This window comes from Liolophura sinensis, chromosome 12, assembly GCF_032854445.1.
Source record: "Liolophura sinensis isolate JHLJ2023 chromosome 12, CUHK_Ljap_v2, whole genome shotgun sequence".
In the NCBI taxonomy this organism is placed as follows: Eukaryota; Metazoa; Mollusca; class Polyplacophora; order Chitonida; family Chitonidae; genus Liolophura; species Liolophura sinensis.
Genome location: NC_088306.1, coordinates 11,402,618 through 11,514,278, shown reverse-complemented (window position 1 = coordinate 11,514,278; position 111,661 = coordinate 11,402,618). Strand labels below are relative to the sequence as shown.

Below are 111,661 nucleotides of genomic sequence, written 5' to 3'. Positions count from 1 at the left end.
TTTCTTTTTTTGAGGGAGCGGGTGGGGTGGGGGGGGGGGGGGGGGTGGGGGGGATGAATTAGCTCAGGATTGAAAGTACATGTAATTCCTGCTGAAAGGCGTGTTGAATTCCCCGTCTTCCGGTTTAACCAAGCCACACTGCGTTTATCATGAAATTAAAGCAAACCGACTTAGCTTTCGCTCCATTTAAATATTTTTCTCCACGAAGGGACATGGCTCTCAATCGGGCAAAGCTTTGCAAGTTTTTCAGATTCTGGATTCCGGATCGATTACACATTCATCTTCCGATGGACAACGCCGAAGACAATGGCATGCCCTATCCAATATTTTCCTCGCATGTAGGCTGCGTCACGCATGTAAGAAGAGTCTATTTGTTTAGCAAAGTATTCTCAGAATTTCCAGACAGCAATTTTTGAACACATTATTACGCATCGTTTAGCATCGTAGTTACTTTAATGAATTTGGGTTCCTAAACCATCAGGTTAGAACTGTTTCCGTTTCCCTGTTGGTATCAGATAGATGGTTGAATGCCACATATTTGCAGTAAGGCCAGGTCTAAATTGTCTTGTACACTGACCTTTCAGATTTGATCCATGAAAAACGTGGTTTCCATATTCCGTTCAGATAAAACTGATTAGCAAGTGCAGAAAATCGAGAACAAAGCCTAAGAGACAATTGCTAAGCCACCGAATAGTCCGCTTTGTTGAGGATTGCCATCTTTGATCTTGCGGTCTAAAGGTCATATAACATTATTCCCAAATCATCATTGATGAAATATACCCCAGGAAATAAATTAAGGAAACCCTGGAAGATTGTGACCGAGTGTTAAATTAAATCAACAAAATCGATTTTACAAAGGCTTATATAGAATATGACAGCCACATTCTGGCAACAGGGTTTTGTCATCTCGCTGTCAACTGCGTCTTCCCCTTCCACCGCACGTGCCATTGCACTATTCACCTCGTCAGTCAATTGGTCTGCTTTCATAATATCCACTGGATTACCCTTGGTGCCTTCGCCCATGTGCAGTTTTCCAGTTACATCATTATAACACTGCTGAGTGACATCCCGTGCAAAATCGCCTTACAGCACGGCAGAGGTACTTATCTTTGAAGATGACTTTAAAGCGTGTTCAGAGCAGATTACCGCCAGGATATAATTATTTTTCCAATATTTGGCATCCAAATCTATCCAAGAACATAATTGAAAATGTTAATCTAATTCTGTTCAGTTAGTTTTCTATATTCAATGGAAGCCAGATGAGGACATTTCGTCCCGCTCCCGGCTTGTCGCGACCCGCGGCACGAGGATTGTGCAAGTCGCGTGCGAATGCCACCGTTATCGTGTCGCGTGTCGCGAGACGAAAAGACGAGCACGGCCACCGTTCGCACGCGGATGGACATGCTTTCGAACACGTGTTAACCTTCAGATCTAGTCAGCGACAGGTCAGTGCAGGTGGTAGCTACCAGATTTGACTTGAATGAGATAGGAGAGTCAAAACACTCTGAGATCGGTTTCTTAGTAGATGTTAGTACGAATATCAAGCTTCATTCCAGAAGGATCGATGTTGGACTGATATCGACCGTTTACTACGGATTGTTTAGAGAATCAAAACTAGTCATCATCCTTGTTATCACTTGAGTCCCAAAGCCTCTTGAAATGGGAGTTGTATTTCAGCAAGTTGCTCGGTGTGTCAAATTCTATGACCTGAAATGGAAAACGAATATGATGAATGAATAAAGAAAAAATCCTTTTTTAAGACAGGTAGGTAGTATTTAAGCCATGTCATGAATGCAAGAAACAAAGAAACACAAGAGACGTACTATTTTTCTTTTTAAATAGAGGAGTACTACGTAGTGTTGCTTTATTTATTATAAAAGAGCTATACACTACAAAGCTTTTGTCCAAAGTTGGGGAAGGTTTCCCATTATTGCTATGGGATTCAGATATTAATTTCTCTTCCAAAGAGATTATTTCGTCACCAGTGGAGTCTCGCTCTCAATTTAAAACTTATCGCCCTCAAGCCGAAACTCGGACAATTACAGTTATCAAATGTCAGTTATCACAAAACCCAACTTACTTGTCCTTCGCTGACCACCATGATTTTGTCGCAGTGCATGACGGTCTTGAGGCGATGAGCAACAATCAGCATGGTGGATCTTGCGAAAACGGTGCGCAGTGTGTCCTGTATCAGTGACTCTGTGTGCGGATCCACAGACGCCGTGGCTTCATCCAAAAGCATAATCTGAATAAAAGGCGTATTGAGGATGGGTCAGAAAAAACTTGAATAGAAATGCCAACAAATAGTTTACCATTATTATGGAAAAGAAAGATGGAAAATGACCCAATGGGACACAGCCATTTTGTTCTGATGTGATTGGTATCGCTATAAATTATCTTTTAATCTGGAATTCTTACGTGGCCATGGGATACACCATGAGCATACGGCTAAAGGGCAAAACAGTGTTCGCATGACGTCAGCAGAGACTGATGCACCATCGGGTTATGAAAGTAACTGGCGCCTAATTGGTTGAAATTAATAACATGCCGGCGCTATCGATTTCTTTAATGGCGCGATTTTACTGTCTTTCATCTGCGATGTATCGGTTGTGCAACATCACAACATCACAAATATAAATGTATGCTTTTTACACTTTATATAAGATACCTATCGATGTACATTTGGTCCTTCGCAGTTGTTCCTTAAAGTCTCACGTGACCACGCGATGGACAGGCAAGCACCTTGATCATGTACGCCCCCAGAGTCCGGTCACAGCTACGAAATTACTTCTGACTTACAGACAGCTGAAATCTTTGTGCAAAAACACAAATGGTAATGTGACGTCAGAGTACGGTGTCAGCTATACAGTTCAAACATTTTACTGCATTCAATTAAAAAAAAAACTGTAAAAAATAAACTCACATTGGTAAAAACATTGGTAAAACGTAATCCGATTGGTTTATTATGTCGGTGTCCGAGATCTTTTCGTGGGAGTTTTTCCCTTTCTTTCCAATGGGAGTTTTTCTCTTTTTGGGGGGGTGGGGGGTGGGGTGGCTGCTTAAAAATAAGAAAAACTCCGACTGCAAAAGTGGAAAAAATTAAAAACACACACTTAAAAAATATAAAGGAATCGTGACATGTGGTACAGAGCCGGACCCCAAGGAAACCCCGCCCTGCATCAGGTGACTGATGTACCTACTCACATAAAGCCGCAACCGCGGAAAAGGCAGGGTTAAACATTGCGACCTGTTTGGTCAGTGGCCACTGGAAATCTCAGTGACCACTGGAAATCTCCTGGAAACCGGAGATCCCACTAACTTTTAGATAAATTAGCTTATTATCCCAAGGAGTCTACCTCTACTGTTAGACACGTATCCTAAAGTTTGTGTTTGGAAGTACGACCCTTACACAATGCACGACTTTGAAAAGAAAAAACAATCTTCTAACGGATTCTTTGGCTTCAGTATAATTTGACTGACTAAGCGAAAAGGCAAAGAATTTCATTTATACTATGACGATCAGTTTTATGGGTAGATTAAAGGAGTTAAACGAATGCCCATGGTCAAGTTATGACGAACTTTCCACACACGCCATATTGGTGGAAGGCGAACAGTCGTCAAGATTGCGTAAACTCTGAGGGCGAGAGACACTACGAACTCCCCGTCTATAGTCGGATTTGAACCTACACCCTTTATTATTTTGTGGTTATTAAACTCATAGCTTATTATTATAATTTCATTGTATGAAAAGAATATCAATTCCTTTTCTAGTATTTAGGGTTCCATCCCTGCCCAACATTGTACCATAAGTAAGAAGGCTAGGGGCTGTCTGCACCAGATCCAGTAAGAAAAAAGCTCCAAATATTCTGGCAATAAGTTACGGAATAGCTTTTTTACCATTTTTGTTATTTTCTTCAGCAACCTAACAGTACATATCGAAGAGTTCACTTCCAGATTTCTATTTGTACGGGAAATTTTATCTTTTGGGAGCGGATGGATTCATGTAGAAACAAGAAGAATTATTAGCTCTATGCAATCATAATTGTAACAAGCTTTGTAACAACAGACTTCTGCCATCGTGTATTGTTATTGCCCTGAGTTTCACTAATCTTTCTGATGTAAAGGTTAGAACACATAACAACCATTATACCCTTATGAATAATAAAGAATACCGAATCCAATCAAATCATGGGGTACATCTGATCGTTATGGTAAAACAACAACAACGGTTGAACAAACAAGTCGCTCTTATCCGAATGACTGACAAGACAAGACTGTCTTTCTCGGTTGGCGGAACTCATATGATGGCTTTGTTTAATGAAGTTTTAATTGTTAGCTTAAGTCGATCTGTCATAATTGGTAAGTCGAAAAGTCTTGCAGTTTTTCAATCATCTGCATACTACGCATAACTTGGTCTAAGCACTGGAGAGGCGCTAATATCGCCTGGCTAATTTTTCTGTCAATTCACACGCAGAGACGCATTGGCATTGCCGATATCTGTTTTGAACAAATGATCTCGATGCATCGGGGACGTAATGCTTGTGCAAACCATTATGTTATTGTACTGACAGATTTGCAACGCACTTAAGTCACAATTCAAGTGCATTAAAACCACATTAAACTTTAATATTAGTAAATCGCAGTTTACTCTCAACACACACAGAATGCGCACAAAAGTTTAAGTCTGAATACCAGGTCTAACTATATATTTGCACATAGCAATGTATCAACAATGCGTCGCATGCTACCTATTCATGTCAACAATACAAGCGCGAATCTAAAACATTAGCGATATACCTACATAAACAAGCCAGCAATCTATTTTGTTTGCATTACGTTGTCCATATGAAATCTGAATGTCTACAACAATTGCATCTATAAGGTTTCCATAATAGTTTCTGGTGGTAAAGTCAACTTTTGCAGCCCTGATATTCAAAGGGTGAAAGAAACCCGAGTCATCAAGTTCTGCGCGGTACACGTGTATCTTCTCGTTAGCGTTTGTTACCTCTGTGAGTTTAAGGATGCCTGTGCATCCAAGGTGATAAAGAGAAAAGCATTTCTGTTACTTAAGCAAATATTTAATACGAACCATGGTCGAGAAAGCACACTGTCTTGCTATTAGGGACAATCCTTGGACGAATTAAACAGACAAAAACTGTGACTGATTAACTGATTTTTGTGACGCATTAAAAATGGTGACACATGGGGCCTTTCTAAATGTGCAAAAGCTTTTTGGTTCACTTTTTGTGAGGTTTATTGAGATTCCATCCACCCTGAGCGGTCATACTGACATAGTGATAGGCTAATGGTGGAACATAAAAGAAACGTTGTTTCCTATCGATAAATACAACAGAACGAATGAAAGACATACATTTGTATCAAGCGTTAAAAAAATACATCAATGTGTTATTGCCACTGTTCAATTAAGTATATAATTTAATAATGTAATGAATGACATAACTTTAAAGCGAAACAACAAAAACTGTTCCATTCATCCGGTGTGGAATTATAAACAAATTGTATTACTGTTGTCCGTTTTATCGAAGGACAGAGTGAAGATTCGCTTATAAACACTGTAGTTGATACATGCATAACGCAATCTCTTCTCTATCTCAAATTATAACATTAATCTCTGTAAGTTACAGGTCATGTAATCTTGTTATATAAAGGAATATATCATTATATAACTGCACATTATCTGCAAACAATGAAGTGAGATCCATAGGCCTGTTTTCCTGCCCAAGACTCCATTCTCTCGGGTGACGCCACAATTATTCAAAAAGAAGTGCCATGACGATTAATGGGAGGGGCTTTAAATTGTGTGTAGCCTTCTGGTTGGTCTAAAGTTACATCCATCATGAATTAATCAGTGAGTACTCTGTTTTCTCACAGCAATACCTCACGCAATAAGAAGATCTATACTATACACGACTGAGTTTGTTTTTGTGACAGAATCAACATCCAAGTCTCAAGCTGTTGCAAGGTCACATGGCTTTCAGAATGACGACATTTTATGGAACAGGATTTTGTGGCTGCGCGGATGTTTTTTTTCGACCATGCATTCAGTTAGTGTCTACTGTGCATTAAATCTTATACATGTGTCATTTTTTAAAAAAAAGGGATATAAATGCTAAGTGTCGCAGATAAGCTGATGAATTTTAACATAAGGTAAATAAGGACATTTCCAACATATCGGCATGTAGACCTTGTGGTGTGAAGTGTCACAAGCGAAAGACAATACCGTACGGTTGTGACTATGAGTGGTTTTAAAGACATCTGAATATACAAGCGGCATGTGAAAAGAGACACAGAGTATATGGTGATCTGTTCGACGCATAGCGCTAGGTTCAGAGTAGCTCTGAACGACACATGACCTTCTCGGATCAAACCCCTACTGAAACTAGGCAGGTAAAATGTCTATAAATTGTAAAGTACTTAATCAAAGATAAGAATCTTTTATAATTTGCCTTCTCTACCTTCCTTACCTAACAATGTGTCTACGTCCTGACTCCAAGGCAATACATCTCTATGTGGTAAGCATATTGACACTCCATAATGGAATTGCTTTTAGATGACGGAGCGGCCATTTTGTCTAAGTTAATCGACACGTCAGCCTTCCTTACTGACATTTCCTGATTACCGGACAGCTCTACCCGCGCCCGGGTGCCAGTTTGAATATGGCAGATTAGTCACTGCCACGTGCTGTCTTCATCAATCCATGCTGGATTTAATCATTTTCAAGATAAAGAAAGAAATAAGATAACTGTGTAAATTTGGACGACTTAAGAGTACATTTCATTGGTAAATATAGCACGTTTTCAGTGATTACAACTCAAGAGAGAGCCTTTTAGAAGGTAATCCTTTGAGCTAAGGCTGCGGGTTCTTAACAAATAACAGCACGAATTTGGCTCTTTTCTTGGAAAAATAATATTGTGTAGCCAATCAGTTATCGTTTAATCTATTAATTGATGTGCACCAAATTATATTCCAATTTTTCCTTCCCGAAATTAGCATTTTAAAAAGTTAATGAACAACACAAACAAATCTGCTTCACCAATTAGGTGGCAAGGCTGTATAATATAATATAACTGTATAATACTCTGACAATTACCGACTGTCAACATTATGACAGCTGGATTACCTCCCCTTTGCGATAATTCACATGTATCTTAAAATAAGTGTTAGGGTCATGACCTTTGATTTACGTCACATCGGCCAGACGACATTTTCAAAATGGCAGACAGTTCCCTTCCCGAATCAGCTACTCAAAATATGGCCATTTGTAGTTGTCGCTGTGAATCACAGACTGGGATCTGTTTGATTCTTCACGGCTAAAGTTGCTCTGTTTCCTAAATACTGATCTGTAATCTTCCATTCAATAACCTAAATCTCGGCCTTTTCGAATGCGCTGTCCTCAACATTATACAGATGTCAAACACAACGCAGGTTTCAGTTAATCTTGAAGTAATTCAAACTTTCCAACAACATAAATGTTCAGGAATAAGAAGACCATAACGTCTGAATTACCCCAAACGTAATTGGCGTAGCTGCCAGTCGACTACACTCGGCATTGCCAGAAACGAAAAAATTGTAGATTACATGGATTAAAAACTAGTGGATGTATACAATTACAGGCGATAGACACTGCATTTGAAAGTCCTACCGTAAATTATTGGTATTTTTGGTATTATTAATGCTATTATTAATAACTATTGTGAAAAAAAAAATTTCCAGTCACGTGATTCAATGAAGCTCGGACGAAAAAAGTTTCATTTTAAGGAGGAAAACAGACAAAAGTTTGTGTTCTTGTCGACTTACACTCTCTATTATTCCCGGACCTCAGGGGCCATATGACATCAGAATTACTCCAGGATTTTAATAAACCTGTTCTGTAGCCCTGAACATCATCACGACAGCTGCATAGCCAAAAAAAAAAAAAAAAAAAAAACAACAAAAAAACCCGGAGTTTCAGATAAGTATTTACAATGTACATGCAAATGCAACAATTCAAAGCGGTTAATCAGAAAACATGATGTAACGATTTCAGGGCTAAGTATGAATATATGATGGGGTAACAATCATCATAATATGTTTTATCTAAAGTATACACGTTTCCATCGGAAACATAAAAACATACGGTCCTTTGAGATGTGTACATTTTTCATTACTAACCAAATGCTTTCCATTACAATTAGCCCCCGGGCCGCTATTGAGTTACATGTATATCCAGTGCTTGATCGTGGATGCCGTTAGTATCCAACGGAAGCTTATAATCGTATTGTTATTATACTATCAATCAGTGGAAAACAGGCAAAAGCTTTTTTGCTTTCAATCGTTTTTATTTAAACAACGGTGACGTAATTTAAGGAAATCGAAAAGGTAAATGCTATCATTTTGGACAGTTGTCATAAATGTAATTAGGCTAGCGCGGAGCTGCTAAGAGCTGCTGTAGTCATGTGCAGTACCCACATCCACTAACGAGATAGCAAGGCTGCGATCGAGGAAGCGTGGCTGTTAGTAGCGACGTCCGTTGTCTCGCTGTCTCGTCCTGTTATATGAAGGTAGTGAGGCGGCGATATGTCCTCTAGCGGCTACCATACAATTAGTTATCTCGTTTTTTTTAGATGAAACTGTAATTACAAGACAGTAATTGATCCGACAATGTGCGTGAGAACATAAGAGTCAAAATATAAAAGTATAATCAAATTTGACCTTCGTGTAAAACTACAATGCGCTGATTCCTCATAAATTGAGATAACAAATACAGTATCTGACATTATCCAGTATTAATTATTAAAACTGCTCCTTTGAAGTCATCAGAATCGTTTGATGGATGAAAACTCGATCTCAAAAGGAACGTTTGAAGAATTTATTCCAGGGCACCTGCCGTTGGTAGAGGACGTCATGTCACGACTGCAAATCAACATCAAATATATTTGTGCAACACGCTATGTCCCTCTGTCAAGTGAAGCCCTCCGCCTGATAAATACCCTTTGATGGACTTCTAATCGATGTGACAATCAGGGATAAGGGTTCAGTTAAGCGTATGTCAGCGCCATAGCTTCCTGACCAGATTATAGTGATGGATATATTATTACAACACGTTTATGTGACCCCTTGAGTAAGGGGAGAAAGTACTAGAAGAGCTCTACACTTTAATGGTAGACAAATGAGGTGAGAAGTATGTGCTCGGTCCATAAAAATGCACTCAAAATTAATCATGTAGGGTGAAACACAAGGTTACACAAGGGACACATAAGGTTATAAACTCTTTAACATTTGATAAAAAAGCCGAAGCATTAACCCAAAAAAAAAACCAAAAAAAAAAAACCAAAAAAAAAACCAATTGTATAATAATAATGAAGTCCAGGCATCAGCACGTAAATGTAAAAGATTTCGGATTTACATTTACGTGATGATGGCACGACTTCATTATTATTACTGAACCCTCGTACAGCTATGAAACTGAAGCAGTATATTACAATTCTGTATACCTCGGCGCTTCACTTCGTATGTTTTTACGTACCTGACATAAACTGGAGAAATACATGTGAAAAAAACATAATAAATCAGTGTTAAACTCTGTTCACTTTCTACAACAAAAGCAAGAGTTAAAAGTGAGTTTCGCTGATGATACAAACACACTGTGAAAAACGCGTACGTCACAATGAAACGACATCGAGACCCTCCACTGCACGGGAAATAATAGAGGTGACAGCAAAACTTGCAGTTATCGACTACCTTATACTCATTGTCCTTGGGTGGGTGGAAACCGGGCAGAGCCCGGGGGAAACCCACGACCATCTGCAGGTTGCTGTCAGACCTTCCCACGTACGGCCAGAGAGGAAGCCAGCATGAGCTGGACTTGAACTCATAGCGTACATATACGTATATATATATATATATATATATATATATATATATATATATATATATATATATATATATATATATATATATATACAAGGAATGACCTATATAGTGAATATGTGAAACAAGTACTTCTTGTGTTATAAGTATTCGTGAAATGTGCCAAATTTGAGACACGTGCGTAGAAAGAATCAAACGCCTGCCATATTAACATGAGAACATCAGCATTACCTGTGAACGTTGTAAGACGGCCCTGGTGAGACCCACGAGTTGTTTTTCTCCCATAGAAAGCGTGGAGTTACCTCCCATGACGGAGTGTGACAACCCACTCGGAAGTGCACGGATCTGGAAAGGTAATCAGGTATGTTTGATCGTATGTTAAAATATATATACAAATATAAAATATTTATTTCATTACTATTTAACGCACTTATACATGCGCCCGTGATCATTGTTATGGGTGGTGTAAACCGTTACGCTTTGGGAGGTAAAAGATAAACCCTCACGAACGTGACAGAAAGCTTATTATCCAAACATCGTGATTAAAGTGTAGGTCATACTCATATATTTCCCTACATTTATCAGTTTTGTCTCTTTACCTAATGAGTCCGACATTTTTCTTATATGTACACATAAGCCACGTTACAAATCAAATATGAGAAATAAAAACATTAGGGCCTGTTCTATGTTGCCATACAACATATTTTGAGTTACCCAACTCGTACCTTGTGCAAAAGATGACACATTGCCAATGCCTCCCAAATCTCTAAATCGCTTTTCTCTTCAAATGGATCAAGATTTGATCTAAAAATTCAAACCATTGATAATATTAAAGAGACGTTGTTATAATTTATGGGACAGAATAGGCGGCAGTGTTTGGAATACCTTTATGCGCTAAGTGATATATGTATGTAGGTATGATGACAATGCTCTAACGTACACTAATAGTAAAAAGGTCTTAATCCGCTAACCTACTTATACATTTTTTGGCCTATGTTTTAAGGCGCAACCAAGATGCATTTCACTCACACTATAGTGGTCATGTTTACAGGTGTTGGAAATCACCGCACCACGAACTTGATAATCTTCCTGATGTAGGGCCGCAACCAAGCCTGCTAAATGCGAACATCGTCTTTATGGGCCTAAGAACCACTACTTTTGGCTGGCACAGGTTAAGAGGAATGTTCGTATACACTTTTCATAACCCACAAGCTTTCATAATTTCCTCCAGATTACAAGATTACGTAATATTATAATTAATTTCAAATTTGTCACAGCTAGCAATGAATTGCAGGGTACTGCATCCCCTTTATTAATCTATAGATACGGACATAACACGAAATAAATCATTGCACTTATGTACATCAACCCTACATGACGGGAAGAAGCTGATGTAAGTTTACCCATGTATGTATCGTTAATTAACGAAAATAGGAAGAGATACCTTATGGTTCCCTTAAATATGGCAGGGTCTTGTGGCAGCAGGAAAATCTTCGAGCGGAGTTCTGACAGACCGATCCTGGAGATGTCTACGTTATCGATGACGATGCTTCCTTCATCCAGTTCCACCAGTCTTAGCAACGCGGAGATGATCGATGATTTCCCTGATGGAATAAGGCTTTTATTTATTTAACTACTGCTTTATTGGGTTTGTTGAAAATGTAGACAAACTATGTTTAATTCAAGCGCAGATAACTTTGATGGTACCTCCCAATAGTAGCTATTTATTTATTTGATTGGTGTTTTACGCCGTACTCAAGAATATTTCACTTATACCGCCAGCATACAACCAGCATTATGGTGGGAGAAAAGCGGGCAGAACCTGGGGGGAACCCACGACCATCTTGATGTCAGGCCTTCCCACGTTTGGGGGTAGCCTTTTCATGAAATTTTTTAGGTTGTCCACAATATCTTTTCTGCCCTATCGGCATTTCAGGAGTCCTGCAAATTGGTCGGATTTAGGCGTGATAACTGGGGGTTCTCGCAAATTAATGCGGCTAGAAGACGTAATTTTACGGTGGCCGCTATAAGGGCTCGGGTTAGCCGACAGACACGACTATACAAGATGGATATTATTTATTTATTTATTTATGTTTTACGCCGTATTCAAGAATATTTGACTTATACGATAGATGCCAGCATTGTGGTGGAAGGAAACCAGACAGAGCCCGGGGGAAACCCACGACGATCCACAGGATGTTGGTAGACCCTCACACAAATGGCCGGAGAGGAAGCCTGCATGAGCTGGACTTGAACGCACAGCCACAGCATTGGTAAGAGGCTCCTGGGTCATAACGCTGCGCTGGCGTGCTAACCAACTGAGACGCGGAGGCCCCCAAGATGGATATTAAATTCGATCCTAGAATCACGCCTTTTAGCCGGGTTTTTCCCGAGAGCCCCGACGTTGTCTTGGACGAACTTACGTGAACTCCCGAATTCCTGACAAAGTGTTTAAAACTCCAAAGCCAAGTGACTTCAGCCCTAGCAGCGTCTAAATTTATCACAGCTGGTATCACTTAGTTTGATTGTATCCGTTAATGATAAATTCCTGCATTATCTCACCAGCCCCTGATCGACCGACTACTCCTATCTTTTCTCGTGCTTTCACGTGGAATGTCGCGTGTTTCAGTGTTGGCGTCATCGTTGGTTTGTAACGTAGAACCACATTCCGAAAGGTGATTTCTCCAAACAATGGCCAATGTTCTAAAGACTTGACCGGCTTGTTGTGGGACGTTTTCTCCTGAGGTATTGCCTATTAGCAATAAATAATTAAAATAACATATCACTGCATAATGTACTATCGTAGAGAGAATAACAAGGGAAGGAAAATCGTACGTGGGCTAAATGATTCTCAAATGTGTTGAATGAAAATAAACGTGGCACATTTATTCACACCAGTAAAATTCTCTTATTTCTCTGCTTGCTTTTGATTTGTCCTTTGTTTCGTTTTTCTTTTTTTTTTTTTAAATCTTGTTTCATGTTGGTAGCTAGCAGCATTGTTTCTATCCCATAAGTTCCATTATATCAGGCAGAGATCAGATTTCGCCTGAGTAAATACACTTCGTCTGAGTAAAAACACATCGGCTGAGTAAACATACTTCGTTTGAGTAAACCGACTATGCCACGGTAAGCAGGCTGAGTAAACGAGTTATACCTGAGTGAAGATAGGCCTACTGTATCTCAGTATATGAGTTGGGCAAACACACCGTATACAAGTAAACATACTGTACACAAGTAAACGTGCTGTATACAAGTAAATGGGTAGTGAACAAGTAAACGTGCTGTACATAAGCAAACGAGATGTACACAAGTAAACGCACTGTACTCAGGTAAACGTGCTGTACACAAGAAAACGTGCTGTACACAAATAAAAGTGCTGTACACAAGTAAACGTGCTGTACACAAGTAAACATGCTGTACACAAGTAAACGTGCTGTACACATGTAAATGGGTACTGGACGAGTAAACGTGCTGTACACAAGTAAATGGGTAGTGGACAAGTAAACGTGTTGTACATAAATGGGTAGTGGACGAGTAAACGTGCTGTACACTAGAAAACGGGCTGTACACAAGAAACCGGGCTGTACACAAGTAAATGGGTAACGGGCGAGTAAACGTGCTGTACAAAAGTAAATGGGTAGTGGACGATTAAACGTGCTGTACATAAGTAAACGAGCTGTACACAAGTAAACGTGCTGTACACAAGTAAACGCATACACAAGAAAACGTACTGTACACAAGTAAACGTGGTGGACGAGTAACCGTGCTGTACACAAGAAGCCGGACTGTATACAAGTAAATGGGTAGGGGACGAATAAACGGGCTGTACATAAGTAAACGAACTGTACACAAGTAAACGAGCTGTACACAACTAAACATGCTGTACTCGAGAAAACGTGCTGTACACATGTAAAAGTGTTGTACACAAGTAAATGGTGTGTGGGCAAGTAAACGTGCTGTACACAAGAAAACATGCTGTACAGAAGTAAAAAGGCTGTACACAAGTAAATGGGGTGTGGGCAAGTAAACTGACGGTACCTGAGTAAATCTGTGAATCCTCTCTACGGAGGCCACGTGGCTACAGACTTTGTTGACGTTCTGGGTGGCATACGGCACAATCATCGTTATCTACACAACACGTTAATAAATAAGTTAAAGTTGATTATAACCAGCACTTAGTACATGTATGCTACGTTTTCTTGGGGTGTTACGTTTTTTCAGGCATATGACAACGAGGAGTTATTGAGTGTGTGTACATGGGCCGTGTCTTTTTGTGACAGGGCGAGTCAGGAGGTAGGGCCACCACTGATGTACCTTGCCGAAGACACCAGATATGACAACCCATCCAGTCATATTATACTGATACCAGGCCAACCAGCCCTGTTTCCTTGCTCTCCCGACTTTGAGGCGGACGCCTTAATCATAAGTCAACTTAATAAAACCCTAACACAACAAAAAGCTCAAAATTTTATCCTGTTTACTGATTCTCTGAACTTAGTGTTTAATAATTGGTTGGTTTATGACATATAGGCTGAGATGTTTGAAAAGAGGTACCGCCGGAAGATATACCAGAAACAAGTGAAATTTAGCCATAGGCATGAAATTCTGGAAAAAGTTCATGTCGGCTTGCTCAAAGAACCTTTGCCAAATGAATGGTCCGAAAAAAATGTGTGAAGTCAAACATTTGATTTAATTATTCAATTAATGCCTTACGCCGTACTCAAGAATATTCCACTTATACGACGGGGGCCAGCATTGCGATGAGAGGAAACTGGGCAGGACCCGGGGGGAAACCGACGACCATTCAAACATTTGATCGAGCGACAGACCGACTGACAGATCTGTACTGTGTTGCTCGCCGAGCTGCTTGTCACAGGTAAAAAGCGAGAACCTCGTCAAATAGCTGGAAGATCTCCTGCTATCAACCCACGAAAAGCTAACAACTCAAATAGCTGGAAGATCCCATGCTATCAACCCAAGAAAAGCTAACAACTCAAATAGCTGGAAGATCCCATGCTATTAACCCACGAAAAGCTAACAACTGAAATAGCTGGAAGATCCCATGCTATTAACCCACGAAAAGCTAACAACTCAAAAAGCTGGAAGATCCCATGGTATTAACATACGAAAAGTTAACAACTCAAACAGCTGGAAGATCCCATGCTATTAACCCACGAAAAGCTTACATCTCAAACAGCTAGAAGATCCCATGCTGTCAACCCATGAAAAATTAACAACTCAAACAGCTAGAAGATCCCATGCTATTAACCCACGAAAAGCTAACAACTCAACTAGCTAGAAGATCTCCTGCTATCAACCCACGAAAAGTTAACAACTCAAATAGCTGTAGGAACCCCTGCTATCAACCTACGAAAAGCTAACAGCCCATATAGCTAGAGGACCCCCGCTATCAACCAACGAAAAGCTAACAACCCTATATACAATATGAGATTAACCAGTATCGAGAGGATCAACAGGAGGCCGGATTCCGGATAGGTGGTTGGAAGCAAGGTAAGCACTACAACAACAGAGACAAGGGGTGCCCGAGACACAAGCCCGATCCAGAAGAAGGAAAATTGTCCCACACTAGCCGAGCAGATGTTTGTGATGCAGTGACGGTCAACAAGGGCGAAAAACCTGCAAATGTATCGACAGTCATTAAAATCTTTTATCAAATTTCAGGCATAATTCAGGCATAATTCCTTTAGATTGGCATTTATTGTGTAGAGAAATCAGGGGAAAGTAACGCGAGTTGAGATGTGTCATACAAAATGGGTTTTATAAAATGCTGCCATTTATGAATTTTTTTTTCATCTTTTCATACAAAATCACAGCGTCTGTTGTAAATAGATATTAACAAACACGATTTTATTTTGTTTTAAACTTCTCGCTGGCTTTGCCGTGCACGACTTTAATTCAGGAGTTCTGTTAGGTACCTGGCCAAGGATACCCCCATGTACTCATAGGCCTAAGCCGAGTCGTATAAGTGAAACAACGGCATAATAATAACTATTTTTATCTATTTTTTTATTTATTATAATTTAATTATTATTTTGTATATAGTTAAGGCAATGCAGTTTTTCCATTGTTAATAGAACTGTTAGCTTTTATCTGTTACCAGTTGTTTGAAATTTTTATTCATGTTTTTACTTTGCACAAAAAAAAAACAACTTACGCATTTTGAAATTTTTGGGTTTTTCCGTACACTGAGATGGACGCCAGACCATCGATGGTGGAAGAAGCTAAGGTGCAGATTGGAGATTTCGCCATTTTTTCGAGTTTCTGTAGAAGATTCAGCGCCTTAAAGCTAACAACTCCAATTGCGGAAATAAGCAAAATGCAGATGAGGATAAGAACGCCCTCTAACGGCCAAATGACGACAAATGCGATGAGACAGATGGCAATTCGAGACAACAGCATCACGGTCTTCTCCAGATCAAATGGAAGACAGTTATCAACTGGAAGAAAATAACAGCAGTAAGATTTTATAAGAAGTTATTTCAGAGAAAGAACCTGGTATGGTAAGGCAGGAAATCAGCGCCAGTGCGAGAAATTGTGCGCCTCAAGATGCTGTCAGTCACTGTCAGTCACAGTTGTAAAGGCCAGTTATTCTATCAGTTCTGTTTTATTCCTCTCTCTCTGTTGTATGACAAGCGTGGAACTTACAATGCTCAAAAATGCTGTGAAGCTTCTTTGTCTGTGATAGCTATGTATATTAGATTTTGTAAAGTTGGGAAAAACACACAAATCACAAATGTAACTTTATGGGAGAATTCTTGAATTTGAAAGGCCGTTAAACACCAATCACATAAATATGTAACAAATTTAACATTCAGACTTATAATTCCGCTACATACACATCATTAGACAAGTTAATGGTAGACGTCTCACCATAATGCTGTCGTGTAAGTGAAATGTTCTTGAGTACGGCGTAAAACACTTCAAATAAATAAATAAATAATGGTAGACTACCACGTGTTCTTAAGCAAGGTTCCGGTGTGATTTCAGCACAGTTGCCACATGTTACGTATGATTTCAGCACAGTTGCCACATGTTATGTATGATTTCAGCACAGTTGCCACATGTTACGTATGATTTCAGCACAGTTGCCACATGTTATGTATGATTTCAGCACAGTTGCCACATGTTACGTATTAGCATAACTCAATAATTCATAACTCTAATTCATGATAAACACTTATTTAATATGAGTGGACCTGTATCCCTACTCACTTAAGTATGTTTCCAGAAAGTAATTACATTATAAAGTTTACGTTTTACAAATAAAGATAGATGAAATTTTGACAGCACGCAGAGCTACACACATGCGAGTTTCAGTACAATGCGTTTTTGATTGATGTCGATCTTCATACAATACATTAAAAACACAGCGCCTTGTTTGAACTAAAACGTGGTGGTTTAGATGGAGAGTACGGGTTATCATTAAAACAAGCATCTCGTCTATGGTCATATAGCTTTTATGGGCAATTTAACCAAATTTTATAGTGCTGATTTGGAAATTTACAGATTAGTGATGGGAGTTTTGAAATTTGCGTACCTCTCTGGACCGATTCTCCGCCTTACCCTTCACAGTCGTTTAAAGTGGTACTCCAGGTTTTTCCATAGATACCACATGGCAGAGAAAACCAGCCAGTTAACAACGGGAAAGCCATCACTGCAATGTCTTGTTTCTCATAGTGAACGTTACATTGGACAATCGGTAATCACTGGTTGTTCGAATGTTTTTATTGGCGGGATATCATTTGTTTCATTGTCATAACCTCACAGAAGTATAGAAAACTGCATACAATTGACCTGGTGCCCAGATTACCACCTTAACATCAACATCGTGAATGAGTAGAGAAGGGATAAATACTGGTCTGTTGTCACCAAAGTATGTTTTAGTTCACCGGTGTTGTGTATTTTAAATTAAAGTATGAACAGGAAACTAAAAGCATTTTCGGTCAATCGTGTCAGTGTACCCATTCGTGTGTGTGAGGGCTTAGCGAACACTTGTGCCAGATTAATAGTTTGGCCCCAGGGCCAGAAACTCTGCACCTCAAAAAGCGAAACCGTCTATAGCTGTGGTTGACAGCTGATGACACACTCGTAAGGCTATTTCTTTTTTCAGTTCTGTTTTACTTCCATTTTTCTGTTATATAGCAAGAATGAAATGAAGCAACGTATAGGTCATAAAATCGAAATATTGGTAGCCTGCTCCAGTCACACTGAAATATCTTTTTTTGCATTAGACACTGTAGATTGGGGCAAATCACTGCACTTTCTGACAAATTACCGCAGAAATACGTATTTTAAAGTTTCAAAGTGTGACAAAACGGATCACATTGTAAAGTTTATTTTTTTACAAATGAAAACAAATGAAATATGTTAATGAAATATGGGGGTTTCCATAGAAGCCTAAAATTAGCCATACCTTATTTATAGTTAATTATCGTCAGTGCAATCCTAAGAATTATATTATATCTAAACACGCATAATACATAAAATGCTTATTCATAACATTTTCTCGCAGTGCAAAGTATAAATTCTTAGATATCTATCAAGCAACATTAATATTAGTTTAAGAGGCTATACAAGAGATTTTTTGGCCAAAAAAGCGATTAGTGCGACTCCATTCGTTAAACCCCAAGCACTCACTCACTCACTCACTCGAATTTTTGCTTTTAGTTCAGGCAACACACTCCAGACAATTAACTTTCAAACAATATCAGCCTCTCCTTTGCCCGTGATATATGTCAAAATCGGTCAGTTGGTTAGCGCGCTAGCGCAGCGTAATGACTCCGGAGCCTCTCACCAATGCGGTCGCTGTGAGTTCAAGTCCAGTTGATGCTAGTTTCCTCTCCGGCCGCATATGTGAAGGTCATCCAGCAACCTGCGGATGGTCGTGGGTGTGCCCGGGATCCTCCCACCATAATGCTGGCTGCCGTCGTATAAGAGAAATACTCTTGAGTACGGCGTAAAACACCAATCAAATTAATAAATAAATCAAAATCGGTAATACAGTTCCCCAAATTTATAAAGTGGGTCGCTTTGTGAGTTTATAATCATTTTGACGCTATAAATAGTATAGGTACGAGTCTGATATTTACGGAAAGGTAACAACCTGATCTATTCTTGATAGGGGTATAATTTGACCCGACTAGCGAATATGGATTTCCCGTCAAAAATCCCCCGTATATGCAACCAGTGTATTCCCGGTTATACATTTCTGACACGCATTTTATACGAATAGGCCTATACGTGTTAAAATGCAAGGACGAATATGCATGAGCAATTTCCTTGCTCTTTCCTCAACCGATGGGCTACTGTCTCACGTTTGAATCTATCTCCTGCATGGCCGACTGTCGCTAAAAGTACGGAGAGTTGTCAGGTGTCTGGACGAAAGCAGTGGTTTCTCTAAATTCCTCACGAATAAACCTTACTTTAGTGATAATAGCAGTCTTCAAATAATCAAATAATTCGAATAATCTACAGCAAAGTTTCTATAATTCTAACTTTAACGTTCAATATGACACACTGAAGTTTTTGAGTTACCAAAGAGACGAAAATAATGAACAGGATGTTACTAAGTAAAAACGAAGGCGGGGTAGACAGTAAAATCTACCCCTCTAAGACGCCTAACCGCCTTTTGTAAGACTAATCAATATCGAGGTTATGGGATGAAGATTAGAAAGTGACTTTTCGTAACAGTGTTATTTAAAATTGGCCATTCTCTGGAGAAAACACAGATTTTAGTGCGACCATACACATACATATTAACAACGTTGGCAACAAGTCAGGATACAATGAAATCTCATGCAACAATAAATATTATTCTGATGAACAAAGAATAAAGTAAAAAAAAAAACACGTGAGCTAACCCATGTCCACATCTGATGAGAACCAGTTCTGGATGACACCGATGGGAGTTTCCTCAAAGAACGTCAGTGTTCCTCCCATCAGTCGTGTAAACAATTCTGCATGAAGATTTCTTGATGCCTTACAGGCCATCTGAAAAAGAAGGTAGAGATTAATCTATTTACTTATACGTGTTAATTAATTCCATCACCACATTATTCCCATTATCATGCATCTATATAGGGCTAATTATCCCGCAACTTGGTTGGAACTATTTGAAGCTTGGCGTTTGCACACACTTGGGAATGTGGTGAAAAGTCTGAGTCACTGTTATCCTGTTGACATCGCCACAACATTCCTGTGTTTGAGATGCCTTGGCTGAAAATTTGAACAATCAGGGTCGCCGAAAAGTTTTAGCGGTGGTGTCTCGGGTCATGAGCAGGTTTGCAGATTTAGAAAACAAACCACATGGCTAGATCAATTATCTCATTTGGTCTGATGAAATCGTACCAGTGTAATGGCGGCGGTGGAGAGGATGGTAAAGCACAATGACACAGGGGGGATGAGCAGAAGGATAGTCATCAAGTACATGTTGGCTCCTTGGTAGGTGATGATCTGACAGTTGACCGTGCAGTTCTCTGGCTAAAACAACAACAACAACAACATGAACATTGAAAAAAAAAACCCAAGTGTGTGTGTGTATATATATATATATATATATATATATATATATATATATATATATATATATATATATATATATATATATATATATATATATTTCTTATTATTGTTTTACAACGAATTTATTACACTAATACGAAAGGGTATCAAGCCAGACACTTTGTATATATCGCTACACTTTTTACATCACTTCATTTAGGCTACTGGGAGAATATTTCAGACGTCGCATTCAAATCCAGTCCACAGTGAATGAGGTTGAACACATGGCGGGCTAACCAGTAGGGGCGATCCCATTCTGTAAGAAGTATTTTTTGATTACATTTATCCAGCAATGCAGCAGCTGGTCATTTCTGCCCTTTTTGTCCCCATTCGTGGAAAGATAAGAAATATTTAATAATAAGGGGTGGTACATATTACTGTACATGCGCATAAATACGCCGTATTTAACAATTTTTCATTCATGTGACAACGAGGAGTAATTAGTGTCTTCTTGTGGCAGGGCGAGTTCATGCCGTCAAAATGCGGAGTATCATGTTGAAGACACGAGACATGACACTCTACCCGCTCACATTATACTGACACCAGGGCAATCAACCCCGTTTCCTTGCTCTAACCTCTCAATGCTGAGTTTCAAGCGAGGCAGCAGAATGTACCATATTTAGCCTTACAATCGTAGGGTATGACCCTACCCGTGTTAGCTTAGGGGTGGGGGCTCTAACCATTAGGCCACGGAGGGGACTGGGACTCGTGAGACGTGCTGCTTGAGTATAATTTGGCTGACGGACCTTTTCCAGTACGTGCAAAGATGCGGTGCATGTTTCCCTCCGGGCTCTACTCGGTTTCCTCCACCCGTGAACCTGGCACATCGCCTGAGTTAAGCATTGGAGTAGGGCTTATTGCGTAATGACCAAATCGATAAAGGAATAAACAGATGTGTGCGTCTCAACATAAAGGCAGTTCATTAATTTAAAAGAAAATGGAAAATATCCCTGGTGATGACGTGACCTGTATTCTGTTTTAGTAGGTCGGTGCGTTTTCACTGGTGCTGTTCGACTGGACTGGCCATCCAGCTCACATATCACGTAACGATGCCATGCGTGAAAGCCTGAGTGTGTGAGTAACAGCGTGACTCCCTACCTGAGGCACAAATTCAAACCAAATAGCTGTCAACACCGGTGCAGACATGATGACTAGGGCTGAAAGACTGATGATCAATAGGATCCCGGCGGTTAGCCAGATTCTGCTTCCAGCGTATCCCACATATGTCATAAAGCTGGACCACGTGATCTGTATAGGCTTCGAATCTTCTATGATGGGATGTTTGGCTGTAAGTATATAAATACTCCAACCTTGGAATCTAAACATAGCATAACATTTCCTTCCAAATGGAAAAATATCGCAGATAAAATACAGCCTTGACTGAAAATATATTTTTGTCGTCGCACTTGGGGGTCACTTTAAAAGAAAAGACAACAGACTATATAACCTGAGTTATACAGAAAGAATGGTAAAAACAGACCTGAGAACAGCCGCAGGCGTTTTTTTTTTTTTACATTTTCGATAACTTTTAATCAGGAATTCTTACGAGGTCATGACATGTGCCATGACAGAGCAACCGGAAACACGATGTCGCGTCACTCGTACCTAAAGCATATGTGGTTAAAGGGCAAAGCGGAAACAGCGGCATCATCGGGTTATATTAATAGCAGGCATCTGATTGGACATAATAACAAAATAATAACTTCGGTGTATTCGATTGTCTCAATCTTCGCGATTTCGCTTACTTTGGACTGCAATATCTCCGCTGTGTAAAATCGTAAAAACCAATACATTATGGCTTTAAAACTTCCAATATCGACGAATGCATACTCACACGAGCGGTCAAACCCATAACTGAAAAAACCGGATCAGAAGGCGGTAGAACATGTAGCACAAAGCTCACCGTAAACTGATGACCATACTGTGTAGATGAAGAACTTAATAATTTTAGACATCATTACATATAATGCGCTATTTTCAGAATGGAAGTTATCTGCTCATAGATTGGAACTCTTTCGCGTTGACTTGCACGTCTTAAAACTGCTTCCAGTAAGACTTCCCTCTGGAAGAATTTGACACAGGCAAATGTATCAAAACGTAAAATGTAATGTACAAAACAAAGAGAACATTAGTCTCCTAAGAAGCATGTATGGCCTGGATACAACTTAGAATACTGAAGTGGAAATGTCAATTCACTGATACATTAAACAGCGTTCTTACCACTAGGAATTTTACCATTTGCTGTAAAACCTGGATTTTCATCTTGCAACTTTGGCCGCTCCGATCTTGATGCTATAATTCAGAGAATTTAATAATACGTTTTGTTACAACATTGTCCATTTTTCGAGTAAAGGGTGAAGAGACTTCAAGGTTATTGTCATAAAAATTACTCTGTAGGAAACTATGCTGTTGAATCGTTGCAGAAAACGCTTCAGTGAAATGACATCAAATATTGCATAACAATTTACCGAAAACACACTTAGGAAGGATCGTCAGGAACTTGTCAAAGGTTAACCCGTGGCGCTCTGATTTCCTCTGTCCGTAAAAGCAACCTCCACCGTATCGGCCATATTCTTCAGAATTAAATAAAAAAATATCCGAGTCCCACCTTTACTCACCTGTATGGGGTTTCTTTTCAGGTTGTGCTGATGAGATCATTGCCGTGTATTTCTCATTAGCCTCCAACAGCTCGGCATGGGATGACATAATGGGTGGATCCGTGTGAGAAAAAAACAAAACGTTGTCACATTGCGAGAGGAGCTGTGGATATAAAATCTGATGTCACTGAATAATAACATTTATTTGCGTATAGTTGGCTGTTCTTTTTTTTTTAAATTTCGAAACACGAGGTGGCTAAAATCCGACATGAGGAAAGAATCAAATGGCCAGTAAAGGAATTGCATTATTACATAACTGAACCAAACCGACAAATTCTTTTGTGAAAGATAAGATAATAAACGTGTAGGAACTGTCAACAATCCGCAAGCAATGATCATTCATCTACATGAAAATTAATGGCCAACTGGATTTAGCCCCTTAGGCTTTAGTATATTGATTTATTTACTTGAATGAGACTTAACCACCTACTGAACAATACATTTCACTTTCACCACGGTGACGAGGCTTACAAGTGACGTTAATCCTCTGTCAGGCAATATTTCAGTGTCGTGTACCTATTATTATTACCTGAACTTGATGAGTGACAATTAGAGTTGTCTTCCCTTTCATCCAAAGTCCCATAATGCATTGCCTGAAGATCACATCAGCAATACTGGCATCAAGCGCAGACAGCGGATCGTCCAAAAGGTAGATGTCTCTGTTGCTATAGAGAGCGCGTGCAAGGCTTACTCTCTGCTTTTGTCCACCACTTAAGTTAACTCCCCGTTCACCAATCTACAGAAAGATGAAAATAGAAGAATGTTTTTTAATTAACCTGGTGGATATCTTTCAGTTCTTGTTCGGAAAGACTTTGAATACATATGTATACTTTATTTAAAAAAAATGTATATTGATGTATAAATGCGAAATCCGTTTCCTGAACAGACAGTGTAATTTAAGGACTGTAAAATTTCAAAATCATATATCTTACTCTCCCCACCCATGACTTACAAAACTCAGTTAATCTGTCATCTTGTAACTTTAAACAAAATCGTTGCCCATATCTTCCAAGCTAAATTGTAACAAATCTTAAACAGAACTGTGCCATCAATCATCGTCCAGTTTGATTGGCTACTTTCTTTCTAGGAGGAGACACTATTGAGGTGTGACCGAAATAAAACCACTGCCCATAATTGTAGAATATTGTGCAAACCAGTCTATGACGATCTCCCACAAACGGGAATTGTTAGCAGCTGAATACGTGTCATTGAAGTATTTTTGCCTTCATTAAAACAAACAGACAAAAAAAAAAAAACACAAAAAAAAACACAAAAAAATAAAAATCGTTATCTTTCCACAAGTACATTTATAAACACACAAAAAAGATTGGTATAGATGTCATTTTAGAAAGTGGATTAAGTATTCTTAATACTTATTAAGTATTATCGTTAATAAGGATTAGACTTTCTGGATATAGCACAGGTTCCAGTACTGAAATTTGGCTGAGACCACTGGGGGTTTTGAACCAGCAACCTTAGAGTCAGGCACCAAATCGCCAGCAATATGTCAACCGTCTAGACCTCTCGACCAACAGCTCTTCTACAAAAAATAGAAGGCAATTGACCGGTAGACTTTACAGCGAACATGCATTACCCCTCTGATGATCACAAATGACGATTTGGCGATATGGTGCCTGACTATGAGGACGCTGGCACCCGCAGTGGTCTCAGCCAAATTTCAGCACTAGAATCTGTGCTATATTCAGAAAGTGTAATCCATATAAACGATAATACTGTCACACAAAAAAGAGTACACTTACCTCAGTCTGGTCTCCCTCTGACAGCAGGCTGACGTCTTTCATTAAACAACAATCCTTGAGAACCTGATCGTACCTGAAAAAAATCAGTTCTGACAGAGCAGCACGCAACTGATCAATCATAAGCGGTATTGTTGCAAATAGGTCAACCGGATGCTTTCGCCGGGAATGGAATGAAAAGTAACGTTTTCACGAGAAGGGCTAGTTGGATATTGGGATTGTTGGATACATCCATTCCATCAGTCTAATGTGGAAGTAAGCGCAAATTCATAATAGTTATGAAAGTCGACAGCGTGCAGGTCTGTAGTTAAGTGAATGGTCCATGCAAAGGCAATTATCTTTGTTACGTATTTCTGGTTATCTACATACGAAATTTCGTAACAGATCTCTGTTTAAAGATTACCTCCCCTGATCAAATTGGTTCCCCATCACAATGTTTTCTCGAAAGGTGGCGCTAGTGATCCACGAAGCCTGTGGCACGTAAGCAATTGTCCCATTTACAAGCACTTCACCGCTTTCTCGGTGACACTGCGAGAAAAGCAGAAAACATAATGAATTCGTTAAGACGATGAATGAATCTGCAAGGAATTAAAGGGTTATTCTTTTCTATGTCCAGTTCAAATTCCACAGTGGTACAAAGATCTTTACGTTATTATTTATTTATTCTTATTTGGTTGGTGTTTTTTGCCGTACTCAAGAATATTTCAATCGTACGATGGCGACTTGCATTATGGTGGGAGGAAACAGGGCAAAGCGCAGGGGAACCCCACGACTATCCGCACGTTGCTGGTAGACCTTCCCACGTATATTTATATTGTTAAGACAACCCTTGAGACAAATGTGACACTATCTGAACAAAGGTCAACTGGGTCTCTTTTAGGCGTTAGTGTGTATAGGGGAAAACAGTGTATGTACTGAATTCATGAGCATGATTCTAGTATCGTAGCAAATAAATAAAGTTCAAACCAAAGTCATGCGAGAAGTTCCAAAGTGTAAAAATTTTATTTCCACGAATAGGCCTATAGCCAGCTTCCGACTTCTGTTTAACCAGGTGATATATAGTGTAATGGCAGAGTAAACTTCTTTGATGGAAATTGACGAAGAGGCATTTAAATTATACACTTACGACATAAATGATTGATTGGACTAAGCGTTAAGACAAAACCTAAAATTGTTTTAATATTTCAATCAGTATTTTCAGAAAGGAATGAATTTAAAAGTGAAATGTACATAAATGCCCCATTTTCACACCTTAATTGTTGCAGCAGTGGCAAAAATATGTATGCGTGGACATACGTGACAAATAATGGCTTGATAGCTTAAAGCATGTATGCTCGAATATCACTAAAAAGTAAGGTAAAATAATATATAAAGAAATATGACCCTACAAACTCGATTAGTAATATATATTATATCACGAAACAGTATATTTCAATTCTTTCAAATTTTTGAAGTCTTACTCGTTTCTATCGCCTTAAGGTTAGAAGGGGGTTGGCAATCACTCGGTATTTAACAAGCCACCTTATAGTCATTTTGACTGACTTACCCGTCCGATGATTGTGTTAATGAATGTTGTTTTCCCGGTACCGATCTGACCGCATAAACCGACTAATGTGCCCTGTGGGAAGACAAAAGATCATTGATTGATTGATTGGTTTACGACGATGATCGCAACCTGCGGATGGTCGTGGGTTTCCACTGGGCTCTGCCCGGTTTCCTCCCACCATAATGCTGGCCGCGGTCGTATAAGTGAAATATTCTTGAGTACTGCGTAAAACACCAATCAAATAAATAAATAAATAAATTCAGACGTAAAGCTAAGCCCTGTCATATGCAGTTTGAATATTCTTGGGAAGAGGGTAAAGCAGCATTTCTCTCCCTTTATAACATGCCGTCGTTTCTCCTTCACAAATTTGTAGGCCTACAGTGTGGTATAGTTCTTACTTCTCCACGGGGTTAAAGCTCCCATAAAATAAACAGTCAACCGACCTGAAATTTTGTGTACTGTTGTGACAATACTGTAGATAGCCCGGCAAAGCGGAATACAGAGATGGGCCATGAGCTAAGCACACAGCAAATCGCTGCCATTTGGTGATGGTAGGAAAGTATGTCTGTATAACTTTACATTCATTTTCAAAGTTTACCTTAATTGATGATTGGTTGGCTCTTTAATTCAGATAAAATACAAAGGATACCAAAGAACTGTTAAAAGCAGCTGTTGGTGAAAATCAGTGAAACTTAAAATGGAGAATTTGTCTGCTGAAAACTTTGTAAAAGGGCCAGGGACAGGAAGCTCACCTTCTTAATGGTGAATTCTAAAGTCTTTGAACCAGCTGGATTTTGACTGATCGTGCTCCTGTCCGAATATCTGTCATTGGCGATGTCTTCCGGTTCCGTTCCACTCATTTCCCGTGCCTTCTCACCTCCGGATCCTATCTTACACTCTTTGTCTTTTGTCATCTTGGCTTTTCCTGGCCAGTAAAATACCGCACTTTGGTACACTTTCATTTGAGAAGCATAAAGTGTTTCAGGAAAAGACATTACCACACGTGATCACGCAGATATATAACGAACAAAGTATTTTTTCCATCTTTTTCCATGAAGATATGTTTTCCCTACTATACTAATTTTTAGAAGTACATTTCCACTGGCGCAAGAGGATAAAATTATTAATTTTGTTGAAAACTCAAATATAAAGCAGTATACTTCTCAGCACAGGTGTAATATTCTCGAAGTATCCCAGTATCCCAAGCAAACTCTTTATGTAATAAAAGCAAAACTGTACGATTGTCACACACTAGAAACGTTAAGTTAGTGTTAAATGCAAGCCTTACCTGTGGTTTCATGCGCAGGAGGAGCGCGGTAAAGTTGAACTGATGTTAACTTGACTGCAATGTCACGGCAGTGAATCTCCTGCGAGGATCCCTTCACTGGGACGAATTCCTCCATCTGCAGAAGTACCTATTGCACAAAATAATCGACTTGTTACAACCAAAGATTGTGGCCTTTAGATGAGTTAACAAGGTCGTGGATTACAATCTATAGCTGCCCCAGGTAGCCTTTGGTGACGCTTGGTCGTTGAAAACCATATATATGTCACAAGTGGAACAGTTTGTCTGTAACTTGCCAAAGGTCCGTAGTTCAACCCGCCAACTGGGGTTTTCTATAATCAGTCAGTTAATCAATCTACTCGTTTCCCTGCTCGGACAAACATGTACTTCTGGCTATTCAGATACAGATCTCTTCCATTCATTAATTGGAAACTCTTTTTGAGTGTGCTGGCCTCAATATGTGAATGCTGTACCCTACAAAAAAACATGTCTTCTCTAATCCTGCAGTAATTCTGACTTCGTATTACCTAATCTTGAATGAATAATATGTTTATGCCAATGGTGTTTTACGCTGTACTCTTTCTCTTATACGACGGCGGCTAGTATTATGGTGGGAGGAAAGCAGGCAGAGCCCGGAGGAAACCCACGACCATCCGTAAGTTGCTGCAAGACCTTCCCATGTTCCCACGAGCTGGACTCACAAAACGACCGCATAGGTGGGAGGCTACCTGGGGTATTGCTCCGCGATGGCGTGCTACTCCCCCCCCCCCGCCCCCGCCCCACGCCCCCTCACGGAGGCCAAATGTCTGAATAATAACGACTATGACGTCACACTTATCACAAATATAGGCCGCAAGCCAAAACCGACATTTCCAATTCGGCCATACTCGGTATCGTCCGAAAAAAGGTATTAAACTGAAGTTGTCATCAGAATAGTCCTTACCTCAATCCGTTTTATCGCCACATGAAGATCTGCGATCTGTTTGACCCAAGTGGGTAAGAATATCAACATTACACCGAAAGGTAAGGTAGCTGCAAATATGGTGAAAATCTGGGAAGATAATAAAAACACACACACCCATATATTACAGCTGGCTTCAAATGAAGCTAAACTAAGATACTAGTAACGTTATATTTTACACATATAGCATTACATGGAGGTGCAAAGAGAACAGACAACAAAAAAGGAAGGGACACGACAACGACGTCATAAGTATTTATTTATTTATTTGATTGGTGTTTTACGCTGTACTCAACAATATTTCACTTATACGACGGCGGCCAGCATTATGGTGGGTGAAAATAGGGCACAGCCCCGGGGGAAACCCAAGACCATCCCACTTCCCACTTAAGGCCGGAGAGGAAGCCAGCATGAGCTGGACTTGAACTCACAACGACCGCATTGGTGAGAGGGTCCTTGGTCCGACTGAGCGCCCTGACCGACTGAGTCACGGAGGCCCAGACATCATAAGTATCTAGCTAAGGTACTTGTTATTTGTGAAATGTAACACAACAATGGTTGTTCTTCCCATGTAGCCACAATAGGGACTGGCACTCCAATGTTGGACAAATTCCTTAGTTTATTCGTGATGAACATCGCACACCTGCAAGAATTTTCCCCTTATACAGTGTACGGCGGCGATCAGCTTTTTGGTTGGGTACAATAATGGAGTAAACGACGGTGAATCGGCAGATAAAGGACGAGTTTCTTGACAAAGTCGCTCTCAAACTGTGTCATAGCTCTAGATGAGCAGACATATAACTGGAACTTGCACCGACCGCGGATTTACGTCAAGAGGTTTCTTAAAGTGCGGTGGTTTTCATCTTCACAACATTTTTCTGTGTGGAAGAAATAAATAAATAAACAGGTTTGGGCAATTAAACCACAAATACATGAAGTAAAGTTATATGTTAAGATACAAGCACGAAGTTCATACCTCTGGCTGACTCATCCAACCTTTCCACAATAGAAGGGAGACAACTGCCAACACTTTCAGGATCACTTCAAAGTTTCCCTTCGACGTAGTTGCAAAGGATGTCAGAGCCAAAAGTTTCCTGATGCTTTTCAACTCAAGATGTCGAATATCTAATAATTAAACACAACATTCCGGGATTTCAGTTATTTAGTCGTCGTAATTTTTTTTTCATTTGAGTTAGCGATTTATATACGCTACTGAATTATTTTCCTCGTGTAATTGGTGAAAAAAAATCATACCATAAATATTTAGGCCTGAATCCACAGCACATTAAGAAGAAGCTAGATTTGAACTTGCGACCTCATTGGTAAAAACTTAGTGGACTTTGTAAAGAAGACAACTCATCAGCCAGGCAATGAAATGAGGGCGTTCTGAGTTATAAAAACTCCTAATGATACTGAGGCTAAAAGTTTAAAAGATAAAAACTTAATCCCCTGGCACCAGTGGCAATGCAGAATTAGGTTAAGAAGAATACGGTGAGGTTGCGTCACTGAGCGTCAGTTGTGTGGAAATACTCAAAATCACAATTAATATACACTGAAGCGATATGGTCTTGGGGATGCTTAGTCCACCAGCAGAATTCTGGGTTATGCAGGCCTAAAGCCCAGTAATCTTAAATATCTTTTCCGGGCAAAAGTATGAGAGGGCTCAGTGATGATAAACCTGACTCCCAAACACAAGACACACAAGGTGGTAGTTCAGTCCCGGTCGCGGACAGAGAATTTCGAGTATTCTTGCTCTTCTGGACTTGCAAACATTAAGCGATTGACAGTGATCAGATCGTCAGTAATTTTCGTCACCGATAAATCTCGGCGCCATCGTTTAAATGATGAGTTTGTAAGGATTTTTTTTGGCGTTACACAATAATAAAATAAAATGGATTATAAGACAGCCCATTCCATCTTCCATCCTGTGAAGAGTCATTAATTTCCAAGCTTCACATACATTGAAACGAAATGACGGTTCAAGTGATTCATTTCTTCCTGACACAGAGGTGGCGAGGATTAAAAACCGACTTTTGCGCATGGAATTTGTATTTTTCCACCCTCATTATTCAAAAAGGCCTCGGTGACAACAAAAAATCGATGATTTCCGTGTGGTTGTACGCTTTTTTCGATCGTTGAAGACATCTTGTCTTGCGCCAGTGTGGCGTACGTATCTGTACGTCACAGGTGAGAAAACTCACCCAAATAACTTCCCAAAGTATGGAGTTTGTAATACTAAAGGCGCCCCGTTTTCCTCAACCCATAAAGCGTAATGATTAAACTCATCATAACCTACTTACCATTGACAGTTTTCGAAAAAAACTTTCTCCAGACAAATGATTTTTAGTGTTTTCATATTGTAATGATTAAACTCATCATAACCTACTTACCATTGACAGTTTTCGAAAAAACTTTCTCCAGACAAATGATTTTTAGTGTTTTCATATTGTTAAGAATCTCGTTCATGGTCTGAATCTGGAAATAGAAATAGAGGTTTGCAGACGAGGTAAACATTCGATCAAAAAAAAGAGAGAGAGAGAACCCATGTAGCTTTTGGTATAATTTGAAAAGAATATAGAAAATAAGAAATGATGGAGCAAACATCAATCTGGGTTGACCAAAGCCGTTGTTATATACATGCATGGATTCCCCCAAGCTCCGCCCGGTTTTCACCCGCCATAATGCTGGCCCCCGTCGTGTAAGTGAAATATTCTTGAGTGCGGCGTAAAACACCAATCATATAAAATAAATAAATAAATATGTACATGCATGGTAACATGGAATCTGGGCCATAACCAATGGTTTCGCACAGAGAACTTAACTTACGAATAATACCTATATATAACATAGGTAGATATACTAGACAGAAAAGCAATAGCAGGAAAATTTGGAAAATCGTTACAATCGTTGCCAAAGACTTGTTTCTAAAAACTGTCTACCTTACTAAGAACTCACGGAGGATACTCACTCTTTTATCGGTAATGTCCGCTGTATATTTCCTGAGCTTGCTGATCGTTCTACCAATAGCTGTCTGTTGACAAACAAAGATTACACATGATTATCATTTAACCCTCAGCCGATTACCAAGGGGAATGGGGCGCATCTGGTATTGCGGAGACGATGTTTCAATACATAAAGTGAGATATGGATTGCTAAGGGACATCTAACTTGTTACTATTTTTAAACATCTACATAAACAATTCATGAAAACTCTGAGATAAATTGACCGGTGTTCGCGGGCAACGTGTGACCATTTTCTGTCACGCTAAATATCACATTGTCGTGGATGTTCTGGTTTTAATCTCCTTTTTGTCAACTTTAATACTGTTTGCCTGCAAAAGCCAGGATGATGGTGGGCTAAGCGCCCCCCAAGACCTGGTCACTTTGCATTGTTTTCGTCGTCAGTTGTTTACTTTTAACATCCTGCCAATGATATGGCAAGATGTTAAATATTTAAATATTTTATATTTACATATAAATAGGTATATATTTCAGCACATCTGGATTTCTAATTCATGTTTTATTCTCAGTCTATTTGCCTGAAAGAAAATGCTGTTACTCGTGAAATCGACCCCCACATACCGTGAAACAAAGATTGACAATGTAAACAGCAAACGGCACTAACGACACAGGCCCAACCACGATGCCCAGGTAGACAAGGGTGAGAATCAAGTACGGGGCGACAGAAAATATCCGGATGGCCTCCACTGCTTGCTCAATCCTTTCAGTGTCTGTCATCATGGCGGTGATCAACTGACAGAAAACAGAACAGAACAATCACTACAGTGTCATGTTTCACATGTTCCCAGCTGCGACCATGTTACCGCCTGGCTGCGACCATGTCACCGCCTGGCTGCGACCATGTTATCGCCTGGCTGCGACCATGTTACCGCCTGGCTGCGACCATGTTACCGCCTGGCAGCGACCATGTTACCGCCTGGCTGCGACCGTGTTACCGCCTGGCTGCGACCATGTTACCACCTGGCTGCGACCATGTTACCGCCTGGCTGCGACCGTGTTACCGCCTGGATGCAACCATGTTACCGCCTGGCTGCGACCATGTTACCGCCTGGCTGCGACCATGTTACCGCCTGGCTACGACCATGTTACCACCTCGCTGCGACGATGTTACCGCCTGGCTGCGACCATGTTACCGCCTACCTGCGAATATGCTATGACCAAACTTTACATCGCAGTAAAAGAGCCCTCGACTGGTCGCAGAGATCGTGATCACCAGAGAAAAACAGACCGTGACAAGGCCGATGGTTAGATCTTTTTGATCTCCAAATCGTAAGAGGGCGCAGAAAGACTTCACATGGTCCTACCACCAGTCACGCATGGCCGCGACACCAGTCCCCATCACCACGATCGCGTGTCATCCATGCAGCCGCAGTGTTGGTCTTTTAACTGGTCACGTCACCTGACCGTTGGTTGTGTCACCTTACCATCTGTTGTGTCACCTGACTATTGGTTGTGTCACCTGCCATATGACCTCGTGACACACATACATTTGTAAAATTTCATTTATTTTGGTTAACAAACCTTTGTTAAATGAACAGAAGAACTTAAAGGTGGAGTAAACATAAAAATTACATAAAACTCAAATGAAAGAGTGAGACAAGTTAGCTGTAAATGTGAACTTTAAAATAATATATATATATTTTTTTTACTTTAAAAAAATATATTTTTTAAATTTTTCTTTAAACGGAGAAAGACACTTTAAAATAATGTTTACATGGTGAGTACTTGAAACCATCTCTTTGTTTATACTGTCTTTGTTTAACACAATGTTATAAATAACCATAGCATATGTTTAATAAATATATTTGAACTAGAATTTGGTCTTTTCAGCTAACAAATGTGTTCAATCTGGATTTATATTTTTAATATAATCATAAATATTATCATAATTCAGATTTAAGGCATGTGTTGGATATGAGTAACAAATTCACATTCAAATACATTTATTAGACGTGGATCACATCCTTATTTAGGACATAAATGATCCCACCATGCCCACCAAACTAAAATATTTTCAATTAACCTTTTCTCCTGAAAGAGAAAATTTAAAATATATATATATTAAAGACCACATATGCAAATAAGATTCCAGGCTCTTTCATCTGATTTTGGCTTGACGTTTATGTTTTGTTTTATTTTATTTTAAAGATGGGATCTGTCATATTATTGTTGACGATACTCTTTGCCTTTGTAACATCCACGGCAAAGCGGAAAAACTCAAGGCGGATTATGAATTGTTTTCCGTGTGGCGTGGAAAGTGAGCCCATTGCATCACGCTAGAGAGCTGTACATGTATGTATAACGCGAGAAGAACAGTGCCGAAAATAGCATACATACCTGTGCTTTAACCTCCGGACCAATCTGCTTCAACTTGATCAACTTTCGGTAGATCAACCCCGTGACAGTTCCTCTTAACCTAGCACCTGTTCGGTCAGCGACCGGAAAATTCACAGGTTGATTGATTAATGAATTGCTGGTTACATGCATCGGTCAGTTGATCGAATCACCACGTGGCTGATAATGTTAGTTACCAAGTGAACGACCAATTGTGTACACTTGATTAAATTTTTGAGTAACTCTATACACTTGATTGATGTTTTCACTAATTGTATACATTTGATTGTTGTTTTGAATAATTGTACACATTTGATCGATGTTCTAGCTTATGTAAATAAGTAAAATAAAAAATAACCAAAAAGTGCCGTTACTGCCTATATAATATCATCACCAAAAGGTTTTGAGTGAAGGCTTCCAAATTCACCTTTATGCAGTACGTACAAGTTTGTTGCAGTTTTATGTTATTACCAGTAACATTTTTAGTCGAACATTTTTTCCGTTAGTGTAGGTATGTTTGAAATAGTTTTTGTGTGAAATAATACGGTAATACTGATATATATGTAAAACACTTTGTCCCTACATCATCCGTGATTCTCGATAGCCATTGGCTGATCAGACAGGTTAAAATGTTGACATACACTTGTCAGAGCTACAGATCATTACCCGGTTTCACGAACCACTCTCAACGTTACCCTCACCTAACTACCACGGCAGCCAGTAGTGTAGGCATTACGTCGCCATGGTAGTTGAGAGCTCGTTCGGTAAAGAGAAACTGAAACTGAGTCAATGCCCACAAGGGGTAACAATAAATTAGTGTGCAGGCTGACGTAATTTTTTTTTGTGACGTTGCATTCCATGTCGCGTCAATGTGACGTCACGCCTCTATACCAGCACTGTCTGCAGTCGACATAGCTCGCATGATTTTTCTCAGCTCAGCCATACGCAAGAATGGCTTTCCGCTTGATAAACATTGTAGTACAAAATCGTTATCCTCGTCTCGAGAAGGGTATATGAGGACTGAAACCCTGGGTGTGAAATTTTAACACTTCGCCTGCGGCTCAGAGTTTTAAAGGTTAATTGGTTTAAGGGCAGCTCTGACAATGGCATATCAACATTCTAACCCGCCTGGTCAGCCAACGCCAATCAGTGATGATGTAGTGACAATAATCTATAGCGGCTTGCAAGATTTCTTGATCGAGAGCTTTTCGATAATAACTATGAATGTATAAATAGCAAATGATTCACCCAGGAAGTTGCTGTAGGTGAGGAAGCCATTCAGGCTCAGAAATTCCAGTAACACAACACTGATAAACATGGCGCACAACTGGCAGCCCGTCAAGATGTCACGTGATCGACCGGTAGCGAAGTTCAGCACACTGTGGGTACAGACCGTCTGAAAAATCCCCAAGACGACAACAGGTAGAGCATATTCTTGTTTGTGCTGATATTTCTCGAAAAAGGGCTATTGTATAAACGTAATGAGTAAGAAATTTAGTTAGGGTCTTCACGACATGTCATGACGATCCAATACTGTGCAGGCGATTTGCATAACATGCATGTTAATCTGCATTTAAGTTATTCAGTTTCCGTACATTTAACTGATTAGGTCATTCTGTGACCTTCGTCAGAGGATTCAGTGTAATGAATAAACTGTACGGCTTATTTGGACATTAACAGGTGCTGTACATTTATACAGAACAATAGGAGGCCTACAGTAATAATGCTGTCTCACTTGAACTTCACTGTCTCACTTGAACTTCACTGTCTCACTTGAACGCCATTCCTAATGCACTAGACATGACGCCCAATCAAGAATTAAACCTTCATGAGGCGGACGGCCTATACCACTCGGCCACACCTTGACACAGGTTTGTCACTGTGGAGCTGGGAACATTGATTTTCAAAATGCGTTGTTTAGTATTTAGCGGAAGTCTTACGCTGTCTGGATTTACATATTTATTGATATGATTTGCCATGCTGAAGACTTTGTACGTCCGTAGTCAGGTTCTTCTCCATGTACCTGACAAATCATCTGGAGGCTGCGTGTAAACTAATCTGCGACAACATTGACCAAGGGCTTTATACGTGGTGAACTTCTGATGTTTTCAACAGCAGTTTAAATCGACCATGTCGTATTTTGAGTGCGTTTGTCGAAATATTTTCATTGTACGACATATATATATTTCCGACATACTGACAATAACCTTGCAACAAAATTTTTGGCCTAGTGATGTGAATTTTAAAAAATTTCTAAACACGTTGTGGGCATATTACGTTTCCTGGGTGATGCCAGAATAAATTATGCCATGTGCAACACAATACTCGTTACACCAGAAAAGTTCTCTGCTATTAAATTCACAGAACAATTCACAGAATCAGCCACTACTTGGAAAGCATGGTAGTTTTTAGGGTATGGGTAAGTACTATTCTATCCTTTTCCTTGAACTCACCGGCAATAAGAAAGACGATATGGTGAGCAGCATTAGCCAGGTGACCAGGGACGCAAGGGATCGCGACTCGCTTTTACACAGCAACCATAATAGTGCTGACTTGCTGCTATCCTTCTGCACGGCTTCCCGCCACAAATCCATCAACCTGAAATTCATCAAACGTGGATAGTGGGTAGCATTTCCCTCCTAAACAAGCTGTTTCCAAGCTACAAGCATTTGCCAACTATCACACTTTCGTCGCTGCTATTGTTTTACCCTGTATCCTTTTGTCTGTATTTCTGCATAAACCATGATTCTGCTGCTGGACTAAGCATCGTTTGCTTTGTTTTAATATGATTGTGTATTAAATATAATGACAGCACATCATGTCGATTAATTCTAGACAAGTGACGTCGCATAAATTGTAGCTATTATCACTGCATTATGTTTACCCAATACTGCTTACGTCATAGGTTTAGGAGGTGTCTACATTGTTACTTTTTAAACATATACATGAATAGTCGGAATAAAACCTTGACTGAGATAAACTGAGAAAAGAGGCTGTATTTCGCCGGTAATTCGTGTGACCATTTGCCAGCGATCAAACTGTTGTCACTGCTTGGGTTTTACTGTCTTTGCTGTAGTATTGCTTGTCAACTACATCTTTGCGTTACGTTTTATGGATTTGATTGATGTTAACGCTATGTTCAAGACATTTCCACTATTATGACGGCGGAAAGGTTTACAGGTGGAAGCCTGAAGGCTTCGGTAATCAACGAACTGATAGTATCAGAGAGGCAGCGCTTTAATCATCGGCGCTGTCTTTGCCTTAAGAGCACTAAAACACATAAAATATGACGCATTGCAGATATGGACCGACTTATTTTAAGCGTGCTACGTTCCCCATTGAGGTTTTAGCTTCATAACGAGTTAGAGCATGTGCTGTCAGTGTGTTAGTGGCAATGTTGTATCGAAGTCGGGAGATTCCAGAATCAAACAGGGTCGGCTCATAACAAAGACTTTAAAAATGGTGCGGCTGTCTCGCTTGGTGCTCAGCACGGTGAGGTTAGAGCAAGGAAACATGACTGGCAGGCCCGGTGTCAGATAATGTGTCATGCCTAGTGTCTTCGGCATGATACTTCAGTGGCGCCAGCACTTTGGCGGCCTGGATTTGCCCTGCCACAAGAAGTTAAAGAACAGTATATGAACACACAACTAATGACTCCTTGTTGTCATATGACTGAAAATCTGTTAAGTACGACGTTAAACCCAAAGCATACATACATAAATACATACAGACACACGATGTTATGCGCTTTAAAGTATGTATCTGACAAACATGAATGTGTAACCAGGAATCAAGCCAAATTATATGCCGACCACATTTCACTGGTAAGAAAATGATTTCAGATGAAGTGAAAGCATGTGTTGTACTGTTTGACAGAAGGATACATCACTGGATACACTTAGTCAGGTGGCCAAACAAAAATAGAGGAGCTAATAATACATCCCTAACAGTGAAATTTTGTAATACAAAGTATATATGTATAACAAACCGTTCTGATGTCTTCTTGGATTGATCCTCTGATGCGCATGGCCATATATCTCTTTCCGGATTGAACTGACCTCTGTGAGCTTTCAGTAGCAGACCCAGAATCCACCAGTTGGAAAGCACACTGAATATGTTAACTGAGACAAACGGTGGCTCTTTTTCATTCCTGGATTAAATAAAAACAAATGGGTTCGCTTATTTTTCAATATTTATTACTTAGCCTGTGACATATGATAAATACTGGCCGGTCCGGTGACGCCTTGCCTGGTGTCTTAGGCATGTAGTTTCACTGAGGCAGGCATGGGACCGAAGTACCGATTCCAGATGGTAATCAGCAGGCATGGGACCGAAGTACCGATTCCAGATGGTAATCAGCAGGCATGGGACCGAAGTACCAATTCCAGATGGTAATCAGCAGGCATGGGACCGAAGTACCGATTCCAGATGGTAATCAGTTTCCCAGATTACGATGTGTCCATTCCAACATCTCGGTCATATCAACTAATTCGTGTTTCATAGCAAACAAAACCATACATCAAATGAAATGTGTTTGTAAGTTTCTTCACTGGATATATCGTGCATATAGTATTACCGCATGTGGTGCCTTTACGGAATAATTACCCACTTAATAGTTTCCTTTGTGTATCATGTGCATGTAACTACTGTGGCGTCTCTGTAGAATTACCAAAAAATGGCTTTTTCTTTGTATCATGTGTATGTAACTACTGTGGCGTCTCTGTAGAATTACCAAATAATGGCTTTTTCTCTGTGTCATGTGTATGTTACTACTGTGGCGTCTCTGTAGAATTACCAAATAATGGCTTTTTCTTTGTATCATGTGTATGTAACTACTGTGGCGTCTCTGTAGAATTACCAAATAATGGCTTTTTCTCTGTATCATGTGTATGTAACTACTGTGGCGTCTCTGTAGAATTACCCAATAATGGCTTTTTCTTTGTATCATGTGTATGTAACTACTGTGGCGTCTCTGTAGAATTACCAAATAATGGCTTTTTCTCTGTATCATGTGTATGTTACTACTGTGGCGTCTCTGTAGAATTACCCAATAATGGCTTTTTCTCTGTATCATGTGTATGTGACTACTGTGGCGTCTCTGTAGAATTACCCAATAATGGCTTTTTCTCTGTATCATGTGTATGTGACTACTGTGGCGTCGCCCAATAATGGCCTGTTCTCTGTATTATGTGTATGTACCTACTGCTGTGTCTCTGTAGAACTACCCAATGATGTCTTCTTTTCTGTATCCGCAATAGATCAGACTCCTAGTCGGATTTCTCTATTATTTGTGTGCGCCTGTGTACTTACTGTGGATCATCCGCTCTCTTGTTCAACATTAGATCATATTTCCTCATTATTTGTGTACGCCTGTGTACTTACTGTGGATCATCCGCGGTCTTGTTCAACATTAGATCATATTTCCTCATTATTTGTGTACGCCTGTGTACTTACTGTGGAACATCCGTACTCTTCCTCAACAACTGATCCGTCTCCTTTCCAGCCTTCCCCATTATTGTTATACACACCGACGAGAACCCGTGTAGGTCACTTTGTCCGCAGTGGAAAGTTCAACACTTTGCATATCATTCCACCGTTGTAGGCATAATTACTTCATTTTCTAGATTTTCGTCTATCCAATTTCCACCGGATATTTTTTTCCCCCGTATACAGATACTCATTACCGACAAAGAGCGAATATCCGGATAAACCTGTCATCTCCATTATCTGTTTCTTTCCAGCACCCCTTCAACGGGGCTTGTTATCAGCATAACTGTTTCACTATAGAGATTTTATCAGTGTATTATTTCAATCACGGATAATACATACAGTTGTTATTATATACATAATACGATACCTAAGAGATGTGCTAATTTCATTTATTCACATACACTGTGTACTATTCAAGTTTTGAAACATTGAATGCCCGGGTGTTTGCTGAATTAATAAATATATATAAATCTATACTTCAAAGGCTATACTTTTCGGGGCACAGAAGTATCAGAAAGTAAATAACAGGATCATTTACAGAAGTACCGGATGTACTATACCGCGAAAATTTCAAATGCCATCTCAAGGCATTATTGTAACAGATATTTATCTTTCTTACTCGAAGACGGGAGACCTGGGATCAAACCCTGGTTCGGGCGTAGCAAAGACCAGAAATGGTAATTGTTGCTGCCCCGCTTGAGGTTAGAGCAAGGAAAAAGGACTAGTTGGCCCGGTGTCTGGGTGTGGTGTCATGTCTGGTGTCTTCAGTGGAGACAGCACTTTGCAACAAGAAGACACAGTATATGTACACAGACCTAATGACTCCTCGTCGTCATATGACTGAAAATTTGTACGACGTAAAACCCCAAGCTTTCATTCATTTATTCTTTATTATATAGAGGTTATTCTGTAATGATTCCACAGTGGGAAACAATAAAGATCGGTACAATGCGTCTGCAAAAAGTTTGATTTTTACCTCTGGTGAACACTATAAGAAAATTTGTGAAGCAGCACTTTAGCTCGAATACTGAGTGTTCTATGCTGTGTTAATATGTCTTCGTTGTCACTCAAATTAGTGTGCATTACAGACAATATATTCTAAATAAGTGGAAAGTACTGAATACGGCCTTGAACATTATTCAAATAAATAGCGGATGTTGCACTGTGAAGATGGAATATCATAATTATTTTTCGAGTTAGAGGTAAAAATGGTTACCAAAGAGACGCTAAGCGTCGAGTGGTTTATCACTTCCACCTTTCACAAGAAAAATATTTATGATATTCCACCTTCAATGTGCAATATTCTATTTATCATGTAGAGAATAAAGCACGAGAAACTGTGGATTGTTATTTTCAAAGAATCCACAGTTTCGAGTGTTGTGGATTATTTTTCAAGAATGCTGTGCAGAGAGGCGGGCATTCATGGATTTTCGGACCAAACACTCGTTGCATGCCACAGCTGCGACATGACTTTATCAAGTCGTGTCACAGCTGTGGACGAACTGTGGACGAACAGATCATATCGAAAATCACCGGCCACGGACTTACAAACGCATAAGCGACGACCAGAGAAATGCCTGCAACGACATCATTTATGGGCGTCATGTGCAACAGCAATCCGACCTAGCCAGCACGCCGGAAACTTCTCGCGTTTGTCCCAATATGACTGTTAACGTATATGTCAGTAAAACGTAAAGCAGAAGTGGACCAGAAACCACTAATGATGAGCATTTGTCGGATTATATAATCTCAAGAACGTCAATTCAGTTTCTTGGTCAGTAACTTATTGGGGTTGTTCCGTAAAATTAATAACTTTTCTGAAGTATTCAAAATCTCTGCACGTATTGTTCAAAATTAGTAAAGTTTACCATTTATCATGCATGTCGCTTTTTAATTTTGATCATATTAATACTGTGGGCTGTTGTTTTCAAAGCCTGAATTTCATCACAGGCGGATGCTTAGAATTGCATAGAAAAATAAACTTTGATATTTTGAGTTGCGTATGATCAGCTCCTCCCCTATATGTTTCAATATACACGTGTCTAATACTTTCCTCCTGTGGATTCTTAAAAAATAATCTACACTTTCTGAATGGTGTGACGTCACAATTGTGGTATAATCATATTTTGACAATATATAGACGATATTGTACAGTACAGGTTGAATACCGTAAATATTGTTCGAGTGAGAGGTGGAAATGATGTAATAACAAAAGTGATATCCAACTAGTGAAGATATCATTCTTATCAGTGAAGCTAATGCTGGGATTTCACCGATGCATAAATAATAAATCCTGATATTTCACCTTTATATAAATGATAAATATAATTAATCACTATAAGTGTGACTGTACAGGGTTCAACTGCTTCAAGTAGGTAAAACTGGCAAACAAACTTGCAGACAAGCAAAGTGTTCAGGATTATAGATGTTCTTTAAACAGATGTAAGCGTATACTTCACCGCCAGATACCATCCCCAATTCGCACTAGCTATATACTAGATCGCGTGCTCTGCATCTAGATAGGTCAGGGAAAATTATTGATATCACGAATTGACAAGTTCGCATTCCTGGTCAAGGATCGTTTCCTAAATATGACTGTGTCAATCCCCTGACAGTGTTCAACACGTTGCATATATCTAACAAGTCTTGTTAAGGTTTGCATGACAACGTTAATTTAAAAATTAGAGCGGTTATGACTTAACGCAATACCTTGTTGATTAATTGACAGATTCTTTATTAATTAATCGGCACTGATCGCTGTATTAGAGAGTACATCACTTACATGACTTTTTTCATAGGCGGAGTAAACTGCATAATGCTCGGGGTAAACCATTGACTTTTGGCAAGTAATCAAAGAACTGTACTATGTATATCTACAGCGAAAATGTTCAGACGCGTTTGTGTTTTGTAAAGACCCCGGAAACGCAGGCGCCTCTGTAGTTATGTTACTTCACGGACAAAAAGAAGTCAAGCACTTCACTTCAGATATGCTTCAGGTGGTCATGAACGATTGCAATGGCTGAGCATCAATATAAATGTACCGTCCAGTGGGCGCATGACGAGACAGAAAAGAGTAGACATATACCGAGCTGAACTTTGTGTCGACAAATCGAGTGGTGCAAACCGCATTGCTATCCGACCAATAGTTTCAGTTGTAACCAAGTTTAAACACGGTTGACGTCACAACGCCGTGTCCAGATACGGTCTGTACTCATCGGACACCAGGTATAATTTTGACAATTTTTTCAACACCTGCCGATTGCCTGCCTGGCTCCGCATCCTTTGGTACCTTATTTAGTGTTGAATTGTATTTTTCAGAACAGACGGTATTAAGTGCTTTAGATTTCTTATATACAAATGTTGTGGAATGGTAGTATATGTACATGAAGAAACCGGGTTTGCTTTGGACTTGAAAGTAACACAGCTGACGGGTCATTCAAATGGGCTGTGCTCAAAGATTTGAGATATTCGGAACTACCGAACTGCATATTACTTGTAGCGGAACGTTTAATACAGAAACAGCCAGTCGAATCTGTACACATTACATTGTAGCCTATGCAAATCAGCAAAGTTGCGGCTGGGAAATAGCTGGTCCGACGTATTTTGTGACGAGAAATCGAATAGTGCAACCCGCATTGCTCTCAGACCAATTGTTTTAGTTGTAACCAAGTTTTAAAAATGGTTGACGTCACAATGCCGTGCCCACCAACGGTCCGTACGCCTTGGAAACCACGTAAAATTTGGACAAATTTTTCAACACCTGCCGATTGCCGGCCTTAGTCCGTATCGTTTGATTTCTTATTTATGTGCTTCAGTTTTAAACTGTAACTGTAATTTACGCCGTACTCAAGAATATTTCACTCATACGACGGCGGGCAGCATTTTGGTGGGAGGAAACCGGGCAGAACCCGGGGGAAGCCCAAAACCGTCCACAGGTTGCTATCAAACCTTCCCACGTACGGCTGGAGAGGAAGCCAGCCAGCGCGACAAGCAACTGAGCCACGGAGGCCCCCCACCCCAATAAAATAAAATAAAATAAATAAATATATACATATTTGTAAATATATTTTTATATATTATATTTTATATTTATTATATATCTTATATATTTTTATACCAAGGACATGAAGAAAATCATCTCTGATGCATCTGTGTAAAGCTGAAGTCTCCTGTCTACAGTCGATTTCAGTCTGTCTCACCATGTTTCGACAGTTCCTTTAAATCGACCTGGTCTATTCGGTTTGTTATATACCAATATATCTGATCATCACATCATCTATGAAATATTCCTGAGTAACTATATGAGATGTCAGATAAATATCTCGGACGAAAATTTTCGACTTCGTGATATTACACATTACTTAAATGTATTTCTATATTTTATTATATTTTATAAAGCTGAACAGCTGGAAAATCAAAAAAGTGCCCCTCACTATCCCGTCTTCAGTTGTGTTCGGTTAACCGTGTGAAAACCTTAAGTGCTGTGTCATAATGTTAATAAATGGCCTTAAGCAAAAAACAACTTCAAGCTGGGAGTACATCACTCTATGATCATAAACAGGAGCATTAAGTCAAGTTCTCAGACGGCACAAGCTTACAATTTCTTAGCTAGAGTTTCTTAAAGCTGAAAGTGTTATATACAACTTTGATAATAAGTATTTATACTTTTAGGTGAACACTTTCCATAAGGTGTTAGAAAATTATACCAAAAATTAAGGAAATGTTGTGATTTAACATTATTTTATGCCAGATTAACACTTTTAAGTGTTGTGTTCCGCATCATAAATGTTAAAAGTGTTGAAATCTGACACTGTAATAAAACCTGTCAACAACTATAACGCATATTAAAATGTTGACATTTTACAGCAGTTTACATGTTATATTATTTTAACACTTTGAAAATGTTGACACTTTAACACAGTTGTGTTTTGTAAAGACTACAGAAAAAACGTAGGCGCTTATGTAGGTATGTTACTTCACGAACAATAAGAAGTCAAACACTTCGGTTCAGATATGCTTCCAGTGGTCATGAACAAAGTGCAATGGCTGATCATCAGTATAAATGTACCATCCGGTGGTCATATGACGAGACAGAAAAGAGTATATAGATATGTGAAGGTAGATATCCTTTTTCAGTACTGCGAGAACAACATTTTGAAGTGGTAATATGGACTGCAGACAGAAAAGAACAAGATGTTAAAGAACACAATTTGAGAAATCGATTGATATTGAAAGTCTGAATATACATGTAATTTAAACTGATTTAATTTTCTAAGTATTATGCTAATTATCGACATATTTCTTTACTAAGCCGTAATAGTACAAGAAAACCACAAACGTTTTTTTTTTGCATCATAGAACGTATGAAGAGTGCATACATATGAGCAAAATTCCCAACAGATATCTGATACTTAAAATTTCACATCGTTTGTTTCGTCTGTTGCACGCAGCGTTGTCTTGAATGCTCTAATGTTCTAAAATGTCACCGACTGACATTATAAGTGGACATACACAGGATAATTAACAAAAAGAAGTCAAACTTAGATTTAGGTGTACCAAATCATATTGGAAAGTTCCCTAAAACGTGTGGATGTACATATGGCATCTGTTAGCCAAAAACAAGTGCAAACCATTTAGGGTGCAAATACTACCCAAACAGTTGAACCAAAAACATAGTCAGCTCCCTTGGCTGTCGCTCTTTCCTTATCACAATAGAGCATAAATGTCATGGGGAAAATGATTGAAAACTTCGCAGCATTAAAGTTGAGAACAGGTTCGCGCGCATTGTGTCGCCTTCTTGTGATGAAGTAGGATGTCTGGTTTCGCTCTAAGATTTTGGCTCAAAATCCGCCGGATGTGCTTGATACCTGAAAATTGGAATAAAACTGTCCAGTGTCAGGGTATGGACATAAATAACAATACAAGCATTTTTCTTCTTCTATTGTTATATCACGAACTGAATTGTTTAGTGTTTAATAAATAAATTAACGCGCATACCACATGCAAGCTTTACGAAATACTAGTTATCACAAAGGTCCAGGTATCCTTTGGTCAAAGTATCCTTTGTTGTCCAACAGTATTCATGTGTTTTCGATTATTTAATTGAGATTTATTAGTAAAAAGATGTGGTCGACTGTTTTCAATCTTTCAAAGCCAATTGTGTTTCCTAATATTTATACCCTTATTGGAGGCTTCAACATGCAAGTTATTGTTTTGAATTGAAGCCTCCGATTCTCGTGTCGGACTGCTTTGGTTATGTCCCCTGAAACACAACTGCAACGATAGTTCCTCACTCTCACAACCATGGCCGCAATATTGATTACCAGAGTAAAATAAAACATTAACTCACCCTTTTTCCGATGCTCAACGGAGAAACATTACCTTTCAACAGTTTCACATTACCCTTCGATTTTACCAACAGATGCCACACCTATATAAAACACAAATACAAGATCACAGAAAATAATATCTGTCTTGTACAAGATGCTTTACAGCATGTACAGATAAGGGGAAATAAACTCCCAACATTTCATTTAAAAACCTAGAGCTCATGGGCTGTGAAATGGGTCTATTGCTCTTCTTCCATTCTTATTTTTCTTCTAACTAATGACCATTTGTCTTCTAGTACAAATCACTGCTCTTCTCCACCAGTGTGGACATGTCTGTAATAGTGGTCCCGGCCTCACCTCATTATGACATGACTTTAAGGAGAACGCATTGCACCAGGACGTCATATTATGATATACTGTAAGATTGTAGACATTTTCCCGAAATTGTTATTGCAACTAAGTCGTTACCATTTCTATTTGTTCGGTTAGTGTGAGCATGGAAATTTTCATTATCTGTACTACTGCCGTATGCGGCAACACATCAAGGCAACATATCGTAATACATGTTTTGGTCCTTACATTGTACATAGTTGTATCTCAACAAAATATATGTACAATCTGTCAAATTTTTTTTCGATCTTTTCAGGATTATATCCAAATGTTCATCACATATAGCAAATGTAATGAACAGCTCATTCCATAATTTAACACATAACTTCTTCAACGGACCATGAAAAACTTTCTATGATAAGTTTGTTGGCATTCATGCAGTAGAAACATCAACTATTGGGCAGTAACCCAAGGGGTCAAGCAGTGCTATAGATAATTTTCAGAGGTAGTGTGTTACTCCCTACTTTTCCAAGAGCGGCAGTATTGGGTAAACCTACCGCAGTACACATTTTTGGGAAATATTCAACACTTCACTATTTGGGTGCCCAGCAAATACACCTGGAAAGTGTCAAGTTGGTTGAGTATATGTATGTACATGTCGATTGCCCAGAATTACGATTTGTCAAAACATTCTAGAATAAATTAATTATTTCAGCCCTTCCTGACGTAAATGAATCTCAATGATGTTCACAGGCCGACATTCATTTAGAACACCTCAACGTGTAGACCTACTTGGTTTATTCCAAAAACTCACTCACTGACAACTTTACCTTTTCATTTTGTTTTGATAGCTGGGGTTGCAGTATTATTTCATTCTATGGTAACTTGCCTAATGCGACAGGTAATTTTCTTTTACCTGTCGAGACATTTTTGTAGACACGAACAAATGCCGTTTTGGGATCAAAACATGATACCGTACGCTTGTTATGCTAAATCCAAATATAGGCCTATATTAGAAGACAAAAATTTATTATTTGCGCTTTATTTATTGGTAGTATATAATATAAATCTAAAGTGTTCCTGAACACTATCAGTTCTCGTGATCGTTTCATTGCATTAGCATTGCATACGTGTACACGTTGGAAACTGGACCCTTGATGATACTTTAGCATAGCACAAATAACTGACGATCAGTGTAGAATTAAAACCATACATTGAGGGCGATATTAGGGTGGTTTAACACAGTGCAGTAGCAGAACTTGCTGTATTGTTACCCAAGTTTTTAAGCCCTTACTACATCTTCTTCACGGCAAACACTTGAGAATGTCACAAATACAAAAAAATATATATAAAGTCGTGGAAAATCACGACTGTGGGTAGTGGTAAATGAGCCTTTGGCTTTCACCTGACAATTCGTGGAAAGCGTGGCGCACGTAAACTACTTTGGAGATCTACTTTCGATTTAGGCAGGCCTGTTTGCTTTAAATCTCGCATGTACGCTATAGGTTTTAGGAATTTAGCGGTACACACAAATCGTCATTAGTACGTATAACGTATGAACGTATTCAGTACGCTCTGTTTTAATTTTAGAAGTGTATCATCTAATTTTTAAGCGCATTTACGCCTGCCCGCCCATTATCTGGGGTCAAGGTCAAATGGCATACCCCCCCCCCCCCCCGATAATTTCCACATTCTTTATTTTCACCATTTTGGTTACCAACAAAGCGTTCGATTGTCGTAAGATAGGTCAAAATATTATTAGGAGGAGTTAAATACATGAACGTAGGCTACCTTACATGGTGTAAGTCTTTTCGCTACATGCACTATCACAGATCAAGGTACCGACTAGTATGTGACATCTACCGCCACGATCCTCAAAATAGCGCAAGCGCATTCGATAACCTTTCATGACACGAAACTAAGTGAATAATCTATGAAAGCACGAGTCCAAACATAATTAAAATTTTTATTCAATGCATAGTCATAATATATAATTCCCAACAAAACAATGACGAAAACATCACGAAAGGAAGCTAATATTTTACCATAACACACGGTCTCTTTCGTTAAGCTCACTGACACGTCGTGCTTGGGTGAAACTACTTCCATGAATTTCTTTTTTTTTCATGCCTCTATAATGGGCCTCTGGCGATTCTCATCAACAGACTCCGTGGCTCAGTTCCCTAGCGCTCTAGCGCAGGCGTAATGACTCAGGAGCCTCTCACTAATGCGGTCGCTGTGAGTTCAAGTCCAGCTCAGGCTGGCTTCCTCTTCGGCCGTACGTGGGATGGTCTTCAGCAACCTGCGGATGGTCATTGGTTTCCCCCGTTCTCTGCCCGGTTTCCACCCACCATAATGCTGGCCGCCGTCGTTAAAGTGAAATATTCTTGAATACGGCGTAAAGCACCAGTCAAATACATAAATAAATAAATTTACAGACTGAAACCATTGATTGAAACCATTACCACGTCAGTCATTTAAAAAATTGTAAATTTGCAAACACCACAAATCAATTTACAAAACTTTGTATTTTAAACGACCAATCGTGAACGTACTAACGTAACTCAGCAAGTGACAAACACATGGATCTGGTTAGATGAAACGTGATGTATTCGCATGATATATCCACACCCGTTTCCAAGCACGACGGAACTCCTCTCGTACATTTAATTATTTGCAAGTTGCACACCATGCAGAAAAAGCATGACAACTCAATCAGAGCCCGGGGGAAACCCACGACCATCCGCATGTTGCTTGAAAGACCGTCCCACGTACGGCCAGAGGGGAAGCCAGCAAGAGCTGGACTTGACCTCACAGCCACCGCATTGGTGAGAGGGTCATTGCGCCGCGCTGGCGTGCTAACCACCTCGTGCATCTTCGCAAACCACACGGTAATGAGTAACAGCAGGATGAGTAAAATTGATCACATGGCTGAACAACATAAGCTAAATCATATATCACAATGAATATCAGACAACTGGAGGACTGATTGACTAAAATCGATCAACTGATTCACTCATATTAGTATTCCTTTCATTACCCACGGCATGTCTCCAATTCTATATTATACTTTTAGAGCAAATTTTGACACGTAGGCTTGAAAGACTTTATGAACTGTTAAATATATAACATGTAGAATGCACGAGGAATAATGTAACTGACAGGGTGGGCTACACAACGGGGAATATAGACAACACACCGAGGTGACAGACAAAAGGAGAATAACAAAGAATGTAATAGGAATGGGATGACAGACAAAGGAAAGTAAACAGCAAAGAACACAATTTGCTTGGTGTGATAGCCATAGACAATGGGGAATATATAGGCAAACAACAAAGAATACAATACAGGATTAAATCTAGTCATCTTTTGCACCACATAGAGGTTACATTACGAGGAAAAAGGGAATATTTATGCAGATTTTTATAGGATCGCATATACATATAGGAAATATAGAAGCGTTGGGATCCCTGCAAGTAACAATACCGGCTATTGTATAAGGCTTTATAGCCCTATGTACCAGTACAAATATCAGTCACTGTATCAATAATATAGCTAAGTATCAACAACGCTGCCAAAGGTACTGATTACTGACAGCGCACGCCTACAACTGAGACAAAACTGTGATTTGGTTGGTAGCAGCGCCTTCTTTCTTTAACGTCTCTGCTAAGCGTCCATCATACAACCCGAACACACCACCTGAAACATTGGTATGATATATCTTTTTAATTATGTTTAATACCACACTTGTGATTATTCCGTGTGCACAGGCAGATCTGAAGAAGGCAAATTTTCACAAATAAACGCTGAAACACAGAATCTTGTCATTTTACATGTACCTATTCTAATAAATTGCCTCTATTTAAGCATTTAGATGAACAGAGTTCAATGTGTCGTCTTTAATACATTATCTAATACCTTTCAAATCAAAAGCAAATTCAAGAATGCCAATGTGAACTTTGTTCCTCTCGGAGTTGCACAAACATGCGACACAAAATTCCTGTGTAGGAGGAGCCTGGCAACATGACGTGGCCGTTTTGTGGCAAAACAGGAATCGCCGCTTTACGGCCAGAGGTCACCGCTTTGGGCAAAACATTGACATTTTAGGGCAAGTGGAGAGCATTTACCAGTGGAATCTACTTTCTGATTATCTGACAACTAGACCCTGAGAGTCAAGTAGAACAAAGCAGTCACAATGCGGCGTTAATGTTCAATCAAAACGTGTTGTTGTGGTTACATTCTAACTGGGGATGCCGTTGACGTCACTGGCCAAAAACGATTCTCCCCTAGAACAGGAGTTAGCCAGTCAAAATGGAACACATACCTGTGTGTAGAAACAGCACCCTCGTGCCCTGGAACCTGTTGGGTGAGTTCTGCAGCTCCTGTGCTAGACCATAAGCTGCTTTCCCGGAGTAAGTGGGGTCTAGTATGATACCTGTCTTCACACCGATGTCCGTGATGAAATCTAGCAAAGACATTACATCACCATATTAAAAGAAATAATAATAATAATAATAATAATAATTATTATTATTCTATTAAAAGAAATAAATAAAACCCCACCAGAATGAAAAAGATCTTGAGAACAATAACAATGCAAAAACAAAATCATAAAAAACAAACATTGCTGATTATTTACAAAATCCAAGGATTTACAATGGGTCTGGGCTACAAACAGCTAATAAACAGCTACCTGCATAATTATATGTATAGTCCATGCAGTTTTGCAGAGAACATTTTCGCTCAGTACCTACACCATGTGATAGTTTCTGCTTATAACTGGTTGAAATAAACAAACATGCCATCTTATCTACAACGCGTTTTGAACAGCCATAGAAAACTGTTTCTCATACAAAGCCTTTTCTTAGAACAGTGACGCGACGGAAAGTAGACGTCAATAGCGCTTCTATCTCTCCTGACACTGCTTTACCTACGACCCAGAAAGACCACTGTTTCAACTGTTTCTTTTGTCTGATGGGTACTGTCATGAATGAAACACCTACATTTAAAATGCCCAGCAGACGAGAGAAATCAATCCCTTTGGCCATACACGAAGCGTGACACATTTTCAGTTCTAACAAAATCTTCAAAACCTTGGTAATTTTAACACCCAATTCATTTTGATTTGACAATGCTTGTTTTCTGTCCCTTCTTCCACCGATAAACTTGACCGCCGTCCGAAAAAACAGCTTTTTTCGTACGGTTTTATACATCTATTAAATAAATATACAAACAGTCTACATCTTTAGATCCTTCAACGAGATCCATCACGAAAGAGTTTAATAAACCCGATATATGTACATACATAGGTCCTCTGGTGTGGACAGACCATATCCCCTGCCTCTGTGTCCCTCCACAAGATCCATAATAAAACTGATACATGTACATACCTAGTTCCTCTGGTATGGACAGACCATATCCCCTGCCTCTGTGTCCCTCCACAATAAACCTGATACATGTACATACCTTTTTTCTCTGGTGTGGACAGACCAGATCCCCTGCCTTTATATCCCTCCACAAGATATACAATAAAACTGATACATGTACATACCTAGTTCTTCTGGTGTGGACAGACCATATCCCCTCCCTTTGTATCCTTCCACAAGATCCAGAATGTCCCGACACCGGACACCTGTCAGTCCGTTCTCGTCCAGATTCCCGTTGATGTGGTCTTCAAAATACTGGGTGGAATCACTGACCAAGATGCCGTGAATTCTACAACACAGGAATAGTTTAAACAGGAATGAGTCGTGGACCACAATGTGTGTCATTAAGCTTCAGTTATCTCCCTTTCCCTGCATACACGTAAATGCGGGGGGCTCATCGGCTTCAGTTTGTCGACTTTTTGTCAAATTTTTATGAAACTTGGTAGGTGTATTAGCGCCAGTGACGATAAATTTGAACTTGCAAGTCTCAACAGATTTTCATGAAAGTAAGCAGATGTGCTTGGAACAATATAAAATGGGTTTTTGTGAAACTTGGCAGATGTACAGGGGACACTATGTAGATGTCCCTCATGATTTTTGGTTCATCGGACAGGGAGCCCAGTTTAACATAAGAATGGCTTGACCGATCACCAGCGGAGAGTTAGCCTCAGCCACGGGCTACTTAACCACCCTCATGTGACAAGACGGGAGATTTTTTATTTGATCCGACATGTACCAGTGTACATTAGCTGGCGCGGTGAGCTTGGTGAACCTACAGATAATGTTTCTCCGCCAGTTTACCTATATTCCAGCATTGCGACAAACGCGGGACGACGACGACGTTATTCAAGGGGTATATATATAGATCATTCATGTTTCCTACTCTTCATTCATGAAGAGAAAATGTGAACAGCTCTAATACACATATATGCCAATAACACAAATAAAATGCTCTTGATGTACATTGCTCCTTCAAAAGTCGATCAGGTCTCCAAAAACGTTTCATTTATGCGTGCAAAACTGACTTAGGCAAAGCCTTCGATTGGGGTCCAGTCAAGCAGTGAACAAAATTAAGTCTGACAGCCCTACAACGGCACCGTACAACACCGATGTCATTCGGCTACCAAGCTGTTTGCTTGCTTGTTCGGATTCATCTGTCCTACAGACTAAAACTATTTTAGTTTGGCCCTACTCTAGACTTTCATCAAAACAATATTCCAAGCGATTGCAGTTGGGAATTGTCCCGTCTGCAACAGTTCAGCTCTAAACTATGTATTCTACTGTACATTTGTGTATCGTTTTTAAAGCCATTTCGGCCTGTATATCAAAAGCAACCTGTAACTAACACACTTACTTCACTTTTGATCCAGTGAGATAATTTCCCAAAGCCAGTCCCTCTGCTGTTCCCCCACTACCACAGGCGAAGACGATGTCGTCAAATTGTTCTAGAACACCCTGTAACATCATACATGACAAACAGTGTTTGTTTCGTTTGCTGGTTTGTCTGCTTGGGGTTTAAACTTCACTCTTTATTCCTTTTTTTTTTGAAGCAGATTGGTCGAAATGCGGACATGTCTATAGCCCTATCTCAATATAATTCCAGGTCAAAGATATACCAGCTATGACACTTTGTCCAGTCATCATTATTAGGATTGGACTATCAGCTAATGCCTTGGCCATGAAACGAGGAAGTACCAACATTGTCCATTTTGCAGTTCCAAAACTCTCATTTATACAACAACCAGGACTGTCGGGTTTCCTCCCACCACAATGTTGCCCGCCGTCGTATAAGTGAAATATTCTTGAGTACGGCGTAAAATACCAATCAAATAAGTAAATAAACATACTACAGCCATATGAATATGCAACAATGGGGCCTAATTCACGAAGATATTTTGGACTTTACTGGAAGATTGTAAACTATTTATTAGATTTATATATAAGATTGGTGATTTACGCCATACTCAAGAAAATTTCACTTACACTACGGTGACCAGCACTATGTTGGGAGGAAACCGGCAGAGCCAAGGGAAAACCACGAGCGTCCGATGGTACCTGCAGACCTTCCAACATGCGGCTGGAAAGGAAGCTAGCATGAGCTGGACGAACTCACAGCGGCCACATTGGTTGGAGACTCCTCGGTCATTGCACCGTGCTGGCACACTAACTACCTGGCCTCAGAGGCCCCGATTGTAAACTAAATTAAACTCTTAAATATACATGTATGCATCACATCGATAAATTTTTGACCACTGGTGGTACAACTTAAACCATGTTTGTGCATCCAGTTTAAAATATTTACGTTTTGTTAAGAAGAACCTTAGCCCAAAATCACTTTGTGAAACAGGCTTCTGTGAATGCGGTCTCATTGAAAACCAGACAGTACATATGAAAGACACGAAGAATGCGGCTTCAATCCGGGCCTCGTAGAGAAGGCGTGGGAGGTTACTAGATTGCCCTGCCTTCACTGCTCATGGGGGCCTTGGTGACAACAAGTTGTTGATGATTCCTCGCAGAGTCGCTGAATGTTACTTGTTTTCCATTAATACCGTGTGCATATATGTAGTAGTATATCACATGGGAGAGTTTGTCGGTAACTTTCCAAAGGTCGGTGGGAACTCCAGTTTTTTCCGCATGTATAGCTTACCACCACTGTATAAGTGGAAAACCATCGACCTTTCAGTTTGGCAAGATACTGAAGAACTTCCCCACGTGTGACGTACACGTGTGACGTACCGATATGCACACTATATTGGCGGAGGCTTCACCAACGGCAACTTGAGCACTCAACTGTTGATTGTCACCAATCCCCCATGAAGAACGTGGTCGACTATTGATTGCGACCAATCCCCCATGAAGAGCGTGGTCGACTGTTGATTGCCACCAATCCCCCATGAAGAGCGTGGTTGACTGTTCATGGTCACCAATCCCCCATGAAGAGCGTGGTGGACTGTTCATGGTCACCAATCCCCCATGAAGAGCGTGGTGGACTGTTCATGGTCACCAATCCCCCATGAAGAGCGTGGTGGACTGTTCATGGTCACCAATCCCCCATGAAGAGCGTGGTGGACTGTTCATGGTCACCAATCCCCCATGAAGAGCGTGGTGGACTGTTCATGGTCACCAATCCCCCATGAAGAGCGTGGTTGACTGTTCATGGTCACCAATCCCCCATGAAGAGCGTGGTGGACTGTTCATGGTCACCAATCCCCCATGAAGAGCGTGGTGGACTGTTCATGGTCACCAATCCCCCATGAAGAGCGTGGTGGACTGTTCATGGTCACCAATCCCCCATGAAGAGCGTGGTGGACTGTTCATGGTCACCAATCCCCCATGAAGAGCGTGGTGGACTGTTCATGGTCACCAATCCCCCATGAAGAGCGTGGTCGACTGTTAATTGCCACCAATCCCCCATGAAGAGTGTGGTCGAGTGTTGGCTGCCACAAATCCCCCATGAATAGCACGGAAACTAACCTGGTTGATCATTTCCTGAAAGGCATTTAGGTAACCATAGACACCAACGCCGTTGGATCCGCCGACTGGAATGTGATATGTCTTCTCACCAGTTGATGCTCTGGATGAGAAGAAATTTTACCACAAGACGGATTCAATAAACTGATCAACAAAGCCGTCAATTACCAGTACAAGCCACACTCAGCCAAGCTGGCAAACACAAAAAATAATTAATAACATTTACTGGTAATATATTTTTTTTTCACCTGACAATAGAGGAAAGCAAAGGTTAAATATCTCTTGATACAACTACTCATATCTCATGGAATGACTCATTTTGTGACTGAAAATACTGTATAAATATCTCATGATGTGACTATAAATATCTCATGGAATTTTAATGTATTGGTCGAAGGCTAGCAGGCAACACTGCATCACTATAGTCAAATCCTTTATCTACATCATCGTTGAGAGTAACAAATATACATTTATAGCCTGTGTTTTAGCAAGGTTTGGCATTTCAGGTACAAAATCTGCAGACAACCCCCCCCCCCCCCCCCCCCACCCAACCCCTATGTATTTTACAAAGTATTACTGCAAAATATTTAACAAAAAATATCCGAGGTTTAGAATACTTTGGGGTGGATACCTACTCAATTTTCTCAGCTAGTTTTTCCATACGAGGCCTTAAGACAGTCTCATATGGGGAGAACCTGGGGGTAAAATACATCTTAGCTCCGCACATCCTGTTGAGAAGCAGATTTCCATCACAGCCCACTTCCTCTGGGTCCTAAGTACAATCACAGAAACACTGTGAAAGCCAGCCGATATAAACGTTTCTACGGAAAGCAAATAGTAAGCTGCTACCTTTTTAATGGTTTGACTTAGCCTGATTCTTGTCTAACAGTTTAATGTCCATTTCAATACAGTATCGGTCATATTACCATAAGGTATTTCAGTTTGTACTGTGGATTTGTCACAACGCTGACGTATTTATAGTGCTGTCTCCAGGAACAACAGATATGTCCAATCCATCCATGGTAAGTGTTTCATTATTTCCTTACTTAGCATTTTATGCTGTACGCAAGAATATTTCACTTATATGGCAGCAGCCAGCATTATGGTGGATGGAAGCGTGGGGAAACCTACGACTAACTGCCAGGTGACCTTCCCACATAAGACCGAAGAGGAAGATAACATGAGTTTAACTCACAACGACTGTACTGTTGAGATGCTCCTCAGTCACTGTGTTGTGCTGACAGGCTAACTGCTCACCAGTTGGGAGTCCCACATCATAGCGTGTATACAAACATTGTGTTGACCCATATGGTTGGGGACCCCAAGCATAGGTTGGCATATACAGAGTTAGTCCCAGCTGCCCATTAGGACTGAACTGGACACTGAGTAAAACTACAGCACTGATGCTGACTTACTTCACATACATGAGTGTTCACGGCCAAGCACAAGGCCTTGAAACAGTTTGTCAGAAGTACACCTGTGGAATGGTTGTAGGCTGGTTGTGGAATGCTGGAGGTGCACACATGCAATGGCATGTATAGCATGGCACAGCACAAGGGAGATAACACAAGGTGAAAAGCTTGGGCCAACTGTCATCGATATTTTACCTATTTATCTCCCCTGCTACTTAGTACAGTATTCTGAACCTCCACTTCACTTTAACTTTCTATTTTATTTTAAAGTTTGGATGACACTCTTTTCCTTGGCACCAGAGGGCGACAGTAATCTAAATCTATACGAACGTATTATTTATCTCATTGAGTTCAATGACAATGGATGACATTATTCGAGAATGCTGTTTTGCTCACTGGCAGGAATTTAAAAATATAAGTGTGGATGGGTTTTCCAGAAATAAATCCTACTTTCATCAGATCCTATAAAAATCATGTCCTCATGTAACATGGGGAAAGTTTCCCAAAAAAAGTAATCCAGACCTAAAGTGTATAGTCTTCCTACCCATACGATGACGTTTTGTGGGCAAACTGATGACTTAGTCACCGGTCAGTTTGGCTTGGACTCGTCATCACTGAGTTGGAAACGGTACCCTATTGACTTATGATACTGATTTCCAACAACAACATACAGGCATTACAAAAAGATCACAAAACAAAACATAAGATCCGCACAAATTTGGGACACAGTTAATGTCATGCGACATTCAGGTTTCTCTATTTGAATTTTCTTTAAAATGATGGCACACGTGAAAAAAAGTCCATCCAATACCCTGTAAATCTCACCCAAGAGCCGAATTTCTGCTTACATGAAATTCATGCCACAAAATTTGTAGGTTCTGTGAAAATTTACCATATTTCTCGTCAATACATTCAGCATACCTTGATATCTGCTCTCAAGAACAGGTGAGGAGTGAGGCCATACTGGACAGCCCCTAATGCTGTAGCCCTGCAGTGATTGGACTGTATTCCACCACATGTGGTCACATGTTTGCAGCCCTTATCAATGGCATCAGCCAATAGAAACTCCAGTTTTCTTGACTGCAATGTGAAAAAAAATGCAAGCTTTATAAACTTACAACTGGATAATAACTGACACTATATACCAACTTAAAATTGCTGTATTTCACCAAATATTTTGCCCCAAAATGTGCATTTTTAGAGGCAAATAAAAGTGATAATATATTACTTTTGCTGCTGAAACTTACATTCTTCCAGTCGAATATCATCCTCCTTTCCAAACAACCTTCAAAGCATCTTTCTAGGATTAATATCCTTCAGTCTCTCTTCATCAGGCAAAATGAGAAAGTCATGGTCAAAATTGTTGTTCATACTATGATACGAATGTCTACTCATTATCCATTTGATATTTTTCTTACGATTTTAATTATATAAATGTAGGAAAGTATTAAAGCCACACCTTGTTCCCTGAAATAGCTCCTCCTGTGTCATCATCACGTTTGATTGACACAGAAAATCTCCCCGGGACACCAGGAAGAGACCACTTGTGTATGCGGGTTGGAATGTTGGCCAACTGCAACAGTAACACAGGTGATTTCATTACAAATTAACTGAAAACAAAAGCCAGCAAACGCACTACCAATTATGCAAATCAAAGAACATTTATTTGACCAATCAGAGATGACAGTACATGTATAATTCCGGTCACTGTCATGTTTTTTGGAATAATAATTATAGCAATAATAACTGATAAATTATTATCATTATTATAATATAGAATTTTTACAAAAATACACGAGTGTTATAAATCGTACTGTATATAGTTACAATACAATATATCAATATTCATGTTCTCTAACATGTTATCCAGTAGCCAGTTTCATGAAAGTTCTTAAGTTCCTTTCTTAAGCAATATAAATGTTTTGCTTAAGCCATGCCACACTATACATATGAAGTGTTAGACTTAAGGTTTATCAAGAAACATCCCATGTTGGACGTACATGTAGGAAACCAACTACCGTCTTCAACGATTTATTGAAATTAAGACGTTTTATTAAACCAGGTCCTCTACCTTAAACACTTGAGATCATTACCCAGTATATACATGTATCCTATTGCTAATTTTTGGATCACCTGGTCTACACTTTTAGCTAATCTATGTGCAATTGTAGCAGGAATATTTAGTTTCTTTTTTTCTCACAGTTAGAACACCTAATGAACAACATACTCATATCTTGACTTTTCCAAAAAGCTGGGAAAGAAATGTAATATTCTGCTTTTAACACTACTAATATCTGTTCCAAAACATTAAAAGAATTGGGTACATGTAGTATTACCAAAAGCCTAAAAAAAAACAAAACAATTTTTTGGCTGCGTAAAAATAAAACAGAGATAGCTACTGGACATTCAAATGTAATTACTACTTTGGTTTTTTATTTCCCTTCCCTCCACCCACATCACCTGAATTTCTGTCAAATAACATATATTCTTTACTTAGCATAAAACATCAATCTCATGAAATGTTTAAATTTAACAAATTTGAGAGTACAATTGTAATTTATCCACTCTTCAGAAAATTAGAAATTAATAAATAAATATTCCAAAAATATCACAAATTGATCTTGTCACCACTAAAAACTTTTTTATTTTGGCCTTAATATGACATGGTGCAGAACACGGATTTATTCTTATTTTATCTTATTTTTTAATCACATCTCTTTGAAAAATTATTATTTTTAAGTATATGATTGCTGAGATTACTCCCCTAAATTTTTTTTCTAAAAATATTAAATTAAGTTTCTGTTTTATTCGCAATTACGTCTTGCTTATTCTTAAGCACTATACATGTAGCTGTCTGTTCCTTGTTAATTCCCTCTGTGAATGAGGTAGTCTCCAGTGTATTTTGTACAACAGAAAGAGTAGCATGATACTCTGCTCTAGTTCATATCCAAGGTGTTTCACCCTGGTGTAATAATATATGACAGTGTTTATAACTGTAAGGTTGTCACATGACAAGCACAACCAAGCCTACAAACCAAATGACATGTACACACTATATCTATAGTGTAGGTTAAATTCAGCAGTCAAAATACAAGTAACCATGTGGATATATACATGTACTTCTAAAGCTGTATCACCATCTAATTGTAACTAACTGGGGTCGAAAGCTGTATCACAATCTAATTATAATTAACAGGGCTTGAAATCTGTATCACCATCTAATTATAACTAACAGGGGTCGAAAGCTGTATCACCATCTAATTATAACTAACAGGGTTTGAAAGCTGTATCACCATCTAATTATTACTAACAGGGGTTGATTCCTCACATTGATTTATGACCCAAAATTTAAAACCTACTCAGAATGATTAGTTTTTGGTGTTTGGAGGTGAAATTTTGACACATTTGTCTATTTTTACTTCTGTCAGAAATGACTTGGAATAACCGCCTGACATACTTCATCCCCTATGAATTATTTACTTAAATGACACATTGAGCTGTTCTTGTACTAGACATGAACCACTCTATGCAGATTGATACATGAAAGTTTTTAGTTCACTAACCACCAGACCATGGTTAACCTCATCATAATTTGTACAGAGATGGTAACTCTACCTGTAGGGAATGAATGAATGAATGCTTGGGTTTAATGTCGTTACTTCACAATTTTTCAGTCATATGACTACGAGCAGCCAGTAGGTGTGTGCACATTTGCGGAGTCTTATTGTGGCAGGGCCAATCCATGCCGCCACAGTGCTGCTGATACTGAAGTATCATGCCAAAGACACCAGACATGACACCCCACCCAGTCACATAATACTGACCCTGGGGGATTTATAAAATCTTTGATATAACCCTACTCGGTTTTGATCCCAGCTCTCTGAACTTTGAGGCTGGTCCACTGTACACCTGTAGGGCCTACAAGCTACATGTATATGTGTGACACTGTGGTTTTAAGTTCATGACAACAAGAGAATGTTGAATGTGACTGAATTCAACCGCCTACTTTCATAGTTTAATGGGTGGACGGACTTATGCACTATACACAATTGTTTTTGTACTTGCTTTTGAACTTGTTGAACTTTCTGTTTTATACTGTGCATTTTCGCGGGCCAATGACCGATCTCATTAAACATAGTTAGTCAGAATGATAAAAGAAGGACAGAATTAAATATAGTTCGAAGAATTAGTTTAGCGACTCAACCTATTTCTTATCTATCCTTCTTATCTAAACAGCCAAATGAGTTATTGGTCTTATTTACTGTACAATGACCCATATTTCTCTATAACAAAAGTGACTACGTGATATGGACGATGACCGACATAAAATCAAATAGGTAAGCAAACAGTAGGCTATACATGTTCAAATATTTACCGACCTCCACTCTGTACTTGGGCTGAAACTTCAGTTTTCCTTCCAACCAGTCCGGTATTTTGTACACGATCAGGCGTTCTTTTCTGCAGCTTTCGGCCGACATCCCTGAAAAATCAGAAAAATCCTTGGTGCTCGAAGAAAACAGTCGTCCACTCCGTACTATCGGGTCTGTGTTTGTAGTAGCTCTAGTTGCACTTGCAAACGGCGAGCGGAGCGGGGAAATTTTGATCACCGTGACATTCAACCCAAGCGTCTTACATGCGCGCATATACATCCAGCGTATGCCCATTGAATGGTATAAACTACGCCCATCAACACTTCAGATGTCTTGTCACGCCTGACATTTGAACTCTGTAAAACTGTAATACAGAAATTGTCACATATCTCATGCACAATCGGCCATGTCTGCCCAACTTAGAGGTCACGCGAAATCGAGGCTGGGGATTCCGTTTAAGAAAAGGGGTTTTCCAAGACTGGTACATTTTCGACGGTGGTGATGACGTGGGGATTCCCCATTTCGTGTATCACATGCACACACAGAAGTCGTTGAGTAAGAAATGTGAGAACAAAGGCGAACATTTATAACAGTCAAAGTTAAATACCAAAGAAGCTAGTAGAACAATACAACGGCCTCTTGTCACAAATTTATCTTGTATACCAAAAAAAAAAAAATATATTAATAAAATATAATATAAATAATAAAAATAATAATAATAATAAAAATATTTATTTTTTGGCCCTATAAATTAACAGGAATTTGACAACTTTATTAAAGTTGTCAAAATTTCAACTTCCAGTACAACAAAAGAGGTATTAAATTTGACTTAGACTTATTCAGAAATGGCTTTGGGTATTTTCTATAATTGCACACTTTTTTTAGCGCTTAACAAAGTGAGATAATGGGGTGTTGGTTGGGTGGGGGTGGGGGGTGGGGTGGGTGAGTAATTAGACCCTTTTTTTATATTTCTTCATATATTGTCAAGCTATATGTTAGATAAGTTTAAATATATTATAGTAAATCTACACAGATAATACACAATATTCTTCCCAAGAAAATTCAGCGTTATTTACTTCAGCTAACAGCATATCGTACAATTACATTGAGAAAGGCTCGTCTGTTTATCAGTTTAGCTTCGTAATAAATGTCTATTAGACACTGTCATATATTCACGGTATATATACGGTATAGACAGAAAATGATATTTTCCTGTGCATTTAACGGCATACAATGATCTGATGGTCAGCAATGAATGTTTTAGCTTGGCCAACACCTGCTACCAAACAACTTCAACCGCATACCGGGAAGCCCTTACTTCATTTCTTACTCCGCCCTTACTCCGACGATCTGTCACTGTGAGCAGGTTTGCAATCAACCTCGCGACAGGGTGGAGGGTTGGGTGGGAAGTGTGTGTTGGGATATTTCCTATTTACATGTAGTTGCCAGGGGCCCTTTCTTAACACCACGCAATTACAGTCGTAACCGTGTTGGCGCTGTAGATTCGAACACGTGATCTTCTCCGAGGTCAGGCTATAGCGTTGAAGGTCCTTCGGGATTTATACAGTGTGGAAATTCACGCATATTCAGCAGTAGAAGTATGAAATGTTTGTTGTTTGATTTATTGATAGATTAATTTTTTATGTATATTGATTGGAATTGGTGGGCGGATGTATTGGCGAATGATTTGGTTCACGGAGTTAATTCAGAACAATCGACACACCATTTTGTACACGAGTAATACTCAATTATCAGAAGGTTTCGAAGTTACCTAAATTCCATACTAACAAAAGCCTTCCCATATCGTATATATACAATACGACGTCTGGTCATCCAGATGACCTTTAACCTCGGACACCTGTTGTAGTTATAAAGACTACAGTAGGCCTGCGTATACATGCTCATGTATATATTCATACAGAAAAGTGTACAACTAACTATACATTAACGATTCATGATATAACACCAATCCATGCATATGTTGTGGATGCAGCTATTCAATACATATTATAATTCTTGTACGTGATTTCTTGTGTATTCTGGGTATACACAAAATCCTCCTAATTCTGGAGTATGGTGCTAAAGGTAAACACGAAGAGGGACTCTTAAACGAAGATTATGGTTTTACGGGAAATGAAAAGAAAACTGTATTTTAAAATCATTATTGCACCCAAGAAGAAAGCTAAGAAGATTTCACGTAACACAAAGAACGTGCGCTGCAGTATTTTACTCACGTACATGTATATAAAATGTATGGGCCTAATATATACATTGGACAATGCAAAGTTTTCCCAGGTATACTGCACCCTGACAGGTATTTATTCTCCCAGTTTTGGGAGTTGGTGTCTTTCAGTGTCATATACTTTTCTTCGATGTCTCGGTCCGTAAAATATTGTTGACCACGGCAATACAACCTGAACCATTTACATACAGATAAATTACTGCTTGGCAGAATTCGCTTCAAGTCATCCTTAAATTTAAAAAAAAAACAACAAAAACATTTATTTTATTTCCATTTAATTGCGCGCAGATATTTGATAATCGCTTATGCGGTGCTTGGGCCATATTGTAAGGAACGAAGATGGGAACATTAAGCTCGAAGTTTACGATAAGTTTAACGCGATTGAGACTTCTGGGTCACTCTGGTTAGGCCATGGTAAATTACTATTATTTAAGCATTTGCAGGAAGAGTTTGAATAAACCTCCGCTTTTCTGCCACCCTGCTTTTTTTTGCCTTTACGCTACACGTAAGTACCTATATTATATGTATAACTGCATAGCTGTTTAGAACCCACGAGCGCATATATACATGTAGCTTAAAAAGTGGGTCGTAGTGAAAGTTCGCTCTGCTCTTGTGCACTGTGCCCTGGATTGTTCCGTTACATGTACTCAGGCAATACATCAACCTCGTTATGTAACACGTCCATTGATACATGTACCTACATGTAACTCGAACTTAAGGGTTCTAACTGTATTTATACCGGTATCGGAAATGTACTCTCAGGCAGTAAATGCATGTAACGGTTTGGCGGAGAGCCTCATCTTTGAGTTTTGGGTTCAAATAAATGCGAAGAAAACGAGTTGAGTTAGGACAGACGCCACGAGCATGTGTGTGGGGATAGCGAATACAAAGATTACCCCAAAGCAAACTGTATTTGTTTAGTATATGTATAAAGAAAATTGAGAAAAATATGTATACATTCTTGGGTTTGTACGTTGTAATTAAACAATTTTCCAGTCATTTGGCAACGAACGAAATGTGTAAATAAACAATTATTTTAATTTCATTTAATTGGTTTCATATAGACCATTAAAGATTACTTTCATACATTTCCCTGCTCAGTTTCTTGGATGGCAGAAACTATTTAATTGTCTTAAACCTGATTCGGATGAAAACGCAAAGATTGTGGATCGGGGTTTATAGGAGTTTTGCATTCGTGTTACTAGTCCTCCAGAACATTTCGAAAATCATATATAGATGTCTGAATCATATGAAACAGTGTCACATAAATGGTTGAACTATTGTACTTTACGCCGCATACATATTGATAAGGCAATCTGTTGATTCGAAGATACGGGACAATATCGCATATGTAACCTATAGATATAGGCCTACATTCACACTAAACATGGTACATTATAACAGAGAGGGGCCTATCTGGCCGAAGAGATTAGCACGCCAGCGCGGCGCAATGACGAGGGAGCCTCTCACCCGCTGTGAGTTCAAGTCCAGCTCATGCTGGCTCCTGCTGGCCGAGTGAATATCTTCCAGTTACCGGCGGATGGTCGTGGGTTTCCCCGGACTCTGCCCGGTTTCCTCCCACCGTAATGCTGGCCGCCGTCGTACAAGTGAAATATTCTTGAGTACGGCGTAAAACACCAATCAAATTAATAAATAAATCAGTATAACAGAGGATTAAATGACCGCAATATTTTATGGATTTACTTGGCATGGCAGCACACCCAACTAGGACAACCGTCGCATGACACCCGTTTAGTCACAATCTGCTGACACCAGTTTTGACTCCTCTATAGTCAAACCTTGCTGACAACAGACATGACACCGTATCCAGTTACAACATACTGACACCGAGTCACAGCGTGTTGTCAATACACGTACAGCACACCAAGCCACAACGTACTGGCACACGACATTATAGCACGCTCAGCCACAAGGCACTTGCACCAGACCTGACACCCCATCCAGTCACCAAGCATGAAAGCTCACCCATTCTCAACGTGATGACATCCTATCTAGTCACAGCTTGTTGACAGCAGACACCACACCAACAATATCACCTCTAGCCAGCAGACCGCATTGTATTAGGTATCACAGATTGACGTTTTACCCGTGTATAGGGAATACAGTGTTCATTCACAATGGTTTATGTCACACACTATTCATGGACTATACATGAAAGCCAGGCTAACAGCCTTGGACAGGTAATTTCTAGACTTTCCCACTACCATTGTTCGTATAGGCCTTATTCGTAATAAGCGATTAACGACGTTCCGGGAGTCACCTTAGTTTTAACATCGTTGAAGATTGCTCAATTGGCTGCCACAAAAATGCAATGCCAGTTTTGGCGTCATGCTTTGTTTGTCCTTTCTTGTATAACATCTCTTTTATTTCGGTGATTTCACAAAATCATCTCCCTGTAGCAGGCAGGACCCCAATGTCGACATGCTTTTAGTGCTGCTTCACTGGAACGCCATGCCAAAGACACCAGACAAACCGTACTGACGTTACCAATGACGTCACACGACTAGCGATTGAATCCTGTGGGCCTTTACCGCTCATGAGACAAATGTTCTATCCGATTTAGCCAATCGACACGGTGGATTATTCGACTATAATAATTCGGCTATAAGAACCAACATTCAAATAACGATGATCAATTTTAACCCTCGGGTCTGAAGTTTTTAAATTATAAGGTTAAAAGGCAATGTAAAATTGTGTTCAGGGCTTAATAATGGTATCATCGATTTAAAGTCCTATCTATATTTATCTGAACTCTAATACATGAATATGACAATTAAGTAATTTATTTTTTTGATTGGTGTTTTACGCCGTACACATGTAAATGCATATTTCACTTATACGACTGCGGCAAACATCAAGTGAAAGGAAAAAAAATGGTGTGGCAATTAATTGCAGCTTACTTAGTTATTAGCAAAGTATATACTTATAAACGAAAGATTTCTGACGCCATTATCGCCTAATTTGTTTTCGCAATACACAATTTTGCAAATACTCGACTCTGTACTCCCTTGGATTCTCGGCAAAACACCTGGCAAGCCTGAAGTCGATCGGATGAATAATTATGGAGAAAGTCGAGGAACAAACATATACAGATCGAGAATCCTTCTTTTTACACATAGATTCCTTGTGTGTTTTTCATATGCAATGTGTGTATGTAATAAAGCAGGGCGCATTTCCCTAATCTTTTTGATTTGCGTCATAGCTTACTTTCGTGTCATATGTAACATTCCATTAATAGTGAGGCGGGCGAAAATTATTTCACCCTTCCTCTAACATCGTATTCGAGAATACATTTCACCTGTATGACAGCTGTGAAGTCTATCATGCCGATGAGTATGCGATTTAACGGGGCAGAGCGCGGAAAAATCTTGTTCACAACCTACCCAGCGGGAACTGGTTTCGAACTCCAGACATTATTGGCCAAGAGAGAAGCCCAGTTGCCTTCCTGTACATCATGTTAAAAAGCTTTCTTAATGCTTGTTGCGTTAGCCAACAGTGGATGGTAAATTATAGATTTGATGTTTTTATCTTTTCAGGGCTTGTGATTCCGGACAAAAAAAAAAAAAAAAACCATTGCAGTTTATAATAAAACAATTACTGGGAATTTTCCGCCGTTTACTAATAGATTTATTTTACCTGGAAATGGCTGTATTCATAACTTAGCAAAACTAATGGCCTAGGAAATGAGTAGGTGCTTATGATTGAGGTGAATCAAAAGTTTTACTGCGCACATAGGCCTGCGAACACGTTCTCTAAGTGTGATAGTGCACGCAGGATCGAGGTGAAAGCCGAGGCAGTGCAAACGCTAGCTCACAATGTTGATCCTATGTATAGCTGACTAGAAACCAGCTGTTCTCGACGATCAGCTGACGCGCTGTTCATTGTTTACTATCTGACAGACTACTACAACTTAGTGCGAGTCCCGAATTCATGGTTCCGGGAAACGCACCAACAACCAGGAGGGACTGTGGTACAAATATTCGCCATTTAACGCAAATATCCGCATGTACAAGCAAAAACATATGCGCTCATGTTACAAAACATGGCCGTTATTTACGCCCGAGAGGTTAGACCACGTGGAGAAAGTTTTGGGAGATCGCGACCCTGACAGGTCTATGCAACTAAATGTGGAGTAACCGATAAACAACTGACCCATATCGCAGACCCCGAAAGCACCACGCATGCGCAGATTTGACGTACCGTGGGAAGGGGAGGGGGTGGAGGGTGTATGTTAAACGTATATATAAAGTGGTTTGTGGTTAATAGAAATGTACTGGATATTCTGCAGCTCATCAGCTGATCGTGTATGGACAAAATTCAGTGTTTGCATTGCGCATTTTAACTTTTTGACCCTGCATGCCATCATTTGCAGCATTGCCTGCTTCCGCAACGGATACTATGCATCCACTTGTCTGACCAGTATATCGCGCTTCGATATTAACAGAAAAAGAAAGGCGATCTCTACCTACACTGTTATCAATCAACAGCAACGCATAAAATTATTCCCAGGTTTCTGAGGAAAATTGACGAGTAATCGTTAATTAACTTAACTTGAAGTCACAATGGGCGTCATGGTTTTCCCCGATGCCAGTTCTTCGGACAGAATTGACCAAAGCTTCAAACCGCCATTGACAAGGTACGGACACAATACAGAAGTCGGAAAGTCCCTGCTTTCGCTGAAGTCCGCTGCTGACAGTGAACAGAAACATTCCACAGACACGGCACGGCGTACTAAGGTATGGTGATTAAATTTATTTGTTCCGTCTCTTTCACAAGGAAAAAAAAAGCACCAATGCGACAAACTTATGCCACTGAGCATGATATCTTTTCCCCCTTATGCACTTCATCATATAACCGCTCGTCCATTGCATGTCGTAAAGGCGAATATCATACCACTTTTTATGAGCCTAACGGGTCCACCTAAGATATGCCAAGAGAATGCCAAGAGCATTCTGGCACTCCAATCGCCTTTTCATTAAAGCATTTGTTTCGTAAAATAATATCATACAGGTATCATATAACTGTGCATTTTGAAATTTATTTTCTGCGTGTGAAAATAAATTTCTTATATACATTTACATGTATCACCAATATACGTCATTTAATATTACATGTGCTTCTTTAAATTTCTCAGCAAATATACAATGGCTGACGACTGAACTAATAACTTTACATGAACAACTGGTCTATTTAGAGATGGAAATTTTCAACAACTTTATACATATAGCATGAATGGGATACGCTGCTGCATAACTGCACTTGACCCACAGGTCGTGAAATCCTGCGGAGGTTAAGAAATCAATCGAAATCGATATCTATTGATAGCAATAGATTGGGTAGATAAAATAACAGTACAGGTAATAGCACGGTGTTCAAGTGTCGTGTTTTGTAATAGATATGGCAGCAACATCTGCCACGAGCAATAGTGCGATTAATATTGAAAATCATAAGTTGCATTCTCTGTAGTAATGTGGTTAGTTACGTCTGGATTGCCGATAGCAGTGTGATACATGTACAGGTATGTGTGTACTTTTATTACAGGCCGTCAGGTATACAACTTACTAGCGCGGGCCAGCTCATGCTGGCTTCCTCTCCGGCCGTACATGGGAAGATCTTTCAGCAACCTGTGGATGGTCGTGGGTCTCCCCCGGGCACTGCCCGGTTTCCTACCACCATAATGCTGGCCGCCGTCGTATAAGTGAAATATTCTTTAGTACGACGTAAAACACCAATCACATATATATATAAATAAATAAATACTAACGCGGGCAACAACGTTATATGATTTGTGGACGGAACCTGATGCATTTTTCCTGAGTGAAAGGCATCAGTCGTACAAGAGATTCACACTTGTTAAGTCAGCTATGTACTACCAGCTCCTGATACTGTCAGCTTATAATAGTAATTGTATATATAAGTGCACAAAATACATTGTACATACATGAGAGTGCATATTACAACTGTTTAGATGAGTTATCACCGTAACTGAAAATGTGAGATGGGACGGGAATACCGGTGCAACAATGCAACAGTCACACACAGATCGATGAGAAATACGAGTGCAGAATTTTAACCGTCAGATGTGATAACTATTTGTGTAACATTGTCACAGCAAAGGTCAATGACAATGGGAGCGCAACACGGCAACGTTGAAGTCTAAAGATACAACCGGCGCAACATTGTAACAGCCAGACGGGAACGTTTCACAGCTACAACATTATATTGTAACAGTTAGATAAGCACGTGTTGACGAATGCATCATGAGGAGGCCAGTTGTGTACGGATGATATTTATACCAACAAAAACAGCTGGAGACATTAAAATTCACACAAGCGGAGAATTCTCATATCCGTAGTACACTATACAACTATAGTATGCAAATAGCGAATGGGTAATATGTGTACCTTAAATAATATGTTTTGATTAAAAGCTTTGAACAGATACACACCCACTTAACTATAAATTTAGGTTAAGGGCTCCAATGTGGCTACGTTTGTGTTGTTACAAAGAGTTTTACATACCTTGTTTTCTACGACGTTATTAAAACGGATAACTGCGGAGACGGAGCAACGGAGCTATCCACCGCAGTTTGGCTGGAGGGATGTGAGTACTGGTATGCAGTTATAGCCTGGGGAGTGCATATTTAGGTCGCACGGAATAGGTCGCCTATATTTTACTGTCACCAATTTCTCTGTGTTGTGCAACGTCCATAACTAGGTCACTAACATGCAATCGGTTGAATGAAAGCTGTAAATCTTACATCTATATATGTGAAAACTAGGTGCATATATTAGAGGCCTAACCTCATCCAGTCAGCCAATGTGTCAGTAACGTGATGTGAAAAAATATTTCTGTCAATTAACTATAGGATTCAACTTTTGTAGTTTTTAAGTCGAAGTTATTCAGGGTTTCATGTGCATAGGCCTACATGTAGATCATGGGTACAGTCATTTTTTAACATCACTCGCGAAAGAACCAGTGTCTTTACAACAGGCTAGTCACGTGACAAGCAATGGCACGACTGTTGATCGATTGTCTGCTTGGGAGGTATAAACAAGATGGCGTCTACTCACGCAATCTATGCAAAGACATTGAGAATCTACAAGCAGTGCGCTTTAATTGAACAAAGCAATCAGCACTTTTTTATATTTAATTATTGGTTGAAAATTATATCTGTTACATTACGGACGGTATTTTTTGGTCAGTCAGCCTAACGGGAATTGATCTTACTTTCTGGACCAGAGGGAGAGTTAGCCATGATATTTAGGCCTGTTTGTAATTATCTTCGGCCTCTATGTATTAACATTAAGATATTCATAGTAACCATGCATGTATCTACGGTTTGCGTCTTGGTACAACTGTTATGTGTGGAAGGTCAGGCGCGTCGGAAGCAGTTTGATACGGCTATCGGTCAACTATCCCAGCACGAAAAGCGAGGGTCCAGGGGCCGCCTAGATCGCGGAGGCTTTTGGATGCTTTTCGGACGGCTGCAGATGACCTGAAATCAGTTTAGGTTTTTTTTTTCTTATTTATTTTTTTTTTTGTAGCTTCATGTGCTTAACAGTTTACATATGTTTATAGGGGCCTTCATTTTGTTGGTCGCTATTAAATTGGTTCCATTTCACTTCTAATTTTAATTTATTTATTTTTTTGTGGGGGGTGGGGGGTGGGGGGTGGGGGGCGTAATGGCCGTAATGCTTTCGACGTTACTTTACCGAACGACAATGTGTAGCCTATAAAATACAAAAACCAAATCTAAACATTAAAGAAGAAGTGCAGATGCTGATAACTCGCTTTAGGCCAACTATCAAGTATATGTTGAACTTAACATCTGCTGATAGGAGATTAACATTAGATCCACTATAAAATCGATACCTTCTTTCAGAGATTCACAAATGCAGTTAGGTACTATTTGGGATGAGACGCATAAAAACGACGACAATTTCAGCCTCAACGTTCATGGGCTTTCATTGTGTGTACCGGTAACTGTTTCCTGCAATGTGAATGATAGCGCAACAACAACAACGGCAAAATAATCTAAAGGCATCTTTGTCTCAGTATCCAGGGTAAGCAGTTTTGCAACTGTTGCCAAGTGTACCGCATATTTGAGATCACATTACTGACCTGGCCTCAATCCAGTTAAAACCAGTTTGCTCCCCGCAGCTATTGCCGGGGACAAAGATCACGCTAAAGGGAAACCGGCTGGTTTATATATAATTCTATCCAACCGGTCCTGCTGTACTTTGACCGAACTCATTTGCCAAGAGGTTGACATGAGCCCGAGGGCTCGTAGCCAAGCTCTTCCTCAAAACTGGGTCAACGGGTGTTGCCAATGATTAGGTCATGTGACCCATATTCCTGCGCCAAAATAAAATACAGCCCACTGGAAAAAATACCTCTGTGTTATCCAACCCCCGGGGTCAGTATCTTGTGCCACTGAACGCCTTGGGCTATTTCTGGTATAGAATTGCTGTAATTTTCCAAAACTCATAATGACAGTTATATAGAGCCAGCTATAACTTTTGCAGGATTGTCTATTTGTAAACAAAATTATTTATTTTGGAACAACGTTAAACTCGATAACCTTAAGACATGCATCTCTGTAATGATGCCACCGTCGTTTAAATTCCGTTGTAGACCTATAAACTATTTTGGAGGTATAAATACTAAAGAAAATTTTTTCACTTCACGCTCGCAAGTGTATTTGCAATCCCCTTCCATTACATTGCACGCATGAACTTAATTAAAATATACAGTATACACTCTGACTTAAACACCTTAATTACACTCTTGTTTTTATTAACTGCCACCCGTGACCTTTCTAAACACATACAGGTAAACATATAAGTAGCAAACAATTTAAGTGAATGACAAGTTTTTCTGTAGAAAAAACACACACTTACTACCATTGTACTAAGAAAGCATGTGTTTTCTTCCAAGTGCGTACAGCCAGAATTGGGTCAGTGCGGGTCTATATTAAGTAGCCACATGTGCTCATCAGCTGAGCGCTATACGCATATATCACGAACTCATGCAGTGAGAGCCAGAAATTACCGGTTTCACGATACAACATTTTTCTGCTTCTTGATCCCATGGAAAAACATGTCAGATGCGCTTCGCAAACCAATTTATTGACCTTCGAAACAGGAGAAAGAATAATACAAGTATTGCGTACAGGTGTGCTGAAATAAATTCAAGACAAGTGTCAAATTCTCTCGTACGTATAGCATACATATAAATATATATACACTTACGAAACGATCTAGGTGACGCTTGTATTTTGTTCCTCAATGCTTGACTTGACAATTTGCCTACAAACCTTAGTTGTTGGGTAGTTGGATTCGACTCTTCCGAAGCTTTCTCCCTCAACGCTTTTATATATCGAACAGATATTTTATTTTCTGAAAATGATTGGCGTTAACAAGGTTGATTATAATTGCCTGAAGCCTTTCTTTGGAATTAAAGGAATTTCGAAAGAGTATAATATCATGCTAAATGTGCCACAATCTATTTTGATCAAATAGAAGGTCGGTCACGTGCTTAATTTGTTGAAGCGTATTTGTTAGACGAAAAAACGAATTATTGACCAAATTTTAATGGCAGCTCGACTTGACAGGCTATGATGCTCAGCTCACTGTATGTTTCACTGACATCAAGGTATATAATTAGCCAGGTCGTTCTTACCTGACTAGATTGGTTGTTCAAAAACTGTTTCATTGCACAAATGTAAGAATATATACTTAAGCTTATGTATGTCTACTGAAATACAATTAATGTACTGCAGGCCTCATATGCACAAAAGAAATATATTGTTCAAAAAAAGTATGCTCGTGTATGTGGAATATCAGCGTGAATGCATGTGTAGGCTAGCTTTGATGTAAACACCTAACTCTGAACCTTGGAGCCTGCCAGAGTTTGTAAAGTTCAAACTATAACAGAGTTTCCCATGTTTTTCGGTTAAACGGTAAGTAGTTTTCTCGTACAGGAGCTGTAATTCGGTAGGCCGCAGGTGAACGACCGGTAAACTAAGGCCAGTATACGTCTGGCCTTGTGGGCGTGTCAAAAGACAATAAGGGCCGAGCTCAATCCGGGTCGGAGGTCAGACCGGGTCAGAGGATATATATTTCTCTTTTTGACCCATAAGACGCCTGGCAATGACCGGTGACGATGGTGTCAGTGGACGGTGTATCGGGTTATCTGGAGTGTCCCGTCTGGTGTCTCCGCTGTGTATAGTCCAATACCCACAATGTAGTCCAATACCCACAATTGCTTAGTCAGCAATGTTAAAGTATCTTCTCGACCTTTTGAATCCGTATAGCGGTTTGTGAACTATCAGGGCGAAAGTTGCCAAAAATAAAACTTTGGATATTCTTGGCGGGGCAAGATGTAGATCAGTGTCTTCCGTGTTGTCACACCCTCCGTGAAAACAGGTGACCCGGATGTAATCATCGGGCTGACCTGATTAGTCAGAGTTCGTAGAGGGCAAAGTATAACGGTAAACAAGTCACTTCGGGATTTCGGTTAACATGATAACCGGAACTCTCGTCGTCTCATGTGACCGTCAGGTAAATCGGTCGCCGGCTGAAATCATTTCTGACCGTATTAGTGTCAGAGCTCGCCAAGTTTAACCGACTTCCTACCGAATTTCGGTTGACATGATACCGTGCTCAGTGACTAACTGCAAATCGGTAGGCTATACGCTCCTCTGGCCTTGGCCATTACGCATACATCAGCGAGTTTTGGTAGTAAATAGGTACCTCGTGCATGTGTTACGGTTAACACGCGGTTATCACCTGTGATTTATTTCGGTGGTTTTCCCATCTTTGACTTAATTTTGGTGAGACGAGGTTAAAGTGTCTCATCCATGGGAACTTATTGGGTAAACAAAATAAAAGATCACATGTGATAAATAAATAAATGGATTGGTACCGATCTGGAAATCTGTCTACAGCTACTAATAATTATAACCGAGCTTAATACGATGGCGGCTTACCTTTAGCGACATGCTGGAGATAGCAGCTAGATATGACACAGTACAAATTGTCGGCCGATACACAATTAGGCCTCACTATATACTGACATAAACCATAGTAGGATAGTTTGTACTGTTTCTTATCGGACATATAGACAAGCCTAGCCGTGCTCGCCTCCATGCATGTAGTCTCAACACAGTGTGTGTAGCCCAGCTGACGTTCTCAGTGGTACTCTGATGCACATCGCACGCTAGATCATACATGTGTACATTGATTTATTTATTTATTTGATTGGTGTTTTACGCCGTAGGAAACCGGGCACAGCCCTGGGGAAACCCACGACCATCCGCAGGTTGCTGGTAGACCTTCCCACTTACGGCCGGAGAGGAAGCCAGCATGAGCTGGACTTGAACTCACAGCGTGTGTACATTGAGAAGCACTTTAAATATTGTTCTCTTCCTGATACATATGCAATTCTTTGAGAAATAGAGTTTACAAATTACTAAGTGATTTAAGTCAACTGATTTAATTTTTGATAAATTAAAAGCGCTGTATTGTGTAGAAAAGCACATATCACTACTGCTTGTGTCAGTGCAATTAATTTAAACTACACTGTTGCCCAAAATGATGGAATAAAATAAATTCAGGTTACACTTCTGGAAAATACTAGTATTTGGTCCTCCCTGCAATACACTTGGCTCTTCTTAACTATTATACGAAGGACCCTTTATGTAAGTGGAAGCCAAAAATTTAGTTACGTGGAAGGGCTTTCGGTTGAGAGCCATGTAAAGCGGCACAATTTAAGTTTCGTACTTTCTCCCCGGCTGCACCCCTATATAAACAGGCCTTCTGTTCAGGCCCTCTCTGATTTCATGGACGCAAATTTTAACATAGAAGTTCATAGTGTCATGCGTGCTCCTAAGCCACTAGCGATTCGACGGAGGGTGGTTGCCCTAAGACAGGAAGGGTTTAAACAGGCCGATATCGCCACTTTTGCACGGATATCACAAAGTGCGGTCTCTAAGATTCTGAAACGCCACAGAGAGGTACATCAGTTAACGTCAGGAAAGTCAACAGGGCGTCCACGTTCGACCACAAGACGACAGGATAGGATCCTGATACACCTGTGTCGAACAAACCGCAGAATGCCAGCCATCCGTCTCCGTCTCTTGTGGAGGCAACACGATGGGGACCGTGTTTCACGCCAAACCGTGAATCGACGACTTATTGATTCAGGGCATTGAGCAAGACGGATGGTCACATGTCCACGTCTGACTTCTCCGCATCGTGTTGCACGACCCCTTTGGGCTATGGGGCACGGGGCGTTACAGGTCGGCCATTGGCGTCACGTCGTCTTCACTGACGAAAGTAGATACATCCTTGACCGACAAGATGGATGACAAAGGGTTCGGAGATTGCGTGGCGAGAACATCCATGATGACTGTGTCCGGCAGTCCGGTCAAGGTGGTGGCGGTTCAGTGATGGTGTGGGGTGGCATTCATCATGGTGGCAAAACTGGTATCTGAATATTTTACAGGAACACTGCTTGCCACGTGCAAGACAAGTCTACGGCAACAGCTTTCGGCTTCAAGACGACAACGCCAGGCCATACAGGGCCAACGTCGTCGGACAATTTCTTTGGGATGAGGATGCGGAGCAGCTCCCATGGCCAGCTTGTTCGCCTGACATGATCCCCATAGAGCATGCCTGGGATATCCTTGGCTTTACGATCAAGGACCATGAGAATGCACCTCAAGCCCTGCAAGAATTGGTACAGGCTATGAGGGAAGAGTGGGACGCTATGCACGCTGACGTCATCAATAACCTGGTTGATAGCATTCCGCGGCGTCTCCTTGCACTCATTCGTGCCAGAGGTGGTCACAAACGTTACTAGACTTTTAATCTGTTGCTGAGACTTTATTTGTGCATTCCCATTTGTCAAGTTCATCGATTCATCTGTTTTCATTTGAACCTTATGGTCACATTAAATCTCAACAATTGAAGCTCTGGTTTTGTATTCCTTTCCCCATTTTGCATTCTCTGGATGTTTGAACATTGCAAATGGTTCCACCTTTAACCGAAGATGGTAAATCTGTCTAGAATTTTCTTGGTAGCCCAAAATCTTGGGGAAAATCTGGTGCAAATTGGGAAAAATCTGGTACAAAGTATTTTATTCCTTCATTTTGGGCAACAGTGTATAATCACCAGTAAATGGCCAAAGGTTGGTGGTATATCCCGAGCACTCAGGCTTCCTTTAATCAAAAAACTGAATGCGATCTTATAAGTGAAATTTTCACTTAAATATATAAGCCTGGAAATTTTCAAAAAAGGAGCAAAAACACACAGAAGCAGACATACAGTCAAAGAAACCCGTAAAGGTAAGGAATGTTGGAGAACTATAGCATGATTCTGACATATATGCAGCTAGCGTGTTTCCCCTGTACTCATATACCTTTTATCCTGTAAAGTCACCACTGACGATTCCTCAGTTGATTCAACAATACAAATATGCATCTCTATTATGTATTAACTGTATAGTTCCTTTTACCAAGATGGCAGTCATTAGTCAGAATTAAAAGCCTTGTTGTACAAGTCTAAATTTTAGTTTACTCTTGGAAAGAATTGTGTACGGGTACACCTTGTTTTTCCAAGATAATAAGCTAGACATGCATGTAGACTGGTAAAAAGGTAAAACCGACGTATTTTTTGAGTTCCATATTTTGAGGACCGATATTTGTAGAAGGACGCGCGTGTGAGTGTCTGTTTTGATAATTTTAATCATACCCATCGTGCCGCCACACATTCACTTTAAAATGTCATGGGTTTCATGTAGAGCCAACAATATGTTTTGCTTGAAAACCAACGTTTATAATATACCGTCCTAGCTGTTCACACCACATGTCAATCACTTGACTTTCACCGTAATTGCCATCAGATCAATGAACTGAAGTGTTAATTCTTCTTTCAGGCGAACCTTCGAAAGGCTACCGGAAACGCCAAAGACAATGTGTGCGCAGCCGTCGTGGTGTTCGGCGCGGGATTGGCTCTGTTTATTGTGCATGGAATCACATGGTCGTCTGGGGTTCTTTACGTCGTCTTCTTGGACGCTTTCAATCAAAGCAGAGCAGAAACTGCCTGGATCGGCTCACTACTCGCAGCGTGTGGATTTGCAGCTAGTAAGTTTATACCTTTTTAGTATGTAATAGACATCATTACTTCCGTTCAGAACATAGTCGTATTTCCCCTTAATATTTTTTATGGGTTTAAAGATATTCATGTCACTTACAAAATGGCAATTTTGTATATATATATATATATATATATATATATATATATATATATATATATATATATATATATATATATATATATATATATATAGGGCGATGTATATATAGGAAGGGCGATGTATATATATAGGACTTCGATGTTCCACAAAGTTATTTTCGTTAAATGGAGATTTTTTTTAAATTTGCGATATAGAATGTTCATACCAAAAGCTAAGGATTGGTGAACAGTAAAGATTACTGTCTTCCTTAATGGTCATCGTGTGAAATAGTCAGTTCGTCGCAGTTAAACCTGCTATCAGTGTGACTTTAATGGGCCTACTTATAGATGTGTGAACAAAGATAATACATAGTTAGGCCAGTAGGGCCATGTCATGTAATCTATGGCATGCACACATGGCACAGGTTATTAATGTCCTCTATCGTACAAGATTAAGGTATAGCATACAACACAACCCTTCTGTCCACAGATATATAAAGTTATCGTACTGACCCAGCTGCTTTTGGTACGATGGCAACCCCAACATTTTAATTTCCACATAGACGGAGTTCCTCCGAAAAGCCATGTCACGTGGTCAATAATCAAATCTGAATGGCACGGTTTTAGTATCAGTTGCTCAGATACACACTCAAAGAAAAGCTTTCCAGTAAAATGAACGCTGTATATTTTTCTCTGTATTAAATCGTTGCTTTCAAAGTTTTTATGGGTTGGTGGCCTACAAATCAAAAGACTGGTAGGTGTACAGGTGTATGTGCTTGAAAGCTCCTACCAGAAGAAACGTGTGGAAAATGACACCAAAATAGCTACCAAAACAGTACAGTTCCTAGCTATACTTCGATCTGACTCGCAATATAGGCACAAGGATCACAAATGAGCTTGTATTTTGTGATATAGTCAATAAATGGTTCATGTTTAATTATTCCAGGATCACAATAGTGGAAAAAATACATATGTTGTGTCCTAGAAACCGTTCTTTAGTCAGTTTAAACTATAATAATATCATAACTTACTACCAAGTTGTCATAAAACCGTATAGGCAGTCGACTGACGCCATATAATGGCACTCTTGTTACAAGCATAGGCTTATATGTAAATTGTAAAAACAAATCACATAGGCACAAATGTACTGTTTTAAAGACTTTATAACTGTGTTGGATGTAAGGTGGGATAGATTTTGGGGCATATGTATAAATGTGCCTAGAACAACAGATTATAGAACACGTGACCGCCTATATATGTGTGTTTCACATATATGTGTGTTTAACATATTTTTCCATAGTACATGTAATTGCAATCAGCTTTATAGCCCGTATTGCTGGCTTCCTCTCCGACCGTACGTGAGAAGGTCTGCCAGCAACTTGCGAATGGTCGTGGGTTTCCCCTTGGCTCTGCCCGGTTTCCTCCCGCCATAATGCCATAATTCGTATAAGTGAAATATTCTTGAGTAGGGCGTAAAACCCCAATCAAATAAATAAATAAATAAATATAGCACGTATAAGATTGCGTTGTGGAGCAGGTGTTGTGTTGATCCACATAACTCAGAAAGATTCTATGTGAGATCAAAGGTGTGAGTTAACTTGTTTTTTTTGTGTTCAAACCTATTGAATGTTTTCAACTGACAATGTATACAATTAATGGCGGTTAATAATATATGATTTTCACCCTGGTGGTTTAGTGTGGATATCTACACTTATCTTACGAAAATAAATCCGTTATTGTGACAAAAGAAAAATGAACCCGATCAAACATACAGTTCCCCTTTAAGTTCTACTGGTCATATTTCAGACCAGCTGATGTTATCAGTTTTATTATCAGACAAAGACCAGACTGTAACAGTTTGTAGATAGGTCGGGTTGTATGGAATGTTGTCGTCAGACCTTTTGTGAAGTACATGTTGCAGGAGTTGTCTGCCCCTGCTGTCAAACGATCGTTATATCGCGGCAATATTCAGTGCAGTAGACCTTTGCGTCCCACTGAACTCAGTATGTTATATACAGAGACTATTCGAGACATATTGAGAACTTTACATGGCGGTGTATATGTGTCAAGCACAGCCTGCTCTTTGAAAAACTGGTGCTATATAAAATTTCGAGAGGATCATTTAATTGCTCTGTCACTTGAGTAAATACGGACTTGAGAAACACATATTTTTGGCAAAAGCATATTTTTGCCTATCATTATTTGCCTATCACCAAGCAAGGCAACGCGATTTCATGATCCAACTTTTGTACAGGGCCCAGTTTTTCAAAAGTACATTAACTAATACTGGCATTAAGTTATATTGCATAATTAAGATTTTACTAACGCCAGTAACCAACACAGTGGACTAAATAAAACAGCAGCAGATTTAGTTTGATATCCTGCTACACAATTATTTTCGGACCAAGTCAAATACCGGACCCAGCTGTTCGAAAGTGTATAAACTAATACTGGTATTGTCATATTTTAAATTTAAAATTACAGACAAACTCATCCGCTTTTACTGTTGTCAAAGAGTCAAAGTATGACAGCAGCAGTTTCATTTCATATTTAATATACGTTTACACAATTATTTTGGGCCAAGTAGAAAACTGAAGAGTGGTCTTAATCTGGTATTAAGGGTTAAGACATTTTTGAACAGTCGGGCTAAGTTACATTACCTTGGCATATACTCTATGTGCGCATGCGTAGTATGTGCATATAAACGTTATGGATAATAAAAAGTGAAAATTTCAATAGAACAGGCCGGATAATAAAGCACGGTTGGATTGCTGTGGACTTTCGAAAGGCCTGGCGCACCTTTCTAAGCTCAACAGATATTATCTGCTTATCGGGTAATTTACCATATAAGTAAACGCCTAATCTATTAGAGCTGTTGTAGTGATGTTAGATGCATGACCTATAGCTATTATCTGTAACCTTCAGGTGATAGGTGTGAGGCGTTAAATGTGAAGAGGTGACCTCGGTGGATGACCTTTCAATAACCTATAACTTAACACTGCAGATAGGAACAACAGACAGACGACAGTGACATCACGTGATATGCAGACAGTGATAATCGGCCAATCATATCGGAGGTCGTAGATGTTGGCATTAAAAACAAACCGATAAAAAGCTATCACATGTTACTTTAACACTTGTTCATCAATAAAACGATATATAAACAGCCGATTCCTTTCAGAAAACATCAGAATCTTGCAATACAAAGCGAGCTCTTAATTTAAGCATTTCCATCATTAATCAAAATAACATTTAAAAATAAATATGTGAGCTGGCCGTAGTCCTACTTAATCGTTTATATGTAACCAGATACCAATTAACACAATGTTGCCATTATTTTGATTCCATTTCCCATTTTATTTCTATCAACTGATGATGATGTCTGTCTAGCGCATATCTGGGAAATTTTGTGTTTTCCCCATTTCCCTGCGTCTAGTATTTTACTGTTCTTGAGATCAGTTCTCTCAGAAACCCTGTCGGTTTATGCCAAAGCTTTAATAAATGTTTACTCGTGTCCACAGGCTCTGCCTCGAGATTCCTTGGTAAACATTTACGACTGCAAACATGTAGCTCTTTTATGATTATACTTAATCTTTGGGGATTTTCTGTTCACAGGTCCCATCTCAAGTATCTTGGTGAACCGCTATGGGTGTCGTTTCGTGGTCATGCTCTCTGGCGTCATCATCACTGTTGGCATGTGTATCAGCACTTTCGCCAATAACGTCTATCTTCTTTTTTTCTCTTACGGCGTCGTGGCAGGTAAAGTCACATCTGTCAATAACCAGAAATCATTCAGTTTACTGCTCACTGAGTGCTCGGTTGGCCTGACAATGGAGTTCCCCATGTCTGTTAGATCACATAGAACAGAATTGTTACATAAATAACCCTTTTGAAGACATTTCAGAACAATCTCATACAAAATAAACCAATTATTTTTATTATACTCATTAATTTAAGTTGCTTACTTGCCCGAAGTGAAATACATTCGCTAACGTGGGGTAGTAACATGTTGCAGTGTTTCAAAGTCTCTTTAATCAACGAACATTCGCATCACATTGACTGTAGTACATTGATCAAATTGTCAGAGAGTACTCGTTCCATGATGGCCGTCGAAACCATTTTATGTTTGATTTGAGGGAAAAAATCCATTTTAAGCTATTAGGATTTTGCTTCATTACTGTTTTTGAATATTACTGATGTAACTGTTGTGAATTCTTTGCCTCAGGTGTAGGTTGTGGGTTCGTTTACGTGCCGGCCAACGTTATCGTCTCTCAGTACTTCTCTAAACGCCGGACTATTGCTCTGGGTCTGTCGACGTGCTGCGGTGGGTTGGGCAGTTTTGCCTTCCCTCCCTTACTCCAGGTGCTTCTGGAAGAGTACAGTTGGCGGGGAACGTTTCTCATCATCGGTGGAATTTCCTTGAACATCTGCGTGGCTGGTGCCCTGATGCGGCCAGCAGCAGTCACGCAGTCCAAGATCAACGTGAGGGCCAAAAGAGACTTAAGCATCTTCAAGAACATCCACTATCATATCCTCTGCTGGAACAACGTCCTCTTTTGCTTCGCAACGTCCATCGTGTACATCCATTTAGGATCCTTCGCCAAAATATCTGTTGGCATCAATGACTCACAGAGCTCCATGCTCTTCTCCATGATCGGCGCATTTACCTTTGTGGGGCGATTCGGTTTTGGCCTCTTAGCCCAAGTCAGGACCTTGCGTCCTGTTCTGATTTACATGATATTCTTCCTTTTGGGAGGGGTAGGAACGCTGTGTGTTCCCACGATGGACAGTTTCAAGCTGCTCATCATGTACTCTGCCTTATTCGGACTGGCGTTCGCCGCCCTAGGTGGCGCTTTGTTACCTTCTATTCTCATCGACATAGCTGGCCTGGACAGTCTGTCGTTCTCCTACGGTGTCCTCATTCTTTACGAGTCTATTGGACAGGTATTGGGGGCCCCAGTTGCGGGTGAGTGTAGAGACATACATAAGTTTCGGGGCTTAGCCCTGAACTTGGCATAAAACATTAGAAGGTAGCACAAGAAATGGTTGACTGGATTGTGTCTGTGACTCGGAGGAATACGACATATGTTTGAAACACATATAAATATGACCGTTTTGGGACTGCTTGATAACCATGGGAATGCCTTATGACCATCTCTGAACTGCCTTATGGACGATCTCCTTGATGACACAGGGACTGTCTGAGCGGCGACCTAAGAACTGTTTCTCATGGGCATGGGGACAATCAGTTATAATAAAAAAAAACCCTAGTCTATCCCTCAGTAGCATCCAGTGTGAACAGGTAGCTACATGGAGTTGCTTAGTACCGCTTATGTTTACGCATTACAGTATTTTGTCTGACAGTTAATACGAGTGACCATTCTTTGATAAAAAGGACGAATTTCGCCCACCCAAGCCTTTCGCTACATATATAACCCAAGGTGCATCTTGAATTTTTCAGGCTGGATATTTGAAAAGTTCAACTCCTACAATCCGTCCTTCTACATGGGTGGTGCTATGGTGGTGCTTAGTGGTGTGATGATGCTGGTGCCCGTGGTCACCGCTTACAGGTCCACGCACATGATCGTAACGGAAGAAGAGTTTTATGAGGAAGAAATTGAAGGGTTTTATGGCTCGAAAACAGACACCGATGGTCGTGTCGAAGTGATGTAAGTTCGAAAACTCTTCAGAGTTTGGGAGGGAAACAAAATCACGCTCGGTTGTTATGGCAATGGTTCCGGTCCTAGCCACGCACACTCGCCCTGTCTGGATAACATCCGGTGCGCCAGAGCGGCCATCAGACCTAGGAGCAGTAGTGGCAACCACATTTCTATACTCTTATCCGGAGAAACCTTTATGGTGGAGGTAATTTTGACCAGATGCCTCGATTTACTGGGAAATCATGGGTATACGGAGACTTTCTATACTTTCAAACAGTATCCATTAATAGCGAGAGCTTGAATTTTTGTTGATCACACAGTTAAATATCGAAAAAAAAAATGAAAAAAGTCTTTCCAGACAAAAAAGGAAGTATATAAAGGCTCCCTATACCTATTGCCCCAGTCGCTAAATTCAAATATTGCATGTAATGCAGTTTTTTTTTTCCAAATCAGATTTTAACAATCAAGATTGATCGAACTATAATTACATCTTACGTCCTTGACCAAACTTGTGCCATATCAGAGTTGCGAAATTAGAACCGACTCACTAAAGATGGGGAAGCCATAAGTAATGTTTGCACATCTTTATCTGAATTGTTGTAAAATGATTCCTGTAACTGGTGATTGAAATTATCGTTCTTTAAACTATATATATGCAATATGGTGCTATCAACGATTAGTTGTTCACAACAGTATAAAGTCTAGCTTAGGTCCAGTGTTAAGCTTTTGAGCAACTAGTCCTTTGTAGCTCGCCGAAAGTGTGCTTCGATTGATGGCGAAATTTTTGGGGATATTATACCATAAATTAGTGCTAAGATTGAAATTTCTCTTTTGATAACCTGTTGAAGAATTAGACTCAAAACCATACTCTCATCCTACATGTTAGGTTTATGTGTATTTACTATCAACACAATCTCATCGATGCTCTGCTTTTACTCTCTATGCTGTAAGTCTTTTATTATTTTGTAACTTCAACTTGTTTTTTTGTGACAGCGTGAGTCAGGTGACAACAGTGTGAATGGTTGCCGTGGGAGATGGAGAGGAAATGTTCAGAAATGCTCCACGGGAATGAAGACCTCAGAGAATGGAATTCTTCAGTTTTCGACAAAGCGGTCCTTAGCTGTGTGCGCGTTTGTCCCCTGCTGTCGTCGGGCAACATGCGGGAACTGTTCGTAATCCGCATGCTCTACACAACATACATGTAGCTGACACGCACGCACTATTGCGCGTTACAAAAGACAATGACGTGTTTTGACTCAGTTCTGGATCGTTTTGTGTAGCAGAGTCTTCCTATACCATGTATGACATTCTACGCTGGTGTGCACCTACAGCAACTATGGAACTTAAAGAAGTCCGATATACAGCACGGAGTAACACTGAAAGAAGTCAACTATGCAGCACGCAGTAACACTGAAAGAAGTCAGCTATGCAGCACGCAGTAACACTGAAAGAAGTCAACTATACAACGCAACTATATGTAGCGCGCAGTACCACTGCATGGTGTCAACTGTGCAGCACACAGTGCCATTGAAATAAGACAGCTTTGTAGCGCACAATTATTGCTGTGTCCAGGAGACAACGATGTGATCTGTGAGGGCCAGTCTCCTATTCCACTTGCGCCTCAACAAAGCCTTGAAAAGAACCGTTACCTGGTTTCCAGTTTTTAAAGCATGGATTACTTGGGTGGATAAGAGACCATTCTGTAGTTGTGGAAAGGTGAAGAATATGCAAACAAATGAAGAATAACGCTATAACGACAGTTCTTTCTTTTGGTCTCCTTGGGTATGTGGAGCAAAGAATTGGCTCAATGCTTTTGTAGAAAGGCAACGACGGCCTCAAAATGGAAAGAAGAAAGACACTGTTGACGTTTTCTAGTTGCAACATAGTTCGTCAAGACGACGATGACTCTAGGCAAATTCGATGACAATCTTGTTTTCTTTATACTGTATAATTACCGCGCAGAATGCATTTACTTCCTGCTGGTCGAGGCCTTGTGAAAGAACAAGTCATACGTTTAGTTTACTACTAACTACCAGTCACATTAGCTCATGTAAAGAACTGACAGAATGCAAGATATCATACAGTCTATCATTTGCTAATCAATGCTATAAGACTAATGTTTCAAACAAACAAACAAATAAAAAAAAAAAACAAAAAAAACAAAAACACAATTGCTTAAGCTTACCGAAACCTAAAGAATTCAATGTTTCATAACCAACCGCAACTCAGAGGAGATGAAAAGCGTTTTGATTCAATTTCAGAATGTCCTTTTCGTTATAAAATCAGATTTTGACCTTTAAGAAGCTATGTTTTATGAGAAACATTGTTAATGCAGTTTTGTTCAACCCAGATGTGATGCAAACCGCAAAGGTCTAGCTTGTCAGCATTTAGCTGCTCTGGTAGGAGCACAGGTAGTTACCAAAAGAGCCGATACAAAGGGATGGGGGCAGTGGAGTAATGAGGACGTGTGTGAAAACCGTGGTCTAGGTCACCTAGTGGGATCGATATAACGCTACTAAGTAGGTTGCCATAAACTAATAAAGAGCACCAAGGAGGTCCATGTACGTTCTACCCACCAGCCATTAGCATATTTTTGCAATTTACAAATCTAGCGAAATCCTCCCTATTCAAAAAGTTTTACTTCTGGTCAGATCATGGCCACTTTTTTGTGCACGACATTAAGGGGTTGTTCAGACATTGTTTCCTACATTCCACTTGGGACAGAAAACTTTCCCACCTGCTGGAGCAAGTCGTTGTCTCTATTATGTGTGACATATTTTGCAGGATTCAAAAGCGTTCTACCTCATGAATACGGGTATGCGCCTGTCGTCAAAGGTTGTATCAGAATACGTGGCACATATATAAAAACGTTGACATTGTGAATATGTTCTGTGCGAATCTTATATTCGCTTTACTACAAGGCACATCCTTGTCGTTGTCCAGGTGTATACGGCGTATTTACCAGTTGTTCAGAAGTATACTTTTCTGTTTTTCCAAATGGCAGACCTTCAAATCTGTTGTATAAACTTTGATGAAACTGAGTAGTACTTAAGAAATTTCTTATGAAGTAGCAGTATTCACCAGATGTACAACTTGCGCCTCCTTGCTTAATCAAACCATAATATTCGAGTACTTACCGGCAGATGTGATATTTTAAAACAGATGATCACTCTGTAGGAGAAAACATTCATGACAGCTGCCTAGATCACAAATGTATTGTGATGTGGTACAACCATGTTCACAGTTCCAAGTATAGCCATTATTGAAATTTATACACATTTATGAATTTTTTTCTTTGTTATCGCGTTTCCGCTATAATATTCTAAGCAAACGCAACATGACATTTTGGCGTTAGTAATCTACCTTGCCTTTTTTATCTTTTAAACGTTGAATTTTCTCAAAAAAGAATCGCGTTCACACTTCGGAAATGAAATTTTGCTTAGTGATTGGGGTTTTGACGCACAACAATTTCCATAAAACATTATGGCCATAAATTCTTTCCGTTCCGTTTAAAACCATCTGGACTGCTGTTAGGCCTCTACAGAGGACTGGTGTATTTCAGATTTTACTAAGCGTATGAGATTTCTACAATTCGCACACAGAGTATATGCATATTATGTAAGCGTAGGGTCTACACCAGCAGGCCGGTCTTACGCAGGAGAGGAAAAGTTTATGGCATATATATAAGACTATGAATGACATCACAACTTTTGACACACGACATCCACAACTCGCACATGTTTTACTACACCTGTATATTATTTCATTACATTACACAATACTTTTATACAAAATGTTGTAAGATTCAGTATTAAGCAAATTGAACCGATTCAATGAAATACCCATTTTGTTGTTATGGCATACACTGATATTCCCACTTCATTGTTACCAAATAACAGAGGCGTAGGCCGTTATAAAATGTTATTATGTGATTATAGGGTTGTCTCTCATAGCCATGTCTCCTTTAGTTGGTGACGACACAACTTGTCATGAGAAAGCATGTTGAAATCTACTGGCAATGGCATATATAATCAAAAATGTTGTTTCTTTAGATACATATATTATTAAGACATGATTACTGGTCTTTCTAAAACTTACTTTTTTTAAACTTACTTTTATTGTCAGCATTAATTTTCATCACAGAGCTTTGGTACTATACACGTACACATAACATTCTAAAGTGCTTTTTTTTCTTTCGTGACAGTTTAACACGATTCAACTATACCATGCTATGTCTATAGAAATATTCCATATAAATTAAAGCTTTAACATACCTGCCTAATCAGTATTAAATATGAAACACTGAAATAAATCGGAGTAACTCTGTGTCGAGAAAGGCATACACTAAAGTACAATAAAGGTACAAAATATCACATTCACTCTCCGGGGATTTACTAATTATACGGGTACGAGAAGAGGAGTCTGTTTTTCTGGCGAGTGTTTGTATTCATATACATAATACCAGTTGTGGGCATGTTGGTTTTGAAAGTATGGTAGCCTATATACATCTAAAAATATATAAATTTCCGGGCATTTCCGAGAGTAAATACCAGTACATTAGGTCTTATACAGCATATACCGTGCGTGGGAAACGTGTGTACATATTTCCCATATTTTCTTACTGATGCTCGAGTTTTAATGTTACGAATGTGTTGTTTGAAAAGTATTTCGTGTTACAGCCAACAGTTATACTTGCTATACCCTATATCACAGGACATTTATCAACCAGTGTATAACTGTACAGGTAAAGAAAAGCAATATTTTGGCAACCATGTTGGTCTTCTTGAGCCATTTTCAAGTTAGTACCCAATAGTGTGCGTGCGGCATGTTGACTTTTTGGAACCATATCAGGGTGGTACCGAAAAGTGTGCGTGTGCCAGATGAAAATGAGATACCAACGGGTTCATCCCCTCTCTTTATACATACACGTTTTACAGATTTTGAAGATACATGACATGTACAATATCGCTTTTCAGTTAAATTGTTGAACTGTTGAATTGGAATTCATTGTTCCAACAGACGTGGTCAGCCATATATCATGTTTTTCTAAATGGGTATTCTTGGTAACGCTTCCTTTATTCCCCTTATTTGGTACAAAAAAAATTATTAATGAATCATGTCTTTCATACAAGTACCGGAATGTACATACATGTATATACATTTACGTCTATAATCCTCAATGCAATGTTGTAAAAATTCGATGTATATATACCGCTTATGCAGTTGATGAATAAAATTTTAATTCTTTCTTTCTTGTTCATCTGTTGATCGCAAAGCAGACATATTTTACAGTGCTGTCTGACTAAAGTCTGGTTCTTTGAGTGGGGGCCCCCTATTCTACGGGAGCCAGGCTGACGTAAGACACGACGCCCAACCCAGTCACAATATACTGAATTCGGACTGGCCGGAGCGTAGTCCATATGCTGTTTCAATCGAAGATGTATTGTGACTGCCAGTTTAACCATAGGCATGCCCTGTCTCACGAGGTTTGATTCTCGAAACAGCTAGGGTCTCCGTCTTCCGACGTACCGCTGCACGGAGGATACCATGCTTGTAACAATTAACTATACAAATACTTCTGCCACAACTGGACTTTTGAGCATGGCACCATCATTAATTATTTATCTGATTGGTGTTTAACGAAGTACTCAAACATTTCTTCTTACGTTTATTTATTACAATGTTACGTTTTGAACTCGCCGCTTCTGTGTCCTAGCGAACTGAAATGCCAGCACTTTAACCACTCGGCCACTGTCTGCTCTCTTTTCAGTTATGGACGACGTTTAAATTTATGGATGAAAGATAACGAAGTATCTGGAATAAACCAACAAGCTCCCTTCACGAGGTACCTGGTAAACTTCCGGGTTTCAAAGCCGCAGCTGATACTCAACTAGCTGTATGTGAGAAGGTCTGCCAGCAACCTGCGGATGGTCCCGGGCTCTGCTCCGTTTCCTCCCACCATAATGCTGGCCGCTGTCGTATCAGTGAAATTTTCTTGAGTACGGCGTAGAACACCAATCAAATAAATAAATAAATATACTCAACTGGCTTTGAGCTTCAGCCTCATTGTTCACAGGGCGTTCGGCTGCAGACAGAACAAATATTAAATCGAATGTGCCCGAGAGACCGTCCATGACGTCATCACTGCAGCCGAATAAAAGCTTGTCAGCCATTCTGAGGAACAAATGGCATAGCTGTAGACATCATTTACAACAGTCCGGTACCTGCACCCTTGTTACCTCCCCTGTTCTAACGACACACAGAAACATTTCAGAAACACTTTCAATACTACTCATAACGGGACACCATACAACCAAGAAATCTGAAAAAAAATCCATGGAAAAAAACCATTTCCTCAGGACTGTTTTACTATATGTTAATACAATTCCACCACTATTATGGCTATGTCTTGCAGAAGAATTAACACGTCACGTGTGTTTACAGTTATTCAGTCGGCTTTTTTCTCCACAGAACCATCTGTCACGTGTAGTTTGATGTGTGTTTTCAAAGAAGGAATGGTGGAAAAATCCTTCTTACAAACATGACACCTGAAAATAAAACATGATTGACTGAATGACTGATACTTTAAGGTGATATTCACGAATTGTTTCCCCTTATATGATCATATGGTGGTTAAGTTTATGGAGTGGGGGGGGGAACTAGAGTGCCCAAAGTAAACCGCGGATCTTTGGCTTGTAAATGACAAGCTTTCCAATCTCTGCAGCAAGGATGTATGTTATACTTGTCAAATGACTTCCTTGAATTTTGTGTAAGATCTTAGAAGCTCTGTCTACCACATATTTCCACCAAGGCCCTAAAAACTGTGGAGGCAAGAAAACACTGAGAATTCACTGTTCAAGGCTGGCATTTAACCAAACCTTTGTGTGTCCCAGAAATTGGAAGTCAAACATCTTCCCCACTCTGACAATCACTGTCTATTTCCCAAGGAATTTCCTTAACTGATCTATTTTCGACTATGACTAAGTTTCTCAGATTGCATAATTCTCAGAGTTTCCCTCTCAGAATGACTTAGGGTTTTTGTCTATTTCCCAAGGAATTTCTTTTCCTGACCTATTTTCGACTATGACTAAGTTTCTCAGCTTGCATGATTCTCAGAGTTTCCCTCTCAGAATGACTTAGGGTTTCGGTCTATTTCCCAAGGAATTTCTCCTTAACTGACCTATTTTCGACTATGACTATATTTCTCCGCTCGCATGATTCTCAGAGTTTCCCTCTCAGAATGACTTAGGGTTTGCCTGGAAAGAGTTTCAGCACTAAACATAAGACATTATGATCCTTTATTTTCCTGTGGTAATTAATGGACAAACCTATCCACATAAGAAATATAATTTCCTTTACAAAGCAAGATCAAAGTGTATACCATATTGGTAGAAAGTAATTTATTTATATGAATGGTGTTTTACGTCATACACAAGAATATTTCACTTATACGATGGCAGCCAGCATTATGGTGGGTGGAAACCAGGAAACCCACAATCATCCACAGGTTGCTGACAGACCTTCCCACTTACGGTACTATCATTAGAAAACAGCATAACAAGAGCTGTTCGCAACTTATTGCATCAATGCTCCAAGAACTGTGCATACTGGATTCAACAAACATATTCTGTGTCCTAATGAATGGAAAGCAAGCATCTTAACAATTCAGCCAGCCCTTTAAGAATCAATATTTAAACAATGTACATTAGCATTACATGTACATTACAAACGTAATATGTAATATTGCCATAACATATATGTTTTCAAATACTTACTTTAGGGGTCTTTTCAAAATGTCTTGAAACTTTGAGGAGTCGAAATCAACTTTTCCATCCTCTTTCAGTCTTTTGATAATATCTGAAAGCAGAATACACATAAAAAAATATTCAACAATAAAAAAACTATAAATATTTAACAATGACCAGGATTGGTACATTAAGATTGGAAAAGTGTAATAAATCTTTAATAAAAATTATGACACTCTATCAAACTACAGTAGAAAATTAACTCATACTAAGAGCCTCTTATAAGAGAACGTCAATGTATGAGAGTTTATTCGATGGCCTACTGGTTAAAGCGTTTGCATCAAAGTTGGGAGACCTGGGATGGCCTACTGGTTAGAGCATTCGCATCAAAGTTGGGAGACCTGGGATGGCCTACTGGTTAGAGTGTTCGCATCAAAGTTGGGAGACCTGGGATGGCCTACTGGTTACAGTGTTCGCATCAAAGTTGGGAGACCTGGGATCAAACACAGGAAAAGAACAAATTCAATCCACAAATGCTACCTCCGATACTGTGTCAATCTTATCAAGTATGTCATGCCTTATTTATACCTTTAGAATCCACAAAATACTCTGTAGTGAAGGAGTTCCAGTGTTTCTTGTTTTTCAGGGAGGGACTGTCAAAATCCTGGCTTATCACGTGCATATGCAGATGGCTGAAATAAAGGGCAGTTTCGTTTATCAAGACATCTATGCCAAAATTCTCCACACAGTACATGTACATGTGTAGTTTGTTTTTGCTTTCCAGTGTTTGTTTTATTTATTTATCTAAGCTCGTCATGTTTGCCAGATTCCAATAATTTTATTTATCTTGGAAAGGTGTAACCATTCAAAAGTTTGTTTGGAATGTTTGGAAATATTTTATGATCTTATTAGTTTATTTTCCTCCAAAAATGCATTTTTTTCATACATGTAAAAAAACTTTAGGCAAAATACAGTAAAGGGCAGCAACTCTTGTAAAATAAAGGACCTTCCCATGTAAAATACAGAAAATTCCCATGTAAAATACAGAACCTTTCCATGTGCTTAAAAATACTCATGAATCAAATTTAAAACTTCTATTGAATCTTAAAAGCACACACTTATGTTGGCTTCATGTCATGTGTTGACAGAATTGGAAAGACAACAATACCACAGATAACAGCCTCCCCCTCCCCCCCCCCCCACCACTGTTGTGTACAAAAATAAGTTCTATCTTTTAATAATTTAATTAAATTAAGAATTTCAAAACCTCATGGAGCTCCTGTCGTGGCAGAGACAATGCTGCCCCCATCAGGCCTGGAGTTCATGACTGAAGTATACAGAATTCTAATCTCCTACTTCAAAAAACTTAAGCAAAGTTGCTCTTCAAGAATAGTGCCGACATGAAAAACTAAAGTATAACAAAAAGTGACGTAACACATTTTCATCTGGATTCTAATTTTAATCCAAGTGAAGTGGTTTTGCAAAATATAGTGGTAGCACAAAAACCTTATAGATAATAAGGCAGATGAGAGGACAAGCAATGTCATGCCACACACACAAAAATAAGGGAATAATAAAAATGGATTTATGGAAACAAACATTGCCAGCAGTTCTATAGCAATATGTACAAACCTCATACTTGGTATAGCATGATAACCTAGTCTGAAGTTCAGCTTATCACAGGTCCTAACAAAGAAACACAATAAGGCATTTAAAATAAATTAAATAAATTAAAATAAATTTTGTGTTTTAGAATCATTTAGAAGAGGACAGGAAATCTATAAGTACTGGACTTGTATATCTGAAAAAATGTTCTACTGCACTGCGCTTTATCAAGTACAATGTATATACTAGTATATTCATGTACATACTTACACAGCTGACATCCCCAAAATGGCATGTGTAAGAAAGGCGCTAAACAATATGTATCACAAAATTTTTTTTTTATTTATTTGATTTATTTTTTATGCCGTACTCAAGAATATTGCACTTGTACGACAGCGGCCTGCATTATGGTGTGTGGAAACAGGGCAGAGCCAGGGGGAAACTCATGACCATCTGCAGGTTACTGACAGACCTTTAATAACTGTTGATATCCAAAACATGATTTCAGTTAAATCAAAACATAATCATCCTTGCCAGAGACAGGCTAGTCCATGCTAAGCTAAATTTTAGGTCTCATATGGCACATTCAGTGAAGTGTGACTAAGGCTGCATGCTTCAACCCGGGGAATCCTATCTCTATTAACAGCCAATCAGCACCAATTCCGTATCCCTTTAACATCTGCCCCCAGCCCAATATACTCACTTTTTTGCAAGTTCCTCGCCTTTCTTGTGAACATGCTCTAATAGTTCTAGATGGTCTTTTTTCAAGCTTCGTAAGCTGGCAATTTTTTGCTTTGGTAATATTAAAAAATGGTGACGAGCCTGGAAATAAAATGGTTTTATCACAATAAAGTATATAATCCAGTCAACTGTTGTCATAATCAACCAGACTAGGAAATTACTTGACTTTGTTTTAGTCGGGTAAAGGCTGGCTGAGCTCCATGATATATGATTTATTTAATTACTTGAATGGTGTTTTACACTGTACTCTAGAATATTTCACTTACATGATGGCGGCCGGCATTAGGGAAGGAGGAATAAAGCCAGGGAAACCCCAGGACCATCCGCAGGCTGCTGGCAAACCTTCCCACTGAGAGGAAGCCTGCATTATCTGGACTTTAACTCACAGTGACCGCATTGGTTGGAGGTTCTTGGGTCATTGTGCAGTTCTCTCATATTAACACCCTCGGTGATGGAGGCCCCCAATGACACATGACAGTTTTGTAACTATTGTTTCAACTGGCATATTATACACGACTCTGATAAATAAAGACTCTCCGGGTGTACATGGGAAGCACCCTGTGAATGGTCGTGGGCTTTCCCAGGCTCTGCCCGGTTTTCTGCCATCATAATGGGGTCCGCCAACCCTGTACAAAGGGAAGCAAATCTTGTAACTCATAAAGCAGCGGTGCCCTCTACCTACTTAAATAACAAAACCACTGATTTCAATACCAACACCAGTAATCATGATTAATAAAAGCTGGCATTGTTATTCAAATAGATAGAGGGCACCGCTATTTTATCAGTTACAGAATTTGCTTCCCTTACAAGGCAGTTACAAGGCTGGTAAACCCAATTCTGTAAGACGGGCCAGAAGTTGGAGGTCATGTGATCACCCTTTCGTGTCTAAAAAAAAAATTTGCCCAATGTTAACGCATTGGGGGAACGGTCACTTTTTGCTAAGGAGATCACGTGGTCTCTAGCTTCCGATCCGTCTTACAGAATGCTGACCACCGTCGTATATGTGAAATGTTGTTGAGTATGGCATAAAACATCAAATAAATCAAATCAAATCAAATCACTGGAGAAAGTCGGGAGGCTTTTAGCATTCAATAAGGGGGCGGCTACAATTCAGGTAGACATATACATTTCTCTCAATTTTAATGCGGATTTGTAAGACTGTTGTATGACGTTAGCTCATCAGAAAAGCCACGTCTGAAAGGGAGGTCACCCACTAATAATAGACAGCACCCTAGTATTTACACCAGCCAACTTGTCTCCAACTGTCCAGGCACTGAAGTGAATGCAATTACTATCGCGAAAATTGGGCCCTTGGAGGTGTTTTGGCGCCTAACTCTACCTTTGGATACTTGTCTTTGATGATAACCACTTTGTCATCTGCATCTACTCTAAGTTCGGGATCATCCATCGAAGCCAACAGTCCTTGACTCCAGTGTCCGAAAGGCTTTTTGGGTGCAGAAGCAGTTTTTTCGACATCAGTTGCTTTCCTTTTCGCACTCGCCATCGCTGCTGCTGTTTTGTTTGCGGCTGTCAATCTTGCCGCCATATGATGAAAGCGAGACAGTTGACTAACAATGCTTTTGATTGGTTCAATCTACTTGTCAAGTCACAAATTGAACATGTGTTCACAAAAATTATTTTTCACTTTTGTGAAACGTAGCTAAAATAGATTCCATCCTCTACGCGTTTCAGGAAAAAAAAAGTCCAAATAGTCGGAAATCTATCCTGCAAAACAACCTGTCGAGAAAAAAAATGTGACACAAAAATAAACATGTAGAGAGTAGTCCGTTGACTATGTTTCCGGTGTGGAATGAGAAACAACCAATCAAAACGCGTGTTGCTTCATCGGCTTCTTGCTGTTGTTGTTTATATTGTGCAGACCGCAGGCGCTTGTGCGTTGACTCAGCTGTCTCATTGTGTCTTACTTGAATGACACTGGACGAGGGATGAAACTTGAATGACACTGGACGAGGGATGAAAGTAAGAACTTGTTCCTTTTTTCGACGTTGTCATCACCCAGGCTTTTGTACATTTCATTCCTGTTACTTTGGGGTGTGCAGTTGTTTTAATTTCAACAACAATGTACATGTACAACTAGGCTTACAACACTGTGCGACCTGTCTAATGCTTTGCAGGCGATCGGTACTGGTGATAATCAGATAATACATGAGTACATGTTAAGAGTAACCACCACTCTGGTTAGTAGAATTAGTCTCGCTTGGAATCAAAATAATTTGATTATGATATAATGTTTTAATAGACAAAAAATCATCATGCATCGGCGCAAAATTCTGAAATAAATTAAGACAAGCAATTTGTAAACTCGGCTTGAAAATCATTAAAAAAAATATGGCTCAAAAGCTGACTTCCTGGTTTATGAATGCTTTCATGCAGCATACTTAATGCTCTTAATTTTACAGAAAGCAAGACTGTACATCCACACTCCTGTAAAGAGACCTCTCCGGCCGTACGTGGGAAGGTCTGTCAGCAACCTGCGGATGGTTGTGGGTTTCCCCTGGGCTCTGCCCGGTTTCCCCCCACCATAATGCTGCCCGCCCTAGTAAAAGTGAAATATTCTTGAGTACGGCGTAAAACACCAATCAAATAAATAAGTAAATCCTGTAAAGAGAACTGTTGTACACTATGTACAATAACATATATGTAGTGCCCAGCTGAGGTCAGTTAAAATAACAGCTTGAACTATACCTTACATTTGGTAAATTAAGCACTGATTTGACCGAATGTCACAGCCAGTACCAGTAAGCTATCCTTAAACAGGAATCCAGCCATTTAAGCTTTTGAATTGAACAAGTCAAATCAGTGTCAGCCATGTTCTTCCACAAATTTGATCTTCCACAAAGTCTTGGTAATATACCTGCTGGCTGTTCTGAAATTTCTTCCAGCATAACTTTTTGTGATGAATTTGTTTTTTGTATTTTTTATGATCTTCAAATATAAGGGTAATATGGACCTTGAATTTTGTTGTAAGCAGTTTGTCTTTTGAACATCCACCAGGTACCTTGCCAAGAGGGAGAGTTCGAAATGTGTGATTTTTAATTGTCGACGTTAAAGTCTGTGACTAGCACAGGGCACTGTGTTGTCATACGTAGTGACCAGCTAGCTGAGGTAATTGTGGCCTGCCATTTCATTTGGCAGTGTAACATAATGTGAAGTAGGACAATAGTAAACAACGCATTAGATAAACCCGTATAAATAGCTCTCCAGAGCCTGTCCTATTTACAGGTAACCTTTTCTGAGTCAATACCATTACCAGACAGCCTGGAATAGACCCTGTACATTCTGTTGTGATTGTTTATAACAGATAGCTAACCATGTCGCTGGATTTTGTTGACAAATGGCCCATCTGTAGTGTCCTTGACCCAGAAACTTTGGCCACCATCAAGAAGATCTGCGTATTTGGGAGCTCTGGGAATGAGGCCATCTATATAACAAAGAACGATGACGTATATGCCATGGGGTCCAACTGTAGCAGCTGTTTAGGACTGGGTAAGATTTAAACCTTGTGGTGTGCTATGTGGCATTTTTTAGCGCTTGAAGTGGGGAAGCAATTCTAAACTTGTGGGCGTCAACTTTGTGCTATGCATGCCATAACTATGCACCTTAGTGAAGACAATGAGTGATGGACAATCCCACACTTAGGTTACGTAGAAATGTTATGATTCACTCACAATATTCCACTTTTATGAACCTGAACTTTCCCCAAATTTTTTTTCTCATAAATGATGTCACCTTATGGCACCATGACCTAGACGTCTTTCATAAAAAAGTTTCAAGAAATATGACTTGCAAAGTTTTGTGAAGGTGGGCCTCAATCTGTTTGTATGTACATGTACAAGGTATGTAAATATCAGTGTAATAAAGAATACAAATGCAGAAATGTCAGACTAGTCTAATTAATCCTCTACTGCATTTACCTCTACAGGTTTTATTCTGTTGTCAACTTTGACATACATGCAAAGATTACTCTGATGGTTCACACCAATAGAGGTCATGCTCGTCTTATCATTGTATTTGATTCATGTCAGCTTTTTATGACTTTTATTTTGTCATCAGTCTGATTACATATATGTGTTCAGGTGATGCACACAGCAGCTTTGAGCCACGTAAGATTGAACCCCTGTGTAAGAAGCAAATCAAGTCCCTGGCCTATGGCAGTGGACCCCATGTTGTGGCCTGCATTGCAAGTAGGTTTACACTTCATTATTTATCTTGGCAATGCTGTAACCCTCGTACGTCAATGCTTTTATTAGAATTTTTATAAACGTATTCACTCAGACATTGATCAGTCCTTTACTAATGATGTTTCCTGTTTGAATCTCCTGCTTCCTAGGTGTTTAATCAAGAGGGTACATGGATGGATGTGAGATATAAAGTAAAAGAGAAGTGGCCCAGTTTTTGCCAAAACAAATGTTATATTGTGCAAATAGCCAGGGGATGGTTAATAAGTAAATAACATGAGAGTCATTGACCACATTGTCACTAAAACCTTCATGAAGCGAGGGAAGGGTTATTCCATGACATCATTTTCTGTTCCCTGACAGATGGTGACATGTACAGCTGGGGTCACAATGGCTACTGTCAGCTGGGGAATGGGAATTCCAACCAGGGCATGGCCCCAAACCTCATCACCACTAACCTACAGTCTAAGAAGATTGTCCAGGTGGCTTGTGGTAGCCATCACTCGCTGGGGCTTACAGAGGAAGGGGAGGTAAGTGACCACACCCAAGGGCAGGTAACTGGCTGCACATCACTTTTTCTGTCAAATTATGGCTGCTTGTCCCATAGGGAACTAAGGGTTTTAGATTTTTTTTTCTGTTCTTATTTACTACAGTAGATTGAAGATTATCAGCTTTAATATTTTAATTCCTCTAAAGTTCACCCTTGTGTTGATGTTGCCATTTATATTCTGTTTGTATTTTGCTTGTATAATAAAAAAAAATTAAAAAAAAGCCATGTCATGATTTACAGACTGAGACGTTTATATATCCACAGACTAAAGTGATAATTTCACGCTGTTGGAAAATAAAAACTAGGTGAACAGATATGGAATGCTTAAAGCCTGCCACAAGTGTGCTAGTGGTAAACCAGTGGCATGCCACTATGACCCATATCAAAGAGTATGGTCAAGAGGGTTAGCATGCCAGTGGGGCACAATGACCCAGAAGCCTCTTACCAATTTGATGTGCTGTGAGTCCAGCTCATGCTGACTTCCTCTCCAGCCGTATGTGGGAAGGTCTTCCAGCAACCTTCGGATAGTCGTGGTGTTCCCCATGGCTCTGCCCTGTTTCCTCATAATGGTGGCCGCCGTCATATAAGTGAAATATTCTTGCGTACAGCGTAAAACACCAATCAAGTAAATAAATATGTTAAAGAGTAGTTAGTTTGCTTTTCAAGATGGTTATCTTATATAACTTTTTCTGACTGCTGTGAAGTAAAATACAACTTTCTGCAACAAAGAGGTCTGACACAGAGTGAACCATTATTACAGTCTACATTTATTAAATTGGAAGACCTTTTCATAAATGTTTATTTATTTTATTTGATTGGTGTTTTATGTCGTACTCAAGAATATTTCACTTATATGACGGTGGTCAGCATTACGGTGGGTGGAAACTGGGCAGAGCCCGGGGGAAACTGACGGCTGCTGACAGATCTTCCCACTTACGGCCGGAGAGGAAGCCAGCATGAGCTGGAATTGAACTCACAGCGACCGCATTGGTGAGAGACTCCTGGGTCATTACGCTGCGCTAGCACGCTAACCATCTGAGCCACGGAGGCCCCACCTTGTCATAAATAAATATGTGTATATGTCAACCAGTCAGAAGAGTCCTGGTAGCATGCTACTAGCTGAATTCAAACCCACCTTAAGTCGTTTCTAACAATTTGCACGCAATTCACGTCCATGCTCGGTTGCTGTGAGTTCAAGTCCAGCTCATGCTGGCTTTCTCTCTGGCCATACGTGGGAAGGTCTGTCAGCAACCTGCGGATGGTCATGGGTTTCCCCAGAGCTCTGCCCGGTTTCCACCCACTATAATGCTGGCCGCCGTTGTATAAGTGAAATATTCTTGAGTACAGCGTAAATTACCAATCAAATAAATAAATAAATAAATCACTTCCATGCTTAAGTGACAGGTTGTTAGGCTTGTGCTGCATGTGTTTTTATTTTTATCATCTATTACCAGAGTTTCTCTTGACTCACTCATGTTGACAGATCTGGTTAAAAGACATTCAGCTAATCATCATTCAGCTACAAAAAAGGGTTCATTTAAGCTGTTTTCTATTCACTGTATAGCCATTAAGTTAAATGTCTGTTCTGTTTGTTGAAGATCTTTGCTTGGGGACAGAATAACTGTGGTCAGATAGGATCAGGCACAACAACAAACCAGCCCACCCCCAGGAAAGTCACAGCCATTATAGGTGCGTATATGGGATAGCCTCTCCAATAATGAAACCTGTAGTTGCCTGGGGAGAAGAGAGTCCGCCTGATGTACATGTGTGGTGTGTAGCATTAGTTCAATCCTAGGTTAGAAGACGCTTCAAAACTACAGTATAATATCTTTCCTGATGTTCACTTTTTGGGGCAATGGCTTGCTTCAGGGTCTCTGGTTTCCTTCTCCCATACAACTGTAACAGTTGCATAGGTCCAAATTATTCGTCTTCATTTAATTACCCTAACGATGCCTGACATCATCTACCTTGATTTACTGAGCCATATTAACTCTTCAAAGCTCTGAACTTTCCTGCATAGACATACGTAAATGAGATTCCCCTTTAGTTATTGACGCTGACAGGAGTTTCAAACAACATGGGATGTGGCTGTAGTGAAAAGTTTGGGGTATATGGGATAAGTTTATTTGACACTAGACGTAGAAGAAGTAGTGCAAAGAACACACTCCCTGCTCATTGAAATGTTAAGGGTAACTGGGGGGAATGGTCATTTTGAGGCAAAAATAGGCTTGATAGAAATTAGTGGCGAAACACAGGCTACATTAATAGGCTGTTCTGGCGCTGTCACCGGTATTACCTGATAGCACAGTGACTTTTCACCTGTTCATTTCAATAAAAGCACATTGATGACCATTCATGGTGCCAGTTATTGCTGTTGTATAATGTTGTGTCAAGGAATGCATCAGATCCGAACGTACACGCATTTGCTTTCAAACAAGGAAATATACACTTATAAGGGACGATCAGTGATTGGCTGAAAATGCCCAGGCAGAAGTATGTGGGCCACAGTGCCACAATCTTCCTGACAGGAAGATGAAATTTTTGAGTAAGGCACCAGTCATATTAGTAAATAAATAATCTATATGTATGCATTCATCTTTTCTGTTATCCTCCAGGCACCCGGAAGGCCACATCAGTAGCTTGTGGACAGACCTCGTCCATGGCGTTAATGGATAATGGGGAGGTAAAAAGAGTTACAAAAGTTACAAAACATTGTCTTAGAAGATGTCCAAAATTTTGCAATGCTTTTTACTCATAACATTGTTATTTATGCAGTAAAATAATGGATTTACTTTTTGAAAAGATTGCAGAAAGTTTCCCATTGGGTTTATTTGTTAATGTACATGTACAACTGTCATATTACTGTATAAAGCACTTCATTGTCCTTCAGCTTTGAAATTCACACCTTTTAAACAAGCCTACCAACATATTTAACGTTCTGTACCCATTGCTATTGTATGATTTGAAGTGTTTAAAAAGGCTCTGTTCCAATAGCTATTTTGAACCTTGAACCCTTGTGTTGTTTAGGTGTATGGCTGGGGTTACAATGGTAACGGTCAGTTAGGACTTGGGAGCAATGTGAACCAACCTAACCCCTGTAAGGTACAGGCACTGTCAAATGTCATCGTTACTCAGGTGAGCTTAGCCGTTCTACTGATTGTCATGGGTTCATCATGTGTACAAGAGTCAAATTTTATTGTGAACAATACTCAGATTTTGGGCTTCCAATTGATTGGGTGATCAATCGGAAAAAGGGGGGTGTGGTACCCTATTTTTGAAGGCCGTATCTCATAAACTGTTGGGAGTAAGAAGCTTTTGTTTTTGTGTATGCTTGTCAGACGAGTAGGTACATGAAGCACCAAAAACATTTCAGGAAGTGAGAGATGGTCACCCAGGAGGCTGAGGGTGATTTCACATGGAATAACCCAAAAGCGGGAAGAAGTTATTATTTGAGAAAGTGGTTAATCTTACATGATGAGTGTATTTAGTGACATTTGTGATAATACATGTATCACGCGGAATGTTCAGAGGGTTAATGGTAAACACAAATAACCTTTATTTTCCTATCATTATAGAACAGGTATATCGTGATAATTAGTTAGACCTCTACGACCAAGTTAAGTATGAGTGCCACAGGTAAGGAACATGTAGATTAATACTCAGATTTCCTCACATTTTTCCTCAGATTGTCTGTGGATACGCCCACACCTTGGCTCTCACGGACGAGGGCTGGCTGTTTTCATGGGGAGCTAACTCTTATGGGCAGCTTGGCACAGGGAACAAAGCTAACCTTGTGTCTCCCAACAGGATAAACAGTGAAGAGAGGTAGGCGCCTGAAGATATCTGCGTGAAACTTCTGAAGAATTTTTTTGCAAATTAAATTTGTGATGACAGATTCGTTCTTACCCTATACATGTAGCTTGCCTCGGTGAGAAAAGACCGAATCATATTGAAAACAAATTGAGAAAAAAATGAAAAGTTTGAACTTGAAAAACAGGAGGAGACAACTCTCGTAGGACAATGCTATGTTGAGTTCTGGCCCTTGGATGGTTTAGCTGATGAACACACACCAAAAAGGACACTCCACAACATTGATGCTTATGTTGTAATTATAACTAGTTTGTATCAGGTGATTGGCAGATATTAATTCTGATTTAAGAGCTTTATTACCTGAAACTTACCAAAAGATCAGAGGGGCCTCGGTTGCTCAGTTGGTTTGCACGCTAACATAGTGTAATGACCTAGGATCCTCTCACCAATGCAGTCGTTTTGAGTTCAAGTCCAGCTCATGCTGGTTTCCTCTCTGGCCATACACAGGAAGGTCTGTCAGCAACCTGCGGATGGCCATGGGCTTCCCCCGTGCTCTGCCCGATTTCCACCCACCATAATGCTGGCCGCCGTCGTATAGGTGAAAATATTCTTGAGTACGGCGTAAAATATCGATCAAATAAATAAATCAGTCAAATGATCAGTAATGCTTGTATTAAATATGAAGATGTCATCTTCTAAATCTAGTAGCAACTAGACAATATTGATGATTGTCATTTCAAGTTTTAAAGCAGGAAGGAAAAAAATACCGAAAATGTGATCTCTCTCTTGTTACATGTACATGCGCAGCCCTTTGTTAGTATACTTGTACTAAATAGAGCAAGAGAGAAAACTCCACAGATGTGTCCTTCTCACTTCTTCTCATTGAGTGAGTGAGTGAGTGCTTGGGGTTTAACGTCGTACTCAGCAATTTTTCAGTCATATGACGACGATCTTCTCATTGACACCTGACCAATCTGTAACAGGTATCAATACAGTTGGGGCCTCTGGCCAAGTGGTAAGTGTGCTACTGCAGCACAGTGGATCAGGAACCTCACCAAAAGATGTCTGTTGATACATCATTTCAGAATTTTGATTTGAGTGTCTTGTTTCCCTGATGTTACAGGTTTGTGGAGATTGCGGCAAGCCATTACTCGCACATTTCTGCTGGCCTGACACAAACGGGAAAGGTTTTTATGTGGGGCCAGTGTCGTGGACAGTCCATTACCTCACCTATGCTATCTCGATTCTCAACGACAGACGACATTTTTGCGACATTCGCATGCCCTCAGGTCACTTGGAGGCTGTATTCTGTGGGTGAGTAGTGAACACTGTAGCATGAAAATACAGGTTACAATATGAACTCTGATGATGAAAGCATGTACCAGTCGCATACTCAGGAAATGGCTGGGCGTTGTAGAACAGGAAGTATAACTGAATTGTGTGATGCTTGAGAATGAGCGGTTACCTTATTTTATCCTATCCTCTCCGGCCGTAAGTGGGAAGGTCTGACAGCAAACTGCGGATGGTCGTGGGTTTCCCCAGGGCTCTGCCCGGTTTCCACCCACCGTAACGAGGCCGCCGTCGTATAAGTGAAATATTCTTGAGTACGGCGTAAAACACCAATCAAACAAATAAATAAATATTTTATCCTAAGATTACCATATTTTTCCTGTTTTAAATGCTTTCTATCGTGTGGGATTGCTTCAACAGCAAAAAAAGGTTGAATGAAAACCGGTTTGGGGACAGCAACCGGTTTGCCCCGACACTTCAAATAGCACTGGCTCTATTTGTATGATTTATGTTCATTTTATAGCTTTTATAATTATGTAAAATATCACTATTTTACAATTCCAGATGAAGTTCCTGGGCGAGATATCATAACTGACATTTCCAAGTCATTTGATGATGCAGTAAGTTATTGAGAGATTTCTTGCACTTTACGGTGATCTAGTCACACCTAAGACCTTGAAAAAAAGGAAATTGTAACTCCCTCGCTTGGCATTGAGCATGACAGGGATAGTGCAACGACTGGTTGACCCGTATCAGTATAATGGCTCGGGCAGGGTGGCTTACTTGCCTTCGGTAAGCTGTCTCAGTGAAGCAGCACTAGATAAAAGAGCGATGCAAATCCTTTCTGCAACAAGGAGGCACATAACATGCACTCTAAGTATTCTTTCGTCGTCATATGACTGAAAAATTGTTAAGAACGACGTTAAACCTGAAGCACTCACTCACTCACTCACTCATTCTTGCACTTTAATTAGCTATAATAATACATTTAGTTCAATTTACTTCAGCCAAATTGTTTTTTTTTAGTATATTTTTAGTTCATTTAATTTCTTCCTCCACCCACATTACCCACAAAACTATGACCGTGTCATATGATTGAAAAATTCTTCAAGTAAATAAATACTGAATTTTCATTGCCATTGAAAGCAACATGTTAAATGGATATGCCATTAGTTCAGCTGGCATGTGTTTAAAGAGAAAAATGAGGCAGTGATAGTTAAAACAGTAGATGTAATCCTTGTACGAAAAAATGGTAATTGAAAAAAAAAAAAACTTTATGTCCACAGCTATTAAGCTTTTAATATTAAAGGGATACAGAATTGATTGTGATTGGCTGATGTGAGAGATAGGCAAGTCCAGGCTATGCCTTGCCTAAGCTGAATTTTTAGATGTGGTACATTTCTTCAAGCTTGAACAAGGCTGCAAGATTTAACCCAGGAAACCCTGTCTCCACTGTCAGCCAATCAGTGTCGATTGTGTATCCCAACACAGACATGAGGTTGTAAAATTATGAAAGTCAGACTCATTGTCTGGACTCCCAATCTTGAATAAAAGTAATAACATGAAAGGTCATATTTTGTTATTGGGTTTTTGCTTTCAGTCTACCAGTGATGTAAAATTTGTGGCAGAAGGGAGAGAAATCTGTGTACACAAATCGATTCTGAAGATACGGTAAGTACAATTAGTACAACCGAGGAACAAAACCTACACTGCTGACTTCTGTATAGATACATTGTAATTGAATAATTGAAAATAACATTATATAAAGGAAAGAAAACTAACCTTCTGTTTTTGTTTTCGCAAAACAGACATATATAAACCCATCACTTAAAACTACAGTGTATCTAAAATAGAATTTATTACTGGATGCGGTTGTTCAAAACTGGTTCAAGACTTAACTTATAGCCAAGTTTACACATTTTGCACTTAGCTTAACAAAGTTGTGCAGCATTTTATGAAAAATATGAACTAAAACTGCTGTTCTTAGACTTTGTCTTTCGAGAGCTGCATTGGCTGCAAAGTTTGGCTAAAGAATTTCAATATAAAACATGACTTAATACCAGTATCAGCTAATACACTGTAGAATGAATGCTTGGGGTTTTAACGTCGTACTCAACAATTTTTCAGTGATATGACGACGAAGGAATCCTTAGGGTGCATGTATGTGTAATGTGCCTGCTATTTGCAGGACGGATTTCCACCGCTCTTTTATTTAGTGTTGCTTCAGAGACGACTTACCGAAGGCAAGTAAGCCGCCCTGCCCGAGCCATTATACTGATATGGGTCAACCAGTCGTTGCACTATCCCCTTGGCTGAACGCCAAGCGAGGAAGTTACAACTTCCTCTTTTAAAGTCTTAGATGTGACTCAATCAAGGATTGATCCTGGATCTACCGGTCCCGAAGCGGACGCTCCACCAACTGTGCTATCCGGGCTGGGCTAATACACTGTAGAAGAACTGGGTTCTGTCCTCTATATCTAGTAGCAATCAATATGAAATTGCTAGAACTTTAAGAAACTGTCGTGGTTTGTTAAGCAGTGATGTGAAAAGTCATTAACTCAGAATTGTATCACTTTAGCAATGTTTGCGGTGTTCAAACTTCACTGCACTATATTCTGTTATTATTTTGGAAAAAAAATACTTAAATGGCCACAGTCATCTATTTCTTTAGCGCTTAAATCAACTTTTGATCTGGAAGTTTGTTTTTTTACTGAGCCATGGGATGTTAGAGAAACTGGAATAATGATGTCGTGTAGCTCTTACACTAACCCCATATTTTCTGATTTTCCCTATCAAGTTGATAGGATACCATGGAATCGTTTCTGATTTTCCCTATGAATTTGATTGGATGACATAGCAGCGGTTCTGATTTTCCCTATGAATTTGATTGGATGACATGGCAGCGGCTCTAATTTTCCCTGTCAGTTTGATTGGAGGACATGAAAGTGGTTCTGATTTTCCCTATCAATTTGATTGGATGACATGGCAGCGGTTCTGACTTTCCCTGTCAATTTGATTGGATGACATGGCAGCGGTTCTGATTTTCCCTATCAATTTGATTGGATGACATGGCAGCGGCTCTAATTTTCCCTGTCAGTTTGATTGGAGGACATGGCATTGTTTCTGATTTTCCCTATCAATTTGATTGGATGACATGGCAGCGGTTCTGATTTTCCCTGTCAATTTGATTGGATGACATGGCATTGTTTCTGATTTTCCCTGTCAATTTGATTGGATGACATGGCAGCGGCTCTAATTTTCCCTGTCAGTTTGATTGGAGGACATGGCATTGTTTCTGATTTTCCCTATCAGTTTGATTGGATGACATGGCAGCGGTTCTGATTTTCCCTATCAATTTGATTGGATGACATGGCAGCGGTTCTGATTTTCCCTATCAATTTGATTGGATGACATGGCAGCGGTTCTGATTTTCCCTATGAATTTGATTGGATGACATGGCAGCGGTTCTGATTTTCCCTATGAATTTGATTGGATGACATGGCATTGTTTCTGATTTTCCCTGTCAATTTGATTGGATGACATGACAGCGGTTCTGATTTTCCCTATCAATTTGATTGGATGACATGGCATTGTTTCTGATTTTCCCTGTCAATTTGATTGGATGACATGGCAGCGGTTCTGATTTTCCCTATCAATTTGATTGGATGACATGGCAACGGTTCTGATTTTTCCTGTCAATTTGATTGGATGACATGGCATTGTTTCTGATTTTCCCTGTCAATTTGATTGGATGACATGGCAGCGGTTCTGATTTTCCCTGTCAATTTGATTGGATGACATGGCAGCGGTTCTGATTTTCCCTATGAATTTGATTGGATGACATGGCAACGGTTCTGATTTTTCCTGTCAATTTGATTGGATGACATGGCATTGTTTCTGATTTTCCCTGTCAAATTGATTGGATGACATGGCAACGGTTCTGATTTTCCCTATCAATTTGATTGGATGACATGGCATTGTTTCTGATTTTCCCTGTCAATTTGATTGGATGACATGAAAGTGGTTTTGATTTTCCCTATCAATTTGATTGGATGACATGAAAGCGGTTCTGATTTTCCCTGTCAGTTTGATTGGATGACATGGAATCGGTTCTGATTTTCCCTATCAATTTGATTGGATGACATGGCAGCGGTTCTGATTTTCCCTATCAATTTGATTGGATGACATGGCAGCGGTTCTGATTTTCCCTATCAATTTGATTGGATGACATGGCAGCAGTTTTGATTTTCCCTATCAATTTGATTGGATGACATGGCAGCAGTTCTGATTTTCCCTGTCAATTTGATTGGATGACATGGCAGCGGTTCTGATTTTCTTAGTGTGCCGTAATGTACTTACTTTGAACTGCGAGATGGAGGTGATGCAGCATGACGAAAGCATAAAGCTATGCTGTATATGGGATTTTTTTCCATTGTAATTGTAAACAATTCATCTAGTGTTGTCTTTTTCCCTAAGAACTGATTGATTTTTTTTTAATGCCTACTCTTTAATAATGTTGTGGTTTTCTACCTCTTTGACTGTATTGTGAATGATATTTGTGTTTTTAGGTGTGATCACTTCAGATCTATGTTCCAAGCCCATTGGGATGAAGACAAGAAAGAGTAGGTTGCTATAAATCCACTATGCACCCCCCTGAAAAAAAGAGATAATCTTCAAAGTTCAGTGAGAACGACTTTAGTAAGACGGTTAAAGATGTTTATAATTTACCAGTAAATAGATGATTTTCACATATTTTCTGACAACTTTAATCAGCAAATTACTCTAGGATTTCTCTTCTCTCTGGTTAAATGTTTGTATCAATTTTATTGACAGAAAAATCAGACTCAGGTGAAATTAGAATTTAGATGAATCTACATTTCCCTCTTTTATGAACTCTGCAAGAAATATATTTACTTTCGTCAAATTAGGAAAAGAAATTATTTTGGAATATTTTATTTTCACAGTGTAATAGAGGTGAACTATCCCTATACTGTGTACAAAGCCTTCCTCAGCTTCCTCTATACAGATATGGTGAATCTCTGTCCAGAAGAAGCTATAGGTAAGTCACCAATTCTCATTCTTCTCTGAGACCCCGTCAATGACCTAGTGGCTAGATCCTCCTCCTCGCAGAAGGGAGACCCGGCAAAAATTCCAGGGTAGGTTGTACCAAAGACTTTAAAAATGGTACTTGTTGCTGCATTGCTTCATTCAGCACTGAGAGGGGTTAGAGCAAGGAAACAGGACTTACCCAGGTGTAATTTGACTGGGTGGGGTGTCATGTCTGGTGTCTTTGGCATGATACTTCAGTGACAGTGGCACTTTGGTGGCATGGACTAGCCATGCCACAAGAAGACACAGAACATGTACACACACCTAATGTTTCCTGGGGCCAGCGTGGCTCAGTTGGTTAGCGCACTAGCACAGCGTAATGACCCAGGAGTCTCTCACCAATGCGGTCGCTGTTAGTTCAAGTCCAGCTCATGGTGTCTTCCTCTTCGGTCGTACATGGGAAGGTCTGCCAGCAAACTGCGGATGGTCGTGGGTTTTCCATGGGCTCAGCCCGGTTTCCACCCACTGTAATGCTCGCCTCCGTCATATAAGTGAAATATTCTTGAGTACGGCGTAAAACACCAATCAAATAAATAAATAAATGTTTCCTCGTCGCTGACGTAAAAATCCCAAGCATACATTTATACATACATTCTGTTCTGAGAAAATGCATGGATGAAAGTCACCTTGTGCTGTACTGATGACAGTTTCTCTGATACATCTACAGATTTGTTGGGGTTCATGATTAACATGTTTAAATTGTTGCATGGACTGTGAGACATCACTGGGAATTGAATGTCAGCAGACTTAATTTGTTGTCTTCTTTTTCCATGTCAACTGATGACATTTGACTTCTTTGTCTTCTACAAAAATGCTTGAGCCAGCAAATAGTTATTAATGTGACTTCATTTTATACCTTCTTCCACACCACAACTGTAGAGCGTCTGCTTTGGGAGTGGTAGATCCAGGATCAATCCTGGGTTGAGTCACACTTAAAACTTTAAAAGAGGAAGTTGTAATTTCCTTGCTTGGCATTCAGCATGAAGGGGATAGTGCAACAACTTGTTGACCTGTATCAGTATAATGGCTAGAGCAGGGCGGCTTACTTGCCCTTGGTAAGGCATCCCAGCAAAGCAGCACTAGATAAAAGAGTGGTGGAAATCCGTCCTGCAAAAAGGAGGCACATTACATGCACTCTAAGGATTCCTTCATCGAAAAATTGTTAAGTATGATGTAAAACCCCAAGCATTCACTCACTCCACACAACAACTGAAATTGCATGTAGCCAGTACTTACTATGATACCGTGCTAAGGGTGAAATAAGTACAGACTTCATTTTATACCTTCTTCCACACAACAACCGAAATAAGGACAGACTTCATTTTATACCTTCGTCCACACAACAACTGAAATAATGACAGACTTCATTTTATACCTTCGTCCACACAACAACTGAAATACAAGGACAGACTTCATTTCTTAGTATATTTTGCAGGACTGATGAAGTCAGTTAATGGTGAAACATTGCTGAATAATTAAGGAACTTCAACAGTCTTCAGTTTTTGTAGTCTTCTGTTGCAGGACTTGTTAAATTAGCCAATAGTTACTATGAGTTACTATGCTGAAGATACATGTACAAATGTGAAAAGTGTACATTTGATGTTTTCTTTTGCAGGACTGTTGGAGTTAGCCAATAGTTACTGTGAAACATCGCTGAAGAAGGAATGTGAGCAGATCATAAAGCAAGGTATCACTGTAGAGAACGCTGCCATGCTGTATGCAGCTGCCATTAAGTTTGATGCCAGGGTAAGAATTCAGATTTAACAAGAGGCATTCAGGCAAGCAAGTTGTAATAGCTACATGTATATGAAAGTGGTATCTTGTACTTTTTCACTTCCTCAGTGGATAGTCCAGGTGAAGGTTGGTTTGGTCAGTATGTATTGCCCTGTGTCTGATTATTGCGGTGTCACGTCTGGTATCATCAGCATGGCATTCCAGTGAGGCACCATTAGGGCACCATTGTGACTTAAGCAATCTCATGATGAAAGTGATGTTCTCCAATAGGGGAGTTTCGAACTGTTTTATCGCTAAAGGTAAAAAAGCATCCTACTGTATCATGTTTCCTGTAAAAAATGTTGCGGAATCACATTTACTATAACATAGGCATGTGAAAAAAGTTTCGCAAAAAGTTATTAAAAGTAGACAAATGATGGAGAAAATTAAGCAGCTGAATGTTTGTGAACTTGAAAAGTTTCTAAAGGAAAGAGGTGTCATTTGTGCCTCTGGAATGCAGTGAGACAAGGGATTGATAAGTTAATAAATTTAATAAATTATTGGTAATTTTGCAGCCATATCATGGCGAGAACAAGTTTAAAACAGGAGGCAGTCAGGAGCTGCTGCTTCACATCTGTAATGAATTCAAAAGCATCCAATGACACTTGTCTTATTTAGTATGACTAAGGGTGGCTACTTTTCTGTTGTATTTTGGCAGGAGCTGGAGGAGTTCTGTTTCAGGTTCGCTCTGAATCACCTGACAGCCGTCACACAGACAGAAGCTTTTTCGCAGCTTGATGAGAGTATACTGAAGGGCTTCATCATGAAGGCTGCACAAGCTGGGGCATTCAAGTACTGAACGAGGGGACCATGGATAGGGCACTCAGGTACTGTGGATAGGGCACTCAAGTACTGAACGAGGGTGCTATGGATAGGGCACTCAGGTACTGTGGATAGGGCAATCAAGTACTGAACAAGGGTGCTATGGATAGGGCACTCAAGTACTGAATGGTGGTGCATGGATAGGGCACTCAGGTACTGTGGATAGGGCACTCAAGTACTGAATGGTGCTGCATGGATACTGCACTCAAGTACTGAATGGTGGTGCCATGGATAGGGCACTCAAGTACTGAACAATGGTTCCATTAATAGGGCACTCAAGTACTAAATGGTGCTGTGAATAGGGCACTCAATTACTAAACTGTTGTTTCGTGGATAGGGCACTCAAGTACTAAACTAGGGTTTTATAGATAAGGCACTCAAGTAATAAATTCTGTTGCAAACTGTAGTCAATGGTAAAAGGTTTCACTTCTGCAGTACTTGACATGGACAGGGCACTAAATGTACTATTATAGGCTGTAGTCATTGAAATGTTCTTCATTGCTAAACTGTGGTGTCATGGACATCGCACTTTAACAGGACCATGATAAACCGTTGTCATGGAATAAACATAAACTACGAACTACACTCTTATATGCATGTTATACTAGCTGTAGTATTAATTCACCAATAATTTCATGGATTTTTTCACCATTCTTCTGTATCAAGTTAGTATATAATCACGTTGAAATATGTGTGTGTGTGATTTACAGCGAAACTTTGTGCGATTTTTCACCAGTTAGTCGCTCTTCTGTAGTGCAGTTTGTTCAGCAGGGTGAAAAATTCCAGGTGATTTTATTGTACTGTCATGATTGTATTTAATGTGAACTGTAGTCGTGGGTGGAAAGTTCATGCTGTGATTGTACCGTCATGAACAGAGCACTTGTGTACGACTTACATGTATATGTAATATAAGTTGCACTCATGAACAGAAAGTCCATGCCCAAATTGTACTGCCATGTACAGTACACTCAAGTAACACATGTAATAAAAAATGTAGTCATGAACAGAAAGTCC

The 111,661-nt window shown here is 39.7% G+C and overlaps 5 protein-coding genes across 7 annotated transcripts; 2 read left to right on the top strand and 3 right to left on the bottom strand.

Moving 5' to 3' along the window:
- Window positions 1-1,614: 1,614 nt before the first annotated feature.
- Window positions 1,615-32,395, bottom strand: LOC135479689 (ATP-binding cassette sub-family C member 5-like). The gene is made up of 23 exons (XM_064759593.1): window positions 32,240-32,395; window positions 31,626-31,688; window positions 31,048-31,132; window positions 29,634-29,782; window positions 28,640-28,747; window positions 27,700-27,826; window positions 27,164-27,336; window positions 25,269-25,393; window positions 24,869-24,941; window positions 23,638-23,844; window positions 23,070-23,211; window positions 21,550-21,737; window positions 20,239-20,370; window positions 19,752-19,881; window positions 16,046-16,328; window positions 15,327-15,507; window positions 13,909-13,998; window positions 12,433-12,622; window positions 11,315-11,474; window positions 10,596-10,674; window positions 10,102-10,215; window positions 2,081-2,245; window positions 1,615-1,707 (listed from the first exon to the last, which is right to left on the bottom strand). Exons 1-23 carry the CDS (start codon window positions 32,393-32,395, stop codon window positions 1,615-1,617), a joined length of 3,213 nt encoding a protein of 1,070 aa, XP_064615663.1.
- Window positions 32,396-48,118: 15,723 nt separating this feature from the next.
- Window positions 48,119-69,682, bottom strand: LOC135479223 (uncharacterized). The gene is made up of 10 exons (XM_064759018.1): window positions 69,625-69,682; window positions 60,850-61,204; window positions 57,930-58,043; window positions 57,392-57,550; window positions 55,694-55,830; window positions 55,062-55,161; window positions 52,942-53,042; window positions 51,713-51,876; window positions 50,486-50,626; window positions 48,119-49,860 (listed from the first exon to the last, which is right to left on the bottom strand). Exons 2-10 carry the CDS (start codon window positions 61,132-61,134, stop codon window positions 49,766-49,768), a joined length of 1,296 nt encoding a protein of 431 aa, XP_064615088.1. The 5' UTR covers window positions 61,135-61,204; window positions 69,625-69,682; the 3' UTR covers window positions 48,119-49,765.
- On the top strand, window positions 67,322-85,143 carry LOC135479222 (monocarboxylate transporter 9-like). Of its 2 annotated transcripts, none has more exons than XR_010445841.1 (6): window positions 67,322-67,839; window positions 77,045-77,252; window positions 80,959-81,102; window positions 81,569-82,309; window positions 82,805-83,208; window positions 83,997-85,143. XR_010445841.1 is itself a non-coding variant. In XM_064759017.1 (6 exons), exons 1-6 carry the CDS (start codon window positions 67,666-67,668, stop codon window positions 84,019-84,021), a joined length of 1,500 nt encoding a protein of 499 aa, XP_064615087.1. In that variant the 5' UTR covers window positions 67,322-67,665; the 3' UTR covers window positions 84,022-85,143. The 2 variants fall into 2 exon arrangements, 1 of the variants encoding a protein (XP_064615087.1); XM_064759017.1 differs by having other exon boundaries at window positions 82,805-83,012.
- A 4,083-nt stretch (window positions 85,144-89,226) lies between these two features.
- LOC135479506 (aprataxin-like) lies at window positions 89,227-94,828 on the bottom strand. Its single transcript, XM_064759371.1, has 6 exons — window positions 94,434-94,828; window positions 93,057-93,175; window positions 92,381-92,434; window positions 91,337-91,440; window positions 90,779-90,860; window positions 89,227-89,551 (listed from the first exon to the last, which is right to left on the bottom strand). The coding sequence occupies exons 1-6, from the start codon at window positions 94,638-94,640 to the stop codon at window positions 89,452-89,454; spliced, it is 666 nt and encodes a 221-aa protein (XP_064615441.1). The 5' UTR covers window positions 94,641-94,828; the 3' UTR covers window positions 89,227-89,451.
- Window positions 94,829-94,985: 157 nt separating this feature from the next.
- Window positions 94,986-111,211, top strand: LOC135479240 (RCC1 and BTB domain-containing protein 1-like). 2 transcript variants are annotated; one of them, XM_064759044.1, is made up of 15 exons: window positions 94,986-95,074; window positions 96,417-96,601; window positions 97,192-97,299; window positions 97,657-97,823; window positions 99,442-99,532; window positions 100,459-100,526; window positions 100,871-100,978; window positions 101,529-101,668; window positions 102,777-102,967; window positions 103,508-103,563; window positions 104,544-104,614; window positions 107,512-107,565; window positions 107,908-108,002; window positions 109,668-109,739; window positions 110,484-111,211. In XM_064759044.1, exons 2-15 carry the CDS (start codon window positions 96,427-96,429, stop codon window positions 110,561-110,563), a joined length of 1,476 nt encoding a protein of 491 aa, XP_064615114.1. In that variant the 5' UTR covers window positions 94,986-95,074; window positions 96,417-96,426; the 3' UTR covers window positions 110,564-111,211. The 2 variants fall into 2 exon arrangements, with proteins under 2 accessions (XP_064615114.1, XP_064615113.1); XM_064759043.1 differs by having other exon boundaries at window positions 109,668-109,798.
- The last annotated feature ends 450 nt before the right edge of the window (window positions 111,212-111,661 follow it).

Excerpts from the sequence above, each read along its gene's own strand:
- LOC135479689 (XM_064759593.1), bottom strand. The coding sequence starts at position 32,395 with ATGACAGACACTGAAAGGATTGAGCAAGCAGTGGAGGCCATCCGGATA. Across the intron at positions 21,738-23,069 it reads TGAAAAGAAACCCCATACAG|CCAAACATCCCATCATAGAA; the intron begins GTGAGTAAAGGT and ends ATATACTTACAG. Across the intron at positions 12,623-13,908 it reads GGATTCACAGATTTACTCAG|GCAATACCTCAGGAGAAAAC; the intron begins GTACCGTCAGTT and ends TATTGCTAATAG.
- LOC135479223 (XM_064759018.1), bottom strand. The coding sequence starts at position 61,134 with ATGGGCATACGCTGGATGTATATGCGCGCATGTAAGACGCTTGGGTTG. Across the intron at positions 55,831-57,391 it reads TCTTGAGAGCAGATATCAAG|GACCCAGAGGAAGTGGGCTG; the intron begins GTATGCTGAATG and ends GATTGTACTTAG. Across the intron at positions 55,162-55,693 it reads AAACTAGCTGAGAAAATTGA|AGCATCAACTGGTGAGAAGA; the intron begins GTAGGTATCCAC and ends CTTCTCATCCAG.
- LOC135479222 (XM_064759017.1), top strand. The coding sequence starts at position 67,666 with ATGGGCGTCATGGTTTTCCCCGATGCCAGTTCTTCGGACAGAATTGAC. Across the intron at positions 77,253-80,958 it reads AGCGTGTGGATTTGCAGCTA|GTCCCATCTCAAGTATCTTG; the intron begins GTAAGTTTATAC and ends TTCTGTTCACAG. Across the intron at positions 83,013-83,996 it reads GATGGTCGTGTCGAAGTGAT|CGTGAGTCAGGTGACAACAG; the intron begins GTAAGTTCGAAA and ends TTTTTGTGACAG.
- LOC135479506 (XM_064759371.1), bottom strand. The coding sequence starts at position 94,640 with ATGGCGGCAAGATTGACAGCCGCAAACAAAACAGCAGCAGCGATGGCG. Across the intron at positions 93,176-94,433 it reads TCAAAGACAAGTATCCAAAG|GCTCGTCACCATTTTTTAAT; the intron begins GTAGAGTTAGGC and ends TTTTATTTCCAG. Across the intron at positions 89,552-90,778 it reads ATTTTGAAAAGACCCCTAAA|GTGTCATGTTTGTAAGAAGG; the intron begins GTAAGTATTTGA and ends TTTTATTTTCAG.
- LOC135479240 (XM_064759043.1), top strand. The coding sequence starts at position 96,427 with ATGTCGCTGGATTTTGTTGACAAATGGCCCATCTGTAGTGTCCTTGAC. Across the intron at positions 97,300-97,656 it reads TGTTGTGGCCTGCATTGCAA|ATGGTGACATGTACAGCTGG; the intron begins GTAGGTTTACAC and ends GTTCCCTGACAG. Across the intron at positions 108,003-109,667 it reads CTGTCCAGAAGAAGCTATAG|GACTGTTGGAGTTAGCCAAT; the intron begins GTAAGTCACCAA and ends TTTCTTTTGCAG.